Source organism: Python bivittatus, unplaced genomic scaffold, assembly GCF_059951505.1.
Source record: "Python bivittatus isolate LINGU-HERP-01145 unplaced genomic scaffold, Pbiv_v1 ctg000160_np1212, whole genome shotgun sequence".
Taxonomy (NCBI): domain Eukaryota; kingdom Metazoa; phylum Chordata; class Lepidosauria; order Squamata; family Pythonidae; genus Python; species Python bivittatus.
In genome coordinates, this window is record NW_028277076.1 from 5,358,725 (window position 1) to 5,502,903 (window position 144,179).

A 144,179-nucleotide genomic window follows, 5' to 3' on the forward strand; every position below is an offset into this window, starting at 1 on the left:
CAAGTGCTGGACTTCTGCACTTTCATCTCCTGTAATGAAGCACAGACAACCACCGTTAATACGGTGGGAGAGCAAAAGAAACCATTTAAAAGCTTTTATGCATCACAGCCTTCTGCCTCCCACCACCCCTGCCAATCACCTACAGGCCTGTGAACCACGATAGGACGTCTTGGAAAGAATGGAGAAACTGACAAAATAGGAAGAATAATATTGACTTTTTCCCTTATCTGTCTCCCCCCTCCCCAAAAAGATGAAGATAATCTGCTTCTTGGTTTCTTCCCAATTGCATAATGAATCAGTTCGGCTTGTAACCCTGGTGCCATATATTCCACAAAGCTTCACATCACCCCCAGGCTCATTTGGAAAGCGTGATGGGGTGGTGGTGGTGGTGGATGGGAAGCAAAGGGATGTTAATCTAAAAGCTCCGAGCTTAATAAATGATTTAAGCAACCTCATTAGGTGGAGAAGGAGATTCCAGATAGATTTTTCTTTCAGTCTGTGCCCCCCACCCCATGGTACAACCACTTTTATCACTTTACAACCTGTCAATGTCCTGCTGCAGGACTTCATCACCTGGAGGAAACATCTTAAGAAATTGTGTCTGTCCATTGAGAAGGGTTTCCTGCCTCGGGGCCAAACCAGCGGACTGGGGTCCTCCCTTTTTAATAGCAGGCAGGTGGTTTATTTATTTATTTTTCCTGGTCAAGGGAGATCATAAATGTTCCTGCTAAAGGAAAGGGAGGACCTTCCAAAAAGGGGCAAGAAGTTTGTTCACCTGTTTAGCAGCTGAACAAATTCCAGGGTTACTTTCCAATGTTCTGCTTTGCTGAGATGCATCTTTTAGCTGAACTTTCAAGGTAAGCCCCCTGATATGTATTTCTGCTTTCTAATTACTCTTTTTATAAAATAAAAATTAAGCTGGAGGCAAGTTAGTTGATTAATACATAGACCTTCCTTCCTTCCTTCCTTCCTTCCTTCCTTCCTTCCTTCCTTCCTTCCTTCCTTCCTTCCCCTTCCCCTTCCCCTTCCCCTTCCCCTTCCCCTTCCCCTTCCCCTTCCCCTTTTCCTGGAAAATGCTTTGAAGATATTCCCCACCACCACCAAAAAAAGACATATTTATGTGCAGGTTATTGACCACCTGAAGACTTAAATAAGTCCAAAGCATTCTACAAAAGAAAAAACAAAAGGATTTCAAAAATAAGTTTAAAAGTTAATGCAATACATTGTTTCATATTGAGGGCTTTTTCTCTACCTTTCTCCCCACCTTTCTGTTTTTAATAGGTTTGGGGCAGTGCAAAAATCACATGCACTTGGTTGTACATTTGGCAAGGTATTTTTCATGAGCCATCCTATATAACTTCCTAGATCAGAAGGAAAAACCCGAGTTTTAAAAAATAAATCAGTAAAAGAGATATACACAGTGTCAGGACAACTTTATTATTTTTTCAAAAAATAGAACTCTTCTACTGAAGCTAAAATCAAAAGATGCTTCGTAGCAAGCCAAAGAATTAACAAAATGGAAAATTATTCAAATCCCTAACTATTTTAGGTGAAGTAACGGTTTAGAGCAAATGGTAGTAAGGAACTTATCCAATGCAAAATCCAGCAATGTGAGATAATTTTTGTACAAGAAAGCCAAAAAAAAAAAAAAAAAGACCATTTCTTCTGGTTTTCTAGATTCCAGATCACTCTGACATTCTTTTGCATTTTCCTCCCCCCTCACTCTGAAACAAATACTGAAATTAAACACATTTTTGACCACCCATGGAATAACCTGGTTTGGGCACCTTAGTTATCAAATCTTAATCGAAATGTGGTTGAAAAGCTTACCTATAATTTCACTCCAAGAGAAACAAAAATTTAAAACCAGTTGGTCTATGTCTAGTGAAGCCATGCAGATGCATTCACATATATTAAATATGGCTAGTTTCAACCTCAGGTTAAGTTTTTATGGATGAGATGGGATGGGACAATCTGTTACTTTATGGTTCAATGTCTTGTGCCAACTCTGAGTTAATTTTGTTACCATTATGCACAAACACATCCTAAATATACTAAGAGATGGGGATTTCTGAATGTTCTTTTTGAGTTCTGCTAGGGTTCTCCTGCAAGTGGTCACCATCTAATAATCAAATTTACTCCTCAAGCATGCCAGTTTTCTCCAAAAAATATAAAACATCAGTGACTGTGGTCTCATGCTCCTAAATAAACAGTAAGACCAGCTGGTCATCTGTGTCCAACTGTGAATTACTGAATAATTAGCACCTGATTGAATCAGAAGCTTCATTTACAACATTTCTGTCCAGGTTTCCAGTGACTGTTGGCCATTTGAAAACACAATTTTAGACCAAGAAGGAAGGCTTGCATTATAACTGAAAGAATAATCAAATATGGAAGGAAAAGGATGAGGAGAGGGGCGAAGCATTGAGGGACCAATGTCCAAAGAATTAAAGGGATATGAACATTTTAAAAAGCAATCTGAAGGAGAGAAAGAGGTGGTGGTGAATTACACATGGTTATTTTGTACAAAGGCAACTCCATCCAGATAATGAAACACAAATGAGAAAGAACAGGAGAGATAATTAGGAAACACATTCTGAAAGAATCTTGGAAAAGGCCACAGACCTTTGATCTTTATAGAGAAGAGAGCCTTATTCTACCCCTTAAGGTATCTGGGCAGGGGGGAGGATAACCAACTTCATGAAAAGAAAGGTGGAAGCAGTTGAGGGGTGGGGGGAACAGAGGACAATCTTCTCTTGGAAAATCAAGTCACACCTAATTCCACCTTAGTCTCATTATCTTAACCAGCTGCATATGACTTGAGGGATTTGGCCAAAAGATTAGAAAGGGGAAGCAGAAGAATAGACATAATAATTAAATCTGCAATTTGCAAAGTTTGGGCAGATACAGCTTTGAAAATCACCTTTTCGAGGAATTTTACGGCTTGTTCCCTGACATGTATATTGTGGCTATCGGATTCTGAACTAAGCCTTTTTGATCACTTGAATAGATGAATATTAACCCCAAAAAAGATCTTCTTAAAAGCTGATATCCTAACCTGCTTCTAATTTGGCCAACATTGGCCCAGCTTCATCTTGGTGCTTTGTTGTTGTTGTTCAGTCGTTTAGTCGTGTCCGACTCTTCGTGACCCCATGAACCATATTGCGCCAGGCCTTCCTGTCCTTCGCTGCCTCCCTGAGTTTGCTCAGTTTCATGCTCATTGCTTCCGTGATGCTATCTAACCATCTCATCCTCTGCCGTCCTCTTCTCCTTTGGCCTTCCATCTTTCCCAGCATCAGGGTCTTTTCCAAAGACTCCTCTCTTTGCAATCTTGGTGCTTGGATTGCCCTAAAATATCATCTCTCAAAAAACTAGTTGGTAGAATCTCTCTCTTTTTTAAATTCTAAATTCCATTTCCAATCAAACTTCTCAACTAGTCAAATGAAACTGGCTTTGACTCATTGCAATCCAAGTACCTCTAAGATCCTTTAAAAACGGTTTATGCATTCCAATGGGGCTTGGTTCTGTCATTGAAGTGAATGAAGCCAAATCTTTAATTTCTTGTGATTTATTTCAAATTGTTTCTGTTTATACCCAGGAACCCTGAAAAAGTCGCTTTCCTCCAGGAAGGCATCTATATTAACTTTCAATGCCGTAACAGTTTTGAGGGAATCCTGACGGTTGATAGAAATACCTTCTTCCCCAAAACATCTAAGCATGAAACACCCAAACAAAGAGGGTCAATGATTCAAACACAACCCAGCCTGTTTTAGATACTTTTGAGTATTCTTCCACCCCAGAAAATGGGTGGACTCCCCATCAGCTGAAGTGTGTGCTCTGTCAATATAGCTTCTGCCACGAGAGACCTCTGCCATTTAAGTCTCAAACGTTAGACACATTTCATTTATTTCAGGGTCCATTTCTCGTGGTTTGTTTTCCTAACTCCCTGCCCAATGTAACCACTGCTCATTGGGGTGTTATAACCATGTCCTTGCTGAAATAAATCAGCTGCAAGAGAAGTGCTGAAAGATCTCAAACTGCCAAGGGAAACTTCAAACTTTGGCCAAGAACGTAGATACATCACTTTCCCGCTCTCACGCTCTCTCACACAGAGCTATCCCAAAAATTGAGAAGTCTTGTTAGTTTAAAAGTGTGTGTGTGTGCATGTAGATGTTGGTGGATGGATGGACATCCAATCCATTCCCCAATTCCCCTTTCCACTTTGCAATCAAGCCGCAATCCCACATGGGATTGCAGCATATGATCCCCCAAACCTATTCTCTCCTCCTTTTTTCATTCTATTCTCAGGCCTTCTAGGATCCTTTCTTGGGGGCCCCCCAAAGCCTCCCCCCACTTTTGGGGGGAATATGGCAAACTTTCAAACGTCCCATCTGTGTGCATAGCCTTTAGTGTATGAATGGCGCCATTCCGGTTAAATAAATTTCTTCTTCAAAGGTTGGAAACAGAAGGACCGAGGCAGAATTCTTCTTGCAGTCAATTGTTGAAGGATGTTTTGCTGATTTAAATAAGGTGAAGGTCTCTCCCACTTAATCTCACCCATCGCACCGCTAAATTATTTGCTTCTTCCAGCTGGAAACAGTGGGGGTGAAAAGACTCCCATTGACACCCACGGAAGATCCTCCTGGATTACTGTTGATTTTTTTGGTCTTATTTTTTTCTAGAGAATTACACTAGGATTAGATTCTTTTCTCCCTCTCTAGACATACCAGATATTTCACTTCCCCCATTGTGCTTCCCAAAGGGTGCCTTTTTCTGCTTCCGAAGAAACCCATCATCTAAATTAAAAGAGGGGGGGAAAAACCCTCAGCACCACCATACTCTTCCAGACTGTAATTCAAATGTCAAGATGGATTATGTTAGCTGTACTGTAGCTTCTAGAGAGCTGACATCAGCTTGTCATTTTCCTAGAGGGATGGGAACTTCAAAACAAGCCTTGTTTTTGCCTTGTAACATGTCATGCCTTGAATTAGGACAACATGAGGAATTCTGAATCTCTTTGCTGGTGCAAGGTGAGAAATGACTTCACTAATACCTCCCTAGTCCTAATTTTCCTCCCCTTCGTAAGCCTCCAATCTATTCCTTCAGTTGTGAAAAGATACATTAAAAAAAGAGAAAATAAATAGAGAAACCTAAACCAAACCAAAGTGCAGAGAAACCACCAGCTGGTTTTATTCACAGTTCAGAACATTAATGGCCTTTGCAAATGCTTTATAAATATTAGAAGCAGATGAATTTGCCATCACCAAGATGCATTTCTTTGCATTGACAAGAGAGCTAATTATGAATCCTCTCAACCTGATTATCATGGATGTTTTCTTGGGCGGGGGACCAAACAGAGGCCCTTGTAAATTAAATTAATATTGTCACATTTGTAAGAACTGTAAGATCCTCTCGGGGATGGGGGAAACTCAAGAGGATGATCAAAAAATCCCCTTGCTCAGCTCCAAAGCAAAAGTTGCCATTTTTTCCTTTTGTGGTTGCCCAAAGTTTTCACAGCTTTCAACAAAGCAAGAACAAAACTGGAAACATCTGAAACTCTCTTCAAAAAGAGATAAGAGAAGCTGTCTTTGGGAACAAGATCAAAGAGTGCTCACCTTTATCTATTATCTAATATCTGGAGCTGAATGTGGGAATGTCATTGAGGTCACCACCACCAACAATGGGCCTGTACTAATTGGAAAGCCAACTCTTGCACTGATGAGGCCAGATTTTCTAGGCAGAGAAAATATTTTCCAGAGGAGAAAACCAGCCGGTTAGCCTTTTTGCCCAAGGATTTGCTTTGATTCTCCTTTTTAAAAGGGAAATACCACATTTCCCCTTCTTGGACTATTAGTGGAGGTGAATAGCAACAGGGGTTCCTTCAAATTGCACAGTGTATATGCCTTTTGTATTTCAGGGCCTGGTTTAATGGCCCCCACAAACATTTCCATCTCTATTCCCCCCTTTTGCCTGATATTTTTGGGGCAATTAAACACTCCTCTTGTTTGGAAGTGAACATTTGTCTCTTTTAAAGAAGAAACATATATGCCTTTGCAACCAGGCCCTGAACTGCAAAAGGCACATACATTGTGCAATTTGAAGGATACCCTGTTCCTATTCACTGATGAACCAAGTATTGCCAAGCCCCAGAACACTTGCAAACATGCAAGTTCATTCCCTGCTCCTCAAGACTTCAGTTCTTCTGGAGGTTACAGACAGACAGAATGTCCCAACCACAAGGATTAATCTCCTTAACCTGGAAAAGGAGGAGGGACAAGCTTATGGGCAGAGATGGAAAGAAAGGAGGGGGAGGTTCTTCAGATACAAGAGGAGCTAGTTTTCCAAACCATGGTATCGGCCACTTGTATACATTTTCTCTGAGCTCCAAAAAGTAGGAACGGAACATGATAATTAAAGGGGATATACAAATGGCAAACCAAAAGACCGACTTGGATAACTTTCTTATATTGGATTTAAAAAAGAGACCTGTCAAAGTTCTGAAGGATTTTGTGAGAAGGGACAAGGAAAAAATTGAAAACAAGCTCTTGGGCATTATTGGAAGGGATTCAAGATCAAGATTGTTAAAAGGAAAAGGCAGGAATACAAAGTGGGTTTATTTGATCAAGGTTAAAATAGATGTGTTGTTATTTCTGGTAACCCTTAATGGACTTTTTCTGACCAGGATTGAATTACAAGGTTTTAAGGACATTTTATAGCTAAGAGTTGAGATATGGGATGAAGAGATTGTTGTATTTTAAGAGAAGGGGATAAGTTGTTAAAATTCTTTATACTTGTGACGAAGGGGAAAGTCATTTCTTGATATATGTCTTTTCTTTTTCTTTGCTATTTTATTTTTTCTTTCTTTTCTGTATTTCTTCCTGCACTTTCTATTTTTTTTCTTTGCATTTTGTATTATTATGTAGTTTGTTTAATTTTAATGCTTAATACAGTGATTATTAAAACAAAACACAGAAAGTAGGAGCTGAAGAACCTATTCTAATTTGGAAGATGCTCACCAAATTAGAATAGCCACCAAAAGGAAAAAGCCAACATCTCAGGAAGAACGTTGTTGGGTTAGATGGTGTCTCAGGGTTTCCAGACACACACAGGGAGCAGCTAAAGTGTCAGGGTCCTCCAATATGCAAAATCTTCATTGACGGATTCCACACGCTCCCCTTTGTAACGAAATGGGAGCAAAAATACAACTACAGCCTTCAAAGAACAGAATAAAAGGAACTGGTTAATTTTTTTTATTTAACAAATTATATTAAGAATACAGACTAAATTTTCAGACAGGAGTTTCCCTTTGTAAAATACAAAGTAGGTAATCTAAAATAAATATGAAAGGGTAATATTAATAAGATTAATGAACACGTTTAATCCACTTTCAATGTCCCATCACAAATAAAATGCATAGCATCTTCAAGGAGGAAAAAAAAACAGTCACACCTACACACACACCAACACAATTAAAAAATGCCCAGCTGCTTAACTTTTTTTTTTTTTTTTTGGCCTGTTGAATCAAATAGTTCAAAATGGATGTTTTAATCCATGCATTTCACAGGATGTTGCACTGATGTCATCTTCCTTCACCTCAAAGGAGCCCACATTTATTTTCTTTAAACTCAAGACCTACAGGGCCAACTTCAGCCTTAAAAAGATAATTGGCGACCTTTTTCAAAATGGAATTTCACACAACAAATAATCCATTTCACTCACACACACACAAATACTCCACAAATTTAACCTATTCTGAACCAATCAGCTGCCCACGGGTGTGTGTAGTCCTGTAAGTCACCCTCCAAGCGCCCATTTCTGAGAATCCCACAGATTTCCCCACCAATTGCCAATCATAACAGCATTTGTGTTCTGTTTTGGGTGGGTGGGGACAGAAAATAATGCACCCATTTTCATTTGTGCAACTCAGACTCACGACCAAGGAAAGTTGCACAAACAGCACTGGAATTTGCAAGAAAAATCCACAAATCCTTTGTCTCCGTCTAGTGGCAATGACTGGAACAATACAGTAAACAAGGCAAGTCCGTTGCACCCATTGATATGATGGGAAGCCAGCTTGGTGGGGATTAGACAAAAAAATCCACAGGCGTGCAACTGTTACCTGTGATGAGACACACACAACTGCTTGGTCCTGGACAAAGCGCTATCCATGGAAGATGGTTACCCTGCTTGAGAAAAAAGTTCTTCAGTGTTGGGTGGTCAAAACAATGTTACACCAGCAGCCTCTACTAGCAGGAGGTAGAAGTGGACCTGTCTGTTTCTTCCCAACCATTGGTGGCCTTCAGCTTCTTCATGTTCCGCCATCTCTAGTCAATGGCTAAGGATAAGGAGAGTTGATCCAACACAGAGAGACAGAGCATGAAGGTCAACGTGGGCCATCAAAAATGGCCTTTAAGAACAACAGAAAGTACTGATGATCCCGGCGGCAGGACCAACCTGCCAATTAGGAAAAGAAAAAGAATAAAAAAGACGTAGGCTCCTTTATGGATAACTTTTTCAGTATTGAGAGAACAAGGATGAGTTCTTGAATTCCACTTCTCTTCTCTGAACTCCTAAGAAAATTTTGCCCAGTTTAGTTTGGCATGACACCCTACCCTTTTGGTTCCTGTCTTCCACCATTTCTGGTTGTAAGCAGAGGCATAGCTCCTGTTTAAAAACATCACCTTCCCTTTCATATGGTGAAGGGAGATGAGTCGGTCCTTTTTTCTGAAGTTGACTTCAGTTTTGATTCTACAAACCTCTAACTTGAAATGATACACTGAGAGGACCATATATGCGTTACCCGAAGGAAAAAATATGGAACAAGGAAGGAAGCAATGTAAAGGACTTAAGAGTGGCATGAAATATAAGCACCCTAAATTACATGTATACATCCAAATATGGAAATAAATACTATTCAATCAATACTGGAGGGAGGCAAAATACCATGTAAGAAGTCTAATGTCTCAGAAAAATTAAGTTTCATGGTAACGCCAAGAGAGTTCTCTGAGAATCATCCATGACAGAGTCTTTTTTTTTTAAAAAAAAAAAGGGGGATGCAGTGGTAACCTTGGTGTGTCATGTACTCAAACATTGCTCTGCAGAAAAGTTAAATTGCATTCTATCCAGTGGGTGGGTAGGGGAGGAGAAGCAGTGCCCAAGAACAGTTGGACGAAAGCCAGTATGACTTTAGAATTTCACCAGAACTTGGCAGTACATTATCTGTCATTGTCTTCTCACCAGATAAGGAAGAAAATCCACCTAAATTTACACCAGAATGTTGCAAGGTGTTAATTACAAACAAGACCTTCCCTTGGCCTGAGGTGCTATTCTGGTACTATCTGTGACCTTGAATTCAAAGCCACGTCCTTGGTTCTTAGAATGCAGAAAGGTCAGGAAGTACCATTTAGGTTCATTTTAAGCCCTGGATTATATTCTGCCCTGGTGCATTGGCCTGGTTGGGTTTAATTCTTTCTCTTGCAGGAAGCCACCACTGGCCTTTATGCCATTTCGCTTCCTTTCTCCTCTTGGGAGTTGAGGACCATACAATTTATGATGGTTGCCTCCTGCCTGTTTTACCTTTCAGCGTTCTAAGAACCAAGGACGTGGCTTTGAAGACAAGGTCACAGAATGAGTTCAACCTCATTTGAATTTACCCAACAGTACTTGTCCAAAATTTGAGGCAGGGAAGTTTGTTGGCTACCTTACGGCCTGGCAGGAAACCATCTAGCAAGACAGAACGATTCCACAAAAACGAGTTCAACCAGGTTGGGGTCTCTCTTGTCCACACAGCTGTTGAGAAGGTAAGACTGCAGCAGAGGCGTACCATCTGGATCTCTCCATACACAGGTCCTCCCAAAGTGGCTTTCACATTGCAATTTTGAATGCAGCAAGGTTTGCTTTCTTCCATCTGGAAGAAGTCCTGATTAAGGGGACGGCCAAGCTCTGCTGTATTGAACTGATTCCACAAACCTTCAAGGATCCATCTCCGTCTGGATGACCCAAAGGTACAGTATGCCAGCTTACCAAGCTAAATGATAAATGAATAAGAATGGCTTTCCAAATCAACTTCATTTGACCTGACTTCCCAAACTCAAATCAAATTCCTCAACCAGATTCAATTCACGCACCCTGGTCATCATATTAACTCTCTTTGAACTGTGTTAATGGAAAAGCATCTTTACCATATGCAGGGCTGATTTCCAAGTATCTTCAGGAACTGCCTAAACCAGGGACTTCTCTGCTGTGATCTCTTACCTACTTAATTCCTTGACAAAGGTCTTCTGCTTGGACGGGCAGAGAAAGGCAGTTGGGTTGTTGGCAGTGGACCATGAGAATCGGAGAAGTTTGGCGAAACCAAAGAAATGGTAGAGAAATCAAGACATGGATCATGCTTGCTAAAAGGAAGACAGGAGGGTTGAACAGCTTGATTGGATCGTGCTGCAGACCCATCATCAAACCAACCCTCCACAAACCCAGTTCTGCAAGGCCATTTGTAAACCGTTGGGGCAGGAGAGGGAAGACATCCACTTTATGTGGTATAAAACAGCCCTCTTTGCTATGAATCAACTACTACAGAAAAAGTTAAAATAACCCCAAGAGCAGTTGAGGTTTACAACCACGGCAACTGCGTTTTAATACAGTTAAACAAACCAGTATTTATTTACATGTCACATGCTGGAAACTTTCCACCTGGTTTTTATCAAAGAGAAAGGAAATCAATGAAAGAGGAGAGAGAAGGATCTGTCCTCCTCCCACCTCTACAATGTAGTGTTTGTTCTCTGGCACCAAATCACAAAAAAGCAGCACAGGAGTTCACAGGTTTCCCAAAATAATTTAAGTTTTAGTAACAAGTTTGGAGCCATTACTCATGGACTGGAGCTTACATTATACTTGATCTGGCCTCATTATGAATCAATGTCTTGGCTTATGCCAAGATCTCCAGAAGAACACCGAACAAACAGTTTCACCTTAAGCAGCCCAGTTACATCAGCAGGCCCTTCAGTTGCTCAATTCAACTATTTATAACAGAAGAAAGAATTCAAGATGCACAAAACTTGTGGAGAGAACCACTGGAGATTTCTAGACCTTCCAGAGGAGCATGGGGACTAAACCCTTTTGCCAAAAAAAAAAAAAAAAAAAAGCTAAGAAATAAATCATTTATATGTATATATTTTTTTTTAAAAAGGCTCAGAAATGGAGTTGAATAAGATCACTTTGACAGCTGACTTGGGCAAGGGATTCGGAGAATTCCAAAAGAAGAAGTCCCGTTCAGGCAACACACTTGAAGCTGGTTCAAGCCACCAAAGATGGTGTGAGTTTGATGGTGAAAGCAACGCCAGAGGCTTCCCATCCCTTTAAAAGCCAGTGCTGAAGAAAACTAACACCGGTTATGAGATACAGGATGGACCTGGCTTGCCTCTGGTCAGCCGGGGGACACCAGATGCAGCTGGCCAGCTGTAGAGGGAACAGCTAAAGATGATATGCTTCTGGCTTAGAGAAAGATCTATCCATGGAGTCTACCAGACCATATGAGACGACACGCTTAGGCCCCTCTCCAAAACAAGTCAGTGCCAATCAGCTCGGCCCTGTTGAGATTTCCATCCCCCTAGGGAACCTATTCTCATTTTTGTTAGACAGTTTAGCAGAAGACACTTCAGCCGAGTTGGAGCAGCTCCTCGGAGGAGTCAATGATCAGGAATGCAAACCACACCCACAAAAACCACAATAAATTAACCCAGACAGACAGAAGCCTCCATGGAGGTCCATGTCTCTTCAGTCACGAGGGGGCTGATCCCAGGGGAACTGGGAGGGTCAGAAAGGACTCACGCAGCCGAGTGAAAACTTGCAAACCGGCAAGGACAAGTGGGTATAAAAAAGAGGAAGAGAAATACTATCCAGTTATTTTGTACAAAGGGGGGGGGGGGAGGGACCAATAGAGAGAGGAAGAACAAAAACCAATGCTTCATGTCCCTTCTGCTGGAAGGGCCTCCATTAATACTGCTTGTCGGGGGCAGGAGGGGCTGGGGAAAAGGTTACAGAGCGAGGAGGAGAATCCTTTCGCTTCTCAGTAGTACGTGTGCGTTAGACTCCAAGGAGTTGAGAGATTTCAGGAGGGCGGATACTGCTGGCATCTGGTGGGGCTGGGAGGGAGCCTTGCTGCGGCGCTCTGCTCAGTCCGGAAGCTGTAGTCATACTGCAGGAGACAAAAAGCAAGGTGAACAACCGGACAGCCAAGAAAACAAACCGATGGGTCATTGAACCAATCAACCCAGAGTTCTCAAATGTCCAGGCTCAAACCACCCCACTTCAGACACATTATGTGGAGACCCAGCTCTCTGGAGGAGGCTCTGATGCTGGGAATGGTGGAAGGAAAGAGAAGAGGACAACCAGCAGCAAGGAGGATGGACTCAGTGACAGTGGTGATGGAGGTACCGCTGGAATTGCTGAAGAACCAGGTTAGAGAGAAATCATCGTGAAGAAAATCTATCTACGTGGTTGCTAAGAGTCAGCACTGACTCAATGGCACACAATCAATCCATCGATTTCTGTCTGGGCAAGCCATGCAAATCCTAGAGAAGTTCATCATGCTTGGAAAGGTGGAAGGAAAGAAAAGAAGAGGACGACCAGCAGCAAGGTGGAGGGACTCAGCTACAGTGGTGATGGGGGCACCATTGGAAGAGCTGAAGGACCAGGCTGAGGATCATCATGGAGATCATCATGGAGAAAATCCATCTAGTGGTTGCTAAGAGTTGGCACCAACTGGATGGCGCGTAATCACAATAATCTATAGTCCTAGTCTAGCTCAATGGCACATAATCAATCAATCAATCAATCAATCAATCAATCAATCAGGTGAAATCCCCATTGTGTCATGGGAAGGGAAGAACAGGGTCTGGGATGTGATTTGCACACTTGCCAAACTGTTCATTAAAGGTGGAACGGCAGTGCAACATTTACATGGCAATGCTGCCATCTCGTGGCCAAACCCCTGCAATACCCTGAAATCAAAAATCACACGCCTACATGGGACAAACAGAAACGAAAAGAAAAAGTACAGACAGACATATACAAAGCAGATCCATTTGTAAACACAGCATTAAACCTTGGGAATGCTGTCTAATATTGGTTACTGCTTCCATGATAGCAATCAAGAATCCATAAGCAGTGAGTAAACATGGATCGTCAACCCAAGATTGTAAACCTGGGCCTTTGCATCATAAGAAGTAATATTCTTTTGCTAACCCCCATGCTGAATAGATCCCCTATTCTTCATATATTGATCAAATCCACCTTTGAGGTACATAATTTGGAATCGCATTTATATTTTAAACCGCCTTACTCTTTCTAGAACTTTATTTCAACCACAAATCTTAACCCCTCACGGATGCCAAGACTTGCTGCAGCTTCTCCAAGCTGGCACCCTCCACGCATGGGTGATGAGTCTCTGTCTGAACCATGGAATGGCTTTACACTGGAGAAGATGAAGGCCTCCATTGGCATGGAAGACCTCTCATTAACACTCTGGGTTTCAGGCAGGAGCATCTCCAGTTTTACTCATCTTGTAGGTGGAACTTCTGGCCTTTCCTGGAGTTAATCAGCAGTTCCACCACTGTTAGGATCAAAACAAGTTCTCGGAGGTCCAGAGTTCAGGGGCTGTTTCAGGAACACCTTCATTTCAGTGTCAGCATGTATAGGGGAAACCTAGGTTTATTTGCTCAGAAGTGTGCCCCCAAACAAACTTTTTCCTAAGACTTTTCTGGGGCATGCAATAAATATAATTTAAAGACTCAGAGCTATCACCCCACAAGGATGAAATGGTTGACTGAAATGATCTATTCTCTTACTGATTGTTTTTTTCCGTAACTTAGTATCTTAACCATCAGGGGTGGAGTAGAGGGCTGCTATATTCTGTCTCTCATTTACTCAGAGATGCATTAAAAAAAACTACCAAACCTCCAAAATCCTTACAGAATGATTTCCTTCTCTTCCTTTCCTTCTCTCATCTCCCTTCCCTTCCCTCCATCTCTTTCCTATTCCTATTCTTTCCTTCCTTCCTTCCACCCTTTCCTCTTTCCCCTCTTTCCTTCCTCTCTCTCTCTACACTCCCTTCCATCTTTCTCCCTCCCTCCTTCTCTTTCCCCTTCCTTCCTTCCTTCCTTCCTTCCTTCCTTCCTTCCTTCCTTCCTTCCTTCCTTCCTTCCTTCCTTCCTTCCTTCCTTCCTTCCTTCCTTCATCTTTTTCCTATTCCTGTTCCTTCTTTCCTTCCTCCCTTTCCTCTTTCCCCTTCTTCCTTCCTCTCTCTTTTCCCTCCCTCCCTCCCCTTCCCTTCCCCTGTGTCTCTTTTCAAAACAGCCAACTGCTCCTCTTCTCCAGTTCCTTTAGCTTCCTGTCTATCTTCTTTAAGGACTGACAGAACTCTATACTTGCACTCTATCTAGAAAATAAACTCTTCTGTCACACGGGGAACCCCACTCTTCCCTCCCCCATCACTGAATCTTTGACTTGTAAGCTCTTAGGGCAAGAAGCACATCTCTTTCACATCTGATTGCTTTTAAAGCCCCAAATGGATTCGGGCATTTGGAAAAAGGGCTTGGGTGACTGCTACATCTAGCGGGGCTGAACCACGCTCACATTCCTAATGCAACAAAAGTGCCCGTTCCTCAGAGAAAACACTTTGCTGCCCGCTTGCAACCTGAGCATTTAAGCAGCCTGGACACCTTGTGCAGCACACAGTTGCTAACCTTGTTGGTTGGGACTGCTTAGAAAAACTAGCTGAATACATGGAGGATAACTCAATATTCCAAACCAGAACAAATCTCCCAGAAAAGAGGATGGGAAATTTAGCCCAGGTCTAGTTAGTGTCTTTCATCTCACTTCCCCATCACGAGGTTTTAAAGCTAGCCAAAAAGTAAACCAGTGTCCCAGTTGAAGCAGGAAAAGCGTGGTTTAAATTCAGCCAGATGCTGGAGGCCAATCATGGATGCCGTGCAATGTTCCCCCAGACCTCAAATGAAAACGAATGCAAACTGGGATTCTGGTCACCTCTGCAACCCGGGGAAGTCGCTAAGACCAATTGCTAAATGGCCATTTGAGGGAGGATGATAGTCATCTCCCACTTCTGGGTGACCCATGGGTCAGCCCAGGTGGATGGTCGTCACATGGTACCCCAGTTTCAGTTTGTGAGTCCTCTCTGTGGCCCAGTTAGGTTGGAAGGTTCCAACGTTCCACTCTCCCCACTTTTCTTCCCTTGCGAAGAAGTTCCTGTGTTTCCTATCTCATCAACGGAGGGATGGAGAATTTATTTTGATTTCCTTTTGAGTGTGTGTGTGTGTGTGTGTGTGTGAGAGAGAGAGAGAGAGAGAGAGAGAGAGATTATGTATTTTTCCACCCTTGGAAACCTCCTTCACTGATGTGGGAACTCCACCAGAAGTTCCCTCCTGGGGTCTCTCTTTGGAATTAAAGTATGGGACGCCAGGAAGGCTGCAGATACTGGAGAGATGACTGTCTGCTCCCCCTCTCTCTATCTTTCTGTAGCCTCCTTGAAACCCCCACCTGGGAGGAGTGCCTCCTGAGGTCTCCATTGAATAGAAGGCTGAGAAGCTGTCAGCCTTGCAGGGTAGTCCAGACAAGAAGCACACCCAGAAGTACTAGCTCTGGTATTATTGTAAGGCTACATTAACAGAACCTTACAAGTCTGAAAGAACATCTCTCTCCCCACCCCTCACCTTTACAGTCCAAAAAACTAGGGAGTGTCCCTTCTGAGACATTTGCCACACCCCCATTCCTTCTGCAGGCTCAGTCTGACCGTTGCCTAGTCTGCGGCTCTTCCTCCTATCTCCCAAGGTCATTCCTGCGTACCATTACAGAAGCCAAGGAAGATGCAGATGCTGGAGAGGAGATTCACTCATCTCCATCTCTCATCCTCTGCAGCTTCTCTTGCTCCCCAGATTTTCCAATCTGAAGAAGGAATCTGGGAGGAGATTCTGCTGATGTTTTCTCTTGGGACTGAAAGGAAGCATGGCAAACAGGAAGACTCAGAAGGCTGGGAGGAAGATTGTGCCATGAAAGATAGGATCTTCACATCCAACCTGGCTCGTAATGCACCCCAGCCACAAGATTTGTTCTTGTCCTTAGAAAAAGAGCACCAGAAGCACTCTTCCTCCTTTGATTAAATTAAAAAAAAAAAGTTGGGAAAAAGAAAAAGCAGACTGTACTTTCCTCACAGCATTTTTTTCCTCTCCTCCAGATGCAATCATTGATAAGGCTACTAGATGGCACTGCGTGACCATAAATGACTTGTAAGGATTCTTATTTTCCCCCCACCCCCCAATAATCTCTGGTTATTTCTGAAAAGAAATAAAGGTAGAGGGCAGCCTAAGAGAAGGGATGTGATATTTCAAGCTTTATCGTGACGTGGGGTTGTTTGCTGCTAAGTTTAACTGGGGAATGGGGATACTCTAATTGCAATGATACAGTACCGGGAGGAACATCTGGGCACCCATTTCTCAGCTTCTTCTCCCACAGAAATAAAAATCAGGAGGCATCCAGGAGTGTTTATCAAGGAAGAAAGCCTTTGTAAGACGTTTTTAAAATCTACAGAGCGCCCATGTCTCTGTTAATTTCATGCCAACATCACGGAGCTATGGCAAGTGCCCGGAGTGAAAAAACCCCAAGAGCTATTTTTCAAACACGCCAAGGCATAAAGATGTCAGCTCAAACTGTTTACTAATTAACACTTAAAAAGACACAAATTAGATATGCATGGGTAAGAGCAATTATAATCAAGACCGATCTTTTCAGTCATTGGGGAAGGCGGGGATCGAGGGTGGGGGGAGATAGCCCAAACTCTCAACTCAAAGATACGGAGAGAGTAAAAACCCTTCTGAAATCTTGCCAGTTAGCAAATATGTTTCACTTAAAGACCATTACATATGACTACGCTCTAGAGGGTTGGCTGCTAAAAGGGAGAAAAGCAAAGGAAGAAGAGATGGCAGAAACCACACAGCATCCCTGAAGATGTGAATCAAATGAATTCAGATTCTTTTCCTCTCAGTTCTGGCTCTTTCATCTTATCTATCTATCTATCTATCTATCTATCTATCTATCTATCTATCTATCTATCTATCTATCTATCCATCCATCCATCCATCCATCCATCCATCCATCCATCCACCTACCTACCTACCTACCTCTATCTTTCTATCTTTCTACCTTTCTACCTTTCTACCTTTCTATCTTTCTACCTTTCTATCTTTCTATCTTTCTATCTTTCTATCTATCTATCTATCTATCTATCTATCTATCTATCTATCTATCAATCAGATCAGGCTAAGATCCTGTGGGACTTCCAGATCCAGACGGACAGGCAGGTACTGGCCAATCAACCAGACATCGTGGTAGTAGACAAGGACCTGAAGACAGCAGTGGTGATAGTGTCTGTCCAGAAGAGTGCATGGCTAGGAACAGCTAAGACACTGCGCAGAACCCTCAAACTCCCAGGCCTCTGGTAGAGGCCCCGAGATTGAGGAAGACACAGACCACCCATACAGGTGAGAGGGGAATTTATTTATTTATTTATTTATTTATTTATTTATATATATATATATATATATATATATATATATATATATAAAATGATGAAAGAGCCAGAACTGAGATGAGATGAGATGAGATGATATGATATGATATGATATGATATGATATTATATTATATTATATATAATATAATATTATAATGGATGAAAGAGCCAGAATTGACATTACTATACTATACTATACTACATCAATTTACAATTCACATTAAATTGAATATCAGATTATTCAAACTTGCGCTGACCCATGGCCTCCCTGCAATGCAAGTTTGCTTGTAAAAGTGGGGGCAGATGTAGAATGTTGCAGGAGGAGGAGGAGGAGGAGGAGGAGGAGGAGGAGGAGAAGGAGGAGGAGGAAGAGGAGGAGGAGAAGGAGAAGGAGAAGGAGAAGGAGAAGGAGAAGGAGAAGGAGAAGGAGAAGGAGAAGGAGGGAGAGGGGGAGGAGATGATCATAAAGTATCACGATCTGAAAATTGAAGTTGACGGATTATGGCATAAACTGGCAGTGGTGGTGGTCTTAGTGGTTATTGGCACACTGGGTGCCATACCAAAAAACCTTGGATGGCACTTAGAAAATCTGCGCATTGACAACATTTCCATCTGTCAATTACAAAAGGCCACCCTGCTTGGATCTGCACATCTACTACGCCGATATGTTACAACATCCGAGGTTCTTGGGAAGAACTTGATGTGAATGAAGGCCAACACCAGCTGGAGAACTGGCAGCTGTGATTTCATGCTGTTGTGTATATAATAATAATAATTATAATAATAACAGATTAATAGATGGGGAATACATAGGCAATGTTGACTGCAGGGTGGGGGGAGCTCTTCTCCAACTGCAAAAACAGAGTACGGGGAGACCAGAGCACACCAGAAAAACTCACCTCTTTTTCAATTTCAGCCAAAGATTTAATCGTGATGCCCAGGAGGTCAACAGGTTGCATCTAAACAGGGAAAGATAGAAATATGCTATTTAAATCTTAAGGATTTAATTCAGCCTTTCCCTATTTGGGATCTTCAGCTGGACTAAAGCTCCCATCTCCTCCCCCCTCAAGTCAGCAAGATTATGGGAACTGTAGTCCAATACCAGGAGGCAGTAGGGCACCGAATGACAAAGAGATCTGCTTGGGAATAGGACTAGGGCTTCAGCGAGAAACAGGAGAGGAGGCAGGTGAGGGAAGCAAAGGTCACCATCATCTCATGCTAAGTTGGAACAAGGAGAGGCATCTGGGCAACACCTCAGTTTGCGAAGTGAGGAAAGCCACGTGAACATCTGGGGTTCTACTGAACAAGGAGGGAAACAACTACTTCCCCCCCCCCAAGGATCTAGAGAATCAGCTGATATTAAATAAGACAAGAAGGACTGCTTAACTCAAACTTTGGTGCACTTATGATCCCTTGGGGTGGATTAAGAGAACGTCTCCTTTGAGCTGAAGGAGTTGGAGATGGCCCCCTGGGCCTCTCCATGGAGATTTCGGGGCAGCGATACAGAAGTGATTTGCCACTGCTTTCTTCCCGGATATGTTTTCAACTTCCCAATCTAGCCTACACCCTTTTCTGGAAATACCTCATCCAAGCATTAATCAGGCCTGCACTTGCTTAGCTTTCTGGTCCCGACAAGGCCAATCATGTACTTTCACCCACCAGTGGAAGAATCCCTAACCCTAATTCTAACCCTGGCCATAGTCAAAGAGCCACAGAAGAAGCACAACTCTGCCCGCTACCAACCGTTATTATCTAATCCTGATTCCCCCTACAAGGCAGGTGCCTTCTAACTGTTGGGATGGTGGCTCCCACCCTGGCTGAAAATGAACCCATTGGAAGGTGGTGACCAAATGGAGGAAAAGCTAATATAAACTAAGTTCCCCCATCCTGGAAACTCCTAGCAAGCACAAAATGGACCTGTATGTAAACAAGGCTATGGATGAACTCAATGACTGTTCAGATGGATGCTTTAAGAAAGGCCCTCTGCTACAATAACAAAAGTTCTTTGGGGCAGTCACATTTTGGGACGGTTCTATTATTTTCTTAAAATAATCCAACAAGAAGATGGGATAAAACAAAAGGAAAGAAACAAAAATGAATGCCCCTCCTACTCATACATTATTTTTGGAAATTAGATGCCACAACCATCTATGGCCAATCTTCTTTGCCACTAGAAAGGTCATGCGCATTAAGATGGAAAGCTTCTACCAATTTATCTCTCCTCTGTGAGCATGCTTCTTCTTTGTCAAGTTCCTCCTAGGGTTTTTAAAATAGTTTTAAATGGTTTCAGTGTCTGATTTCTAGATGCAATAAACCCTACTGAGATCTCTGGTAGTTTATTAATGTTTACGCAGGTTCATTTTCATCAAGAGTGTACAAATCTTTGGGGGCTGAGGGCCATTTCTGGCTTTTAAGAAGCTGGACTTGCCAAAGCAGATGGGGCTAGAAGACTAAAAGGGGGCAAGAGAAAAACTCAACGGGATCAGTTTTCAGAGCAAGGCAAGATCACAACGGGCAGGTAACAGAGTGATCCCCCATCGTTCATAACATTCTTCTTCTGCCATGATCAACTGTACAACTTTTGAAGGGTTTTCTGTTGAGGCTTCAGGAGACCTGTGTGACGCCCTACAGCTCAAATTGCATGTTCTTGCATTGCAACGACTGAACCCTGGGCAAATTGAGGCATTCTGGGCTGCCCCCTCCCCTAATCTGTAAAGTATATTGTTGCACACAATAATAATGTTACTCTTAAGCTGGTGGAGAAAGTAGGAATTCCAGGAAAGGGGGTTTGCTTCCAGCATTCTCTTCTTCTGCCTGGATTCCAACAGAGGTCCATCTGCTGTCTCCTCTGGCCATAGCGAATTCTGCATTTCCAAGAGTAGAACTGGTAAATAGAGCTGGGGAGGCTTCTCTCTTCCTAGCAGCTGGTAGCCAGCCAGTGTTGCCACAGCAACGGAGGAGAGTTGGGTCAGCTCAAGTTCCTTTGCGCTGGGCGCATGGGACGGACAACATTTTTCAAGAGCTAAGCAGCTCCCAGGAGCAGAGGCAAAGGCGATACAGACTGAGGTGCCCTGAGCTGCAGGGAGGCATGCAAAAGGCAGAGGACACCGAATTGAAGTGATTTTGAAGCTAGGAAACTATTATACCCCATCCGCTTTGCCCCCCAAACTCTTCCTGATATCTGGAACCTTTGTATTATACAGAACAAGGAGTCAGCCCCAGCTTTCTCATGGACGATGGGGTGGATGAAGATGGTATGGAGATTAAAAAGTGGCAGCTGGGGCAAGTCGAACCGACCCATCCAAGACGTTCCACTTAACGGCTTTCCCAAATTACAAGGCGAAATGTTCTGGAGAGCTTCTGGAGGGCAAGGAAGCAGGGGCTTGGTGCAATGGATCAGATCATGATTGTGACAATGGACTTTGGAGTATTTGAACTGTGATGTTCCTCAATGGTGAACTGCCAGGAGTCTAGTTGTAATTCCAGAGGTCTACTACATAGATAAATGAATAAATAGAGAAAACTCACCCCTTCAGAAGCACAGGCAAACTTCTCTGAGATCATAAAAGGAACACCTTCCATCGCTACAAAGAAATCACAAAGAATGAAGGCTGGGACAATGTGGTGGCTTCTCATCTCTTCAGTCCCCAAAGAGAACCATCATGATACAAACCACGAACATGTCTTCTTCTCCACACACCGGGGCAAAAATCTACTCTTGTCACACCTCATTTTTTGGCCCTCCCTACAGCGCCCAATTTCCATTTCCTCTCATTTGAAAAGTGATAGCAAAGGACAGCTACATGGATGCCTAAAACAGGTTTAGTTTGGTCAAAAAGCAGGCATGTTAATATTCAATTTGTGTTTTAATCAATTTTCTTTTTTGGACTTTGGATTGGTCTTTGAGCAGGTTTTTTCATAAGCTGTGTATTCTTTTCATCTATAAAAGAATCAGCGTCTATAAATCAAGTACAATTTTATTAATATACAATTTTACTTTGTACTCCTATGCTTGTAACATTGCTTATAGGTCTCATCCCCTGTCATCTCTTATTTCTCACAGACAAAGTTAAGATTTTACTTATACACACTTACATATTCACAAACTCATCCACGATGTATTTACTCAACAGGGAGAATTCTAGTATTTTACTCTTAAGGTATTTTTGTTAATTAATGTAATTATTTCGCTTTTATTTTACTTTAAAAACCCTGCTATCTATACTTATTGTACTGCAGCCAATGTCATATGCATTCCTGTTGATGTCTTAAGATATATTTCAGACTTTAAGGTGCTTTATTGCTCTTTCTAGATAATGTCTATTCTTCCTGGTGTCACAGCTTCCTATGCTGTTTTTCATTCTTTTATGATGTCGACTTTTTAATTTGCTGGCCAGTGACTGGAATAAAGATGATGATGATGATACTACTACTACTAATAAATAAAACATCAACTTTTCCCACTCCCCCCCTACAAAATCTGGGCCCACCCACTACACACCATGGCCTTCCAGCCTCTAAATCCATTAAACTTGTACTTCCTATCACTAAAAGCAACTGATCAGAAAAGAAGTCTCAGAACCCCCATAAATTATCACGCGAAGGTGCAATGCACAAGTGCTGTGAAAAAGACAAAGCAGGCATCCAAAAAAGACAGAAAAGAGAAGACTATAAAGTCTTGAAAGAAAGACACAACCTATGCTTGAATGCTGCGTATAATTCTGGCTTCCCAGGAATGGGAAACGGTGCCGAGACGAGCAACTCCAAGGATCAACGAGCTGCATCAAACTTCTTCAATTACGCAGGGCACCTAAGGAGAACCCCGATTCTTGGCTGATGAAGCTGGTGCAAAGTTCTGAAACAGGAGAGGCCAGCTTGCGGGCTGCACCTGATCTCTAGATCTGTTGTTACATCTCCCAGAATGCCCTGGTGTTACATTGACGACAAAGCAGTAGGATTTCCAGGGGGGAAAATGGGAACGAATAAGCTAACTCACAGGGTTGTTGTTGTGGGGAAAACAGAGGCAGGAGTATTAAGTATCTTCACTGCCTTGAGTTATATATATATATAAAAGGTGGGGGGATGATGACGATGATGATGATGATAGATTTAGAGACATCGAAAGGAGAAGAGAATAAGGCTTTCCCCTATACAAAACAAAGACTTTTCAGCAAAAATAACCCCATCACATCATGGCATCATCATTCTCCCCCACCCACCCATCCACCCAAAAAAGGAAATTGAATTTTTCTTTCTTCATCTAAGCTGAGGAGTAAGCTCTAACACGGCGAATGTTTTGAAAGCCTACCTAGAAACATTGTTTTTAAAAAATACACTTGCATGAAACCAACAAGGAAATGCGTGTAATTTACGTGGAGAACGGTCGCTTTCTTGCCAAACGAAAACAGTGGGCGTTCTTCAAGCACAACCAAGTTCCCAAGCAGATGGAAAGGACAAAGAAGCAGGAAGTGAGCAAAATCAGATCATAGACAGCCTAAAAAACGCTCTTCCTCCCCAGTGAGCAACCACCCTTAATGACTTTCATTTATTCTGCATGGATGATGGACTTCCGTGTAAGCCGAGATTCTCTTAAAAGGACATTTTATTAACTTGTTGGGTTAGAATTTAAGTCCCCCCAATCCCTAGGAAATTGGATTTACAGCTTTGCGGTCTTCTGTCTCTGGCAGGGCAAAAAGACGGATGCACCAACTCCAAAAGCATTTGTTAATTTGGCGGGACAGTAATTCTTGATCCATAGAAAGGGCGGGACAACTGTAAATTGGAGCCTGAGTCAACATCAGGCCCTTCGTGCCCGAATTAACCCGTTTTCCAGGTTCACACAATCCACTAAGCCATAAAGTAATGAACTAGGTTGTGAATCATGTGTAGGTACACCCACTAAATCTTTATATGACTTTTTCTCCTTGTGTCTCAGCCTTGTCTACCCAATGGGGCTCTAAGGAAGATCAAATGGAGAAAAGGACTATGTCATGAAGCCCTCAGCTCCTGCGAAGAACGGCTTGATCCTCAAAAATGGGGAGCCACCAAGGGTGGGAAAAATGCACAGCAGCTGAAAAGGGAACAATCTGTCCAAATGCCTCAGAGCTGCCATGTGGGCTCCTCCACGCAAACGAGCTTCCACAGAGCTATAATTAAGCAGACCTGTAATTAAGGAGATGCCCTTTTCTCAGAATGATTGCACTTAAAAAATGGCAGAACTGCACAATGGAGTCTGTTATTAATGCCACGCTGCCAACGAGACGTGAACACACGGGCAGCAAGATTCGGCCCCGTCAAGGGCTGTCATCACGAGATTATTTATAAAACCAGTTTGTGGGGGAGCATCTGAGCAGGTGGGCAGGAGAAAGGAAGATCAGACAGCGGAGAATGGACAGATTCAATGGAAAAGAGAGAGAGGCGCCCTCAGCATAAGCAGCAGGTCAAGACAAGCCATAATCTGTAACGGTGTGTGGGAAAGACCTTGGGAGACTGGGCCAAGAGACACTGCCAAGGAAATGGTGAGATAAGAGACAGCATAGCCTGCAGCTGGATAATGGGTGGGGTAAGAGGCTCAGAAGAGACCCTCCCTAGTTTCTCAGGCTGTAAAGAAGATGGAGTAGGGTGGACAGTTGTACTTTGAGACTTACTAGGTAGACCAGACAGGAAACACGACTAGAGGGGTTAATTCTATTTTATTGTAAAGCTACATTAACAGAATATCCCCATAAGCCAACCTTGGTCCCTAGAGGATCAGACCCAAAATGGGCCAAACACACCAACTAGAAAGACTGGCGTCAAAATCAACACCAACCAACTTTGTGGCCAGGTAGAAGATACATTGTTAAGGTCAGCCAGATAGTCAGAAACAGGGTGTCTCTGGAAAACGGCTGGTATTGATACTCCAGATGTTGCTAGATGATGACACCCAGCATTCCTCATCCTTGATCATAATTGCTGGGGCTGCTGGGAACTGTAGTTCAGCAAATTTTGTCCCCTACTTCTCTACTGGAGAAAACAGAGCCATGGCACTGAGCTGTCTTGCAGTACCACTCAGGACCATGGTGATACACCTGGACCTTTGGTTCTGGCTTTCATGTTTTAGGCCTGGTTCACAGGACCTACTAAGGAATTAGGACCATACAAAGCTGCAAAGGGTCCTTTGTTCCAACACAAGTTTTCTGCTTAATGAAGCAACATACCTCCCTGCTTCCAAAGCTGAAGATATGAAGTTGCTTTGCTCTCCTCCAGCTTCTGCCCACATACAGAAATCTCTTCAATTATTAGAACTACAGGACCAAACCTGACACAAATGCTCACAAATCCTCTGCCATGTTTAACAATGTTTACAGAATGCACCACAATTAGCTTGCATGGCATATCCAGCTAAAAACCATGGATGAGAAGCCACAATTGCTGATTTATAATGCACTCAGCCATAACATGATTCATTTAATTTAGGTTCAGCATGTTGTGTGAAGACCTAGCTCTCAGGAGAAGGGTCTAATGCTGGGAAAGGTGGAAGGAAAGAGAAGAGGATGACCAGCAGCAAGGTGGATGGACTCAGTCACAGTGGCAATGGGTGCACCATTGGAAGACCTGAAGGACCAGGTTGGGGACAGATCATCATGGAGAAAATCCATCTATGTGCTTGCTAAGAGTCAACAACGATTTGACAGTACCTAATCAATCAATCAATCAATCAATCAATCATGTTTTGTGAACCCAGCTTTAACCTTCCCTTGTCCATCTTTCTCTGCAAAACAGCACAGGTGATGAACATAACCTTCTTCCTTGCGTCCCAGATCCCCTGCATTAAACTCCAACAATGGAAGTGGCTTTCCAGCTTTCTCCAAGCAGTTCTATCTGCAGCAAATGCTATAGAATAGGGTCCTAAATTTAACCACACCGATGAATTCTCATCAGAGGTGTTGGCTAAATAGAAATGAGTTGCAAGAGGACCGAGAATCTGAAATGGAGCAGAAAAACATTCTCCCAGAATAATAACTACTTGTTTCCTTTAACGAACAAAACAATGGGCGTCAGAAACAAGTGGAAATCTAAGTACTAATTGCCGTTATTCTCTCTTTCCACAAAGCATCTCCTGGTGCTTATGGAAACATGCCCTATTGTTCTTTCTGACTCATTGAAATATCAGGTGGTGTCTTCCAATCAATGCCAATAATAGAAAGAAAGAACCTTCTACTGCAAAGAGCATGACGTGCCCAAGACGAGTCCTCCAACTGAACAAATGAACAGAGACAGAGAGACTTTAAATATGGCTGTCAAGAAGCATTAGGGTTCCTGCTACACAGTTGCTGGCAGCTTTCAGGGGGCTGAAAAATGCGTCTCCTGAGCCTCTGGGTGAAATTCTCACCTTGGTGCCTCATCCTGATCAACAGGTCTGGTGCCTTTGAAAAGAAAAGCATTCCTCCTTTAGGCAATCTTGGCTGACCATCACTCATGCTGCTAATCAAAGCCAGAATTGTCCTTTTTTTGGGGGGGGAGAAATCAAAGAGGGGTTTTATCCCCAACCCCCCAAAAGTTCCTCTAAAAGGGCCTTGTCCCCTCCAGTCACTAACAAGCCCCTTGCAGGCTCAAAGATGGACACACAGATCTTAGCTGCTTTAAATCCATTTTTCATCTAGCATCCCTCACTCCAGAATGGCTGAATCACAATTCCCATAATTGACAGTGAACCCAACAATTAAGCTAAATTCTGATGCCAGATCATAACTTGGGGCCAGTGTGCCAAATCTCATTCTCTCCCACCCTGTTTTTTAATTTTAAAAAAAGCATCCTTAGTCAAGAACTCTCAAGGCCAAGACCTGGAGAATCTGGCCAAGCCATTATTTAGGCAAATAATTAATTACTCCTGTTCCCATCAAGTGGTTTGTCACGACATATTAATGACTTGACAGACTTCCCATGAACTGGCAAACACTGAAACATCCCTGCGCGTCTTTATCGTCATTTAATTTAAAAACGATCCTGTGTGAAATTATCTCGTCGTGACGGATGGAAGCATGAAGAAGAGAGACTCAGCAAAGCTGCTTTTGGATCATTGCTTTATTAATGGGAATGTCAGGGAAATGAAAAATGCCGGTGTTGCTATGGTTAAGCTTCTGGCAGGGCCACATCGGCGCTCAGAGGCAACACATTCCAGGCAGACTTTAGGGCAATGTTAGGGAGAAGTGTACAGATCAGCCAGGGAACCAAGGAAGGGGTTTATCTTCCTGTCCTCAAGGATGGGAAACGAATGTCTTTTTTGTGGCTCCCCTTGTTCTTGGAGCCCAGGTCTCCAAATCCAGAGGGGCAAGATATCCTGCCAATTTTTAAAAGAAAAAGAGGGTCAAACAGGACCACATAACCCATGGGAAGAGCTGCCTCTGAAGGCGGAAATTCCCCACCACCCAACTGACAAGTGGAGACCACACGATCTGCTTGAGCCAAGTTTATTAAAGTGTGCAGGGGACAGACCATGAGGTTCTGCCCCCTTAAAGAGGGTATAAACAACCTTTACATAGGAGTATAATAAATGCTGACAATTCATGACATTGATATGTCAATCATCTTAATTTCTGATGGCATGTGTTAGCTTTAGAAATACAATGAGAATGCATAGTTAGCAAAGCGGATGTCTACAAGGGTCAGTTTTTGTGGTTAGTTTAGTTACTTTATTTCCCCATCTAAAGACATAAGTGCTGTGTTGAAATAACTGTGAGCTAGCGTCTGTCAATGTCTGAGCAAGCTAATAGAGAGGCTAATTTGAGTTCAGGAGCCTTGGAAGGTTGCAGGTCTTGGTTCAGATCTTGGTTTTACTCCTTCACATTACCCCACTTGCCGGCTCAGACAACACAAGGAGACCCTCAATGTTCCTCTAAGTGACTATTTCTTCTGATCCAACGGGCTGCTTCTCCCTCCTGTCTTACAACAAATTCAGCAGTTGAGAAGCAAGCTACTGGGAAATGAGAAAGACGACCTCCACCACCTTCAAGGAAGCCACTGAAATCCCAAAAGATCCCTGAAGGTAGACAGGTCCAAGGAGCCATCTGGTCCAGCCTTCTACGTCTGCTGCAGTGACCAACCAGACATATCCATGAATCACATATTGGTGGACAGGAAGACTGCCAATCTGCAGGATTGTTCCTGAGCAGCTGGTATTTAAGGAATGCCATGTAGGATTCTAGAGGTAATACCCTACTAGTAGCCACTGACAGCCAGATCTTTCAAGACTCTATCCCTTTTTGAAACCATTGAAAGTGGTGGCCATTCCCATCTCTGATGGCAGCAAAATTAAGTTTAACTAAGCCCCAAGTTTGCAGAAACAAAAATACCTTAAAAACAATTACTCTCCAAATGCACTGGACTCCAGGCTCCACAATCCTCAGCCATACTGGCCATGGATTATGGAAGTTGCACTCCAACAGGTCTGGAGGAACATGTGAGGGAAGGTTGATCTATTCCCTTTCCTCCTTATGGTATCCTTCTGTCTCTTTCTCTCTTTGCCGTAAACTATCATTATTTTAGTAGGAATTTGGGATGACTAAACGTAATGACTTGGTGGTGGGAAAGTAAAAGTGTAGCAAAAGCAAACGGCAAAGATTTAATTCCCAAGCCTGGGAGAGCTCTTTGATGGATCATCGGAAGACATGGCAAAGATATACTGCAGTTTATTTTGTGACTGGGCCCTTGCCATCTGTTGTGTACCCACAGAGCCTGCCTTGGCAGTCTGCTCCAACCAGATTAGCCAAAGTCAACCTGGCCCTGGGAATCTTCAAATCCAGATGGTCATTCTTCACGCAGCCCGGGTGAGTCCTTATGTAGATAAACACACACAGACAAACCACCAGGAGAAGCTGAAGGAGAGGAACATGTGGCTATCTCAGGAGAGAGCAAATGAGTGAAAGGTGTGGAAGGGGGCAGACGGTTGTAATGAAGAAACACTCACACAGCCCAGTGCGACAAGTAAGAGATCAACCAGAAGAACAGCAGGAGCACCTTCTTATCCCTGGATGTCTCTTTGCCACAAACCAAATTAGGACTTTGTAGAACCTCTAAAACAGAGTTGTGCCACCCATTGACCAAACGCAGCCTCCGTTTTGTGGCTTCTAACCCTCCTTTGAAACCTTATCGTTCCATAATTTTAGGGGTAAAACTAAGTCACCATCACCCAGTTCTTTCTTTTAAAATCTTCCTAGCCTAAAATCACCCAAGCTCTAACCAGCTTGCTTTAGTTTGATTTAAAATGCCTTTTTCAGCCACCTTAAGGGGAAAGAAGTCCTTCTGAATGGGGTAGATGAATATTTATTTTTAAATAGGGAAGAAAAGAAAAGAGAAAACCAGGGAAGGAAAGCACTGAGAATCACTGGGACAGCAATGTATTTTCCATGAGGTATGTTTTATTTGCCCATGCAAATTCCTCCAAAACAAGATGCCCCCATCAACGTAATTGCTAATTAGCTAATAATAGCCAGCAATTTCCATATAGATCAAATGCCCAACTCTTGTAGCTATTAGGGAAATAGCACTTTATAATTAAGAGCCTCCTCATTTTCCAGATGCCAATTAACTATGTAATTATTAGCCCCTTCTTTTGCTAGTGCAAAATTAAGGGCTATTCACCCTCTTTACTAAAAGGGAAAGGAGGTTGGCTCATGGTTCGGTGTTTGGTTTGGTTTCTGAAACTCTGCTTACCGAGAAACAGTTGCAATAACAGGGCTCTTGAATTGCTTCTGTTCCAAATGAATGCATACATCCAAAGCAATTTAGTCTTGATTAATTGAAGATCTCAGAGATAACATAATAGAGCAGCACCCCACTTTTCAACATCAAATTATTATTTTTTTTTAAAACCCCTGCCCTTCTACTGAAGAGCGTAGGGTGGTGAATCTCGCCCACCCAGCCTGCTTATTTTCCTCTCCCCTGAAAAGATGGTTAGGTTTAAGGGGATTTACTCCAGACTACAAGAACCATGATGTCTTGGTTCCACAAGCCCCAGCCTGGTGCTCCTGACTACAATTCCCACTAGTCCCAGACAGGATGATAAGCAACCGGGATGATGGGAGTTGCAGTCGAAAGCTACTGGAAGGCTAGAGAAGGCTGTGCTGATGTCAGGAGACACACTTGGCAATGCATTCCCATTTCAAACAGCTGCTATCCCACCTTCTCTGCTCAATTCTATAGGGATTACTCACGTGTCAAATGAGGCAGACTCACCCATCACATTCCCAAGGTCCTGGCATAGCTTTTCTGCCTGGCCTTTCTCAGGTATCCAGTGACTGCATTCACACAACACAGCTGAACCCTAATCCAGCTTTGTGTGTTGCGTTAATGTAGCTGCAATGTCTCTAACTTGATCTCGTTACACGTGTTGTGTGAATGAAAGTGGACAGAGTTTATGAAAAAGGCATTTTACTCTGCCTGCTTTCTGCCTTTGACCACACACTCTATGCCTTTAGGAGACATCCTATAAGAGCCTCCACCTATTAAGACTGTGGGTCTGGGGGCAGGGGGGCGGGGGGCTTGGGAGCTCTCCAAGGTACGAGAGGCTTCTAGACTCCATGCACAGAGATACCACAGTTGTATCTGTACACAAATCCTCTCTTTCAACCCACAGACTCTCCTTTGTGTCTGTTGGCAGCACATGGCCCAGGAAAGCTACATCTGTTATATAGCAGCCTCTTTATAAAATCTCCTGGGTGGCACATAGAAGATTGGGAGGCTGTCCCTTCCCTCCCTGTTTTCTGTTTTTTTATTATCCCCCCCCCTTTTCTGCCCCTTCTTCCATTATACTGTATGGTCACAACAGAGACCATAGATGTGCAAATGACTAGCCAAGGTTTCTAGAAAAGCTGAATTTCTGTAGTTTGCTGGGGAGTGAAGCTTGTTTAGCCCCGACGTCTAACCTCCTTCAGGTTAGTGAAACAGGCAATTTGTGCAAGTGGGAAGGTTTTCTGAACATGCATGTTAAGCGTATTGTATGAACGGGACCTATGGGGTGAATGCCTTGCTCTGCCTGAAAGCTCTCCAAGATACTGAAAAATACTCAGGTGCTAAAACAGTCTTATGGATCCAACTTCCCGCTCTCTCTGGATGCTTTCTAAAGGGCTGTTATTCTAACACATCAATTCCTCTACTATTTGCTGTTCCTGGCTGCTTGTCACCCTGGGTCAGCTTCCCAGGCCTTGTCCATCACTCTGCTTACTCCTGGCCCAACTAGGATTAAGCAGACCATCGTTCTTTTGAGAGAAATAAACACAGAAGGCACCATCACCCAATGGCAGCAACTATCAGATGGTCTTCAAAAAACATCACCTGAACTGAGAGCCATCTGCATTATTAGGGGCTGTACTTTTATTGTGCTGGTAATGATAGCAGATTTCAGCTGGCATCCTTGCCCGCTGACTAATGGGGGCTACCTGTGCAGGAACAGAAGGCCAGACAAGGAGGTAAGGTCCTCCTGGCAGGAATCAAGTCAGGCCATGATGCATTCATCATCCACTAAACCAATCCGTGGGCTCCACATCCCCATTTGTCATTAATTATACTAATCAGCAAATCATTACTCTCCCAATGACAACGCAGCACTTATTAGCTAGTTACTGGTGGATGGGGTGGGGGAGAGAAGACTGGAAGAGGAGGGGTCCTTCATCCCCCTCTCCCCAAACACACAGATGAAACATGAGCCCACAGGGAAGGGATGTCCAATTACTAAAGAAAAAACTCTGCTATTGTTTACTACTAATAAGCCAACTATAGGTTTCAAAAAGTCTTCAAAACCAAAGGATGTGAAATGAAAGATTCAACCGCAACTAAGAACTTTGCTTTAAAGGGGGGGGGGACAATGACCAAACTAAAACAGGTTCATTCAATAAGACTGGAATCTTATGTATTTTTTCTTGCAACATGTAGTTCCAAAAACGACACAGTAGAATCTTCTAATAGAGTTCTAAATTCAAATCTGCCCTCCACCATGATCATTACTGGATGACCTTGGGCCAACTACTCTTCTTCAGAAAAGGCTTCTCCAGGAAAGTGGGAGCTGTATCAGGTGGACCCTTTCCACACAAACTATCTTGCCAGGTCAACCTAGTTTCCTAAGGAACTCTTTAAAAAGGTTGCTAAATATTGACCAATCGTGATGACTGTAAGGAAACTTTGAGTATGAATTTATTTCCATGTTATAAGGCAATCTGTCATATATTTTACCCATTTTACTATGTTCGTTTTATATTTTGTGGTTTGTCATATTTGATCTATGACTAAAATAAAGAAATGGATCTGATCTAATACCCACTGCATGAATACAACAGGTCGGTCTTATAGAAGTAGGTCCAACGCAAACATTTTCAGGACCACGGACAACTACAAAGGACAGACAAATTGCTCCAACTATTAGCAGAGCTCAATTGAAGTCATAAAATCCTGAGCAACTTTCTTGAACCTGGCATTCATTGGATGTTGGACCTCAAGACCCATTATCCTGGGATAGGTGGAAGGAGAGGCCCAACACAAATAGCAGAAACCATGATAGAGAACGTTGAACCCTTGCAAATTTCTGAAATGGGAAGGCAAGATGAATGTCCTCTTTCAGACAATGGGTTGAAGTCCGAGCTACTCCTGTTTTTAGAATATTAGAGATTCAAAGAAATCAACCTGCCATGTTTGTTAGGGAGTTGCTGTAAGCATGATTCAATCAGAATCCATCCCATTGTTGGGGATCTGAATCAGTGTTACATGAAAAACAGAAATTACGGGAATAGCAAAGGTGGTGGGACAGGGCTTGGTAATATAAACCACATGCTTTATTCATAGGAAGACTCCAGCTGAAACTATGGTATCTCTGAGTGTCAAGTAAGGGGAAAGACACTTTGTCACGAGAGCAAGGGTGATGTCTAGTCTTAAGCAGGCAATATTTGGCAAGGTCCTCTAGAAGATCAGTTTGTAACTAGGTCACATTTCCCACATGCAATTTCATGTGCTTATGCCACTGTTAAGAGTCTTCATCCCTTCCCGTCTTTAGTCCTGAAGTTTTATCTCTTTCCAATTCAATTAGTATTGGAAAGCGGAAGATATATTCAAGTGGCAGAGAGAACCTTTAGAGCATCTGCTGAAATATTCCACCGTGTATCATTACAGCACTGACAATAGGCTGCTCCACAGCTTGATTTGCAAAGTTATCCTGACACTGACAAAGATGGTGAGTCAGAACCACCACTCCAAGCTTGGCTTCAAAGTAATTTTTCTATAGGCTGCAAATCGTTAAATGCATGGACAAATATACAGATGACTAGAAGAGCAACGCAGGATAAAGTGATTACAGTCAAGAGTTAGGAATGCAGCCTGAACCAGCTGAACATTTCGCCAATATCCTCATCTCTCCTATCTCTGATCCACATAACAAGGATTTAATACTATGCCTCCAAGGTTAGAGAATGATTAGATCCCAGATCCTTTTATTAGCTTTCAAGCGGTCTAATCAGACGCATCTGGGCAACGTGGCACTTGACTCTGCCAAATTAAAAAGAAAAAAGAAAAAAGCTTTGGAAAAGCAAACGATAACAATCCAATTGTAACTTGTTCGCTCAAAAATACAGTAGATTCAACCAGATTCATGAGATAAATCCAGCAAGGATAGACGTGCCTTTTCATCAGTACGTTGAATGCATATTCAAGCCATTTCTCCTGGGACGGGCACCGACTTCACCAAAAGATTTTGGATAGGTCCGGCAACTAGCCCCAAGCCTATTCAAAAATGCCTTTTCAGTGATGAAAACAGAGCAACCAGCTATCCACTGAACAGGAACCTAGCAGAAGGACCGTACCTGTCAAGAGCCTGAACCACTGATCTAAAAACATAAAGCTGCATTAAAACACAACTTCACGCCTCTCTCCAGTCATGAAAAGCAAATCCTTCTTGACAAGAGGGAATTTACCACAAGCAGCTTTGTTTTCATTTGCTCCACGAGCAGTATCAACCCAAGATGTGTGAACATTTCCTCTGCGTTTTTAACTCAGTGTACAAATTAGGCACCCTATATTTTTCAGCAGTTGCAGAATCCTTCCATTCCCAGGTTTTTTTTTTCCCCCTCTTCCTTTTTTAAAGCATTAGTGACACCGTAATGAACAAAACCTTCATATAAGGAGAAGAAACAAGGAGGGAAAGAAAACCAAAGTTCTCCATTACGCTATCCTAAATGCTGGTCAACATAATAGAATAGATTAAATTCAACTTCTCACACACGTGTGTGTTTTAACACACCATAACACAGCGCGATAAGGCCCTATAAAAATTGTTTTAATTTTACTCTGAACTCCATCGTGCACATCATATACAAGCCTTGAAAGGGGGGGGGGGATTGTGTGAAAAGTAATTTTGCATAATCAGTACATGCCATCTGGAACAATTAAACGATTTCTATAGAACTATGAGGATCAGTCATATCTGCTTATTAAAGATCAGAAATTATACAAGTAATAAATCCTCAAAAAAACTACACGTGCTCTCGCCTGTCAACGCTGTTTTAACTTCAGATACTGAAGAACGCACGATAAGGCTGAGAAAAAGAGATTAATATATGCAAATTACATTGAGCATTTAAAATCCCCGGCAACTGTCTCCGTTTTGCCTGTCCTTATTGCCGCATTTATGTTTTATTCATCCATTCATGCAACTCACCTGTCATTTCATAAGCTATAATATTATGGGGGTATTATTAAACAGCATAAAGCCCCTGTTTTAATTGGAAAGCTTCATTGCGTTTTCCAATTATTTGGACTAAATTAAAAGCAGATGTACATAGTTTAATAAGGAGTCTAATATCAGTTCCGGGAAATCAAAATTCACTGCCATTATGGCACTGCAATAGTTTTACAAACTGTACTCCATTTTGAAGGAGGCTGTCCACATTTTTCTCCCTTCTTTCTTTCAAAAAGAAATCTGTCCCAGCAATCTGTTAATTGTCATACTGTTAATAACTGTTTAAATATCCAACTGGCATAGGAGCATCCTATTTATAAAAGAAAAGAGGAAGAAAACAGCAAGCTGAGTAGAAGCAAAACCACAGTCTTAATAAGACATTCTGCTGTATCTGGAACATGATATTCACACCAGTGGGTATAATTAACCAAGCATGGAATTGGGGGTTGGGGGAGGAATGAACAATCTTGTTCCAGAATTGGTTAGCTAGGTTGCAACATTTCCTTCTCCTACACAAATAAACGGTGGAGCATTTTAGATTTTTTTCCCCCACTCTTAGGCTCCCTATAAAACATCTTATCTCTTAGTACAAAACATGCGTGTGACAATCAGAGCCACTGAGTCAGGTGCCGAGTCGGGCAGCTACACAAAATGATTAAATATATACATTAAATAGCAACTGTAATAAACAGAAGGCCCCGTAGAGTCAGAGGAACTGGATCACCTTCTCAAAAAACTCTCCACACTTTGCCCTTTTTTGAAAATCAGATTTCTAGATCCTCAAAACACCATATATGGACGAGTCATCTAGAAAGAAACTTATCCTAGCTTCTCCACATTCTAGGAGTAATCCCATTACATAAAAGGGCCCACGATATTTTCATGACTAGCCCTTCCCTTCTTCAAATCTCAACCAGGCCTTGCTAGAATGATAGGAGGAACAGAAGGCTTCATAGATGTAAAGTTGGGGATGACCAAGGATGCAGAACTCAATGCAGCCAGAGAAGAAGTGGGATGGGGGGGATATTTAGGGAAGCAAATTAAGGTATCCAGACTTCCTCATGAAAAATCTCTGCAGCTCAATCTGGCTTGCAAAGTGTTGAACTGGCATTCTCCTGAATCCGTTTTGCTTTCTCCCACATCAACAATGTTAATCGTTCGCAGTAGAATTGCTCCAGAGAGACGTTGGAAGCGGCCTTGAGACAGTCAGCTGCTGTAAAGAATTCTACCATCATAGATGGCAGGAATGAGACAGTTTAAAGCAAGTGGGGAAGGATAAGAATACCTTCCAGGAGAAACTCAAAGGGTCAGAGAATTTCTAGCAGGTTCTCTAAAAAGTCCTCCTTTTTTAATAACAGCACACAAAGTGGCATTTGGATTCTTTCCTACCCGCTCCTCCAAATATTTCCCCCCTTTGCTCTCTGTTCTGTTTCTTTTTTTAGTAGAAACTGGTGTCTGAAGACTTTAATCAGCCTCCCTTTTCTGGTTCACCTCCTGTGTTTTCCTAACACTGGACCGGTGGAAAGACTTCTGCTAGGAGAAGACAACAGACATTACCAATCAACCCTGTGAGTTCCTGAGGCCAGTAAAGACCTCAGTTCTTTTCCTTGACCTCATGAAAACCACCCCAAAGCCCTCAACTATGGGTAGAGTGGGATTACAAAACTGCAGGGATGTGGGGAAGCAAGGAATTCAGCATCTGAAGATTGCAACATTATAATAAGAGGCAGAAACCATGTTCCACGTTGAAGCTAAAGGGAGTTATTTTGCAGCAAATTAAAACAATAGCATTCCTCCCCAGTTCCAAAATTATCGATGTTAATAAAGGTAGTTTACTGTGCCATGTGAACTATTTAATTATCTTTGAAAAGTGAATGGTGTGTGTGGGGGAATAATGAATCAAAACAATAGTTTTGGGGAGAAAAGAAATGACTAAGCGTTGATTAAATTGTCTTTCCTCATCGAAGACAGATAAAAGATTTATTAAAAAAAAACAAAGGCAATTGAAGTCCACATAATATCGTGGCAGGAAGCATATGGCTTTTTGGTGCGGGGTGGGGGAGGCAAGCACAAGAGAAAAAAATTACATGGTAGGGATGCAAAGAGAATCAGGGATTTTTGGCATTCCCTCTTTTCAAGGGAATTGATTCCCCCTCCCTTAGAGTGCCACCTTAGCTCATTAATCAACGCCAAAGTATTTCTATAGACTCAGGGGTTGGAAAAAGCTATGACTCGAAACATCAGTTGGATGTTGAATTTTCCATGCCAATTGCTATCTTGGAATTTGGACCCTACTTTTTTATTAATTTTTGGCCCGGATACTATTTTCCAAAGTTTGATTTGCACACACACACATTTTCATCCTGAAATAAAGATGTATGAAAATGCTGGCTACCTCATAACAGCTTGGAAGTCTATGAAGAGCTAAATCACGGTTTATTCTTATCACCGTTTGTTGAACAAACTCCACAAGCCCAAACATTGCAAAGTAGGATCTTGTGTTCACTCAACAAAGAAGAGGTGATACTTGATTGAATAAGGACTCATTACAGGAATTCATCAGTCATTGGTCAAGGAAACTTAAGAGCACAGCACAAGACTGGGATTGTGTTCACACAACACACTTAACCCACCTCTTGGTTTGACCTAAAAATTTAAAAAATGGTATAAGACCATTTATACTCATACATCAGCAATTTGCATTCCTCCGACGATAACTCTCATTAAATAAATTTATTTATTTCATTAAATCTGTTATGGCCAGGCACGCCAGTAGACTCTGGATAGCTTACGAAATCCAAATACACAGTTAGAACAGTGAAAAACATAAAACAGAAATGACAGCCCAAACTAATGATAACTCTTCTAAGCAGACCGCTTATACTAAGAGTAGGGCCACTCTACAGGAGATTGAAGTTCATGTGCTGACATCACCACGTTGTTGACATCACCACATTCCTTCCTACGGCAGCCACTCATATTAGACAAAGCAAGGCAGCATGCTGTGATTTCACACCCGATAGGAGTTCAGTCTTACAAAGGAGGCTGAAAGAAAAGATGTCCTATATGTCAACAACAGTCTCTTATTCAGGGTCATACCGGTTTGTTGGGTTCACCCAACACCCTTTACATGGTTAAGGAATTAACTCATTGTCTGGGTTTGGAGAATACACTGAACCTTGAACTAACCAGGTTTGCACAGAGCAACTAAGCCAGGGGAGGGGGAACCAAGATTGCCATGAACTGAGTTTTTCACACAGGGCGAATGCAAATGCTAAGTTTGTAACCTTCTTGGTTAAGCTTGTTGTACAATCACAGCTTGGTGCTGCTGACGTTCCAGCATCTCCAACCGGCATGGTCAAGGAGGAGTTGAAGTCCACAGCTCCTGAACTAAAGAGGGGGCTGAGCTACCTGACCTCACAGATCCCTTCTGATTTTGCAGTTTGATGATCTGGAACAATGAGACTGTCACACACTCCTGAGAAAACCACACTGTCAGCACAGAGCTAAGTTCTTAATGCCATAAAGCATCGGAAGGTGGCAAGCAAGAGGAACAAGAAACAGCTCATGCTAGCTAACAAAAGAGCTCAGCCTGGCATTGCTCATTGTCTTATAGACAACAGTGAGACAAATCTCCAGAATAATTAGCTCCTTTCCAGCAAACTAACAGATTCTTTTTTTGTGTGTGTGGGCTAATCTATGGGGGCCTGGTGTTCTTTATAGGCAAGGCGTCTTCCATATTAAGTTTGGCTTTCTGTTCCTTTCCTTTTTGAAGTGCAAAGCTCCTCTGGGGATACACAATTGTCTAGATGAGGGACACCAGGGAAGGAACCTTTGCCGAGGACCCATGTCTGGTAGATGCTGAATCAGGATCTGGTACCTACCACCTGGAAATCAGGCCTGCAACCATATTTAGTGCACATAACCCCCTACTGGGTATAAACATGGTTTAGCTGGGCACAGTTAGCTGGGTTTACATATCACGCCAAGCCATAAGGTATGGTTTACAAGCAGCTGGCTTTTCACAATGCGCTAAACTCAACCCAACTGAACCCAAACACACGATGGCTCAACGTGACAGTTGAACACGCTCACTGGCTGTGCCCATGTCATATCCTTAGCCAGGTCAGATACGAGTTCAGCAGCTAAGCTTGGCGTGTGTGATTTGATGAACGTTTTGTGGCTTTGCATGGAGTGTGAACCCAGCTGTCTTGATGAGGGACGGAACAAAGTATTGCACAAACCTATAAAATAAGTGAATCCAATAAGCAAGTTAAATTACACTATGTGAACACAACTAACGACAGCCAGTCATTCCAAGAACTTAAGGGCTGAATGGGAATATGAACCTGGGTCTCCTTGATACTAGATCAATACTCTATGCCAGGACGTTGGCTCTCAAGTTATATTCTGAACCAGGTGGGCAACTGAAGGAGAAAAGATTGGCAGTAGGAAAAATGAGAGAAGGAGGAGTAAAATGGATGAAGCACAATGAGAGGAGGTGAACAAAAATCAGTTCAGAATTCCAGAAGAAGAGGGGGGAAAAGAATGGAATCTGGAATTGGAAACCATTGATGGACTATTTGCAAAATGCAGGTGGGGTGAAGCTTACATGGGGATTTGAAGATTAGATTATAAATGTAATGGGATAAAAAGAATTATGCTTATTTAATGTATTAAAAACTAGCACTTATGATAGCATTATTTCTAAGACCAGAGATAGATTGGAAGCTATCTATTTTTCATACCTTTCCTTCTTTTACTTTACTTCACCTCTTCTTTCCTTTTCTTTATATTTTGCATTTCAAATGTTCTTTTCTATTTCTAACTTTTAAATATGTATCTTTAAAATTTCAATAAAATATTATATATATATATATATATATATATATATATAAATATATTATTGAAATTTTAAAGATACATATTTAAAAGTTAGAAATAGAAAAGAACATTTGAACATTTAAAATAAAAGAACATTTTATATATATATATATAAAAAAGAATGGAATCTGGAATGGAGAACAAGTCACCATCTCCACCTTGTAACCTGTTGGTTCAGATGTTTGGCCAGAACGATCTGACCCTTGAACAGCATCTTACCATACACAGGAGAAGAGAGAACCAACATGGGGAGGAGAGAGAAACCCAATTCTCGTCACTGGGCATGACCACTGCTAATTCCTGCCATACCCACCATAAACATGAACCTTTTAACAGACTCATCTCAGATCTTCCACCTGCTCCTAATCTTGGCCCTGAGAAACCCAGAAAACATGACCCATATAAAATAAGGGTGTCAGCATACGGACTTATCAAGTTTGATCGGCCAACCACATCAGAGAAAAATAGCTCTGGGAATCAGATACAAGCCACAGCTTGCTTATCTGATATAGTCCAACTCCTGCAACGGTTTTCTTATGCAAGTTTCTACAACAGCTCCTACGAATGCAACATAAAGACACTAAATCTTCCTGACCTGAATATTGCAGTCACCACTGAAATATTGGTGGATAGAAGTTTTCTAAATTTTTCCCTCCACTACTGAGTAGGTTTATAACCCACCTTAGCTCCCTTCTTGAATGAGTAGTAGATGGTTCCAACCAATCAGGGATCCTATGAGTCTTTTAAGAGGATCATACATTGGGAAGGAAGCCTGATTAGGTACAATGTGGATTCCCTGTATGATTTAAAATATGAATTGCATATGGAGTTTGAGGGGCAAGGAGTGAAGGAAAGGACTGAGCCAATAAGAGGAGAAGAAAAGATGAATTTGACAGCATCGCCAAAACCACCTGCCACACACAAAGAATAGTTTTGACTCAGCCCCGGTAACATACGATTTGTCCACAACACTTACCAAAGTCTTCCATGAAGAGACGAAACATCTTGCAACCAAAGCAGGTTTTGCATTTCAAGCCAAAGCATTTTCTCTTTTGTTTTGTTTTTTGGAAGCAAAACCAACTTTTCTCCCTCTGGGAGCCATTAACATATTGTCTTGGAACATGCTGTTTATTAACTTCACCACCAAAGCTGCCAAGATATTAAAAAGCTCATCCATTTAGCACAAAACTTTTGATGGAATATCTGCACTCCTCAAACTGACATTTCTATAAAGGGTAAGGTCTGGAATTTAGTAGCATAACAATGCAAGACCCACTGAAATAAATATTGCAGAAAAAGTAAGCTTAAACATGTTTCAAATGAATGACAAATCCTACAGTTTATTTCTCTAATGTTTAGTTAGAAAAAGACTCTTAATCGATATTTATAAACACACAAGACTTAAGCCACTGAAATTAAGACACTTTCTACATCCGACTGATATCAATGGGAAAAGGCACCAAATGCCTAGATTTTTTGCCCATTGAAATAAATTGGAATTTCATTGATTTCATTCTTGATCAATCTTGACCATTATATAGCATGCTTATACATTATTGTTGATAATAATAAATTGCATTATGGTTTCCTCCATCCCCATTTAATAATACGTAGGAATGGATAGAACACAATTCTGCCTCCATTAATTTCACAGATAAGAAATCTATTCTGTTGTCTTTCAACCAGCACACCCCATTTTTTATTTCCACCTTCGGTATGTATAACACTCTTTTAACAAAAAAACCCCCTCCATTATTTAAAAAAGGTTTTTAAAGACAGCTAAAAAAATGAAATATTGTTCTAGTATTCTTGAATAGTGAGAAAGACCCATAGTATTCAAATATTTGGACCATGCTGTAGGATTCTGGAAGAGGGGAGACTTTGAGAACAGACCATGTTCTCAAGGGATTTTTTAAGGGATGAAGTTTAAGGAGTCTTGCTCTGTCATGCAAGGCATGGTCCAAATTCCACCAACTCTATTCCTCTTATGCTACCAATATTTGTGACTGAGTCTACCTTATTCTAACTTAATCACACCCTAACCCAGTCAGACCTCCTTACCCGTGCGGATGACAGCAATCACACTTTCTCCATCAAAAGTTACTATTTTAGAAGATACAGTGGTACCTCTACTTACGAACGCCCCTACTTACGAAAATTTCGAGATACGACCAGCTCCGGCCCCAAAAATTTACCTCTACTTACGAACTCGCCTCGACTTACGAACCGGATCCGCAGCCATTTTCCGCCTGTTCCACGTTGTCCGTGGCCGTTTTCCCGCCCTGCCGCGTGGTCCGCGGCCATTTTCCGCCCATTCCACGTGGTCCGCAGCCATTTTCCGCCCGTTCCACGTGGTCCGCGGCCATTTTTCCGCCCTGCCGCATGGTCAGTGGCCGTTTTTCCGCCCCTGACACGTGGTCCGCGGACGCCGGAATGGATTAACAGCAATTACATTGAACCTTATGGGAAAATTTACTTCGACTTGCGACCAACTCGACTTGCGATCAGAGTCACGGAATGGATTAAGTTCGTAAGTAGAGGTACCACTGTATATGAAGTTCAGCCCTCAGAATTTTCTGACCAACAGAACCATTGGTGAGCATGCTAAGCCTTGAAGTTGATAATGAAGGAACTGATTTGAAGAGATCATTTGAGGGCCCTAGGACCATGGAAAGTTTAATATTATAATCCAGGAAGACCATTGGGCGATGGGAAACATTTCAGTTAATTCACCATATGATTTTATGCATTTATAAAACGTATGCGGTTGCCTATCTTATAGGCAACAATCCTAGGAGGCTCACAACAAAGGCAATAAAACAGCAATAAAAAAAACAATCACAAAGGAGAAGCAACAATTAAGCAACAATTAATTCATTAAATTTAAAGCAATCTCCATATTTCCAAAACCTCCAGATGTGTCTTTTTGAGACACTCACACAAGGACAAGATGGCATACAATAAGGGCCAGAAAAAAAGCTATTTATCCTTAAATGGGGGAAAAAAAATGTGCATATGATTGTACCTTGACAAAATCATGGAAAACATCAAAAACAAAAGAGCGTTAAAAAACCCCAGAGCAAAATATACATATTTAAAAAAAAAATCACAATTCTTGGATGAATCAACTCAAGTTTAAGTTGATTAATCTACCAATTATATTGATGAAAGGGCCAGCTCTGTCCCATCCTGTTATTAGGGCAAAATTTAAGGGTCATTTCTCCTGCAAAGGAAATAAAGATGCTATAAATGCCACATTCGTTTTAATAATACACGCTGTGCGCTGTGCCCAACATCTGCAAAAACGTAAGGCAGAAACGCGCACACACATCTTGACATCTCGGTGCTGGAGCTTATTGTTCCTTAAGTGACGGAAGGTTTAATCAAGGAAACAGGCAATTCATCAATTGCAACGAGGCAGACTGTGTGGGTCTGACAGCCTGCACATGGCTTTATCCAGTGGAAAAACTTCGCCACCTGTCAGCCACCAACCTTTTACACCAGGATCCAAGATACAAGCTTCCTCCCCGATCAATTCCCCAGATCTTCCCCATCCCTTCCCCTCCTTCTCCCTGATTAGATTCTCCTTTATTCCAGCACCGTCCCCCGTTATTGGCAGGGACAGACGGAGGAGAGGCGAAACGAGCGACGGCTGTTTATGCGCCATCGTCAAAAATTTATGCCCCCTTAAAATGACTTATTCCTCCTCCTGACTTCTGTTATTATAAATAATCGACTCCTCCCTGAACTTCATGGAGCAGCCTGCTCTCCTTCCGGGCTTTACGTGTTATCCGCGGGTAAAAATGATCCCTGCCCTGCCCTCTGACATATTCTCCGTCTCAGACCTTCTCTCGGGTTGCCCTTGCAGTTCCGACCTGCTGAATCAACACTACACTTCACAAGAAGTCATGAAATGGGTGGATTAACTCTTTCTCGTTAATTCTGTGACCACCAAGTCAGAGGATCACAGGTCCTTCCTGATAGTTCTGTCCTATTCTCTCAATGTCCTGTCACACTTCGGTGCAACCAAGAAACCAACCTGGCTGATGCCGAGAAGAACCAGTCACCCTGTAATTGGCCGAGAACATGAGCCCCCAGAAGCACCACCCGTCTTTACAATGTGGACCCACCCAATTTCCAACAATGCCTACAAGACTGTTCATCAACATCATGTACATTTTACAATTTTAACTCAAGAGGAGAAAAGAACTCAGAAAGAGCAAGAAAAAGTTGGCACATTTCTAATTCTGAGCAAGATGCCCAAGAATGGGAATCCTGGCTAAGCCAATGGAAGGAGCCTTGCTTTCTCACCAAGTGGGAAGAGTTACTGATGGAGCAGTTACTTCCAGGAGACTAGAACTTAATGGCCTCTGGTTCAAGTTGGCCAACTTTGCATTTCTCACCAAAGCAGCCAAATGGGCACTGGTGGAATATACATGTGTACATAATCTATTTTATTATTTTATATTCATTGAAGAGTATACTGCACTAAAGAGACACCTTTGTTGCCTAATGAAGCATTGCCTGACGAACTTCATATAAATATTTCAAACCAACAGAAAAGAGAACACCTATTACTCAGTTGGGGGACATCATGATGCAGAGCTTCAGTGACATAGATTCAGGTTTATGACCATGACATGAAGATGTTACTGACACAGGAAGACTATTTATCAAAAAATATATATTGGCGAAGCTACTTCTTTAAACCTTTATATCTTGTTCTTTTCTTCTACTTTCTTCTATCTTCTTTTCTTATTGCACTTTTAGCTTTTTCTGTTCTTTCTTTCTTCTTTCACGTTCTCTGTTCTAATTTAGTTGTAGTAGTTCTTATTATTGTTCTTAAAATGTACTTCTAACTTCTGTGAAGAATATCAGAAGCTACTTGTTTATGCCTTTACATCTTTCTTTATATCTTGTTCTTTTTTCTACTTTCTTCTACTTTTTTTTCTTATTGCCCTTTTAGCTTTTTTTCTGTTATTTCTTTCTTTTTCATCTTCTGTGTTCTAATTTAGTTTGTAGTAGTTCTTAAAACGTTTAATAAATAAATCAGAGAGAGATAGTATATCTCCTTCCTAGAGTTCTCTCTCTAACAGCCACACAACTAAGCAGAATCACTTTGTTTAGTGACAGCCTATCACTGAATATGAGATAACTGAGATATGTGAGAGACAAGACCACTGCCACCCCCAACTTCACCCTGGGATCAAAGAGGTGGAGAAAGAGAGGGGTCTTGTACTATATGTTCTAAGATAGTCCCATGTTTTTAGAAGATTAGAGAAACACAATGTGGATAAAATTGGCAGGGGAAGGAAGAGAAGTGATAGATTCTATTACCCTCATTCTCGAACCCCATCCTATAATGTAGCAGTCCTACACGTCAATGTGCAGGCCTTCTATGGCATGCAACTGAACATATCAAGCTGGATTTGATTGGGTTGATCCAGCAAAGTAAATGATAATATTCTTCCACATTGTCAGATTCTCTCTGAAGGAGAAGTTGTGATGAGAAAGGGAAACAGTTGGCAACTTTCTTCCATCTTTCTCCCAATCTATAGTTCACAGGGCAAAATTTCCATTTTTCACATTTCCAAACCTATGAGCCTTTCCCAATAGCAAAGAGAAGAAACCATGACCACTATGCCACAATTCCATACTCCATCAATTCAGAAACCAACAACAGCAGTCTCAGCAAAAAGATTACAGTTCAAATAATCCTAATATTAAGACAGACAGGCTAAGGCCATGTCCTTTGATTAAATCTGCAACTTACAATAAATAAATAAAAGGGAGGAAGGAAGGGACAGAAGGGGGAAAGAAGAAGGAAGGAAGGAAGGAAGGAAGGAAGGAAGGAAGGAAGGAAGGAAGGAAGGAAGGAAGGAAGGAAGGAAGGAAAACAGACTTTGTTTTTCTCCTTTGTCCTAGCAGAAATCATGGAATTACTGTTGTTGTGAAGGAAGTTCAGTTGTTTATGGCCCAAAGTGAAAGAGCTATACTGAGAACATCTCTAGTAAGCAAGGAAATCTATCGCTTACCTGAAATCGCATATAAATTGGAGTGCTGATACTCAAAATCTGGCCGAGTGCCATGTCCTTTCCCTCGGAAGCTGGCCGGAAGTGTCAACGATATATGCCTAGAGAGAAGACACCAAAGAGCACACTTAAACTTCAAGAATGATGATGTTCAACCCAAAATTAAGGAGATAGGGATTCTCATGTCTGAGATGGGTTTCAAAAGATCTTCTCGCCCATGGTGGGTATACAGAAGTTGGCTTTCTCTTGATGGAACACTTTTCTTGGAGAGATCCATCAGGATCCATTCATTTTCTGTATTTAGGCCATTTTGAAAACAGATCCATCCAGGTGGGAGGACTTGGAACATTAGTGATCTCCAAAAGGTCTTCCAGAGGACATTGGATCATTCTATTTTTTCCCAGATTACGCTGATGGGACCATCCAAAAGCTTTCCAGAAGAAAGTCTTCAAAATCAGAAGTGTTCCAGAAAGTTTCCTTTGGAAAGCTTTGGACCACCATCAGAATGGTGTGGCTATTGCCTGGAATCAGCCATGGAGGGGCACGAATTAAAAGAAAAGGAAGAGAAGAAAAAGAAAGAAAAAAAAATGAAAAAATAAAGAAATAAAAAATAAAGAAAACATAGAATTCTGACTTCCGCCCTTCATTCCATCAAGTAATTGCCATCTTATTCTTTTCCCTTCCTCTTTAACCCTTTTAAACCCCACATCCATAAATCATTATTCAGTCTTTTCTTCTTTCAACAAAAAAATCCAGCCTTTCAAAAAAATCTTCACCATTTTTTCCCCTGACCAAGCTGGTCAGCTTTGCCATTTCCACAAGCTCTGTCAATTTTATAGTATCATCTTTTACTGTGGGTATTTATTATTCTTCCATCTTTATGCATACAATCATCTTGCCACACTTACCATATACAATATTAATTTCCCATCTTTCTTTTCTGGTTCCATGTCCACAAGACCCAGTAGAAATAGTTCTGGTTTCATCGTAATGTTAATCCGCAATATCTTTGGCATCACTGCATGGGTTTGCACCCACAACCTCTTTGCTTTTTCAGAGGGTCTCTACGCATGCCATGGTAGGTATCAATGCACAGCTGATCTTGGCTGATCCCTCAAAAACTAATCAGAGTCCAATCTGGTTAGTATTTGGATTGGGACCACTTTGAAAACATGGTTTGTATGGTAGCACTGGCGAAGTGATGTCCGTATGGTTATCAAGAGCTTAACTTGAAGACGCCTTGCCTTTATCATAAACTTAAATCTGCCCTAATTGCTGGCATGAATTGACTTTATACAAATGTAAGCATTCAGCCAGATACGGCTACTAAATTTATTACCCCTGACAGCCAAAACCAGAACTAGATTTCCTGATAGTACATAAAAAACCCACATTTTATTGTCATTCCAGACTATAAATAAGAAACTCCCCCCCCCCCCGTTGTACATGTACATAAATGTGGGAGGGGAAGGAATAATACAATCTCAAGTTAAACGCAAACAGCTTGGCAGCATATGGCAAATCAATTACTAGTTTCAATTCTGAAACTCATATTCACACATGCGCATTAAAAAAAAACAGCCCCCGAACAAAAGTGGGGAAGAGGGAAGAGAGAAAGAAATGGCGAGCAAGATGGAGAAACAACTGGGAAACAATAACCGAGCCGAGATGAACAGAGGCCGCTGGAGTTTGGAATATAATTAATCATGATTTCAAGCAGCGGGGAACCATATTGACACAGGCGTTGCATTTGAATATGTAATTAGGGTGAAGTTCTTCATCAAATTATATATTAAAAATAGAGAGCTGGGTAAGGGAGGGGCCGGTGTATGGGCTGGAGGGGAGATGGCACCATTTGAAACCAGAAATTTCCTCCAATTCAAGCTGTCGCTAAACAGCCTCCCATTATGACTAATTCCAATGCAACGCGATGCGAAAAGGTTGGCAGGGATGGGTTATTTCGAACCCATGCGGGGCCAGAACTGTTCTGTACTTCAGTGGAGGAATAAAATGGGCAGATGAAGACAAGTAACCCCAGTTTTACAGGTCAAGATCCTGAGTCCAGCTCAACTCCTTGTGAATTCAAATCCAAGCTGGGGAAAAGTAACCTCAAACTTGAATGGATGACAGTCACTATAACGGTGGAATGTGTCACACAGCCAAACTCTGATTTAACAGACCGCTTGGGAGAAATGTCTGTTAAATCTGAAAACACGTGATTTGCCTGCTTAACTGCCAAGCAAAACCCCTGTGATTTTTTTTCAGCTTTTCATTATATTTAGGTCCTTTAAAATCTTCTGAACTCTCTGCTTTCAACTGCTGGTTTTCTAGTATAGGAGTCGTAATAATACACTATTTTAAACCATTTTAAAATAGTATAATAGGTACACCATTTTAAAAGGAGTTTTCAGCACCAAGGGAACTCTCTGTGTCATGACCCTATCTTTAGACACATGAAAGCATTTTTTAATTAGGTGATTTATGATGATGATTATTTTATTTATTTGTTTATTTTTGGTAGCTGTCCATATCAACCAAGTGACTCTGGGTGGCGAACAATTCTAAAATTGATTATATTTTTATCCCTTTTATTTATATTTATATTTGTGTGTGTGTCTATGTGTGTGTCTGTGTGTCTGTCTGTCTATCTCTCTCAAGGCGATGAACTTATCTAATACTTTATTCTTACTAAATTGCTTACTTTCATAGTAATCCGTCGTTAGTTCCAGGGGTATATTAACAGGAATTTTCAACACCAGGGGGAGCTTTTTTCCAACTCACTTTTTAAGCGTCCATAAACTTTGAATATTTTGCTTTTATCTGGTTGATGATTATTAATCGTATTAGGATTAGTACATTAGCTGTACCATATTGCTAACAGCAGGGCTTTTAGTCATCAGAGATTCCTTTTATTCTTGTGGATTTTTTCACTGTATGGCTCTCCTGCTATCATTATCAGTACAATCGTTGTATATGGTTAGCAACAAGGGCTTAGTGGTCTATTAGGAGTAGGATCTTACTACTAGTAGGATTTTGGTGCATTACTAGTACAGTGGAACCTCGGGTTACAAACTTAATTCGTTCCGTGACTCTGGTCGCATCCCAAATTGGTTGCAACCCGAAGCAAATTTCCCCATAAGGTTCAATGTAATTACCGTTAATCCGTTCTGGTGTGGAGGACAGGGAGGCGGCTATTGCTTGGAGGGAAAGTCCCCCTCCCTACGACCACGTGTCAGGGGCGGAAAATGGCCGCGGACCACGTGTCGGGTGGAAAATGGCCGCGGATCACGTGTCAGGGGCGGAAAAATGGCCGTGGACCATGTCACGGGAGGGAAAATGGCCGCATATCCTGTTCGTGCCCCGAGGCGGAGTTTGCAAACCGAGGCAAAATTTTGCGGCCGGAGCTGGTCGTAACCCGAAAAGTTCATTAACGGAAGCGTTCGTAACCCGAGGTTCCACTTTATGTGAGCAGTGGACGATTATTTCTTTATTTATTGGATTTTTAAGGCCCATCGACTCCAAAAAGATTAGTAGCATGTGGTTTGATTGCTCATTGTTTTAATTTTGTAAAAACCAAAAGTTACGGTGAAAGGTACCCACGCACACACACAAAGCCCCCAAACTTTTTTCATCATTGCTGGCTATTTTTAACCCTCTCTTGGACCTATCCTTAGCAAGGCACGCCCCAACTTTCCTCCTTTCCCTTCCCTTCTGGTCTTAGCACTTTCTCCGTTTCTCGCTGCGCCGGTGGCACGGTCATCCGTAGGAGGATGGGGGATTTTGGGGAGAGGCCAAAAAAAGAAAAGGAAAAAAAAAGCAGATATTAAAAAAAAGGAAAAGAAAAGAAAAAGGAAGGCAATGTCTTTTAATGAGGAACAATAAAGTGCCAGTCTCTCTGGAGCCATAATTAGAGGAAATTAATTGAAGTTGTGTTTTGACACACTTGCCGAATGCACCGGCGATGCATGACACGTTCACAACTCCACCCGCCGTACGCTGCCTGACGGGGGTGGGCAAAGGAAACAGTAAGTGCCCCGTGCCAATTTGAATGCGCGGCAGGTCGGCAGCCTGCTATTCCCTACTGTGCTACTCAGGGTAGTATGGAAAGTTACCACTGAAAGATATTAACAATTAATTACTAGGACTTTGAGAGAATCTCTAATGGTGGAATACTGGGCGGGGGGGGGCAGGGAGAGCTCATTAATATGAGCAAATGCCAATTAATTCTCCCCACCAGCATTGCAGAAAGCCAGCAACATGTCCCTTTCCCCGTCAGCATTAAAATGACAGGAAGGAAAGGGGTTTATCTAAGAGAAAGAAGGGAAGTAACCTGTGTGTGTGTGGGGGGGGTGTATTCCTCCTCTCTCCCCCCTCTCTCCTTTAACCGGAAAAACAGCCTCAGAGACCAGGGTAAACAGATGACAAACACGAATGATCTAATACACCTTCTTGTTACCTCTAGACAAAATGGGAGCTGCCAAACCTTTTGGTTCCACTGCTCATCTACAATTCAATGTGATCTGAATACAAATGTCGTAGCGAGCCTAACTTATTCTCTTCCCCTACCAATAAATCATTCACCATCATCTCTCCTGCTTAAGAGTTGAAGAATGAAGCTGGGGGTGAGGTGGAGGAAGTGTAGGGGGTGGGGCAAAAGGGGAAAAGGAAGAGGAGGAGGAGGAGGAGGAGGAGGAGGAGGAGGAGGAAGAGGAGGAGGAGGCCACAGTAATGGAGCTGAGAAGGAAAAGGAGAATCTGCCATAGTAATGGAGCCAGGAGGAAGAGGAGGAGGAGGAGGAATCTGCCACAGTAATGGAGCCTGAACATTTCCCTCCATGTCACGTAGGACAATACAACTCCTCTCTTCAATTTCCCAGTATGTGTATCATTGGTTGATACTGCCCATACAAAAAAAAAAAGTTAAGTATAATTTCATACCTGTTACTAGGGCTAAGAAAGGAATGTGTGTACAGACATGGACAGATGATGAATAGGCTAGATGTAGAACAGGAGGGTAAGAAGTTTGGGAGAGGAGCTTGAAACTGGATGTTTTTGAACTAAAGAACTTAGGAACTCAAGGGATTGTGCTTCATAAAGAATCTTTTTGACTTCAGGCAACTGCCAATGCTTGAGAAGACCCTGTTTGAAAAGGCCATTGTCTTCATCTGGAAACCATCACCGGCAAGGAAGAATTAAAAGCCAACATCTCACCTTGGAAGGTTAGCAGCTGGTGTTGTGGCCGGTGCCTGTGGAGAAGGTGTGGTGGGCTGAGACGACTCGTGATTTCGAGGGACCTTCCCCATCCGATACCAGATACCCATGTTGTTCAATTCCCTTTTCAGCAAAGAGAGAAAACTGTGAGTTTCACTGAGTTGGTAGAACATACAACGAAGACCCCTAGGACTGGTTTAGAAATGAGCCAGAGGTCCCCCAGGAGGAGAAACCTGGCCTTGTCTGAAAAAGCTGAGTAAAAAGTCCTGATTTCAGAGAAAAATGAAACATCTCCATACCCGATATATGTATACTGTGGAGGAGTCTGTTTGCCTCGGCCCAGGATGCGGATGTCACAAATGGCAGCCTCCGTGGAATCCCGTGGAATAAATTTAATACACAACCTCTTTTTCCGGAAAGCTGTTTCTTCTGAAAAACACAATGTTGTTTAAAAGCTTACACTTCTGCTTACAAGAAGTTGAAGGCTTAGCGGAGAGGAGAAACACACACAGAAAAGGAAGAGAAAATTAACAAAGATTGCTCTGAATTTTTCCAGTTTCTCCTTCCCACCCCCAAGGGCCTTTCCATCTCCAAACCTCCTGGTCAAGCTGTAATGAACGCCCACCACTGGATCATGCAGAGACATGAATATCTGATCTTTTAAAACTTGCAGTTTTAACTTTTGCAGTTGGGAAGTGCCAATTGGTTCTTTGTGTACTGTGCCAACCCTAAAGAAAAATGCTACCTTGGCGAGGTGGGGAGGAGCGTGCAACTTGGCTATCCAGCTACATTGGACAACTGCTCACATTGGTTCCAGCTAGGATGATCCCTAGGATATTATGTGGAATGGGAATTGCAGTCCAAAACTTCTCAGAAGGCACCAGATCCTGATGGTTAGTTGTTGACCAAGGTGTTCTATAGTTTAGCATTTTTTTAGCTTTTTTTCTCCTTAGAACCTCACTCTTTAACCTCTTCCCTCCCCTTCTCTTGTCTAATCTGGATGTTGACATCCTGATCTTAAACTGTAACCCAACAGCAGGGATGCAGATAAAATTCAACTCAATCCATAGCTGGAGTGTCACCAGATCCTCTCCCTGGTTGAATCTAGAGAGGCTCTGATCACAGTAAGGGCTGCCAATTTCACTTACGTGTATCCATAGTTTCTTGAATTGGAATGAAACCAACGGGTAAAGTATCTTTTATGTCTATGAGTTTCATGTCAACCAAGACATTACCTAAGTGACTCTGTTGGAAGAAAGACAGAACACCAAATGACTGCCCGGTAGTGAAGAGCTCAGCAAAAACTAAACCACCCCAATATACAGAAACTACATTCCCACAAGATCATTAATCTGGTGATGCAATTCATCCTTTCAACAAACTTATTTGACACAATCCCCGTGTCCAAACTTTTCCACAAACAATCCCCATTCATCTGAGCTTTAGCTCGCGTTGGGGTGTTGGATCAAGAGGCATGGCTCTGGAAGATTAAATCTTGGATCCAACAATTATTTGGATATTGGCAAAAAGTCGAGCATGATTAGAAACATTATGATCGTGACATCAGCCAGCATATTCTGCATTACAAAATGTGCTTAAAATGCCCTTATTTTGGGAGTGCTGGTGACATGGCACTAAATTGGACAATGGCACGTGCCCTTCTGCAAAAAGGCATGCTGACTGCTAGCAACAACCATTAAACCTAGTAAAACTAAACAGACTGATTAGCCAACTTGGGGGGGGGGGGAGAAACTCCAATTGTGGAGCATGCATCTGTCTGTCTGTCTGTCTGACTGTCTGAGGGTTGAACTGTTGGGTTCTTGGTGTTCTCTGTGCTTGGTGGTTTTCTTGCAGACATCTCATTACACCATCAGTACAAATTTCACTCTCCCATTCATTGATGTTACTTAGCCTGGTAATAAAACGTCTACAAGACAGCTGAGAGAACTTCAAGAACCCAAGAAAATGGGAAAATGAATGATGCTGAAAAGATGGCTATCAGATCTAGGAAGATCTAGATGACGGCTAAATGCCACAATGAGTGAGTTTTCTATATTTCTTAGTTGCCATCTCAGTCACCTGGACATTGGCAGCTGAGTTCTGGTAGCCTTTCTGAAAGCCTTCTCAGTTTTGGAACAAAGGAGATGTAGGTCTACAGCAATTCTTCTAAGATGGAACTGGCTCCCTTGGAGCTCTAAAACAAGGGAGGGGGCCAGAATCTGTCCCAGGGACCAGGTTAGTCCTCCGGTCAATGGAAAATAGTTTTCTGAAAACACAACCCCAAAAAAGAAGCAGAAAAATATACACAGACAGGGAAGATCCTTATCTGGGCAGAAGAGACATATGCATTTGGTTAATCAGCCGCGTATGCATATTTGAAGCTTGGCCCAAAAGTCCAGAAAGCAAAGCAAAATGGAAAAAGAGTTGCTCCTCCATGCCAGTTGGAACAAGGGACCATGCCTGGAATCCAAGCAAATGTCGTTCCTTATTAATTAAGGGCTGGAGAAGAAACAATGTACCAAAACAAAGTTTTTATGTTCGCATTTCATAACATTTCCATAGAAAACAGTATCTGGGATCTCCCTTGTTCTGACAGCCATACAAGTGGAGGCCCATCATCCTGGGTCAGCATGAGCCTTCTGGAAACATTTCTGACTTTGGGGGAGTGGAGGGAGAGAAAGAAGGAAAGGGAAAAAAAATGGATTTTGCACCCTGCTCTCAGTCAAGATGCATTTTCTCCCAAGAATCTTGGCACAGGAGACAAAAAAGGATTTGAATAATGGGGAGCAAATCTGACTAGGAACCAACAATCTTGTGTGTGTCTGCCTGAGTCAGACTTGACTTCTGGCAACTCACAGACAAGACCGTACAGCTTTCTTGGCAATGTTTTTTGGAAGGGCTTCCTAGGGCTTAGAGAGAAGGACTAGCCCAAAATCACCCAGCTGACTTTTGTGCCTACAGGAGGACTAGAACTCACGGTCTTCTGGCTTCTAATCCACAGCCTTACCTACTAATCCAAGCTGGCTCTCAAGGAACCAGCTATAGTAACAGTTAATGCACAAAACACCCTCCCCTTCCACTTTTCCCCCACAATCACAACCCCATAAAGTAGTTGGACTGAGTGCTTCATCACTGAGAGGGGACTCAAACCTGGGCCTCCTTGATCCTAGTTCAACACCTTAGTAGTTGCACCACATTGACTAGTGAACAGATTTGCCTGCTTCCCTGTGGTGAGCTAAATGTCAGCCCCAGGGCATCAGGAAAGGAAACTTGGCAAAAGTATGCATGAGGGTTGCAATTACTTCCTTATTTGTTTTCTTTAGGGTCCTAGATAACAAACATCATGCCGCTTGCCCCAAGTTTGGATTTTAAGAAAACATCCTGGCCAGAAAAGCAAGTCACTTACATTCTCTTTGGAGAAAGTCCGTGTGAAACATAAGTACCGCGTGACCTTGGATTTGAAGAGGCCGTCCTTCCAAAGGTCAGCATCTAAGCCATCTGCTGTTTGTGTGACCTGGGAAAAAAGGTGAAATGGAATAAAGAGAGAAAAGGAAGAGACCAGGTCAGTCGTGTTAAAGCTTATATGTAGATACCTTTAGCACTTATCCTAATTAACATGGATTGGAGGTCTTCTCATCATCTCATTAAGCTTCTCCGCCATAGAGGGATCAAAGGAGGTTAGCCCTAATAACAATGCCCCCAGAGAGTCAAATGATTAAAGAGAATCCTTGCAACAAAATCAAAGACAGAACACAAGCTCAGATCAGAGTTTGTAAGATGGTTTTGAGACAAGGGGAGAGCCACAATCGTGTCTGTACTGGAAAACGGGGGGCACTGAAGAAGACCATCGCTAAATCTTGGGCCAAGGATAGGTACCACCTCACAAGAACATAAGCCTCCAAGTGTAGTGGCTTCATCCCAGTGCAGAGCAAGAAAGGGTCTCATTGACTACCTTCTATGCAAGAACCTTCCCACAGGATGCCTGAGATGAACAAAACAGAACCTGACCTTGTAATAGTGCCATAACACTCCTCAGTTGGATCTGGCTTAACCTAAAATGAATCCCACCAACAGGGCTTGTAAATGAGATTTTATAGCTTCTTGTTCCATGTGAATCAGGCAACTTCTGGTGCATTTAATAAACCAGGCTTAAAGTAAGCTGCAGTATAGTGCAGGGGTAAACCACTGCTGGCAGGGCTGTTGTGATGGTCATACCAAGCCATGGGGGCTTTTCTGGAAGGGCTTCCACAAAGAATAATTTGTCTGGGGATTGTCTAGTCCTACCACTGTCACTTTTTCAGAAAGCCCAAAAGACTATCTTGTACTTATCCAAGCTTTCCTGTGGTAGAACATTCTGCTCCATTCCCTGCACTGTATCTCAGCTGCCTTGAGGGGTTGTCTCAAACCAGCCTACAAATGTTGTAAAGAAATACACAGTGTCTCAATCCAAAGTGGAGATCCAAGCTTATTTTAGAGAAATGGCTTGGCTATGAGGGAGACTTAGTGGCCAAACCCATATTCAAAATAACACAAATTGACCCACAGCCCAAGGAGACTATCAAGGAAAGTGCCACTTCACAGCAAATATCTGCAATGGGTTTTCTCAACACAACTCTTGGTGAGTGAACAAGTATGTGCAAGGAGATCCCCAACACCAAACCGAGTTCAGAACTTTGTTCAACCACGGTGGGGCCATCTCCAAACTTCCACAATGCATAAAATCACTGGAAAAGCAACAGGCGTGTTTAGGCAACTTGATTATTTCCGCTTGCACTCTGTTCTTTTAATCCAAATACTTTCAGGAAAGGCATGCCATTATTGGCATGATCAGGGCAGATTTTTGGGCTCAGAGCCCATTTTAATTACTTGCATATGCTTTCAGGATGCCCTGAGTCTGATTTTCAGCAAGAAGTTTTACATGTCTCCTTATTTGTCTCTCCCACTCCCTTACACACATTCTGGGCTTGTGTGACACACCTAACCCTGTACATGAGTTCACACACACAGTGGGATTGTCAGGCTGGTTCATCCAACCTGGATCCCCATAACTTCTTGAACCAACAGAACATAATCCAATCAAGACCTTGCTAGAGACAGGACGATCTCAGCTTAGCAGGAGAAAATTGTTCCAGACAAGAGAGGAAATGAAATTTGGCCATGTAAGAAAAGCAGTTAAGACTTCTCTTTGAGAGATCTGAAACAGGACAGGGTACAGCTGGTCCAGAATGCAGCCACACGGGCTGTTTTTGGAGCCCCAAGAAGGGCCCATGTAACACCATAGCTCCACGGGCTGCATTGGGTACCAGTTTGCTTCCAGGTCCAATTCAAGGTGTTGGTTATCACCTTTAAAGCCCTACATGGCATGGGGCCAGGTTACCTAAGGGACCACCTCTTCCCCATGACTTCATCCCGTCCCACCCAATCACAGAGAGAGGGCATGCTTTGGACCCCCTCGGTAAAAGAGCTCCGATTAGTGGGGTCCAGAAGACGGGCCTTCTCGGCTGTGGGCCCCGCCCTTTGGAATATCCTGACCCCGGAGTTGAGATTGGCCCCCTCACTCCTGGCCTTCCAGAGGGATTTGAAGACCTGGCTCTGCCCCTTGGCCTGGGGTGGGGAGGGAAGACATCGAGTGTGGGGATGGCTAGTCCCCAAGACGCCTTTCGTCTCCAGCCCGGGAAACCATCAGACTCTTGGACTTTTTATTTTTGGTAATTTGTACAGTTTTTATGTCTTTTGTAATTGTAGATGTATTAATTATTTTAATGGATTGTGAGAGCTGCCCAGGACCCCCCATTTGGGGGAGATGGGCAGAGATAAATTTAATAAATAAAATAAAATAAACGCTGGACCATCTTTCCTACCCGCTCAGAACAACGGATGGTGAGTATTACAGTAAAAGTGTCATTCCGAATTGTGGCTGTCCACATCTCTTGGGAGTTGCTGCTTAGCTTGTGATTGTCTCAGGACAGTCTGAAAACCCTTTGTTTGGGCCTAGCCCAGCATGTTGGGCAAACCTGGTCACACACTCACACCCATCGCTTTTTCGAAACCCTGAGAGCTGAGCAGCAGAATCAGATGACGACCCTTCTCCTTTTCTTCTTCACAGCAGCCAACAACCAAAGCAGTAGACTGAAACAATCTTGCAATTACATTATACAGTGGTACCTCGGGTTACGAACTTAATTCGTTCCGTGACTCTGGTCGCAGCCCGAATTGGTCGCAACCCGAAGCAAATTTCCCCATAAGGTTCAATGTAATTACCATTAATCCGTTCTGGCGCGGAGGACAGGGAGGCGGCTATTGCTTGGAGGGAGAGTCCCCCTCCCTACGACCACGTGTCAGGGGCGGAAAATGGCCGCGGACCACGTGTTGGGCGGAAAAATGGCCGCGGACCACGTGTCAGGGGCGGAAAAATGGCCGCGGACCACGTGTCAGAGGCGGAAAATGGCCGCGGACCGTGTCACGGGAGGGAAAATGGCCGCATATCCTGTTCGTACCCCGAGGCGGAGTTCGCAAACCGAGGCAAAATTTTGCGGCTGGGGCTGGTCGTAACCCGAAAAGTTCGTTAACAGAAGCGTTCGTAACCCGAGGTTCCACTGTAACTTGGTTTTACTCCCTCGAAGGAAAACTGTTGGCCCATCCAATCGTTTCAAGTAATGAACCATGTTTTGAATAGGCCCATCCCCACGCATGACGTCCAGAGGAATTTGCCCAAAGTTACTTGCTCATTTACCCATTCCCTCATCCCCTTGTAAAGCTGGGCCTAAAACTCTAGCACAGAATGGTTTTCTCCTCCCTGGTTTAAGATCTCACCTGACATCTAACCATTTCCCCCATTTCAGAGTTCTAATTCCTACTATCTCCACAAAAAACCCAATCTTGAACACCATCGGACAGGTTGCAGACCAACCCTGCCCCATCAGGTACCTGCTAGAGGTACTAGACCACAACTAGACCACAACTCCCATCATCCCCAACCCAAACAGGTGCTGTGTTCCAACAGAGCCCTAACAGACTGAGTTGGGGATGGCTAGCACACACCAGAGTTAGTCCCCTACTATTTCTTTCTCTCTTCCTAGAGCTATAAAATCTTGCTGGTTCTTGCTGGGGAAATTTATCTTCCTCTATAATGTTTCCTGCATATTAAGATAAGAGGAGAACAATGAAAAAAGAAGAAATCCTGTATCATAAGATTTTATGCTGCTTTACGGTTGTAGAGAGACGGGTCGGTAAGAATTTTGGTAGGCAAGTTTTGTAATTTTGTTTATAAGTGTCAACACATAAACCCAGCACTCCATTTTTTTTTTTAAAAAAAGGTAAAAAAGAAGAAACTTCAAAGAGGTGATTTCATCTGAGGGTAATTTCCTCCCCGCCCCAACGGCTCTGACAAGAAAACATTTGCCACAAACTGTGTGTATGAGTGGAATGTCGGCAATGCAATTTCACTTCGACGCCGATCCAAACCCTGGAACCGAAAGCCTTCTGGAGGAGGGAGGGTGTGCCAGAAGAGCGAGTGTGCCAGACCCAAAGCCTGGGAAAGCCAACCCTGAGAGGACTTACGAGCAGCAACAACCCCAACAACAGACAGTGGGAAACAGTCTGAATTTGCAACAGAAGAAGAACCGGGGTTGGCCTTCCAAATAATGTATCGTTTTTGCCTTTTTTCCATTACAGAATGCAGCATTTTTGGAGGAAAAAAAAAAAGATCCCTTTTAGGCTTCAAGGGAAGGGCTCTGAAACGAATCCCTCTCTCCCCTAGCAGATTAAGCAGAGGGGAAAGATGTGGACTGAATGATTAACACGCACCATTTAAATACCAAAACACTGAAGAAAAGACCAAGAGCTTTTTCAAAGCGGCAAGGTGGCCCAGAGGCTGAAGAAGGCTTGGGGGGAAGGAAACGGCCTGGTCAAGGATAAACCAAACAAACCAGATGGGTCCATATGAATTGTGTTGCCTCTTTTCATTAGTTCCTGCTGAAATAGGCATCCATCCTGTCTGTCTGTCTGTCTGTCTGTCTGTCTGTCTATCCATCCATCCATCCATCCATCCATCCATCCATCCATCCATCCAGTCTGTCCGTCCATCCAGTCTGTCCGTCCATCCTATCTATCTATCTATCTATCTATCTATCTATCTATCTATCTATCTATCTATCTATCTATCTATCCGTCCATCCGTCCATCCATTCTATCCATCCATCCATCCATCCATCCATCCATCCATCCATCCATCCATCCAGTCTGTCCGTCCATCTGTCCATCCGTCCGTCCGTCCGTCCATCCATCCATCCATCCATCTATCTATCTATCTATCTATCTATCTATCCATCCATCCATCCATCCATCCATCCATCCATCCATCCATCCATCTGTCCGTCCATTCTATCCATCCATCCATCCATCCATCCATCCATCCATCCATCCATCCAGTCTGTCCGTCCATCTGTCTGTCTGTCCATCCATCCATCCATCCATCCATCCATCCATCCATCCATCCATTCTACCTATCTGTCCGTCCATCCATCCATCCATCCAGTCTGTCCATCCATCCATCCGTCCATCCATCCAGTCTGTCCATCCATCCATCCTATCCATCCATCCATCCATCCATCCATCCATCCATCCATCCATCCATCTATCCCCCCCCCCCCCCCGCTTGTTTTTCTGGGAGCATCAGAAATCAGGGCCCGAAAGCAACAGCCTCCAGCATAATCTCGGGACTTCAAAAAAACGCACACACTCCTTCTTGTTGTTCCAAAGCTTGCCTCCAGTCCTAACTGGAAAAGTGTCAAATTCTGAGCCACCAGACTGCACATGTTCAAATATGCCTGTCCTTGTTTGCACCCAAGAACATTCTCCGTCTCTTTCCCTGCTGAATGCCGAAGACACAATTAATTAACCCCTGCCCCAACGCAGAAAAAAAAGAAAAGTAAAAATAAAACTGGGCATGCTATGTCTGTGCTCAGATATTCCACTCCAACCTGTGCCAACTGGGCAAATCTTTGGGCAAAGGGATCAATGTGTGCTCAGCTGGGTCAGGAGCTCACCAACCCGATCAGGTAAAATGACTGACTCTGGCATTTTCATCCTCCTTGCCCTTGAAAGGTTCTTGTTGGAACCCTGAGGACTAGCAACTTGGCCCCTTGGATTCAAATCGTGCCAACCATGTCGCCCAAATCATATTGCACCAGTTCCAAAACTGGGAATATTTGACTATATGAAAAAGGTCATAGAGTTGCTGGGAGTCGGGTGGCATACAAATTTGATAAATGAATATAAATGTAATAAAGGGATTAATACAAATTATTGTTGTTGTTGACATCAACATGCCGAGTAAAAGCAAAAAACCAACTGCATCAACTCAAAGTGGAATTACAAGGAGTTGGGTGTGGTTTGTGGGGCGGGCAGGGTTACAACTCCATTTCTACAACCACCATCGAGAAACTGAGATAACTATTTAGACATCTTTAGGGCCCGAGAAGTCTTTCTAGCAAACTGGAATCAAGAGCTGAGATTTACACCACTTTCGCTATCCAGTTCAGCCACAGTTCATCAACGTCCATATTTTCCCCACCCGCCCTGATGGAGCAAGTTCTTCCCTCTCTTTTTGCTCCCGGCTATTAAACAGCCGGTTTTCTGCTTCTCACTTTGCAAAAAAGAAAAGAGAAAGAAAAATTGCCTGCTGGAATCTGAAGTGCCAAACTCAGGACTCCCTTATCAGCAGCCCAGAAGTATGAGGAAGTACAGTAGCCCCGAAGAGAACGCTCCTGTTTGAGATTCCTGCAAAGCTGATCTGCAAAATCCTTTCTCCTCCATTCCTTCTTCCACCTCCTGGCCCTGAAAACAAGTTCTTTGGACCTCTCCTCATTTTAGGGGTTTGGCTTCCCCTAAAAAAAATGTCAGGCCCTCCAAACAAATCCCGCGGCTAGAGGGTGCTGGTTTGGCTAAGAAGCTACAACCGGAGATGCAGATTGCTATCGACATCTATGACCACCTTAAATAGGACCACAGCAGCAACCCCCAAGGAGCCCTCAAGAGCTTGCATTTTTGCACAGTATGCAGCTAGGGCTCGGGGCAAAAAGCCAGCAATGGTGGCTGATTGCAGAATGAGAGGTTGCACGAACAAACGAACATTTAAGCCAGATATATAAAGGCCCCCAAGGCTGGAAAGCAGTCTGTGGCAAAAAGCAGGGATGGTGCTGAAAATAAAACACAGCCCCCTCTAAGTATACTTCCGTAAGCATAAATCAGATTTTCTTTAAGCCACTAGTCCTCATGGGGGCTTGAAAACAATCAGCTGACAACTGCCTCCACGTGCTGTTATACCTGCCATTCAATCAACCACTCAGCTTCCTTTTTATTGAACTTAGCAAGGCGCGTGCGGTTTTTAATTTCCATCCCCCTTTTTCATTCTAAAATTGCTTTAAGAAAAGAGTTTAAAATAAACTCTCAAAACATTCTTTAAAATAAACCCTTTTTAAAATAAAACGAGTTTAATTTTAAAATTGCTCTAAGAAAAAAGAACTGAGCAGCAACCGGTGTGGCATGATCGGAAGGACTGCTAAATGTCGCTGAAAGGACAAGGCAGAGAAAGCTGGGGACGGAGAAGACACCCCACCGAAGCAGGATCAATTTCTGCATGGCAGTTGGGGGACAGCTAAGCTACATTCTCACACGGTGCTAAAACGGGTGATTCATGTCTTTCCCTGTTTGGGGTACCCAGCCCTTGCTTTAGCATAGGGGAAACAGCCTATCCAATGGACTCAGATGATGGTTTATTTGCTTGGGCATCCTAGGTCACGTGAACACAGCTACGATGCTTTGCTAACCAGGTTTAGGGCTTCAGAATTCTGTGAGAATTCAGCCACACAGAATTCCATGCCCCTTTTAAGAATAAACCTACATTGCACACTCCATGCCAGGGAAAAGCAATTTGCTTGCATTATACCAGCGTTTCTCAACTTGGCAACTTGAAGACGTGTGGTCTTCAGCTCCCAGAATTCCCCAGCTAACACATGTGGACTTCGACTCCCAGAATTCCTTAGCATGCTGGCTGGGGAATTCTGGGAGGTGAAGTCTACATATCTCCAAGTGGCCAAGGTCGAGAAACGCTGCATTATACAAACATGAAGGGGCGTTTAAAAAGGAGAAAGGAACCAAGGCAAGAATTCAGGCAATGGTTGGGTTGACTTCATACTTACGACGTCGTAATTGGTAGGGGCTCGGTTCCGGGAGGCGACGACGCCGACGCCGGTGATGGGGTCCATGGGCACGTTGGGCAAAGCATCGGTGAGCTCTCTAACCTCTGGCATTGTGGATTGATCCTGAAAATACAAGGGTTCAGAGGCACAGAGAGGTCAGAAGGCAACCCGCCAGCTGGTGATTTGAGAAACTGCCTGAACAGCTGTATGGGCTGGGCCCTTCCCTGCCAAATTTTCTGCCACTGATAAGGCGTTGCTTGTTCTGGCTTGCTATTCTGAGAAGTTTGCAGTTTCCATCAGATCAGAGCTACCCTTTCAGCAGGAAGAACGATATTCGAGAACACAGACAGTTCAAGGGTGATAGGCTCTTCAAGAAAGGGCAGCCGTTGTGCCCAAGCTCACACCTGCCCCCTCTCTGGAAGATCTCCAGAAAGTAACATCTCCGTTCATTTTTGGTCTTTTCCAAGTTTCTAGTCCCTAGGGTCGGGAGACCACTAATTGCCTCTGCTTGTTCAGCCATCTCTGTTTCCAAACCATGGTGGCTGAGCCAGGACTCAAGGCAGCCAAATCACATGTTGGTTTAGAGCAGTGTTTCTCAACCTTGGCCATGTTAAGATGTGCGGACTTTAACTGGCTGGCTGGGGAATTCTGGGAGTTGAAGTCCACACATCTTAACGTTGGTAAGGTTGAGAAACACTGGTATAGAGAGCAATGGGTGACCGAGAGTGGGTGATTTGGTTCCATGTGCAAATTTAGTCGGTATGGGATTGCTTATGTTGGAACCCAAAGAATTGCATCTATATGTGAAATGATCATGGATTCTAATTCACAGTTTTGTTCTCGCTCTGAGCAGAGAGGAAACCCCATCTCTGCCCCTGCTAACACTCTCCAGCCCTGCTTTTAAGAGAGGCAGGTGTTATTTCTCCTCCTGTCAGCCTTGCGAGGTAGTCCAGACAAGAAGCACGCCCAGAAGTGCTAGTTCTAACTTTACTGTAAGGTGACGTTAACAGAATCTCGCAAGTCTGAAAGTACCTCTCTTCCCCCCTCACCTTTACAGACCAAGAAACTAGGGAGGGTCCCTTCTGAGATGTTTACCAGGCCCACATTCCTGCTGAGGGCTCAGCTGCCTCTTATCCGACTGTTCCTCCGGCTCCGGCTCCCAAGGTCATTCCCATATACCATTATACCTCCTCTGGTGTGCTACCTGGCAGATAACGCCTCTCATTTTTTCAGCCTCTGTCCTCTCATTCCGAGCAACAAAGCCACCATTTTCTTGAAGACTGCAGAGAAAGGAAAGCTGGCTTGCCCTTCCTCCATTCCAATTTCCCCACTGGGAGAGGTATCTGACTACGCTTTCCTGTTCCCCAACTCTCCCTCGCATCCAAGCCGCATCCCCGCAAAGAAAACCACGATTCTCTGGCTTGTTGAAAAAAAGAAAGGAAGCTGGCTTTGCCTCCTGCCACGGGCATGGTCCTGGAATGACCCTCCTAGAGGTCCCTAATCTCAAGAAAGAGCCAGTGATTCTCTTTCCCCCGAAGACCCAGCTGTGACATTTCCTGGAAGGAAAGGGGAGGATCAACCCCATCACAGCAGCAAAAAAAAAAGACGAAGAATGGTTTCTTTCAGTGGTCCTTTGGTTTCCCTTCAATTCCTTGGGCAAAGTTCCTTTCTAAAATGTGCAAAGAAGAAGGGGAGGGGAGCATGCACTAATCATTGTACTGCATGGCAGATGCTGAAAATCACTTTGGCCTCTGCTCTGCAAAACATTTTAAGAACTGTTTGGAGACGCTTCCTTGCAAGGCAGTATAAGGCACAGGGCGTCCATTTCAATGGGGATCAGCGGACTTCCCCCATTGGTCACAGCCCAAAGGGGCAACATAAAACCCCAGAGCAGAACAAAAGGGATTTTCCAAGCATCTGGGCAGCCTTTCAGCTCCCTGATATTTTAACGCAGAGATCAATTTCCACAAACTTCCAGAGCTAGAAGAAGAAAAGAGCTCCCCAAAAGTGATCTTGCCAGCAGCCACTAGGATAAGGATCGAGGCTTGAAGAACGGATGGCTTGAGCTTGCTATTTTGTTCCTCCTCCCTCCCCATCCCGTTTTCCTTGCATGCCATGCTTCTTAAAGTGTACATTCAAGGGAAAAGATTGGATCGGGGCTTATATTCCTAAGCCGCTCAGAGAACGGTTTCAACTGAACTTCTTTAAAAATCAACTAACCAAAATAAAGAGAGCATGTACCACTGCTTATATTTCTAAGCCGCCAGGCTACCTTTTCAGTTAAGCATTAAAGGAAAAAAAATCAGCTAAATAAAATAAAGCAGACAATTGCTCCAGGATTTGCAGCGATTTTCCTCTCCCGCTACAACCTACCAGCTTCATCCACACAGAACTGGTAGAGGTTAGACATGTGATATTATTATTATTATCCTTATCATTATTTTAAAGTAGGTTTCAGGTTAAAAAAACCCCACCATAGCACTTCAAAGCAAGATCAGGTTTATCACTGTATTTCACACTTGTGAACTGTCCCATAAGGACGCAATTCCGAGTCACCTTATGGGGGAGCTGTCACCTACATTCTCCCAAATGTCTGAGTTGTGCATGTGTGTGTGTGCGTGTGTGTGTGTGCGAGAAGAATCCCTGGTGTACTTTGGCAAACAGATACTTTTTTTTTACACACACACCCCCCGAGAGGTGCTAAAAACTGCCAAGATCCTCTTCTCTTTGAGTTCCGGATGGCAGAGAGAGTGAAACCTTTTCTCAGCCTGAAAAGCACAAAAGCTTTCCGGGGGGGGGGGGGGCGTGGAGGAGGGTGTGTGTGTGTGTGTGTGTGTGACCCAGAGCAGGCATGTGTGCAAGTGTGCACATGCATGCAGGAAACTCACATCGACTTTACGGCTGGATTCACAAAGGCCTGTAAAGAAGGCTGGTGAAGGCGAAGAGGCAAGATGTGAATAGAGGCTGGCCTGTTGGGATGAATAATGGGGAGGGGGATCAGAGGAACAATAAGCAAGCCCCCCCCCCACCGGTGCCAGCAACCTGGTTTTGAATTCTCGAAGTGCTCAAGATACCAATCATTTTCTCTTCTGATGGGCGCAGAGAGGGTACTCAACGTCCATCTCTGAATGTGCTCCAAGGCTGCTTCACATGGGTAGATCCCTGCCACCCTAAATCTCTTGTGCGCAAAAATGAGATTGTCACAATACTCTAACCCTGCAGGTATGAGTTTCTCTTGTGGCTCAGCTATCCCTCCGTGGCTGACCTCAAAGCTTCACCACTCCGTTTTTACCTGCTCTTTTCTTTCTAATGCAGAGGCCTGTATAAAATCAAGCTTCTGGATGCATGACATGCTTTTGGCCAATGTCAACGCTCCACAATTTATTTTCAGAAAATCTGCTCTGGCCAGGGCTTACCTTGCATGTAGCGTAAACTGTATTCTGGCCTTGCATGCTGCAGGAACCCAGTTTATGTTTAATGTTCACAGCCTGTTAAATGCCTTCCCCCTCCGTCCCTGGTTTGCAAACACTTTTTAATTTCTTAAGGTGATCGTGTAAACGCTGAACATCCAGCCACCCATAATAGTCGTGACTGCATCGGCCATGAAGCCAATCTGAGCCACACCTAAGGCCTGCCACAGCATCTCTGGCACACTTACTCATAAAGAGGATGAGCAAAACTTGCCTTCCTTGGTGGAATCAGCACAATGACAGCAGGCAGAGAGGAAATCTGCCAAGCATTTGAGGAGGACTTGAAAAGAAATTTCCCCCAGTAAGAATCCCTCCCAATTGGACTCCAGTTCCTATCAGCCTCAGCTGGACCAAAATAATAGGAGTTAAGGTTTAACACATCTAAAGGGGCCCACATTCAGAAAGGCTGCCCTAAGGTGTGGCTGGAAGACCAAGTAGGAGCAGATTTGGGCTATCTAGCAGGAAAAGTGAATGGTCGTCCAACTGAGACAGGCTGAATCCAAATGTGAAAAATGGGGGATCAAGTGAGGCCTCAAACTCCATCAAGAGCTTCCAAAGAGTGCATCTTCCAGAGTTAGAACTGAATCAATTCTGGTCCAGGTGGAAGGTTAGGTGGTTGGAGGGACCTAGACTGGCGGGGTGGGCGGGGGTGTAGAGAAGTAGATTATTTCTCCACCCCACCCCCCAGGACTGGCATTGTTAGCAAACAGGAAAGATGCCCTTTATCAGCGGTGCACGAACGGAAGCTTCAAACTTCCATTAAGCCGCCCGCAGGAAGGAAGGAAGGAAATGTGGCTTCAGGATTCTCGACTGTTTAAAATACTTAAGCCTTCACTGAACTACTCACTTTTGCATTCCACTCCAGCCTCTGCCCCTATATATTTATGCCCCCCATACTTATTTACTCCAACTCCTCTATGTATATAAATGCCCATAAATGCATGCCTATATTCCTAGAAAGGGGGACTCACACTGCAGCCCTCTGACGATGCACCCACAAACACCACAATCAAATAGGACCATTTTTTGCAACTCCTTTGTGCTATTTTTCCTGCCACGGGAGAAGGCCGTATTGTGCCTTGACACGTCCTCCCCAAAGTTACCCCAAGCCTTCCTCAGTTTCCCTATCTCAAGGGATGTAGGATGGGAGGGACCCCAAAGCTGTTCTGCATACAAGCGAAGCCTCAGAGGTCTAACTGCAAACATTCCAAGGAATTCAGCGGGGATATTTAATATTGTTACGATAATGCAAATCAAAGCCCACTGCCTCTCGTAGGAAAACTGAAAGAGTAGCTAGACCATACGGAAAAGTCTGTGCGCTGTTATGCCTGGATAAGGTTCAGACATTGTGCATTCAGTTTGTGAAACAGGGCTTGTCCAGGACCCCATGGCTAGATTCTCACATCACGGAGATTCCTCAACCACGGTGGACAAATTATGTACAGGTTTCAGGTTTCATGTAATTGTATATTTATTGTTTTAATGAGCTGTGAGCCACCCAGAGTCCCCCATTAGAGGGAGATGGGCGGGGATAAATTTAATAAATAAATAAAGATTTACTTCGCACAAGACACTAAACCCCCCAGTCCCCCAAAATCAGCTACATTAAAACCCGGGTCAAAGATGGCTTTGAGATGTTCTGGAGGTCAAGACATAATCCAGTGGGTTGCACCTCAAGTTTGCTGAATTGTTGCTTTACTGAATACACAACCGGCTGAATTGTATACATCACAACTTGCTACAGTAGAATTTTGTAATGTTTACATCCCATCGCTTACAGTTTACAAAGGCAACATCCTCTTGTCACAAACAAGGAAACCACATTACAGCTTACCAGGTTGACTGAACGAGGCCAATACCAATTTACAGCCAACGTATTTCTTTCTTTCCAATATTTATATATTGCCAACTTCTCACAAAGCTGTAAGTGGTTCACTACCTTACAGCCCTTCCTGGCTTCACTTCAGCTTTTCGTGTCCTAGCCCTGGTTAACCTTGATTTGCCAAACAGTAGCCTTTTTTTAAAGTGAACACAATTAATAAAGATACTCAGTGGCTGTGGTGGAAGGGGTGTGTTGATAAACAAACACTTTCAGATCTCTCAAGGGCAACACTGGAGGTTTGCAATGCAATTTCGAGGGGAGAGGGGTGGGAAAAGCTGGCTTTCTCGCATTTAAAGACTCTCTTCCTTGTTCAACCCACTGAGACACCCGCTTTTTCAAACTTGCAGCCCCATCCCCCTAGAAAATTGAAGCACAGTGGCTCCAACCCGGGGTCGGAGAGAGGATCCCATGCAGGGTGGGAACTAAGGAAGCTGAGAGACGATACCGGGAAGGTTCAAACAGGAGGACACCCAATTCAGGTGCCATTCCAGGGGGGAGCAGGGAGCCCAGCGTGTAAGAGACCGGGCTGTCCAACTGAACTTCACTCCTTCCCCTGCCTTTAAAAGAAAGGCCCTAGTGCATAGAGCAGAAGCTGCTGACCTCCAAGCTCTGATCCTAGGGGCTTTTCCACATTCCCCCAACAAGGGAGCCCAGAACCCCCAAACAGCACCAGGAAGCTCGGGGATTGGAGCTTTTGTGACTCAAAGAGCAGGCGTGCCTCCCTGGGTTGTGGTCGTTGATTGGCTGGGAGATATTTTCTCGCCTTGCACTGAAAAGGGGGGGGGGGGATTTAGGCAGAAGACAAAGCCAGTCCGTTGTTCTGAATCTCTGCAGGATCTTCCCCCTCCCCCGTCCCAAGCCCCGCTCTGCAGACCCTGAACAAGGGAGAGCAGCCCCTCTTTCCAGAACGGGGAAAGAAGCGGAGAGATTCCCCCATCACCACCATGCACAAGCCCGAACGCTGCGAAGGTTAAATGGTTGCAGGCCTCCGCGCTCCCGTCCCCGGTTTCGTAGGGGGAGAAGGGTCCCCCGATGCACCCAAGAAGGGGCATCTAGTGGAAGGGAAGGGAGAACGAGGGGCGCAGGGAGGAGAGGGCGCAGGGCCCAGCCCGGGATGAGGGAGCAGTGGGGGGCAGCCAGGCCTTGGGGGGAGACACTTAACTGTTGCCCGGGGCGCTGGCGGCGGCTGGTCGCGGCTCCCCCGTTTCAGGCAGAAGCAGCTTTTCATTGCCCGGCAGGGCAGGGACCGGAGCGGAGGCAGGAAGAGGAGGAGGAGGAGGAGGAAAGGGAGAAGAAGAAGCGGCAGCGAGTGGGGAGGAGGAGGAAGAGGAGGAGGAGGAGGAGGAGGCGGCGGCGGCCTGGCGGGGCCCGCAGGAGGCGACGATCCTTACCGGGCGTGCAAGAGCGAGGCCCCCAGCCCCGGGCAGATCCCGAGCGGTGCAGCCCGTCAGCAGCCGAGGCCACCGGCGAGCGAGGGCGGAGGAAAGCGGCGGCCGAGGCGAGCTGACACCGCCTCCCACCCAGCCAGGCGCTGCTCCGACGAGCCGACGCCGCCGTTGCTCCTGCCTTCGCCGCCGCGGCGTTAGCACAGAGCCCCCTGCCTCCCGGAGCCCGCACTGCCGCTGGCTCGCTCGGCCTCCCCCTCGCCGCCCACCGGCCCCAGGCAGAAGGAGCGCGGCCAGCGGACAAGGCTGCTGCAGCAGCAGCGGCGGCGGCTGCTCCGGCGGGCGCCCCCGGCCTAGCTCGCCCTCCCGTGCGCCCAGGGCGCCCAGGGGCCCCGCAGCCGTCTCCAAAGCGCGCCGAGAGCCCACCGCCGAGCCGGGGCCGGGCGGGCTGCGCGAGGGAAGAAGACCCCCCAGGCCCATCCGCCAGGCCCCGAGCCAGAGAGCGGCGGCGGGGGGGGGGGGAGCGCGCCGCGGAGCCCCGAGCGCTGCCTTCCTGCCCGGCGCGGAGGCTGCCGTGCGGAGCCCTCGGCGCGCGCGCCCACCTACGGCTGCCTTTCCGCCAAGTTGACGTGCCTGCCTTTAGGAGAAAGGCGGGCGGGGGGAGCTTTGATCCCCGAGTGGCGGCTCGTGATCGACTTTGGGCGGCCCCTCTCTTTCCCCTGCATCACCCCCGCATCATCCGCCCTTTGCAAGGAGTTTTAATATTTGGCCGTATTTGTAATTTGGCCTTTGCACACTGAATACTCAAAGTTATATCTATCTGTCTATCTATACCTATCTACCTTCTTACCTACCACCCATCCTGTCTGTCTCCATCCATCCATCCATCCATCCATCCATCCATCCATCCATCCATCCATCCATCCATCCATCCATCTCTGCCTAGGTACTACCAGCCATCCTATTTATCTCTACCTACCTACCTTTCTGTGTATCTATGTACCCATCCTTTCTATCTATGTATCTACCTATCTATCTACCAACCACCCATCCTATCTCTGTCTCCCTCCCACTCTCCCTTCCTTCTCTGATTTCCTTCCTTCCTTCCTTCCTTCCTTCCTTCCTTCCTTCCTTCCTTCCTTCCTTCCTGCCTGCGTCCCTCCTTCCTTTCTTCCTTCCTTCCTTCTTTCTTTCCTTCCTTCCTTTCTCCCTTCCCTCCTTCCTTCCCTCCCGTCCTCCCATCCTCCCTCATCTTTCTCTTTCTCCTTCCTTCCTTCCTTCCTTCCTTCCTTCCTTCCTTCCTTCCTCCCTCCCTCCCTCCCTCCCTCCCTCCCTTCCTTCCTTCCTTCCTTCCTTCCTTCCTTCCTTCCTTCCTCCCTTCCCTCCTTCCTTCCCTCCCTCCCTTCCTCCCTCATCTTTCTCTTTCTCCTTCCTTCCTTCCTTCCTTCCTTCCTTCCTTCCTTCCTTCCTTCCTTCCTTCCTTCCTTCCTTCCTTCCTTCCTGTCTGTCTAATCTCTCCATCATGCTATTCCCCTTTGGAGTACCAAGAGTGCAGAAAAGTAGCAATGGAGGCGAATATGTGTCGCTCAGGGTTGAACTGTGGAGTCCTTGGGGTTCTCTGAGCTTGGTTCTTTTCTTGCAAACATTTCATTACCCGGCTAGGTCACATCCTCAGTGCTAAAATGGGATGAGGTTTGCTCTCTTATTTATCTGCTGTGGCCTGCCTTGCCCGTGCTGGGGTGTGTGTGTGTGTGTGCAGAAAAATAGTTAAACAGTAACCCAAAGAAATTAAAGGATATGAGATAAAGAAAACATCATCTAATGCCGTTTATACAACTCCATTCACTATTTCTGCTTTTCTCTATCCCTGCTCATCGTGGGCTTATAAAACTGCCTATTTTTAAATGTGTTCATTCTTTCTTTTGAGGATCTCAACAATTCCACCTAACCCAATGCGACTGTCTTACCTTCGACATATTAATTTTCAGCTATATAAGACACACACACACACACACACACACACACATATATATATATATATATTCAGCTATATCCACTACATTCCCCTTGTTGCATCATACAATCTGTCAAACATTCGCTCAGATTCTCTACCAGCAATGCAGCATCGCAGCACACAGGCCCATTCGCACCTCCCGCCCACACATCTCTGTCTTCACCCCAAACATTCCTTTTACTTTGGGCCAGTTAAAACATCAAGAGGCTATCCCACTTCCTGCTCCCGTGAATTATTTGCTAAGCATGCCGTTCATTCTTACACACGTCTTAACTTCTGTTACCCCTTTTTTCTTATTATTTATTTTATTGATTGATTGATTATTAAATTTGTATGCCGCCCATCTCCCCCAACGGGTGGCTCTGGGCAGCTCAGAATTCAAAATCAAAAACCTATAAACGATTCAAATACCCCATAAATGGTTAAATACGCAATCCATTAAAATCCACTAAAAACAAACCCGATACATAAAATAATAGTTAAGGATTAGATGAATCAACCTTCAGTTTCGTCATGCAAAGCGTTCCATATTTAAAGCCCATTCGCCTTAGAATATGTGTTCCCTAACTCAAGAAATGCACGAAAATTACCTCCCTGTCATTCATGCCTCCATGACCAACTGCAGAGCAACGATCTCGTCCATATACCCAGCTGCATAGTGTCTTTATGATTTTCCTCACTGCGTCTTCTTTGCATCCTTTCAATCAGACTTTGGTTAAACATCTTCCCAGACACTTAACAGACCAGCCCATTGAAGGTTTTTATTCATTCCTACCACCGGTCAAATCAACAATCCAGTAAAAACAAGTTAAAAAACCAGTCACAAACATATACAAACCATCAACCATTTTAAAATGGTCTGTGGCTGAACCCATCCTTAGATCAGCTCACCCCCCTAACCCAAAATTCAGTGGGACACAGCACACCAAACCAAGAATAAATAAAGCATATGATGGCTTAGCAACATCTTGAATCCAGCCAGAGATAGAATTTGTGCATTGCGCTAAACTATAGCTTATTGAATAAGATACAGTTAGCTGGGCTTGTACAAATCACAGTGGATTTACATATACATTGGACTAAAATATAAATTCTGGTTTGCAGTGCACAATCAGGTTTATATGGGTGCTTCAAGTTCTGTTTTTAGTTCTTACGGCTGTTGGTTTTATACTCTTTTATGTTGTTTTGTGGGTTGAAAGCCACCCAGAGTTGTTTTAAGATGGGTGGATACACAAAGATTTTAAATAAATCAGTAAAAGAAATCAATACACAGAGCTAAGCTAACCACAGAGAAGCCCCACTGTGGCTTAGCTGAACGTGTGAATGCAGCAAGCTCACCTCTTTTGCTTAATCGCGGTTTTTCAGTAAGCCACAGTTGGCCAGTTTTCCTTCTAGTTGATTAGGGCTGGCAGAAGAAAGCAAGGGTAAACCCGCTGCATATTGTTTTCAAAAGCTGAGCTTGATTCAAGGGGGTGTTTAATGTGCCCAGCTTAGCAGGCAGCACCTGGCTGACTGAAGCAGAACTGGGCCTGGTTCATATTTGGATGGGAGATCAGTAGGAAACACCAGCATTGTGGGCTAGATTGCGAAGTTTGAAAACACCCTGGACAAAGAAAATAGCGCATCGCTTCTGCAGCATTGCCAAGAGGACAATCCGGGTAGAAGTGGATCCCCTACTCAAGGGAGAATTTAAACAAACAAAAAAAAACTTGAGTCAGAGTGGACATCAAATTGACCTTTCATTCATCTTCTTCTCGCTTGCTTCACTGATTTAAGGAATGTTCAGAGAGTTTTGTTTTGGTGATAATGATGTGGATGAAAAAGGATTTTAAAAAAATAAAAACCCACATAATCACAGTTCCTTGATCTGACAGAGTGATGGAGAAACTCCTGGACAGGTTTCATTTGTCGGTGGGATGGTGAGAGAAAGGAAACTCTTTTAACCAACCAACAGTGGCACATTTCTCTTGTTTAGAATAGGGCACCGTGTCAATTAAACCATCAAAGGAAGATCTTCACGCTGTCTTGATAAAACAAAAGAGAGAGAAGTTATGTAAGTTAGAAAATTGCTGCCTTGCTCCAATCGAAATTGCTCGCCAGGCCATCTGCGCAGGGTTCATCCTTCGAGGGGGATACCCAGGTTGGGGGAAAGCAGGAAGCCTCATTTTACTAACTTATCGCTTTGCATATTAAAAGAAAGCTAAAACAGGTTCCACCATGGCATTACTGGTCAGGGGGAGGTGGTGGGCGGGTGTGTTTTTCGCCTATAATTTTACTGAAAGTTTTATAAACAAAGGTAAAAACGAATGCAAACGAACGCAAAGGAAGGAAGAAAAAAGAAAAAGAAAGAAATTGGAAAGCCAAAAGGGCTTTCTAAAGAAAGAAAGAAAAAGAAAAATAGAAAAGGAAGAACAAAAGTTACAAAGAAGGGCTTTCGGATCTTCTTTACTGCAGTTATAAGGACAATGATAAATTTACCTCTTTCTTTAAAGGTACAGTGGAACCTCGGTTTACAAACTTAATTCGTTCCGTAACTCTGGTCGCACCCCGAATTGGTCGCAACCCGAAGCAAATTTCCCCATAAGGTTCAATGTAATTACCATTAATCCGTTCTGGCGTGGAGGACAGGGAGCGGCTATTGCTTGGAGGGAGAGTCCCCCTCCCTACGACCACGTGTCAGGGGCGGAAAATGGCCGTGGACCACATGTTGGGGCGGAAAAATGGCCGCGGACCACATGTCGGGGTGGAAAATGGCCGTGGACCGCGTGTCGGGGCGGAAAAATGGCCGCGGACCACATGTCGGGGTGGAAAATGGCCATGGACCACGTGTCAGGGGCGGAAAAATGGCCGCGGACCACATGTCGGGGTGGAAAATGGCCATGGACCACGTGTCAGGGGCGGAAAAATGGCCGCGGACCACGTGTCAGGGGCAGAAAAATGGCCGTGGACCACGTGTCAGGGGCGGAAAAATGGCCGCGGACCACATGTCAGGGTGGAAAATGGCCATGGACCATGTGTCAGGGGCGGAAAAATGGCCATGGACCACGTGTCAGGGGCGGAAAAATGGCCGCGGACCACATGTCGGGGTGGAAAATGGCCGTGGACCGCATGTCGGGGCGGAAAAATGGCCGCGGACCACATGTCGGGGTGGAAAATGGCCATGGACCACGTGTCAGGGGCGGAAAAATGGCCGCGGACCGTGTCACGGGAGGGAAAATGGCCGTGTATCCTGTTCGTACCCCGAGGCGGAGTTCGCAAACCGAAGCAAAATTTTGCGGCCGGAGCTGCTCGTAACCCGAAAAGTTCGTTAACAGAAGCGTTCGTAACCCGAGGTTCCACTGTACATCAAGAGCGTCTCCTTTCCAAAATCTATCCTGTCTAATCATCAAACCCGTAAATCTTAAGTTCGTTTTTTTTTCTGTTTGACACAAAAAGTTCATAAGGGGTTTCCAGTCACCAATAAACATAGATATGGTCTTTTCTCTAATCAAAGAAATCAATTTGGTCATCTCAGCAAGTCCCATCTTCTTCACCAACCATTCCTCCATTGTATAGGTATTGCGAAATCTTTCCATCTTTGTGGGAGGTGGCATGTTTGTTAATTTACTACAAAGAAATAGCAAGAAACGCAAAGCAGAGATCCATACGAATCTTACAGCTGCATTTCAGGTTTACATCAAGAGTAGGAAGCTACTTATGCGGGTTGATGACCCCAATAAAGTTATTGTATTGTAGGAAGCAACTTGCTGGCTGGCTCTTTTTATCTACTCCAGTTACAATTTAGGTACAAGGAGTACAACTCATAACAGGGAGGATCTCGAGGAAGCGAAAAAGCAGAAAACAAAGGGAACAATACTGTTCTCTTTCAGGTCCTTTTCTTCCTTAGACTTGTGGGTGGGGAATGGGGGAGAAACATTAGATGAACACTGACATTAATACTGGGATTATTCCACTCAGTGAAATCAAGAGTCCACAACCTAAGGCCCCAATTACATTGACTGCCCCAAGATTTCCAAATGGTAATCTTTAATATGAAAGAAGAGAAAAACAGAATCTAATACATCCCTCCAATCCCAAAGACAGGTCAAAAGAGAAATTTCAAAGGAATTCTCAAGCTCCCTGAGAATGAGGTTGAAAAACAGAAGCCGATTCCACAAGGGGTGAAAACTTTAAAAGGACTGGAAACCAGGTTTTGACACAGGTTGACATCTAGCCTTCAGGAATGGACAGCTCCTTACTGCGTAGTAGTTTGCCATTGCCAGAATCTGACTAATTTCTACTGTTCCCCGTAATTATATGGAGTTTAGCGGTTTCTCAGATCTAAAGATATTCCCTCAAATTGAATGAATCCCCCCTCTTTTTTTTGTTTCCATTCCAGCATAACTGCTACTGACTCTGAGTTAGCTACATTTCAATAATGCCAAAGATGAAACTTTTTTTCAAATCCAATTCTTTACGGCAGGCCAGACTAAATAAAACTTACTAAACAAAACCTACCGCGTAGAGCTACAAAACAGAACATACAAAATAAAATAAGACATCTAAGATTTTACACACACACACACACACACACACACACAGAGAGACACAAACCTGCCTGCCCTTTCGGGCTCTCAGCAATAGACGGCTTTTTCCAAGCTGCAAAAACCAACTTTGCAACTTTATCTGCTAATAAAAACAGCGTGTAAAAGTCTTCAGTCCACCCCAGAGAGAGAGTTAGAAGAGGAGTTAAGTGCTTTGATCAATCTTATTCTCAAATCTTGTTCCACATTTATTTATTTATTTACCCAATGAAGATCATTTCCCCCAAACACTGCTTGACTGCCCTGGCCCAGTCACACCTATTCTTTCACGCCTGATCAATGGGAAGAGAGCTGCTGCGAAGTTTTGCCCACATCTCCTGGTGGAAGAGCTCATGATTCATTAGGTGCTTCCTGAGAAAATGGGACCATCTTGCCCAAATGGTGATAGTTGACTTACTTCATCTGCCAGCACCAGATTTGACTGGTTAGTAGCTGTCTGGGTTAAATATGTTGTGGGAACACAGCCACAGAGTAGGGCCAGATTGCCCAGAATCTCATAATCCTAAATAAAAACACAGCAGTTTAGACGGGATGGCCAAACAGGCCTGTCCAAGTCTATGATTCTGTAATAATGAGAAAGCCACAAAAGAGAATACTGGTTTGGTTTGTAAAATCTCTCCTTGCAGCTTGGATTAATGACAGAGGCCTGTTCATTAACTGCTGGTGGGCTATCAATTAGAATTTAATTGCCAATTTTGATTCCCCTCCTCCTTTGTGAGCAATGGCTTTGAGTCCTGACACCTCTGCTTTCATGCCTGCTCTGTCGTTTCCAAGAATCTGGAAAGGGTGCCAACTCTCACACAAAGAAATGCTGAATTCCCCGTTCCTTTGCAGCCTGGTGCCGGCTGATACTAAACAAGGAACATATTTTAGAGCTGGCACCTCCATTTTTAACCGACACTAGGCTCATCTTGAATTCTCTGCCTCTTTTTTCCCTTTGGAGCAGAAGTGGGAACCAGGGGAAAGACAACCGAATTCAGAAGAGGCTGTACACATGGTCTGCATCGTAAGGTTACTATTACGCTGCGTCGTAAGGTTACTATTTATCTAATGCGAGCAGAGTTGGCGCACACATCTGGCGCCTGGCACTTACTGCAATTATTTATGATTTCCACCAAGATTTAAAAGCTCATCGCCGGCCTTGTAATGCAGTAACTGATTGCACGGCTAATGTAATTAAGGAAAGATGATGATGTCCACGTGGCACAGCAGATGGTGGCATTCGTTGCAATCGGCAGCACACAACTGGCAAGCAACTGCACAAGGGCAGTGAGGCACCGGCAGCTGGAGCCTTCATCACCTTCGGTCTGGAAATAAAGCAAAGGCAGGGGAAGAAAGGAAGAAACAAAAGGATACGATCTATTGATTGATGATGTACCATCATGTCAGTGTTGCCTTTAGTGACCATGTAGATAGACCTTCTCCCAGATGGTCTGTCTTCAGCCTGGTCCTTCAAGTCTTCCAACAGTGCCCCATCACTGCTGTAACTGAGCCCATCCCCCTTGCTACTGTTTGTCCTCTTTTTCTATTTCTTTCTACCTTTCCAGCTTTATGGACTTCTCCTGAGAGCTAGGTCTTCACATAATATGTCCAAAATATAATAGTTTGAGCCTGGTTATTTGGGTCTTGAGTGGGAACTCTGTATTGATGTATTTGGTTTGTTTTCTTGGCTGTCCACGATATTTTCAGGAGTCTTCTCCAACATCAGAGTTCAAAAGTGTCGATATTCTTCCGATCCTGCTTCTTCAAAGTTAAACTTTCAGGTCCATAGAGTGCTTCAGAGAAGATTGTTGCCTGCAAGATTTTGATCTTTGTAGGGATAGCATGACAGCATCTGAACACAAAACTGCAGCAGGAATCTTCTTCTTCTTGCAGCTTTCAGATGGGCTAGACTACAACACACATCATTCCCTACCAGCCTCTTCAGGTTAGAGAGGCAATAAAGCCATGAAGAGGTCTCATACAGAGGCAAACATATTCTACCTTGCTTATATTGTCTTCTGCTCCTGACCTTTGAATCAAGAGTTCTTTCTAAATTTTGGAGCCAGAGTGGTGCAATAGGGTCAATATTATGAAGGTGGATTAGGAGTGGGGAATCAGGAGCAATGGGATCAGGAACTGGAGGAGAAGCTGGAAGACAGGAAAGAGCAAGCTGGGAGGCAGGATTATGAAGGAAGTCAAAGCTGGAGGAGAAAACTGTCAGCATTGCGAGGTAATCCAGACAGGAAGCACGCCCAGATGAACACATTCTATTTTATTGTAAGGTTTCATTAACAGAATCTTGCAAGTCTGAAAGTACATTTCTCCCCCATCACCTTGACAGTCCAAGAAACTAGGGAGGGTCTCTTCTGAGATGTTTGCCACACCCACATTCCTTCTGGGGGCTAAGCTGCCTCTTATCCGACTGTTCCCCAGTGGAATCTGTTTCTCAAATTACATTTCTTGGGCAGAAATGTAATTTGAGAAAGCAACTCAGACAGGACCCTCCCTAGTTCTCACAAAGATAAAGGGAGGGAGGGGGAAGCATTTCAGACTTGCAAGATTCTGTTACTGTAACCTTATAATAAAAGCGTTCACTTATTTGTCTTTCGTTTCCAAGTTTCGTCTACAATGGAGGGCTGAACCCACTGCAGTGTGGGAAGCCCCTGCTATGTTTGCAAGGCTCTCCTGTCCTTCCTATCCAAGAGGAGCTAATAATCAGCTGTTGGGAGGGGACAGCGCATGGCTGAAGGTGAGAAATTGCTCCCTGCAATTCAGCCATTCACCACATGGTGGTTGCACGATAACAGATGCCCTGCATTGATGCAACTCTTCTCCACTTCCCTTGCTGCAATTCTGCACATCACCAGCATGTATTAAACAAAGAAAGGACTCAGAGGAGGGAGGGAGGGAGGGAGCGAAGCAATCTAGATAGGTGTTAGCCCTGCAAAGTAGTCCAGACAAGAAGCACAACCAGGAGTCCTAGCTCTATCTTTATTGTAAGGTTACATTAAGAGAATCTTGCAAGACTGAAACTATTTCTCCCCTCCTTTCTTTTTACTCTCTGAAAAACCAGGGAGGGTCCTTTCTGAAACGCTTCCCACACCCTCCTTCCTTAGGTGGGCTGAGACATCTTTTACATGCCGGTTGTCCCATTTGTGTCTCTCCCTCCTGTCTCCCAAGGTCATTCCCACAGACCATTACATCACATTCATACAATATGTAAGACACAATTGCATCATACTGATTTTTCTGCACGTTGGTAAAAATCCCACCTGAAAGATATTTGTTTGAAACACAAGTACAAGCACATCAAGCTGAGTGCATTGTGGGGCTCTAACTTAATAATAATAATAATAATAATAATAATAATAATAATAATAATAATAATAATAAACAGTTTAAAGAGACTATATAAACAAGTGCAAAAAAGAACAAAAAGAATATGGAGCAAATGAATAAACCAGGGATTTAAACGTATCATGGAGATTATAACTGTAAAATTCCAATAATTTGTTATAAATAAGTCTACTGTATATATGATAACTCATTAACAGTCTAAGAACCATGATTAAACTTAAACTAAAAATGAATATCAAGAATTGTATTTAGCATAATATAAATCTGTGAATAAATTCATACATTAGAGTAAATTCGATCCATATTACTAACATCTATTCTGACTGAAGTCTCTTGTGAAATTGAAACCACACATTTTATGCATAGATTATTCCCATAGAAGTCGATGCTCTAACTAGATCTGTACATGCATGTTGAGGACATGCTGAAGCAGAAAATAGCAACTGTGAGAAGACACCTTCAGGACTGAGAAGTTTGGAAGAGGAGAAATGTCAGTGTTTGTGGAAAACATCAAATCTGAACTAGTGGCCATACTGAATAGGAAGATGATGGGTGCTCTTATCTAATACTTTTGATAGACAACAGGTTGGGAACCATTGCATTAGGTATAGTGTCAACTGTTAATATAGATCCCATGAAAATCGTTATAAATGGCCATTAAGCAGCCAGAACCAAAAAGAAGCGAAGATCAAATTGTATTTGACAACCATGCAGCAGAACAAATATGGAAACTGATGAAAAGGCTTTGGCAAGAAATGAGGTCTTTGCTAGGTTCCAGGAAAGCAACAGAGAAGGTGCCAGGTGTTCCTCTCTAGGGAGAGCATTCCAAAAAGCAGGAGCTACCAGGGAAAAGGTCTGTTCTCGCAAAGATGCATGTTGTATTTCAGTGTGAGAGATCACTTGGAAAAAGACCTCCGAGGATGACCGTTGGATGTCGGTAGGAATATACCTACCCCAACCTTTATCTAGAGAGCCATGAAGTAACCTCAAAACATAAAAATATGAAACTTCATACATGCACTTGTCGGTTGTGTGCTGCAGAAAAATTCTGCATTTTTCTACCAACTCTCATGGCATTTGATGGAAGAGAATTGATTTTTGAAATTCGTTTCCAAGGAGGAGAACGTTACAGTTAAATTCTCAGGTGGAGAGCCTGCTGTCTTGTAATTTATAATTTATGGCCAGGAGGTGAGTAAAACTGTCCTTTTTATGACTGTAACATCTTCGCACCTGGAGATTGCATTCTGATTTCTTTTGCTTCATTCAATCCCATGGGACGTTTAGGAGGGGATCTTTTTTTAGATTGGGAAATCTGGACATCCAGGGAGACTTGAAAGAGATAAGATTGACCTAAGTAGCCTCATCTTCCACAATTTCCAACCATCATGTCAGATCAAAAGCATCACCAGGAGAAACTCAAAAGAAATTCTCAAGCAAGCTGAGGATCACATAGAGAAGCAGACACCTCTTCCACGGAGAAAATCCAAGGCAGCGTTTAATCTCATTTGCAGAAGAAAATAAAAACTTTTCCCCAGCTTCTTCCTGGTTCTTTTGCAAACCCTTTGAAAATCTTGTTCAGATTCCTACCTCTTTCAGCTCTGGAGCTGAAAGCCAGAGTTTCTTAGGACAGAGATGTCAGTTATGTCACCAACCCACCATCAGCCAGCCGCAAGGTTGAGAAGTGCGGGGGAACTTGCCTGTTCAACAGGGGGAGAGGTGGGTGAAAAGAAACCCCAGAATTAAACCAGGATGGTTATAAAAAGGAACTGTACCTTCATGCTGATAAAGAACAATTAATTGTTTTGGTGGCTTCATCCTATAAGGCAATAAAGAAAGTTATCAAGCCCTACTGTATCAAATGTCAGAGAACCTAATGCTGAACAAGAAACTAAAGTTTATTCAAATGATGCTGATTCAGATATTTGGGAAATTTAGCCAAGACCTATCATTTTTTCTGCTCCAAGCGAGACCTGGGACTGAACATGCTCTGATAGGTATCCAACCCTTTTTAGATACGATCCCACTTACTCACAAGCAAGCCTGGACCGGTTGTGAGCAAAAGCCAGCATTCTAAAGCTGAATGACCAATCTAACTCCACCATCGTACCCCTAAACCTCCATCATGTAAAATGAGGAATTTGGTTGGCAGATTTCAACTTCTTTGAATTTTTTTCCCCCTCGCCACCCATCGCTGCCGGTGGAAAGAGGCTACAGATAGGACTAAGTAAATGATAAATTGGAGATGTGGCCCCTTGGAAAGAAACTGTAGTTTTAATAGTCAAGTGTGTATGTATACATACATTATGTGTGTGTGTGTGTTGCTGCAAAGCAAAGGTTAATGTTTTTTATTGTTCAATGTCATGTTTATAGCCAATTGTTGGGGGAGAAAGTGTGGCGGGGGGGAGCCCCATCCCGTGATTAATTGCAGCAAAACTAGTGGATCTACAATTATTTGGTTGTTGTGAACAAATAAAGGGCTCCAGTATTCATCATATTCAAATGAGGCAGTAAAATAAATGACGCCGCCATCGTTGACGAACAAAACCTAGGTCTGTTCCTTTTTGCCACTGAGAAATGTACTAAAAAAAGGGGGGGGAGGGAAAGAAATGGTAAATGAGATACAGCCCTTGTCAAGGGATCGCTCGCTATTTGTCTTCACACAACACAGCACCACGCTGACCTATCCCTTGCCGGTTTTAATTTATGTCACGAGATGTGCCTTCATTATGCGCTTTTGATGAAAACGAAGCTCTGGTTTATCATAAAGAATCTCCTTTCTCTCTCTCTCTCTCTGCGCACGTATGTGCGTGCTTTAAGAGATCGCCTTCCCCCCATAACTCTCCTGCCGATAGAAGTTCTGTTTTCCATTAGCGTCCATTCTGCCCGGTTAAAGTATCCAGGTACCACCGCAAATCTCTCCCATCATTCATCATAATTTTGCTTTCCACTTTGTCACAGCTTGGGTGTTTAAGGAAGATAGATGGTACAAGATGTCTCCCTTTCAGAGGCTCTTTATGCTCTGGTAAGTGTGTCCGATGCAAAATTAGTTTGCCACTTTATTATTTTCCTGTGAGTGTTTGTCAAAGCTGGCCTCTTCGCCTCTCCTGTACGGAGCACGGCGTGCCGGCTGCCATTCAGGAAAGCCGCCAGGGACACGGCAGAACCTGGGAGCGCTGTTCCATGTTAGCCCCATCAACCCCTCGGTGCCCAAGGAGGGGTTGTATCAAGAAAGCTACCCTTATTCAATGGGGGGCCTCCAACGCTCCTAGAGGGCTAGGACGACCATCAGGTCAACGGAGCAGGGTTGCAATTTGGGCCTGCCTTTTGCCAGCTGAGATCCTTCAAGCAATGCGGCAAGAAGACCTGAGAGCATCTCTGAGAAGATGGGAAAGAAACTGAAGAGCAAGAAAACCCATCTGCAGCTTTTCGACCATGTTAGGAGAGCATTGACATCTCCTAGTGGCAGTTCCAGGACAGCTCTTTGAAACAACACAGCCTTACCAATGGACACTACTGATCATTGCAACATCTCTGAGCTTCTCCAGCATCACCGGGCAACCTTATCTCCATGTTTATATCTGGGAGCTCAAGAATGAAGAGAGTGGTGACCTTATAGAGGAGCCACCATTAGAAAGCAGAGAAACTGGTTGGCAAGAAGAGATCTCCCTCTGTCCCTGAAAACTCTATGTCTAAAGGTGAGGTCTTTTTAGGTGCTTCCAGCCTCAAGGCCTTCACTGATTAACTAAAAAGGAGAAATTGCAAGGTCTATTATATGACTCGTTGGCTGAGGTCTGACTTGTGTTAGTAAAAGAGTTAACCTGATGGGTTCTTCATGCTGTTCCTTATACGCAGCTCAACTTTCATTGCAACAGTCCTACCAGCATCCCAAGTCTACTTCCTGGCAGCCCAGGTGACCTCTTATCTGCTCATTCCAGTGTTGGTGGAAACAGGCCACGCCATCATTTTGAAGCCAAGCAAGACCAACACCAATCCCTAGGATGCATCTGTCCTTAGAGGGTACAAGCAGGATAAAGCAAGAGGAACATTAGCTTTGAGGAAGGAATTGTCAAGTGACCATCACTGACAACTTGATACAATGGCCGTCATGTATATGTAAAGGAGATATGTCGAATCATTGTTCTTGGGAATATTCTGTTTATTCAGATACACCTCCTTCATGAAGAAGAATTCCATCTGCCTATAAACTTTATCTATGCAGAGCAACATGGGGCTTCAGTTCCATTTCCTACAACCAGCATTGGCATAGATAAAGGATTATGGGAGTTGTTCAAATCTGGAGGACATCAAGGTGTCAATCCTTGGTTCAGAACCTCTTCTAATCTTCTGAACATAAAAGCATTTGGATCAGAGCGTGGCAAGGGGGCGGTCTTAGATGGACAGCCTTGCAAGTCCTCCATCCATTTGACCGACATGTTGAAGGTCCCCCCTGAATCTTTCTTTGGCTAATCCCTCAAAAGATTCTTGTGCTGTGATAACAAACAAGGAACATCCTACAGATGTAGATCAACCCACTGGCAATATGCCTTCTACTGTAGCTTCCAAATGGAGTGAGTGTTTTTAGCAAACTTCAAAGGAACCACTATGCTGAATCCCCCACCCTCTAGGTGTGAATGCAATGGAAATGAATATGTATGTTTTTGTTTCAGTCGTGTCATGTCTGGCAAGATACTATTTACTTTACTGAAGGGAGAAGAAAGAAACCTTTCTTTAATGCTTTTCTTTGTTGCTCGGTGAATACAGAGCTGATCTCCAAAGTGTTGTACAGAAGGAATTTTTACAGCAAAACATCCCAATTAATTTGAAGGAGGAAGGCCTTGCTGTTGATGTTTCAATGAACAACGGTTCAGGAAAGGTTCTGAAATTGGAGGAAGGGGATGCAGGGAGACAGGCCTACCCAGTTTTTGAAATTCTCATTTTTGGGGAATGGGAACTTCCAAGAATGCTCAGCAGATGTTGTGGAACCAAACCAATGGAAAGACACCATCTTTAGAGCTGCTGATTTTTTTTTTTTTTAGGGGGGCAGTGAGATTTCAGGCTAAGTCTCTTCTGTGCATTGCTTTTTAAGGTACCTGTAAATTAATGCTGAGGGTGGAAACATGATTTGATGCTGTTTTCTAAGCTGGGTGTATTTTCAGAATTGCCTTCTCCGCTTTTCAGGGCAATTGTGTTTGCGATTTTGGGACAGCCGTGTAGGCCAGGAGCCCTTAACCAATCCAGTAGCATCACACTACAGTAAGTGATTCCCCCTGCCCCCCCTTGATACTCAAACTTGCCCAATTTATTCGAAATGAAGCTTTCCAGCCCTTCCGCCACACAGTGGAGCTGTTGATACCCTACAAAAGCATTCAAGCTCCCCCCCCCCCCCAGCAAGGTTTCAAAGAATTAAATATAGGTGAGATCAAATGGTGGAGTAGCAGGAACAGTTTAAACCACCAGCAGAATTTAAAGGCTATATGCCAGTCACAAACAACATTTGTTAGCACCACATTTTTATCTAGTAACGACTCTGGACAAAAGGAAGGAGGGAGGGGGAGCGTCCCCAGTTATCTCCTCTGCCTATTTTCATTGCCTGCTCGCAAGTGTTGTTTTACCGCTTCGTAAAATACAACAGCAGCAAAGCTTCTCCCGGAGACATTCCCCACTAATTGGGGATCAAGGCCAAATCAGGGTAAGGACACGAAACATTGTTCTTCTGCTAAAAGAGCTTCCCCATGGTCCCAAACAGGCTTCGTACAGGTGGGGTTGAGAACCCATTCATGGTGGAGACTGTCCGCTCTTTGCAAGATCTCCTGAACCAACCAACCCAGAAGAGTTAATTTCACCGGTAGGGAGATTTTTTTCTTTTTTCTTTACAACATGACCCTCCTAGTTCACAAAATTCAAGGGAGCAGTGTAGGAAACCCTGTTTTATTATTTCATTTCTGCATCTAAGGGGTATACCCCATTTCTTTTCCCCAATCCATCACAGAGGAGACAAACTAAAGATCAGAGGATCCTCCTTGGTTCTACTTTGCTACAAGGAGGTGGTTCTAGTTTGTTGACTAGTCTGGTTCTAGTTTGCTGCAAGGAAGGGTGAGAACCAGTTTGGCGTAGTGGTTAAGACATCAGGCTAGAAACCAAGAGACTGTGAGTTCTAGTCCTGCCTTAGGGACAAAGCCAACTGGGCAGCTATGTTCCAGTAACTCCTCCCTCCAGCTTTCTAGCTATTTCTAAAATATTATACTCTCAATGCCCAGTGACATCTGAGCTATGGCTTTTCTACAAGTTCTGTAAAAGGAATTTGGGCTTGCAACCAAACATACATTCCTAAGTAAGTCTACAGAACACTCTTAACCTAGTTATTGAATTTTCCCATTTTCTAGCCTTACTTTAAATTATAAACTATCCAAGGAAGCTGGATTTGTTGAATGCACAAGATCACCAAAAGCCTATGTAACCAAGGTTAACATTAAAGTAAATATGCTGTGTGAACATAGCTGGTAGGTTTTTCATCAAATGGGTTAAATGTGTTGTGTGGGCACAGCCTCTGTATAAGATACCCAACTTTCCAAAGAAGTGGTCATCCCATCCCCCAGAGCTGGGTCTTGGGTGTCTCCATTATGTCCTGTCAACAACTCCCTTAAAGATCTTCTGAGATCCTGGGAATCCTAGGGTTGACTTGCTTGGTTAGTGTTTTGTGGCAGAGATGAGACCCAATTTCTCTTGATGGAAATCTTCCTAGCAGTTGCTTGTCTGCATTATTGATTACAGAGATTTTGCATCGACAACTCTTTGCAAAATAAGCCAGAAGGCACATCTGAGGAGAGTTGGTAAAGGAGAGGAGACAATGGTCCTCTGATAGAGAGGAGGAAGTCCTTGTGGGAGTAGCAAGCACTGGTCAACATAAGATCTGAAGACAAGAGGACATGGCAGAGAGAGAAACTTACCATTGTTGTTCTGAACTAACCTTCTGGTATCAAACCTACTGAGAGGGGTCCTGATGCATTAAGATGTCAGATTAGCTAAGGCAAGAAAGAGGTGGTGCCTCAGAGGCACCAGCCCATTGAAATTATGGAAGACAGGAAGTTATTTAGCCTCCAGCTGAAGAAAATATGGACCAGCCCAGTGCCCTGAAGCTTTAAAGAGCTAGCTGAAATCCAGTTGGTTCAGCTGGTGTAGGAAAAGGTACTGTAGATGTTTCATTCTGTGGTTGATCCACTGAGAGTACTCTTTGCAACTTTTCTCTTTCAAATGTCTGGGAATTATTTCTGTGTCTCCATTCTTTCTTTATTGCTCTCTTCTCTTTGTACAATCTTCCTCCCTCCTTGTCTTCATGTTGTATCACTCTCTTCACTTTAAAGGCTCCTCGAGAAGTTTATATGCCATCAGTGAAACAAAAGAAGAAAGCCCCCTCCTGCTGGCCACAAGACAAAAAGAAAAAAAGAGGGGATGAGGGAAGAGGAAAAATGAAAAGCCAATGTTGGCATTGATTCTTAAAGCTGAATACTAGTTCTTAATTGCCAGACACTGATTTATTAAACTTCAGGGAAGAGAAGAGAGCCTAGATGAGCTGGTCTTTTAGCAGAGCTGAAGGGTTGGATCTGCTAACGATCATCTCTCTTGGATGCAGCTTGATTAATAGTCTTGCTGGAATCTAGTAAGTACCTCATTTAAAAGGAGGACAAAAACAAGCTCCTGGGGAATATTTGGATAGGAGACCACTACAAAATCCCAAAGCTGCAGGCCAGACTGGGGAAATGGAGAAGGAGAAGGAGAAGGAGAAGGAGAAGACAGGGGCAAAACACTTCTGTACTCCTGCCAAAAAAACACCCTATTTGAATGTCCATGAAAATCCCCAGGAACTGAATTTGATTTGAGGGACCTTTTTATCTGTACAATGGAAATTGGGCTGCTGCTTCTCGGTTTGAATCTTCCTACAATCCAGGCATAAATTGTAGTTGATTGTCAGAATGCAGAACTGGGGCCTTTGGCTGAACGGTGGACATTTACCAAATGCTAATTCAGGCTTGAATTTTCTTTGGGGACCCTCCACCTTCTGAGCAGTCTGTTAAAAGCAAAACCACTCTGACATTTCAGAAGTTCTCAATTCTCTCCCTCCCCCACCCCCTCCCCCTCCCCAGCATCCAAGCCAACCTGAAATCTCAGGCGGATAAGGGTTGCAGAAACTTTAATCAGAGATATCCGCATCTCTGCCATCGCATGGGTAAGCATTTCATTACAGGTGGCACTGGTGAGGTGGCCATCGCTGAAGGGGAGGGGGAAATTCAGGAAAAGCAATGGGGGAAGGAAGGAGAAGGAAAACTTGTCAAAACCTGAAGAACGAATGGACATTCTGCACGTTCAGGAGATTGACAATGTAAATGACTTCGAATAGCCCTATGCAGGTTCAAGCGAAGCTGCAAAACGAACCCTTTTCCTTCTCCTTTTTAGTTGCCCATGTGGTTTTAAAATGCACACCCCAGCGTTAGCTAATTTAGGGGTGCTTCTCCCACCTGTATTGTTCCCCTGCTCTTTATCCACTCGGTTCTATTTCCCAGCTTCTGCGTTCTGCTGTTTCCTTCTCTGTCCCCATCTTCTGGCTTGCTACCCTGCGGTTCCACTCTTCTCTGAAAAATGCAGAGAACACAATCTCTAAGAGATCTGGGAGAATGAGGATATCTCAACTGGCATCTTGATATTCTTTTGCCCACTGGCATGCAGCCTTCTTGGCTAACCCTCCAAGTATATGACCCTCGACTGAAAAAATGGCAACTTCTCCTTTCCATTAAGGCGAGAGGAGATGTTGGTCAAGGCAGGAGAAGATAAGCTGGCCACCGAGAGAATTACTGGCACACAACGCACAGCCCTACATACTGACTCCGTCGAGCGTGCCAGCCTTTCTGACATGAGAAGACCAGATTTATCACAAGCCTAGTGTCTGAAGGCTATAAATAATGAGGTTGGTTGCAAATTTCAGGGCAAAAATCCGTCACCACCGGGTGAAAGAGGGTCAGAAGTCACCACTCCTGAGCACCAGACGTCTGCATGTGTCCTGCTAATAAATTGGTTAATTAAAAAAAAAGAAGTGGGGAGGAAAGAAGAGAACGTCCAGCTTTCTGGGGTAGGAAACCCAAGCAGTGTTTTTATGTTCGGTGGACAGGAGAGGGGGGTAGGAGAGAATCACACCGTGGTTCAGAGGCTTAACAACATCCTCATTAAAAATCTTTCTGCCAATTGCTGTTTGCCTTCCTCTTCGAAACTGTCTGCATTAATAATGAGGAACTCCACTTACAAGGTATTTACATAAAGGATTGTTCTCTTGTCATTGCCTCAGATAGCAAATACTGGGCTGATCCAGCAAAGGGGGAGGGGAATTCAAAGGGAGTGGACCGTGGTGGGCAGGGGATGGAAAAATACACGAGCGCAGAGAAAGGAAGACCTAGATATTTGGAGCTCCCGGCTAACTCAGAAGCAAATAACATTTGACCAGGCACCGATAGACTCAGTGGTAACAGCAGAGAAGGAAAGTTCTTTTTGTTTTATAATCAGCTGGCCAACAGAAGGACCGAGAGCAACCTGTCCTGGGGGGCTTACCAAGCACAATACAAAAGGGAAAAAGTACTGGGAGGGAAGTGGAGAAATAAAGGAAAAACATTAATTTTTAGAACCGGGGTAGAAACAGTTCAAAGAGGGGGGAAGCATGGTTGTTTTCTTGCAAACATTTCATTACCCAGCTAGGTAACATCTTCAGTGCTAGCACTGAAGATGTTACCTAGCTGGGTAACAAAACCTTTGCAAGAACACAACCAAGCTCAGAGAACCCCAAGGACTCCACAGTTCAACCCTGAGCTACACATATTCTCTTCTATTAGAGGGGAAGCAATGGGGTCTTGAGTTGACCCAAGTGATATCACTGGACTTTTCCTTTTGCAGGAGCTTCATGGGACAACTCCATGTTATCCTGCAGATAACATTTAGGGACAGAACTAGGTTGGAACCTGGCAATTCAGGGTGGCATCAGAGAAGAACCTGGAAAGCTATGGGCAGAATCCAAATGTGACTTGTTTTTTCTGAAGAATTAATTTTATTATCAATAGAAATAATAAAATCCTTCATTCCATTCCTTCCATTTTATCCAATCCACAAATAACAGATCCATTCTGAAACGGTTAATTTAGTCATCTCTGATTGAGGAGCAAAAAAGAGAAAAAATGGGGGTGGGGAAAAGTACATATAACTCATACAGATTTAGTAAGGGGAGGAGATTTGAAAGTTTCTGCTCACTAATGGATGAAGAGTTTTAATTGGGGCTGACTCTCACTAACCGCCAGGAAGCTCGAGAAAATTAAGATTATCGAATAATTGACCTTCTTGGTATATTTTACACCCTTATCTTGCTCCGACAGAGCTTAACTACCAGGTGCTGACAATTATCTTTCCATATTGCCCTGTTTGTTGGGTCATCCCACTTGAATAATTCACAGAAATTCAAGTATTAGTGTCTATTTATCAGCTAATGGCCCAATCAGTAATGGAAAGAGGTTACATCTCTAAACCCTTTCTAATGGGCCATATATCTAGCTTGGGTGTTAGACTCTAACACTAATGTTCTTTGCACACTGGTCTGCTCACATGTCAAGGATCTCCCTTTTATAAGTTTGCACTCACGCACGCACGTTGCAAGCTTAGAACATCTTAGATCTTTCCTTTTCTTATTTCAAAAAATCCTCACTTCTTTCAAACCAGCTGGCTGCAGTTGTTCTTCTATGTATTTCCTTCTCATTACAGCTGGAACTGGGGTTTGGTGTTGTTCTTTTCCTGGATCAAGCTCACACAGCCCAACCTATCAGGGATCATGTCATCAATGGAATGATTTCATCATGTTGTGTAACCCAGTAGATGGAACTATTTTTATTTATTACTAAATTTATATCTCCCCCCACTTTTATTTTATACAAGGCAGTATTCTGACTGCTCCCACCACCTACTTTTCCCACGGCAACAACCCTGTGAAGTGATTTGGGTTGAGAGGGGAGGTTTGGCCCAAAGTCAACCAGCCAGCTTTTATGTCAAAGGGAGGGCTAGAATTCATCGTCTCCCAGTTTCTAGTCCAGCTTGTTAAGCACTACACCAAACTGGGTCTCAGACTGTGTCAATAAGAGGCAAGTAAGCTATTTAAGAATGAAGACTTGGTTCAGTCAAGCTATCAGCCAGCTAAGATCACCAAATGAAGGAAATGACTGCTTGAGGCTACAGGTCTATGTTTTTCTATCTGCTGATATCACCAGCAATGAAGTTAAATCCAGCTGAGGGCAACCCTTCATGAACCCATGGACTGCTTCAAAGTGATCGTTTGCCACGTTGCTGAGAAGAGGGGATCGTTTTGGAAGCTCCCTAAGTGCTCATTTAAGGGTATCCTTACATTTCACTCTCAGCATCCAACTTCTTCTGTCTTCCTCCAAGAGTTGCGTTCTGAAAGGAAATAATCCATGGCAAACCAGTGAATCTCCAAGCCAAGATTTAATATGCTGGGGACTCCCTTGCCAATCAAATCTGCCAGCCAGCTCCTCGCTGGCCTTGCAGATGTTTCGGGTTTTTAATTCACAGTAAATTTTGATGCATTGTATTTATCCCTACTTTGGACTAGCATAATTAGCCCCTGCCTCCTACCTCCCTATACTTCCTTGTAGTCATTTCAGAGAAATCGGAGAAGCTGTTGAGCAAGAGGATGCAGATGAACGTGGCACCATTGACCAGTGTCTCACTTTCCAAGCCAGAAGGCCACTCCCTGATGGAAGCGTCTGTTCTGTCCAGCGGCCCAAGGACCTCAAAGTTCTTGGGAAAGCCCAGGGAAACACTGTTCTTCTTTATGATCCCATACAGGATACTACAATATCTAAGAATTTAATGTAGGATACATGTACGGAAGAGGACATTAGATCTGTAATCTTGGGTCTGGGACAGAAAGATATCCCAAATTTACTCCAGAATTCTGCTTTCAGTCTCCCATCAGAGATGCAATCGGGACACGTCAACTCTGTGGATAGTTACAAGCCAAGCAAGAGAACCACCAGAAAAGTGGCTTAGAAACTCTTCCTATGTATTCAGCTTGGAAAGCTCACGTTGGTTCAGATGCATACAAGTCATGGATGGGTAGAAGAACCATGCAATGCCTGGGGACTTCATTTTTATGGAGGACTTTTGTCTCAGACTACAGAAGATGTCAGCCCTTCAAGATAGGCCAGGTCAAGAAACAGGCACAGCAAGGGTAAAATAATAGGATTGAAAACTTGTCTCTACCCCCTTTTATACCAAACAAAATCAAGAGGGGTTAGTTTTTCATACTTTCCTCTAAGGATTGAATAGTCTCTCCTGAAACTCCTCCCTTTTTGCCCATTCCTTACCCATCCCCAAGGCCAGGTCTACATCTGTTGTTCATAGAGATGGAGCTATAGGATAGTACCCAGCACATATGGTTTATTTTATTTATTTATTATGCTCTAATCTCTGTGCTATCCAAATGAAAAGATTCTGAGCAGCTCATATTTAAAAATAATGATAGAAGACCGTTGATTCTTATCAAGCGGTAGCATTTCTTGCACATATGTTCTCCACTGTGATTCCACCTAGAAACAAGCATTGTCCAGTATGTATAACCAGATGGACTGGACCAACCAGTACATATTGCAAAAATATTTTAATCCCAACAGGGGAACAGTGCCTAACTTACTTTGCTGATCCCTCAAAACTAAGTAGGATCAACCCCAGTTAATAATAGAAGATCACCAGAAGATGTCCATGAAATCACCAGAAGTCAAGCTCAACTCAAGGAAATTTAAGAAAATACTTAATTCTTGGATCTCAAGCTTAAGATCCAGAGAGTCCAATATGTCTGGGTCATAGTTTAGTTTCCCAATATGATCTAAAACAAACTTTCCTGTGATTATATTTTCTTTTCTGTCTTTGGGAAAGGGAATAAGTCATGCCATCTAAATGCATAATGCAGCAATGTGCAAATTTATTCATATTCCCTTTCTTACTGGATAAACGATTGACTTTATCTGATCATTACTTCCACAGTTTCTATAGGATGAATAATTTTTCTCCACCCTGCAACCCATAATCTCCCCCACCATTAAAAGTGACCTGGCCACCAAATACACGCGCATGAACGCAGTGCCCAACCCTGTTATGCTTCTTGAAATATTAGTTTAATAAGATAAGACATACAAAGAATATTAAGGGTGCGAGTCTCTGCCTTATATATTATTTATACATGCAGCATGATTTAGAGATGGGCTTGGATTGCGGCGAGCTGCACAAGGACCTGTGTGCATTCACCACTCTGTGTGTGTGTGTGTGCATGCACAGCTGAGAGATCCACCTAGAGATTCACCCCAGATATTCCGAAGACTGAATTAGCATGCGCAGTTTATCAAGATCCGTGTGTTCTGCTGAACCCCTCCTGTTAATATACGGGTATAAATAATCAACGCATGGTGCAACTTTAAATTACGATTGATGTGTCATACATACATTCCCACAAGAACAAAACTGGGATGGACTGGGAATTGCCAGACAGATGCTTGGGGGAGGGGGAAAAATCCATGTTTATTATTTGAAGACATTTTTTATTAAAGTGAAGACGGTCGTTCAGAAAATGAACAAGTGAAGCCGAAAGAGCAGTCTTTCCCATGGATTATTGCAAGCATGAGAAATGTGAGTTAATGTTCCATTGAACAGATTTTCCTGCCTTTTCTTCTTGAGATTTTACAATTTGCTCTGAAGACAACTGCTTTCAAGGGAGGGGCGTAGCAGGAGATTTGTGAGGGGCGAGCTCCAGGCCTTTCATTTTCCCAGTTCAGTGATTCGACTTCAATTTTTTTCCCCATCAGGACCTGGGAATTGTCAGACTGGATCCATCCCGTGCTTCATCAACTCCAGAGTCTTGCATCCCACCATGACAGCCTATGATGTTTGAGCGGAATGCATAAAGTGTCAAAAATTAGGTTTAGCAGCGAGAAAGGAGCCAGAAGGAGCGTGGGGAAAAGGGATATTGTTCAATGCCGAACTTCAGGATGGAAAGGAAATTAGCCAAGGATTTCTACGGAGGCAGATTTTGGCTTAGTGTTAGGGAATGGCTGGGGCACAGCTGCCCAAAGTTTGCCTCTTTTCTATTATATATCTGTAATGTACATCTTTGTGTGTGTGTGTATGTGAGAGAGAGAGACCTGAAATGTGGCAGTTGACTCTCAGATCCTACAAGCTGTAACAAGAGTTGAATAAAAGTCACCACTTCGTTTGCAAGCAGAAATTATCTTATTATTGCTGAATTTCTTGGAAGGTGTTTGAAAGGCGAGGAGGTGGGGGGGGGGGGGGAGAAGATGGGGAGAGAATATCCCCACTTTGGTTCAAAGCAATGTTGGATCTTTAATTAAAAAGCAAGGTTGAAAGAGCCGGGTCATTCACTTCACTACTTAATCTCCATCACTTCATTTCCCCACCAACTTCCATAGTCTACAAAACTGCCGGAGACAATTCTTATTGATTGCTCTTCAAACCGTCAGAAGGGTCCCTGGCTGATCATACGTTAGTGCAGACACCATGTGCATTGCAGATAATAACTTGGTGCTTCAGAGAAGAAATGAATTGGATGTACAGTCACTAACTGTCCAAGTGAATCATGTTACTATATGTCAGCAGCTCTACTTCAGGTTATCATTTTAACCGAGAGGAATCTATGATTTTCAGGGCTGTTTCAAATTATTTTCCAGATGAATAAGATGTAAGAACAACTACTTAGTATCAAAAGGATCATATGGAGCTCTTCGTGTACCTGAGAAGCATTTTTTTACAAGCATAATGGGGGAAGCTATTACTGAATCCAGGACTGCAAACTAGGGGTTATGAAGGCTGAGAGGATCTTTGCACTGCAAGATTGTCTAGTTCATGGGGGGAAAACATCTTGCAGAAGAGGAATTGCTTGGAGGCAGGAAAAGACAACTTCTTAGTGGAAGGGGGGCACCAAATGTGTTTTGGAGAATGGAGCTTTGGAAAGATATGGATTGTGGGTTTTTTTTAAAGTGCCATTTTTAAAAAAAAAGATTATGTTAAAGTTTGGGTGTGTTTCTCATCCCCCAAATGGAGAGAAACGTATGGCTTAGCACTTTAGGTTTGGTGCGTCTTCAACTGTCCATCCATTTCTGGTCTGTGTTTGAACCAGGGCTTCCAGAGTCCAACTCCTTTAGAAGAAGAGAGCCACCAATGTTGGATAGTCTATGTATATCCTCCCATGTTTCCTCCAGAGAAAAGACATATAACAGTATTCTGGAGACCTACATTCAGAGACTTGCAGACCTCATTCATCTTAGTCTAAAGAAAGATTTTATTCCAGCCTAAACTAATGAGGAGAGGTTGTCAACGAATTCTTGAAGCCTTCATTTATACTGTAGTTCTTCCAAAGTTCCCACATTCTTTCTTGGAGAGAACTCTCCATATCCTCATAGTTTCTTGAGTTGAGAGGCATAAGGAGAACTGGGAAGGGTGTTACGCTGCATTAAAGTTCCCACCATATTGTTGCAAAGTTTTGGGAAATTTCTCCCATGTAGAAACATTCACATTCTTCTTGGATGTTTTATGCATAAAGAGTTCTGGGAACAGGGCACATGGGGGTAGTGTGTGCTTTTAGGCTCCTCCACTTCCTCCAAGTCTCAGCTGCTCATGATGTTGGCCTAGAAAATTTCTTTCCAGTAAAGGCCAGGATTCACCAAGAGATAAGGAGCCCACACAACATCACTTGACCAAATTTGACATCAAGAGTTTGCTTTCAGTAGCATAATACACCAATGGTCAAATTCTGGATGAAGTCTTTTTTCTAGCCATCCTCAAGCACACATTTTCCCCCTTGTGTTCCCCCCAATTTTTTTTTCCTGGACGTGAAACCAAACATTTCCAAAGCTGCAAACTCTGTTTGACCTCAAACAAAGCCAAAGACAAGAAGGGGAGAGCTGTTAAGGTGATGAATAACCCACAAAACCCATTGCAATGCACTGGGTGATGTCAGAATGCCCTTATCACCCAAAGGTTGAAGAAATTACTTAACAAATTGGGAGGGAGGAAGAGAAGGGGGAGAGAAAAGGAGCAGAAAGGAGACAGATGACACAGAGACAAGGTCCTTTGTGAGGCTGAACCAGAGGGAGAAAATTGAAGCAAGACTACTCCCAGGCTTAGCTTCCCATCTCCACCCACAGTCACCTAGCTGTATCCTCTTCACAAGCTATTAGAATCTGCCTCTAAACCACCTCTAAGAACCAGAAAGGGGGCTTTGAGGCCATCAGGTCCAACCCTCTTCTCACTGCAGGAATCCATATGCAAACATCCCTGACAGATGGTTGACGATCTCCTGCTTGAACACATCCACTGAAGGAGAGCTTGGTACTACCCCCAATCTCTAGTTTCACTGCTGAACTTCACTTAGTGTTGAGGACATTTTTGCTAGCATTCATCTAGGATCTGCCTTTTGGGGACTAAGGGCCATTATTCCACAGCCTGTAATCTGAGATATTGAAGAGCAGTTCTGAATCATCTACTGTGTGGCAGGTTCCTTGAAAATACTATCATATCTCTCTTTGGTTGTTTTATCTCAGAGCTAAACATTCATGTCCTTTCAGTTGCTCCTCCTTCTCTGTTTTTGGAATCCGTCCTTCTCTGAATCCGTCCCACTTTCTCAGATGTCTTCTTAAAATGGGGAGCCCAGGACAGGGAATAAAAAATGAAATGGATTCAGACGAAACAACAACAGGTGGAATTGTTGGATTCTGTGATTTGGAAACTGTATCTCTATTGACATGACTAAGAATAATGTTTCCATTCAGTAGAAATGTATATCTCACCTTTATTTTGTACTGAGATCAGTGGAGATCAGTGGAAATCATTAAGTGGACTTGGCCCATAGACAAGAAGATGAGAAGAAACCTTCACACGTTACAGTTCCATAATTTGTCTTACAAAGCCCTATGCGGCTTGGCACCCATGTTACTGCAGGACCATTACTTCAAATGGAGTTTACACAACCATGTGCTTATCCTGCGGCGTCCTCCCTATGGGAGATTTGGGGAAGAGCAAGAAATGAGTGTCTTCTGTGATACTGCCTAACTTTGGAACAGCCTCCTTGTTTCTGAACTTCAGGAGGACATTGAAAACAGGACTTTTCAGAAGGCCTCTTGGGGACTGACATCTCTTCATTGGACACCTATTTACTTTAGCTTTAATTTTATTCCTGGTTCTATAGGATGTACTGGTTAATTTTAGGCCATTGATTTATTCAATTATTGGAATGTGTTTTGATTTCAACTGTACCTTGCCATGAATCCCGAGGAAGTATGGCAAGAAAAAAAAATAGCAAACGAAAACAGACCATCAGATTTAGGGCTCCCTATAATCCAGGTTTAGCTGCCCAGATCCTCCAAGGCAAGATGAAGAATATTTGGCAGGACGTTCGGTCGTGAAAATCACGACAGTCTTTGCTCTTCAAAAGACAAGGGTTGTTGGATGGCCCTCTGACAATTCTTAAGCTGCTCTGCTGATCTCAGGGTGAGCTCCCAGGATTAGAAAATAACGAAAGGAAACAAAACGGTGTGATGAACTCTAGTTGCCCTTCTACCAGTGAGTATGACCAATGGGGCTGTGGGTTGATGCTGACATTTTATCAAGGGATTCCAAAGCTGAGGTAGCACCTCCATCATTTTGTCCAGAGCAGAGCAGATAGAAATTCAAATCAAGGCACTTGACACCCTGAAATGCTGGAGACGGTGAATCGATTGTCAGGAGGACCGATCAATTCCTGTGACAGCCTAGATGGGTATAATCGCTTTCCTTTCACCTTGTCAAAGTCGGCTTGGATTTACTCTACTGTGAGTCGGGACAGCAGAAAAGACCAGTGGAACCTGAATTTTCTTGTTGTGCTTTATTCAACTTCAGCTTCCTCTACATAAGCAAGCGTTGCTGGCTGAAATTCTTTTCATTGGAAATTGGAATTTGCTGTTGGTGACCTTGGGCGTTCATTATTCGGATTGTTTCATGGTTGGCTTTAACTTTATACGCCATTCAAAGTCACGGCTGTGAGGTGGGTGGCCATACACACTGTTTACATCAATCAATCAAATAAATAAAACATATAGACAGATAGGGATGGACAGGCATTTATATACGGATGTGTGTCATATTTTTATGTATCCCACTTAAGACGCACTCAAAGCAGTTAACAAGATCATTCAACAGGATTAAAGATGCCACCCACTTTGCAACCTGCTGTTTAAAAATACTATACATCCATTTAATATATCAACCCCCAAAGTGAAGGGCAACTAAATAAAACCAGCCAAATCCAAGGGAAGAAAACAACAGTTAGTCCAGTTTTAAAAAGATTATCACTTAGTTGTTCAAACACAAAGCACCCTCCCTTGTATTTAGCACTGCTTGCTTTTGACTGGATAATTTTGATTTATCCAACACACTCAAGCTCCTTGACAAAGTGAAACATGACTGTTAACCTTTCATTAGAATAACCACGATCTCGCAATCCTCTCCCCGTTGTTCTGCAGTTCTTCAGATCTCCAAACTGAGCTTTTCTGCAGAGGGATAGAAAGGTGGAAGACAGAAAATCTTTTCTCCAACTTCCTGTAGCCTCCTTGGTTTCCCACCCTACCATTCAATCTTAAGAGGAGATTGTCATTCCTCCCTGGGAACATTTTCCAAAGCAAAACTCCTGAAATTTACATTATGTTATAAACTTAAAGAGAATTTTCCTAAGATGATGTTTGTCGCCAGAGTAATTACCTAGAATGGATAAAGGCACTTCAAATTTATTTTGGAAATGTGAACAATAAGAAGGGACATTTTATCATCTTTGGAAGAGGTGTAAAAAAGCTAGAAAATTCTGGATCCAAATATATACACTGACTCAGAGGATCTTAAAGATTAATATACAATTGAAACCAGAGGTTTTTCTTTTGGGACTGATGGATAAACAGTTGGAAAAAAGTCATGGAACTTTGTTTTTGCAAATGATAACTGCAGAAAGATTATTGTACACAAAAAGGTGAAAGATTTAGCATTACCCACCATGGGGGAAGGGTTGGGGAAGATGATGGAACTTGAAGAGATGGCTAAATTGACTTCTTTAATTAGAGAAAATACAATATCTACCTTTACTGCTGACTGGAAATTCCTTACAGACTTTTTGCATGAAACAGAAAAAAAATGAATTTACGATTTATGGTTTTGATGATTAAACAGAATAGATTATAGAAAGAAGAGAGGTATATAGTAACCCTAGAGTAAGAAGTAAACTTATAATTGTACAGTGGTACCTCTACTTACGAACATAATCCGTTCCATGACTCTGATCGCAAGTCGAGTTGGTCGCAAGTCGAAGTAAATTTTCCCATAAGGTTCAATGTAATTACCGTTAATCCGTTCCGGCATCCGCAGACCACGCATCAGGGGCAGAAAAACGGCCGCGGACCACGTGGAACGGGCGGAAAATGGCCGCGGACCACGTGGAACGGGCGGAAAATGGCTCATAAGTCGAGGCGAATTCATAAGTAGAGGTAAATTTTTGGGGCCGGAGCTGATCATATCTTGAAAATTTCGTAAGTAGGGGCGTTCGTAAGTAGAGGTACCACTGTACTTATAACTGCTATAAAGGACATTGGAAGCTACCTCTTTGTATCTTTTTTCTTTCTTTTCTATTTTTCCTTTCCTTTCTTTTTCCTTTCTTGCACTTCTCTTTGATTTCTTTTTCTTTCTTTCCTTTTGCTTCCTTTAGATTAGTTTGGATTAGTTTTTATATTCTTTGAAATATACATACATACATACATACATACATATATATATAAAAACCAGGCAAAACTCCTCTCCTTTTAAGGGGAAGTCCTATCCTTGAGAAATGGCTGGAGAATTTCTCTTTCCCCTAGCTGCCACCCAACACCTTATCCACCCACACACAGGGGAGAGAATTTCTACAAACTGTTTCTACCCAGCTCAGTGCTAAGCTGCAGTTCTCCATTCTTCCAACCAAGTGGAAGAGCAACATGTTATTCAAATGGCCATGAAGCTAGAATGATCTGGTGCTCTGCATGGGGGGAAAGACATCCCAAGAGGATGTATATCAAGAAGATGCTCTTTCAGCCAACTTCTTCCCTTGCTGAAATTCCTCTGCCAAGTGTGCAAGGGTGTGCACGCATGCACACACACGCGTCTGCCATTTATTTTGTCCATGACCCAGCAAAAGCTGCCATCATCAGCACTCAACAACTGGTCCCGTGGAGCTACTTTCCTTCCAGTTGAGAATAAAAATAAAAAATGGGATGGCAATCCAGGTGGCTATAAACTTAAAGTCAGGGGAATAAATGAGTGGAACAGTGTGATGGGTTGCCTAATCGGCTGTTAGCGAAATTATTTGCCTCTGCTCTTTAAAGCTTGGCCCAAACTCGTCCCTCATCCAATGAGACTCCCGGGTAAACTTTCCAGAATGTGCCATATTGATCATGCTGCAGACAGGTTGGCCATCTGTGGTTGAAGCACGTACCTTGGCCCTTCTCAAAGTAATCGATGCTAGTTTTATAGCTGTGGGTATGAATCAATAGGTGAGAAGCTATCTTAATTGATTCATCCAAGGCCTTCAACTGGAGAGGTCATCCGTTATCTCTGATAGCATCGGTGGAATGAGCCGCGGCAGTGGCAAGATGTCAGAACCAGCTGGGGTGCAGCTGTGAGTGAAGAAGATTTGGAATGAGCAAAAAAGAAAGAAAGAAAGAAAAAAGATGAAGAATTAGCATCAGCAGACCCACCCATTGCTCTTGCAAAGATGCACACTTTCATCTGGAAGCTTTTCTAAGGTGTAAGTGGTACCACCTAATCTGCTTCAGCCTATCAGGGCATGGAAGTTTCTTGAGATGAAATCTTTGCAGGTCCTTTGTTTGGCCAGTGGTGGGCAGAAGTGCTCAGGTTAAAACTCTTCCTGTTATCATGAAGACTCAATCAGAATAAATGGGTAGTGCCCAAGAATGGTAGTGTTGCCAGCAACAGACGAAGTGGGTAGTCGGAAGGAAGGAAGACTAAGTGATTTCTACAAGGCGTTACTAAAATAGCTTTCAAGTCATCAGAAACTTTACTTCCTATTTATGTTGCTGTAATCAAACCTGGCTCAGAGGTAGTATCCAGTTCTGAGAGTTATATATTAGGTAGATGTAACAGATTTGAGCAAAGGCCATAACATAGTCCATGACATGGAAAAACAAGTTGAAGGAATGGAATATATTTTGCCTGACAAAGTAAAACTTGGAGGGAGGGGAATGCAATGGTCTGTACGCGTTTGTGATGTGTGGTGGGTTAGGCCTGCACAAAATGGTGCGGTTCTGTCTTGAGGGGTCCCTTCAGCGCCCCAGGATGAAGCAAGGTCAACTCAGGTTGGCAGGCTGCTTTGATTAGGTGGAAAAGAGCTCTGCCCATGCACAGGAGATGCTTTTCACCCTTCATTTTGAAGCTGGGCAGCTTTTCCAATCCAATGTGTTGAAAAAGAACAAGGCTTGGATTAGGGGCTTTGCTTCAAAGGGGAACTTCAGTCAAATTTCCTCTGAATTGAAGCATCTTCCAAAGCCCCACAATTGTTAGATTTCTATTCCAATTTTCATCCAGAGGCTCAAGACAACACGCATCATCATTTTATCTCAACAGCAACCCTGTGAGGTGGATGGTGCTACTGACCTCAACTCACTCAGTGAGATTCCATGGCTAAAAGTAGATTTGAACTTATGTCTCCCTGATCCTAGTTCTACATCTTAATCAATGGCTTGAAGTTCGATCATACAGAAGAGGATAAACATTTGTTCTCTCCTGCTCTGAGAGACAGAAATCAATCAGTCAGCATCAGCACTGTCAGTTTTGCACATCTTCATTTGTAAGAATACTCCCACCTCTTTCTTCACTGATCGGGATTTTTTAAAAAAGTTTTGCAAACTTTGCTGAGTTCCTCCACCCTTCAGCCATTCATAAGCACCCTTCCTCTCTGATTGACTCCTGGGACAATTATTTAGCCACTATCTCCTTGGAAACAAGCAGCCCCAATCTGGCGCTTTGCTCACTAGGATGCTGAACCTAGGCTCAGAGGCCACACTATTGATGCCTCTGATGTAATGACACATCTCTTGGCATGACGTCCCTCAAGACTTCAGAGGCAGGATCTGACCCTCTTGCCCTCTCCTAAAGGAAATCATGATTTCATCCAAGGAACCAGACATGGGTAGTGCATCAGAGAGAGGAGAAGATTTGCAGCTGCTAGTTGTTAAAGATAAGAAGATGGGCCAGTGTTCTGCATAAATCAAATGCCTCAAGTTTCATTGAGAAGGACCATTTAATTTCCTCTTTACAAAGCTGTGGGAAGCCATCTTGTTTGGTCTGCTTGTTTTATAAGGGCCACTTTTTGCAATGAAGTAATAAAGGCTTTCCTGCACTGATCCATTTAGGCAGCAGGTATGTCTGTGCGCAGAAGGAAGGGTGCTTGGCTCTGAATGAAATAAACCCTCTTCACGTACAGATAAAGCTAGGGATATGTAGCTCAGGATAAATCTGATCTATTGTACTGTCTATAAAAGTAACTAAGGCATTATTCCAGGCTAGCGTCTATTACACGGACTGTTTTTCTCCAGATCTTGGAAGGGAAAAAAAGCCCTACATCCTTTTGCTGTTCACAAACAGACATAATTTCTGTGCACAGCTTGGCTGATCATGAAAAGTTAAACAGAATTGTAGACTGGACTACAGCATTGAAATAAGATCTTAGAAGAAGGCAATGGAAAACCATTCTTGGAGGTCTTCATGAAATTGGCAAGGGCTGAGCAAAACTCAAACAAAGAAACAAGCAAAAAACCCAATGCCATCTTATTTCAGATCAGCTGAAATGTTTGGCTTTTTGATTTACATTCCCAGATTTGTAATTATGTACCCTATTTAAAAGCTTAATTGTTTTCTTCTGGGAATCAGATCCAACTGGCCTCAAGGATCTTTGCTGCTTGAAAAATAGTTGATGTTAGATGCCGAAGTTAGAAGCCGTTAGAAGTCGAAAAGATTAGGGGCCAACCCAGAATGTACCTCCACCCATGTGTAGGAATATTTTCCTACAGGTGTAAGTTTACTGACTTACATGATTACTGTCCTGAGCTTTACTACATTCCAGAAAGGAACTGCTCTCCAGACAGAAGCAAAACAGTAAGCATCAGAAGGATGTTCTGAAGGTGTGCCAAACATCAGGAAGGAAAATCCATCTCTTTTCTTCATGCAAAACCACTGATGAGTTCATGAACTGTGAAGACCAATAAATCAGTATGGGTGGCACTGGAGAACAGAAAGGTTTTTAGCCCTCTAAGGGACATTCTGACAACTGAAATGTGCCATTGTTCTTTCGAACTGTCACCTTTGTGGGCTTGTCAATACTCCTGATCTTTTTTTATTGGGATGTCAGTTTGGGTAAAAAGGTGGGTAGTTTGAGGGTGGTTCTTGTTTCTGAAATGATGAAGTAGAAGTCAGGTTGCTTGGGGGCATTGAGTGGGGACGCAATGTGGCATTTGGAACTTTGTCATTTTGTAGTCCAGTCTATGAATTTGCAAAGATTGTAATGTTCAGTTGTATTACAAATTATTCATTAGCTGAAATTCGATTCCAAGCCCATCTCAGGCTGAAGTCATGTATATCCATGATAATATCACAAACCCATCAATAAGTGAGTTCAAAGGTTGCATGGCAATCCCCAAGGTGGAGGAAGGGACCTCGAATGGAATGAGAGGTCTCCTAAGCCTATCTTATGTTGCCCCAGGATGATGTTTCTCAACCATCATAACTTCATGGTGCATGGTCTTTAGTACCCAGAATTCCCCAGCCAGCATGGTCAATTATGAGAATTTTGGAGGTGAGGTGTATCCATCTGAAAGTTGCCAAGGTTGGGAAACACTGTTCCCCAGTTCCCCTGTTCCAGAAGATGGTCTACATTAAGAGACTCCCAACCCTGATGGGCTGGTGTATATATTGAAACTTTAGGGAATGGGTTGTGGGCATTCTCACAAAATATTTGCTAGAGGGGTTCCATTTCCAAAGATGGGAGAAGTTGCATTGCACCAGTGGACCAGAATGCTCTCAGCCACTCCTTTTCTCCTGCAAGTAGCTTGGTTCATTGGGACACACTATCAAAGAAAGTGCTGGGGTGGAGTCATCCACTCATCATGGTTCCCCCCCCCCCCCAAGAAGGCTATGTGAGTCCCTTGGCAGCTTATCTCATAAAAGGCTACTCAGCCCAGGTGGCAAGAAGCATTTCAAATAATTCAAAGAGATTCTCCCTTAATCAACTCACTATAAGTAAGGCTGGGAGATTCAAATGTCTAAGATTCTGAATTTACCCAAGACTAGCATTAAAGATGCCTTCCTTAAATCTATGCAGTTTTTGCTTCCTTGAACTTGGCCAGATGAGTGGGGCTTAACAGCAAGATGCTGGAAAATATACATCTTTGGTAGAGGCCACAGGGAATGGCCTTGAAGGACAGGAGGGAGAACTGCTGCCAAGGCATCAGTCAGATAAAAGGAACCTGAGTCTGTGGCAAAAATGTACCGTATGCAAATGTCTCAGACAAGCCCCTCCCTAGTTCACACGAAGATAAAGGGAGGGAGGAGGAAGCACATTCATACTTGCAAGATTCTGTTACTATAGCGTGTTACAGTAAAAGTAGTCCTGACCTACATGACATTGGTTTCTTGGTCTGGTCCACCCTGTAGGATGACAGTTTAATCCACAAGACTTCTTCTTAGGGAGGTCAAAGTGGGATCCAGGAGTTTAGTAATTTTCTGGTAAAGAGCTCTTTTTAGAAAAAAATTCGGGAACTTGGGAGGGAAACTTTTTTACATAGTGATAAAGGAAATCCACATTTCTACAACCATATGAAAGTTCAACAGATATGACGAGCTGAGAAGCTAATGAGCAAATCTCACTTGTTCAGTCAACCATTCTTCAAAATAGCCCCTTTCCTTACAACAAAGAAGCCTTGGTTTTCTATATAGCACTGTCTATAAAGTTGTCTCTTGCTGGCATGCTCTTTAATAAAATAGGCTTAGATTTGTTGATAAGCCTGAAGCAAAGTCAATGCGAAGTGTCAATCTTGTGATAGAAGAGAACCTTCAGGGGTCAAGAGGCTTCCCATATATGATTGTTGTATCAAAGAGATGTCAGCCTCATGTTAACTGTTTTCTTTATGAATCACACTAAAGATCAGACATGAGGTGCGGATCAAAGGAAAAAAGGAAAGGAGAGAAAGAACTGCCGAGAGGCATGCTTAAGAACCAAACAAGGAAGCAGGGAGAGGAAAGTGTGAGAGAGGCTTGGTCAATGTAACCTCTTCAGTTAAAGGTTAAAGAACTAAGATTAACTTAGCAGCTTTAGAGGATCAAGAGGAATTCTGTTGGCCTTTTGAGGCACTGGATCCTTGCTGATTCCTTCTGGCTATCAGAAATAGAGGACAAATCCAAGTTATCATGGTAATAGGAAATAAGGAACCGGGCTGCACAATCTTCTCCATCAGAAGGAAATTCTGCTGAGTTAAATGAGACCCAATATGCAATATTATAGATTCTGCCTTGTTTCAGGGATTCCTATGTCCCTTTACAATACATCACATACAAAAACAGAGACTGCCTTTCATAGCATCAAAGTTGCTTGTTTGTCTTCTTTGACCATCGGGTTTCCCATTGCCTGCTAACTGGACCATTTAGTTGGATTTACTACACATTAAAGCTAATCCTAATGCCTGTTCTTCAGTACAACTTTGGTCCTCCACACCTACTCCATGGTCTAAAGGTATGATTCCCACCATCCCCAGTTGTTATGCTTCATGGGAAAGGTAGAAGTTTGAAGGACACTCAAACATGACTTGGAAACAGAACCCTGGAACAAAAATATTGTCCTATGTAGAACTATTGCTCACTTTGAGAGCATACAGAAGATCTTCTGTTCAGTCCCCAACAGCTCCCACATGGGCTAGGATATCACCGTAAAGTTCCAGATGTACGAAGAGAACTTAGGCAGAAATAGAATGCTGGAAACCATATTTGACTTATCAAGGAACAGGGTAGAATTGTCAAATCAACCCAGCCAGAATAAAATTTCCTCCAAAGGAACCCCCACATGGAATCTCCAACAGCACATGATCTAGGAAGGGTATATCTTCTGACCTGATTCCCTGTTCATGAATCAAAATTGTATTTTTGATTAACTCTTTGCCAGTGACCCTATTATTTTGCAGAGGGGAAAGGAAAAAAAGAAAGAAAGAAAGAAAGAAAAGCTGTTCTCTTTTTTCAAAGTAGGGTTAATTATGTAGCAGTGGAGATTTATGCAACTTTCTCCCCCCATTATAAATATTAATGAGGGAAGCCACGGAGCTCAAGAAAGCCGGCACTGATGAGCCAAGGAAAGATGTTAATTTTTATCTCCCTTGTTTGGTGAGTTTGTGTGCACATGTGTATGTGAGAGAAAGCATGTTGTATAATTTCCTCTCCTGCTGTCTCTTCCCAGGGTTTTAAAAGTTAAATCAAATACTGAAGAACACAAATCTGTGTCAGATGGAATCACTTCAGAAGAAAAAGAGGTCGGACCGGCCCTACCATTCATCACAGTAAGGCAGCATCCTTGGGCAGCAGAACCTGTGAACTGGGGGTGGGCAGCAGTAAGACCTAAACAGCAGGGCTGAACAGAAGTTATGATCAGAGAGATGAGAAATGAAATGAATATAATACCAGTTGCATCATTCCTCCTTGGGCAGTCTGTAATCGTAGGTTCAGGACCTTGGAGAGCTCAAGACATGTACTCAGTGGTGGCTCTTTTCTTTACTCGGGTCACATCACTTTTCCCAAGCTCCACCCATTTCTGGGATAATAGGACATTCTAAAAGGGGTAAGCTATTGGCTGTTAGCTGGGCATCCTTCACTTTTCAGTGATAATTCCTGGTTTCCATGTTCCTGCCAGACCCGCTACCCTTCTTGATTTTTTAAAAAGAAAATGTAATTGTTGTAATGAAAAATAAGTATTGAAGCAGAAAGCTGTTACACTTGCAAAGTAAAGCACAAGCCTTTGGCATCTCCTTTATTTACATGAATGTCCCTTGGCCCCCTACCTACGTTTGTAGAAAATTAAAATGGGGACTTGCTCAAACCAGAACTGGGGACTTGCTCAAACCACTACCCACCTGAGGTTTGGGTTGTGTGGGGGGAGAGACAAAGATAAGCCGAGCTGGAAGTATGAGGAGCTCAAAAATGTGTAGAGGAGTATGTTCTTGAAGAAGGAATTCAACAATTGTTATAAACTCAGTCCCATGCCATGAAGGGCTTTAAAGGTCAAAACCAGCACCTTGAATTGGACTCAGAAGCAGACTGGCAACCAATGCAGCTCTCAGGGCAGAGGTGCAACATGTGCTGTTCTAGAAGCCCACATCACTGCCCATACCGCTGCATTTTGCACCAGCTGGAGCAGATACTCTTCAAGGGCAGCCGCACGTAGAGCGCATTGCAGTAATCCAATCGGGAAGTGACTAGGGCATGAGGGACTGTGAACAGAGCCCTCCTGTTTTCTGGCCGGATCTATCCCAAAGGGCTAACAAAAGTTGTTGGGAGCAATGGTACCAATTTTGCCTCCCCATGGCAGGCATTTTTTTCTCAATATTCTCAATATGTGAAATCTCCAGCTTATCCTTCTTGCAGAAGTCTTGTTGCAAACTGGGCTGCCTGGCTAGGAAAGATGTACAGATTGAATGTGGGAAACAGCAGCAGCAACACCTCTGAAAAGCCATTGAGTATCCTGCACTTTTCCGTTTCCTCCAAGTCATCCTGTAACATCCCTGTTGAAAGAGCTGTTGGGTCAAGTTGTTAGGAAAAGCAACACAATTAACCTATGCAAAGACTTCTGAAGTCTTCTGACCTCTGAACCTCCAGCCACCCTTAAATAAAACTTTACGCTGGCTAATAAATTTTAATGCTACTTGTCAGTAGTTGATAACTGCAGTAGCTTAACCAGGCAAGATTTTTTAAAAATGGAAAGGAAGGAAAGGAAGAAAGAAGAAAATAGGAAAGCCCAAACATGCAAAATCCAGATTTTTATTTTATTTTTTTACTACTCAGGGGCAACGAGGAGGACCATCTCCCACTCAGCCCCAATAGAGAATCAAAGGAAAAAGTAATTGTTATTGGGGTATTTAATTAAATGATATTATAATATTAACCAAGGGTATGCTAGCTTCTCACATAAAATGCACTTTGAGATAAACCAAGAGGAGGAAGCCATGGGAGTAACCTGAACGAGGTGTCAATCTGTCCTGAAGGCTAAGGCAAGAAGCAGGTCTGATGATTCAACAAGAAAACACTAGAAAGCAGAACAGCCAGATTATCCACACCGGACTCAGATGGAATAGAAAGCCTTTTTATCCTCCTTCCTAACCAGAAGAATCCAACAGCCAACCCGGGTGATGGAGTCGGTCTAAATCCAGAAAGTTCTCCACTGAGAAGGCAACTACCTGTAGTTCTAACGTTTACCGCACGGGGCAACTTAGTTTGGGACGCAAACTTCTCTTGGGGAGTTGACCAACTCAACTGAACTTCACCTGTCTGTGGTGTGAACATGTCAATAGGGATTGGAAAACCATACCTTGTAACCTCTCTCAAAGGCCACCAAGGAGAAGATTTAATTCATAGATGGGTGATGATTATACTCTTCAAGAGAAGAAGATGGAATATTCCTGAATTCCAGTAATCTCTGTCCCAAACCATCTCAAAAAATTGTTTGTCTTTCATAGGGTTGCCAGAGGCTGGTTAGCCTAGCTTTAACCTCATCTTATTGCATTATAACCTAATGTAAATAATTTCACCTCCCCACTGCCAGAAAGTTAGCCTATTACAATGCAACCAAACCAGAGCCCTGTGGCTACACTCCTCATTGGCTAAAACCTGATGCCGCACTATATTTGTTTAATGTGACAAGGGAGCTTCTTATTCGCCAACCAAATCATAAAACCATTTTTACAGTCAGAGGAAAACCTGTATCCCTTTCCCCTTGGCAATTTCACAGTTTAACAACAACATCTTCCTAATTTATGCAGCTGATTCTGTTCTCTGTAACTCAGTTGCGTTTTCTACTTCTAAGAATGTTCCTCCAGTCGCAGTCACAGTGTATAAGAAAATACTTGTTCCACAGGCTGTTCCCTACCTCATTGCCTCTTCTGGGAATGCTGGCATGTATGAAAGCTGTCAAAAGTTCATCATCGGGGGCTTCTCACATTGCCCCAACATGAGAAGGAAATTTTAGGCTGCAGCAAAACCTACCTGACCACTAAAAGATTAATTCAAGTAGGAACAAGTAAGACGTTCTGAAAGATACCACAGGATGGAACAATTGAATGGATCTCAAACCCTTGGGGTTGACGCGTTATGTTAAGCCCTCATTTAACTGTGGTTTGCTGGAGAAGCCATTGTGGTTTGGTGCACACAACACTAAGCTATAAGCCATGGCTTGCAAAGCCCAAGGTTTGGTTTCACCCATCTTGTTGAGCCCCAAACCAATGAAGACCTATGTTGATGTAATCTAGTATGGGCCCAGCCACAAAATAGCTCATTCTGTGGAACAAATGCCTACAACTGGGAAATATAACAAAGGAAGGAAGGTGAGGGAAGAGATGTAATGGTCTGTGGGAATGATCTTGGGAGACGGGGGAAGAGCCGCAGCCGGGAGAACAGTCAGATAAGAGGCAGCTTAGCCCCCAGAAGGAATGAGGGTGTGGCAAACATCTCAGAAGAGACCGTCCCTAGTTTCTTGGTCGGTCAAGGAGATGGGGGAGATGTGTACTTTCAGACTTGCAAGATTCTGTTAATGTAACCTTACAATAAAGTAGAATGTGTTCATCTGGGCGTGCTTCCTGTCTGGGCTACCTCACTAGGCTGACAAGAGAAGAAAGGGTTGAACTTTTTTTTTTTTTTTTAAAAAGAGAGAACAGCCCTTCTTTCATCCTGAGCAAATTTTCGACTCAGCCTAATTGCTATATCCTCCAAGTGCTTGGCACATATAGCTTTCACCGTTTATCCTTTCTTTCCAAGAGAGAGCAGATTAGAAACTCGATTGGATTCATATGTTCTGGTCACAAGAGGGTAGCATTGGTACAGCTGTGCAATTCCATCAGCCAAACCACGGCTGGTTCACAGTTGCATTTTTCAATCATAGCTTTCACTTTCAAGGAAACAGGTACCCAATTTCTTTTGGGGATGCATTTGGGGACAGGAGAGGATGGGAGGTAGAGAGAGAGAAAAAAAACAACAACAACACGATATTTCCATAAGAAAATGTAATATCAAAGTAAGGAAGAATCGCCGTCATTTAAAGTTGGGAAAGGGAACAGTCCATTTCAAGGCTAGCTCTTTTCAAGCAGGTGCTAAACAAATATACAGTGTCATTATTGGAGGGTGTGATGGATGCTGGACTAGAATGAACTTCAGCTATGCCTGGAGGAATATTTCAAAAGAGGACTTGGACATATTCATGTGGGATTTATTGCTGAACAGCTACTAGACATGAGGGTAAATGCTATTTCCAAGGGCAAAAGCAGTCTTTCTCTAAAGAGTGTTGAATGAATCTGTTTAGTCTCTCATTTCTGCAAATCTCCCTATTTCCTATTCCTCATTTTTCTACTCCTTACTTCAATCCATTCCTGCCCAGTTTGCAGAATTAAGAAAAAGCCAAACATCTATGTGTCTTTCCATGACCCTTTCCTCAAAGTGAGGCATTTGGGGTCTGGAATTTTGACCCACCTGCACGTTTTGCACACAGTTCCCCCTAACAGAATGCCTTTTCTCCCCTGAATCCTAAAGAGATATATTTCTTTCTGCAGAATATAAGCCCTCACCCTCACAACAAAGCTAAAAATGTCCTTTTCAACATTTCTATAAGCGGAGAACCTTTGAAATGTTATCTTGTGTGAGCAGGGTGAACCCTTTCCTGCACTCTGATGTGGTACAATCTGATCATGCTTTCTGTGAATAAAGGTAAAGAAGAGATTCCCCCCCACTTCTCTAGTTTTCTCCCTTCTATTCCTTCATCTTTTGTTATTGTTCTTCATCCTGGTGCCATTAACTTCTTTCACTGTGTTATCTTCAAATAATCCGAACATACAGTCTAGCAACACAGCCTCTTCCCTCTGCTTGTCTGTTTCTGCAGGCTTTTAATCCAATTTACTTGTCTCAGTAAGGTAAGTAATATACTTTCCATTAGATCCCAGGAACTTACAAATGCTGAAGACTACCATAACTGCATCATTTCCCTCCCCCCTTTTTTTAAAGTCCTTTAAACTTCCTCATTATTAATTCATAAGACAACAGGGCATTTAAACCTTTGGCAGACAACCAATGTTGGCCTAACTTTTTCATAGGAAAAATAAATTGTGCAGGAATCATGGGCTTTAAAAAAAAATAATCCAAACTTTAGATATTTTATGTTGCTCATGCATAATTAATGAGATTTGACAAACTGGGACTCAAAACTAATTTGGGGGGCTCAGAAGCCCAATTCAAAATTAAGACAAACTTGAAAAATGGTTCATATTTCCATTTAAGGACACTCCTGTTGCCAAAAGTATCTTCACATGCTCACATCGATAGGGAGGTTTCCAGTCTGGCATTTTCCCCTCCTGTTTATCCATTTTTAATTCTCCAGACCTTAGCTGATAGTCAAGGTTTAAATTTACTTTTTAAAAAATAGATCTATATGGTAACTTTGGTGAATCTTTTAAAATAGCCAAGCACACTGAACTGTTTTTTTGCAGAGAGAATTCTTCCCTCTGCTGGTCCTTCCTGGAATGTTCATGCAGCTATGCGTCACGGAAAGGAACTAATTTTGCAACGAGCTTCCGGCTGAGCTTTTAAAAAGTGTTTTAAAAAGGTGGAAGGAGGTTCTTTACCATCTTGCACGTTTTAAAAAAGTGAACTGCTAGCCCACAAAATGCCTTGACATAGTTTTTGAGGGAAGACTCAATAGTGACCAGTCTTTGCTTGGGTTAACATCCCATTATGTATTCCTTGGGATAGGAAGCCCACACCCACAACCAGAGGGTTTGTGATATAATAGTTTAGATCCCTATTCTGATACTGCCCTCTCTAACCTCTCTCCCCTTGTCTTAGTTGGGGAAAGACAGCTGAAGCAATGGTTCACTCTGCTGAAACTAGGACTGTGGATCATGGGAGCACAACTTATAATAGGCCTAGGGAGTTATTTCCATATACTGTTCCCCGGAATCCAAAGCTTGTTACTGTCACTCAGTATAATGGAGATGTTTCCTCCATGTTCCATGTATTCCTGCCAGGAATGGGAAGGGAAGGGAAGGGAAGGGAAGGGAAGGGAAGGGAAGGGAAGGGAAGGAAGAGAAGAGAAGAGAAGAGAAGAGAAGAGAAGAGAAGAGAAGAGAAGAGAAGAGAAGAGAAGAGAAGAGAAGAGAAGAGAAGAGAAGAGAAGAGAAGAGAAGCCTGTTGCCATTCTTGCACAGTCCAGAAGCTGGGAGAAGAGCGAAGATAGGCTGCAGGATCTCCTGCAGGATGGAATCACATCCTGTCATAAAGCATCTGTTAACCTTTTGATTCAGATTTCCCAGGAAAGGCTAAATCACTGGGTCAGTTCAGAAGAGGCAAGCCATGATTGGTGCTAAGCCTGAGGCCCAGCCATGCCTCTGACTGACAAATCATAATTGGCCTGCCTGACTTGTGGCATCTGCCATTGCATTGGGAGGGCCACAGCATCAAACATTATATTTCAAGGCCACAAAGCTTTGCTTCCCAGTTCTCTTTGCAGGTTTTACACTTCACTGTTCCTTTTTTGGTTTCTTCCTTGGAAGACAAAGGAACCTCTCCTTTGTAAGAGCTTCAGGAACAAACAGTCAACACTGAGGACAAGATATGCACATTCTTAACAACAAGCTTTTGGCAACCAGCCAGTTTTTAGAGAGTGCAGCTCTGGTTGGGTTTCTTGGCCTATCCTCAAAAATAGCTTGTGAACAATCAAAGGACTTCCAGAAATATTTGGAAGGACTTTGAGAGATAGAAAGGGAACCAGTTGTACATCTGAACCAGAAGCAAGCATTCTGATGCTCTCCAGGTGGATTGATGAGTCTCAGAAGTTAACACTGTGCCAAATCTGTCTTCAAGACTCCAAAACGTTTTCTCCCACAGAAAGAGGCATCTGTTTTTCTATCTTATTCTTAGGGTGCTTGCAAATGGTTTTTTGAACTTCCCTCAGTAGTGTTTCTCAACTAACTTAATGGCTGTAGATGGCAGAAGTATGAACTATTGGGTGGTGATTTTCCATAAGATGTTTTCCCACCTCTCAGGAACCTCCATGCCTGCCAATTGAAGTAAGGATCCTCATCATGACATCTCATGGGCATTCATGGAAATATGAGAAACCAAACAGGCTGATGAAGAGGCGCTCCTGGGCTATCTCCTAATTAAAGGAGTGAAAGGACTTGGCACTCCCTTATGAACATTTCAGCAATTTTTTTCTTCTAAGAAAAAAATTAATCCTTTCCAACTACTTTCAATGAGTTGGGCTTTCAAAAGAGGGAACGTAATGTAAAATTAGACGACTGCAAATACTTTAAAGCTGTAGTGACCAAGGACTGTGAGCCTTTATAGAGATGGCAGAAAAGAGGGAGAGAAGGGTGATGCAGGAAGAGAAGAAAATAAACGGTTGTCACTGGGTATGAGAAATGAGTTCCTCACCACCCACGACTCTCTACAAAGCTCTCCTTCTGATGCTTTCCAATCCTGCTTAGGAGATCATATTCCTGGATTCTCCCCACTCACCGACAATGCACGTCACTTTCTGACCATACAGGTTGAGTCTTACTTCATTTCCCCTGGCTAAAACCTCCATCATTATTTCAACTGTTTTTCATTCCATCCCTCCTTAATTTTGGTTTAACAAAGCAAGGCATGGGGAACCCACCCTGACTTGTACTGAGACAAACTCAATTTGTGTACTGGCTGGTAGATGGGGAATATGAGAAAGAGAGAGAGAGAGAGAGAGAGTTTATTATGGTCCCAGACCAGAGTTGGGAATATGAGATCAAGCCCAATATGAGGAACAAAGAGGAACCTGAATGAACCCAGTTCATATAACACACAGCCCCTATTGACTGAGTTAATCCATTTTGGGGGTTCATACAATACGCTGAATCATAACTCTTCAAACAATCTAGTTTTACACACTCAACTAAGCCATGAAAAACCCTAACCAAGCTAAGCAGGGTGTGCAAAGCCATCTTGACTTAGCCTGGTTAAGTATGCCATGCAAACACCCTTCCCTTCCATAAAGATTCTCACTTCTAAGACTTCAGGGAAGCAACTCATTTGCTTTGTGTCCCCAGTTTCACCTCTATCCTCCACGCTGGCAGGACTTGGGAGTGACTTTTGTTCAAGTGCTACACATACGCAGAAGCTCTGGCAAGTCCTGCGAGTGTTGGAGAAGTCGGAAAGCTTATGAGGATGCCAAGCAAGGCACCTCTTCACCATGCGGATAAACGTTCCATGACCTCTGCAGCATGAAGTCCTCAGTCAGGGCAAACCCAAGCTGCTTTGTGCAGGTCTCCTTACCAGATACTGCAAGGTCTCAAGTCCTCTTAGACCTGCTGGATGGAGATGGAGAGGACAGGAATTGCCCCAGGATGGGGAAGACCACCAGATGAGTATTTTAGGGAGAATAGTGCAAACATAGGACTGCCTGTTCCTCTGCCACCCCAGAAAGTTCAGGGATCGGCAACCTGGAACTGAGGTTCGTCCATGGTGGCAATTCAAAGGCTCTCAGGAAGGCAGACCTAAAGAAAGAATATTCTGACTGCTGCTTCAGAGATGGGGGGAGGGACATCTTTGCAAAAAAAAGAAGGAAAAGGGGACGAAAAGGATGGCCTCACCCAGCAGTCCCTACATCCCTGCTCACAGACCAGTGTACCATTAAAAAAAAGCCTATCACTGGCCTACAGACCATATGAACCGAACCTCCAACCTTGCAAAGGGTCCCTGTGACAGATCTGCCCCCTTCCTCAGCAGATGCAGGCAAAGAAGAACCCTAAGGAATCCTCAGAGCATGCTCCTTTCTCAGTTACTGTGACACCTGGATCTGTCTGCCTAATATTTAATAGAATTATCACTAGTTATCAACACCGTTGAGCGATAAGAGCTTTCCCTAGACAATAGTTAAGAAAAGGACATTCTGATGTTGCTATCAGGTTTCTCCTGCCTTGTCAAAATAGCAGTGACTTTCAAAGAAAAGGACGTTGTGATCTCTTGTGGATATTTTCATCTTTTTAGAGAAAAAGAAAGTTCTAGGCACCCATTTTTCTGGGTCTCCCAGCCCCATGGTTGTTCTGAGTTCCATCACCCATGGCTTTCTCTATTTCAGCTCTTCCATTCCAGGCAAAGGGGAGGGGAAATTATGCGTGCTTTTTCTTATTCTGGTAATATCTCTCCACCCACCCCAGAATACACATTTCAGTTTTCTTTTTACTGTATGTGAAGAAGGGTCTCTTTTCTGCTGCCCTTTGTCTCAGAAAAAAAAAATTAATTCTCATTTGCATTACCTCCACTAAATGTCACCTACTGATAGTTTGTTAGGCATTAGCAATGGTGGCAGAAAAGAAGCAGTGGATAATTGCATTCTGCCTAATGCCGAGATTTGCATACTTTGAGACAGCAATTAAAGAATCTATGGGAATTTTTTCCCCTCTCTCTCTCTCTTTCTCTCGCTCTTGTTCACTTCCAACCTCTTTGTTCAAAGAAAGTGTTCGTTTACATTAAGGCATTCAGCACCTCGCTGTTCATTTGCATGAAATTAAAGGTTTGTGTGTTCCCAAACAGCAGGGTAACATTTAAAATTCCGTTTTAAAAAGCTCACCTTAGAATAATCAAATGTTAAGATCATTTTACAGGCTCAGAAAAAGTTACCAACTGTCTTGCGAAGCAAACTTTCACCCAATGCTAATGGTTTGGGTATGCGTGCACACATCGACATGAACCTTACTTAAGAGAAAGGTAGACATAAATATAGGCCTCAAACTATTTTGAAAAGGGGGAGTTGGCCATGCTTTATATGTAGAATGATCTCCAGTTCCCTGTGGTTGGGTGTGGATCAAGCATTTTCTTTGCACCCAACAATATTGGCATATGAAAATCCTTTATAACTGAGTAAGCATAAGACCAGTATGGAAACTCAGATGCTCAAGGATGCCATAAAATTATTAAAATCGAGTAGCTTTTTCAGCCCGCAGCTACTCCAAGATATCATGAACTTCAAGTGGACTAAATTGCCCCTACAAGAAGTTCCCTGAAATGCTAACATCAGACTTCACCTTCAACGAAACAAAAAGACAGAACATTCTTTTCTGAAAGTTTCGGCTTTGATTAAAGCAATGCCAGCCCCTGGGTTTCTAATCTTTGAGGAGTGAAAATATTTCTGGAAGGAAGCAAGCTTTGTTGGGTGAAATCTCAGAAACTGATGAATTAGATTTTTTTCCACTAGATGGAGAAGGAATTCTGTCATCCCGGTAGTCTTTTGCCTATAATATGACTTGCAGAGCAAGGAGTTTTGCTTCTTTATGTGTATATGTGTAGAAAGAGAGATACATACATACATTCTGTTAGGTCAGTGTTTCTCAACCTTGGCACCTTTAAGGTGTGTGGATTTCAACTCCTAGAATTCTCCAACCAGCATGTTGGCTGGGGAATTCTGGGAGTTGAAGTCCACACATCTTAAAGTTGCCAAGATTGAGAAACACTGCTCTGTAGGCTTCTTGGTTGCTCACGTTTCCGCTAATTTTGAGAGGTGATGCAAACAGTCCAGTGAGAAAACTCTTCCTTGTCCATCCAGCTCAATTATTTTTGACTTTGCTTTAAGTATTCACTTTAATCAGAAAATTATACTGCTCAATGTTCAGGATTCTTTGTCATGCCCAATTGGTGAGACGCCATGTGATCGTCACCTGCACGCACCTATTCTGCTGCATAATGCATGAGAGAACCAAAATAATTTGGATGAGTTGCTCTTGTGCACCTTCTCTTAGTGAAAACATAGGTAAGAAGAATCAATTTGAAAACAAAGATCCAGTCTGGAAACCATGCGATTTCCCCCACTCCCATTGCATTCCCTGAAATTCAAACAAGTCAATATGGGATCTGTTAAAGAACACCAGTGCCCTGAAAAGAATGAAAGGAGCTGATTGTCTTTCCCAAATTAAAACTGCTAGACCTTGAATTAATTTTGTTTATTCCTCTCATTATCCTTACAGCAGTTACAAATGCACCAAATGCTTTCTTCTTAGCTTGGGTGGGAGTTGGTTAGAATTAATCCTAGAAGCCAAGCCAAGTTGCAAACACTGAATTGCTCTTCATCTTCTTAGGAGGAAATGGGCTGCTTGCCAGTTACAGAAAGACTGGCACCCAGAAAATGAGATTTCAATTTAGGATTTTGTAAGGCTGTGAGAAACGCGACTCAGAGCTTCCCTCTGATGGCCATCTGACCGAACCTGCGAATCAAATCGAATTTCCGAATTGGATCAAGGATTGAGACTAAACAGAATAACGGGAGTCGCAGCAATAACAAAATAAGAGCGCTAGCACAACATTGCTGATTTTTAAACATGCAAGTGTGTGCATGGAAGGTGCTGCAAAGCCTTCTGGGAAGCACTGATCTGGCCACTGCTGGAGAGATTGAAAGAACTTTTGGCTCCCACGGGCTCCCGCACAAGCTGATACTGATAGGGCTCCGATGCAGGACAGATCGAGAAGCTTGCCAAGGAAGTGAGCCGAAGCACCAACCCCAGGTATTCAACTGTCAGGAAGATGTATGATCAAGTCTAAAGCTTTGTACAGCTGGCACCAGAGATGTGGCAGCCATGCCTGTGCCAAGCAAACAAACAATGAGGTTGGCATTCCCCAAACGAGCCCAAACAACACGTCTTGGAGTCAAACTCAAGGCAATGGTCCCAGGAGCTGAACTGCTTTACCCTATTGTCCCAGACAGCTGCACCTACTTTGGTGGTGCCTTCCCAAGAGGAGGTGTGCTGGAAAAGACAAGGAGGCGAGGCCAGCTCTAAAGAGTGGGGCACACGGGCCAAGAGAAAAAAGGAAAGAAAGCCGATTCCCATAGTGGTGGGTTCTGCCTTCCCTCCACCACGTTGACACTGACTGGTGCCTGGAATTTGGGAAGCCAAAGGTGGTCAAATCGGGGAGAAACAGCTTGCAAGGAGCATTGTTTGGGAAAACGGGATGCCAAGAGCTGGAGAACAGCTTGATGAAAGGCCCAGGGCTCTCTTAGCAGGCAGAAACAATGGATGGCTTGGTGGGGAGTTTTCCAGGGGAGAACTCAGCTGTGGGGGAAAGAGGCTTTTGCAGGACCTCATGCACAGAGAAAAACAACCACAATCAGAGAACAAAACCACTGCCCCCCAAGGAAGCCATGGCATCCGAGGAGGTTTGATTTTGCGATGGGGGAGGAAAAGCCCAGGAAGAGTGGGATTGTTGGACCTGGGGAAATAAACCCCGAGCTGTATATGGAATGGGGTTCAGGATGATCTGATAAGGGATCTAGGCGGGATCAACTTTTGGAGAAGGGATAAGGACCCACATGTGGGAGCAATGTGGAATTTTTGCTCAACTGCCCCAAATAAACTTCTATCCTGACCTTAGATCTCCTCCAGTATCTGCAGGGGTTTAAAAGAGCACTGCCGCATTTTCTTCTACCCTCCAGGCCTCCCACCATTCTGCTTCCATGGAAATTGTTTTTCTAGTGTTATGGGCTCTTATGCTTATTTTAGTAAAACCAAGATATTTATGCGCAACCATCCTCTTTCACTGCATAATTGCTTCTCCTGCTATGCATCTCTCCAACATGGCTCTCCGTGGTTAACTTCAAAGGGAACTTCCCCCCTCCCAGGATGCTTCTTAAGTTCAGAAAAGCAAAACACCCTCAAGTCACATTCAGCCGCTAAAGACGTTGTGTACATTTTTTAGCAACTATGGAAGTGGTTTGTCACCGCCTTCTATCATGGTTTTCTTCAACTTCCTTGTTTAATCAAGAGCTATGAGATTTCTGGGGTCTCCCATCCAAGTGTTAACCAGGCCCAAGGCTGTTTCTGTTCAGAACTTTATTGATCTGGCCCAGGTAAAGATCTCCATTCACTGAAAAAATACAACCGGGGCTGCCACGGGTTGAGATGAGAGGTGCCTCAACCCAGGCAGCCACCGAAGCACTCTGTGCTACCTCGCAAGGGGGAAGTGAAAATAACACCCAAGCACTTCTAAAGAAAGCCCCAAGAAGGCTTAAAGACATTCTGCAGAGCCGAGAGAGAAACAATGCAGAGGCCTCTTTACAAGGCAAGAAAACTTGGGGGGGGGGGGATCAGGTGACACTGTTTGTGTGTTAAAGTAAAAAGTCTTTGTGGCTGTCGCTTACGGGCATTCTGAGCCAAGAGAGAAGAAGCAAAGCGATGTTCCAATAGTCACAGAGAAGATCCACCTCCTTCAGGCTTGTCAGCATCCCTTACAGGAAGCACACTTCTATCTAAGTGTGCTTCAGAAAAGGGCATTATGACCTGAAAGAGACTCCACATTACTAGGGATTATAGTGCATCTGAAGCAGGCCTGTTTGTCCCCGTGGAAGCACAATTATCATCCTGGCATATTACTTTCGGGGTTCAAAGCTGCTAAAGAACAAAAGGCAATGTGCGAAGTGGCATACGGACCTGGGGAGAGCAAAGATGATTTGCAGAGACAGAAAAACACAGAGCGGCTGAATGAATGATGCTGGCGCAGATTCGCTATGCTCTCTTTTCTTTGCTTCATATTTCGTACGCCGCTTCTGCCCGCTCTCCTCATTATGCGGCTTACTTTAAAAGGAACAGCACGATGGGTATCCATAAATGGGCCCGCTTGCCTTGAGCTGACCATGGAGGGAGATCAGGAGAAACTGCAAGCCAAACCTTAACACTCAGCTCTGGCCAAAAAAAGGGGGAAATGCAACTTGTGGAAGCAAGAATGTTTCCCATCTATGGGGTCAGTAGCTTATAGTCCTTGATCTCAGTGCAAAATAGTGTTGGGTGGGGGGATGTATTTTTTCAGTGAATGGAGATCTTCACCTGGACCAGATCAATAAGCATGGCATTTGCAAGGACCAGGAAGTAAAGCTCCCCTCTAGTCTTCTGGGGTCACACCTCATCCTAAATCCCAGGTCCCATTTTGGGCAACATAAGAGAGATTCCAATCAATTGGGATAGCTTTATGAAACAGCACTAATGGTGATCCTGGAATCTAAGCCCTCAAGAAGAAATTGAAGGGTGTTTGACCTCAGTTGCATGCTGCAAATATTTGAATGAGCACCACCTGGTGCTTTGCTCCCAGCATCTGCCACCAGAGATGACCAGTTCCCTTGGCCAAAAGCCAGGGATGGCCCTGTCTTAACTGGCTCAGAATGACTTCTTCTACTCCTTCCTACCCAGAAGATCCCAATGGCCAGCTTGTGTGGGTCAATAAGTCCAAGATAATCATCTGCAGCATGACATTCCCTGGTCATGACACAGGACAAAGATCTGGAGATGCCCCAAACTTCCTACACTGCCTGTTGTTTACTTTGCCCTGATCAGAATGTGCCAGACACAAAGATTCCTCCCTGTGTATTGGGTTGGCCCCAAAAGGTAGTTCTCAGAAACATCTGGGACTCTGGCATTCCACCTTCATCTAAACCCCTGCCTGGGAATTCACCTTCACCTTCGCCTTTCCCTCCACCTAAAGGCCAAGGAGCCCAGCTAGGTGGCAAATAACATCTCGGCTGAAAGGGTGAAGGAAGCTCATCGAAGTGTCAGGGAGTTTTCTGCGTGTCACTCAGCTCCACAACATTTGAGTTGAGAGTAATGAGTGTCATCCTAACTACTGACAGGATTCACCACCCCAAAGAAAATGCAGGCTGTCAGCTGAAATATAGTGGAGATGAGTCGCAGCAGCCAAGGCAATGAAGAGGCCTAAGGCCAAAAGAGGAACCTAAAATGCTGCGATACGCTGCTAAGGGGCAGGGAACATTATGGCAGGCTTATTAAACCAGTGATAGCCTCTGGGATGACAGCAATGAACGATGCCTCAGCCCCCAGGATGCTCAACAGATGCTCGGTGGGAGTTCCCACAGCCGAAGAAACTGTTGATTCGTTCCAGTTAAGGTTTGTCAAGACAAAGATCTAACTAACCTAGCACTCCATCTCCATCAGAGGCTAGAGGAGAATGTGAAGGCGATGGCTTTCCAATTGTCCTCTGCAGCTGCTGGTGAGTCAGATCCCTTCTGAGCCTAGAGTTTAATGTAACTTCTTGCTTTTGCATCTATAAGCTGCCCAAAGTCTGGCGGAGTTGGGCAGGCTCTAAACTGCAAAATTAAATTAAATCCCCGTTAGCTCATCTCCCCTGGCTGAGCAGCTAAATTTGTCACAAAACTTAGTCGCACACTCATCCCAGTCCTGAGGTTTCTAACATGGAGGTACTCTGTGTTCCTAATTTCGAATATTCAACACATCGTATCGTACAGCCGTTCCTCGTTGGGGTTAAAGAATGCATCTAGGGCTAATCATTGGGATTTTAAGAGGTGAATCAATTTGCTGGGAAAATGTGCGTGTCATCTGACCACGAACAAAGCAGCTTTGTTGAGGACCTGAAAAAGGTCTGATTTAATTTCCAGTGTAATACGGGAAAACGTCTATTAATGGATCGAGAAACGTTTATCGTGCTTCTACGGCTGTTGTGTTTGTTTCTGTTTTCGTTGTCAATCATATTTAACGTGACTTCTTGACTTTCAGCCTTGTGGATCAAAATCTGCCTTTCTCCCATGAAATCTTCCTCTCCCACTTAATCGACTAAACTTCACATGAATTGTTCAAGAGGAAGATTGTTTGGGGAGGTGTTAAAGTGCCCCACATGCTGAACTGACTTTGTTTTCCCCCACTGATATCACCAGGTAATCATATATGACATCAACTATAGGATCCCTGATTGGCTAGGACCAAATAAATACGCAGGAAAAGACTATTTATGTATATTTACAGGTAATATTCTACCCCCCACCCCCTTTCTCTCTCTCGCACGTACAGAAACATACACCAGAGATGATTGCTGAAGAGATGCCTTGAAAACTACCTCACCTGTCTGAAGAATGGTACATTAAAGAATTCAATATTGGCATATCTTCCTTTGATAAACATTGCCCCAGCGTGCTTAGCTCTTATTTATCTATCCTGAGAGCAGGTTCATTACTATGTATTAGGTAGATGTGACACATTTATGGAAATATGGCAACTCTTTATGGAATATATATTAAAATTTAATAAATCATTCACTATGCGGTCAACAGCCTGATGAATGATTTGTGTGTGCTCTGTGTGCGTGCGTGTGTGTTTATCTTCATTTTTGCTTTGTTTGATCTCTCTATTTTGAAAGAGCTGTATCACTTTTTGTCCCTCTTAGATCAGCAGTTTTAAAGCTAAGCACCTTCAGGGCATCCTTCTGTATTGACTCACCTGCCACTGAACTGCAGAATTTTGTAGAAGATTCTTCTACCACCATTCATCCTTCGTGTACATTAACTCACATGCATGCAGAAAAATTCAGGCATGACTTTCCCCCCTTCTCCCTGAGTTGTAGTGCTTACACCACAATGTTATGCCCAGCACTTCACAGCTATTCCTAAAGCTATTCCTAAAATTGGGATATATGAGTTGACGCAGTCATTAAAATCTGGGTGGAGATTTTAGTTTCGCACACCCTACACATAAGGGACCAAACTGAAAAAACAGCTTGGTTAGTATATACTGACCTGCATGCACATAGATTAAATAGGGTTTGGGGAAGCTTCAGGTCAAAGACTGAATCTCTGCATTAAATGCACTTTCAGAACCGGGCTTCATCATTCAGATCAAGTGGCCCAATCAAATCAGAGGCTGTGAATGGATTTGAGGATTTGGAAGGACTGAACAAACTTTTAAAACGATAATCATCAACGATCCTCGTTTAATTTTGAATCTAATCAATATTTAAGTCCGATTCAATCCATGATCCAGATTAAATCAATCATCAGATCAGAACTGAGTTGATTAGCACAAGCCAAACAAAGAATGGAAAGTTGGAAGTTGGGCTTTTTAAACTTCTCCACCAAATAGGTGGACAGAGGAAGCAGATGTGTGATTTCTACGCATTTCTTCTCCAATTCCTTTTCCACTGCAGTGTGTATGGAATGCAAACTTCTGTGTTAAATTAAGAAGGTGGAAGTTCTAATTCAGAGTCATGTAGGAACTGGGTTTATGGGAAGGAAACTTCTCCAAAGGCCCATCTTTTCTCAGAAGTCTTCCATAGAAACCAGGATAGAAAGCCAACAAAATAAATCACGATCCTAATCAGAGCCTCCCTGAAGAAACTGAGTCCCCTAGACTCAGCATCTAGGAAGCTGGTGAGATCCGAGGAGCTGAAGGTCACATTGGGGGGAGTAGACCTGGTTCCCCTTTGCAAACCCCACCACTGATTTTCTTCTAGACACAACACAAAGAACCCTGCCAGATTATTAATTCAACAGACAAGGCGGCAGAGGCTGTTTGGTCCTGCTGCGTGGCGAGGAATCCTTCTTTGCTCCCCAGATGGAGTTTAGCTGATGAGGAGAGGCCATTTATAAGTGCTGTGAGGGGCAATTTAAAAATAATGTAACAGCAATAAAAAGAAAGAAAATGATTCCTGGGCCATCCATTGTCAGCGACACCCGACACACACTCGGCATCTTGGTCCTGGCATATTAAGCGAATCAGTGGGGCAAGCCATCATTGGCAGCTTAAGAGAGGACACGAGAAGCAGAACAGGGGAATGTTTTCACTAGCCCATCTTCTGCAAGGAAACATTAGACTGCTTCTGAATCTCTCTGGAGTCTCCTTCAAGCCCATTACATTACAAGAAGCGAAAGAGATTTATATTTAATTTATAGCAATGGTCAAAACTGCAGTAGGAGTTCTATTTCCAATCCGTCCTTCCTTTTTTCTTTTCCCCCAAGCAACGAATCTCCCTACAGAAACATCCATCTTTCTATTCCAGGCCACCCAATTTGTGTTGTCCCACCATACCTTTCATTTTATCCGTTAGCAGCTTGGATTCAAGCTGCTCCTACCTCTACTGCACTTTCCCCCCCCTCATCTTCCCTTGCATCATGGGCTTTGTAGTCCTGAGGCAAGATTTCTAGGAATCCCAATTTTGATTTAAATTACATTGCCTCAGAGGTTTGGTCATTTTTCCACTGAATAGTCTTCCCTGGGTTCCTGCTCTCTCAATTCTTGCAAGAAAAATGATCTTAGGTATATTTAATGCCTTCTACCTTCTGAAAGATTCCGTGCAGTAACCCCAGGTATCTTCAGACCATAACCATACTGACTTGGGAATTCTAGGGGTTGATCTACCCAACTGGAAAGCATCAAACTTTGAGGAAGCTTCCTCCAGATGTTGTTGAACAATATCTCCAAACATCCCTCACTGCTGGTTGTTGGGAACTGTAGTTCATCAACTTTTGAAAGGTCAACATTTCCCCACCCTTGATCTAGAGACTTTAGCAGGACACCCTTAACCTTTGTTTGATCTTCTTTTCTGCTTCTGAGATCCTTGTTCTGAATTATGGTTCAGTCCTTAAGCTCTAACAGTTGCCTCACAGTTCCTGGCTCCCTCTTGATGGCTGAACTCTAATAAAATGTAATTATGATTTATATTTCCTGATCCTGAGGAAATTTATAGTGCTATCATTAACAATACATGGGATTTCAGCATGGTAGCCAGAAAGTCTAGCTATGCAAATAAGACTTGATTTCTGTCCATCTCTTCTAGAACTAGAAAGGTCACTGAAAAACTTTGTGAGATGGAGAATTTACAGGCTATACATTCTTCACTTGACCCATATAGTATATAGACAATTTTGGGAGGACTTGAACAAGGGTCTCCCCAGTCCTAGTCCAATAATTCAGCCATTACACCCCACTGGCTTGTGTCACTTCTTTATCTCAGCGGGGCCATTAGAAAAACTAGAAAGGCTAGGTTAACCTAACATTTGGGTGAAGCTTTCAGGACCCCTAGTCTCCACATCGGTAAAGTTGGAGGGGAAAATCCCTACAGTTCCACTAAGTTCTCTTAATTAGACTTTATGAACCCTTGGTGATTCTTAAGGGTAGTTAAGTAGCAAACTATGTGTTGATAATAAAATTTGCTTGCCTCTTGCAGATATCCAATTTGCTGTCTTCAAAGGAAGAAATTGGATTGTCTGCTCCCTAAATTGTTTTAATATTTGGCATGGAGCGCTCTTGGCAGCAGCTCTTCAACTGGAAAATAGGAAATGAATGTAAAACTATAGACACAAACGTGAGTAATACCCATGCTTGGGGTGGGGGGAGACTTAGATCGAGAGATGTGGTGGATAGATAGATATGTCAGCTTTGTTTCTGCTTTGATTCAAAAAACAGCAGGCAATAGCTGATACAGTGTGATACTTCTAAAATCTTATAGAAGACAAAGAAATTGATTTTCCTCAGTACAATTCCTGAATAAAAGAGAATTTTAAGAATAAGGAATTTACATTTTCTTTCAGATGCATCTCACACACGAAGGCAAAAGGGAGAGGTGAACTCAGTTACGGGTACTTGCATTTCTCCAAGCTGTGTGTCCTTAGCAAGGGATTTTCTACACTTGTTTCTAAATCTCCCTAATCATTTCTTCGGGGGTGCTTTACATCTGGCTCATCCCAAAATTGGAGCATCTTTTTTTTTTTAATTTTTGATGCTCCTCAAATGTCCTCAATCCCCCTCTCTGAACAGGAAATTCCACCTTCCTTTCCAAATTACGATTTTAGAATAATTCAGCGGCTGCCTCACCGGCACAGAACCTTTACCCAGGTCAACAGAGAAATTTTACTTGGCTTAACACAATCTTGGCTTTGAATTTTGATTGGGGCAGAATTTTATGAGTGCAAGCGTTTCTGGCTTGTTGTCATTCAGCAGTGATAAGCAATGATCCATGCTGATACCCATAGCTAACTTGTGTACTGATCTGATTATTTTCAACTGGGAATGAAATGCCAGAGGTTGTTTTATGTATTGTTCAGTTCCTGCTTCATGAATGATGTATTTGGATTGCGGAGGGGGAGGAAGAGATGGATAGACTTCCTTCATGGAAAACTGGAAATTAGTTGAACCGGCCCTATCGTTAGGTAGGTTGGACAGAACTTATTCAGGTGGAGTTTCTTTCTTTCTTTCGACAGGGCTGTTAAACATCTACAGATGGTCAATATTTATAACACAATCTCATGCCTGGTTAGATGGCGATAAGTCCCACTGAGATTAATGGGGCTCACCCACCAGGAAGACGGTGTAGCACTGGAATCTTCCTATATGATTATATTATACTCCCATTGCTTGTGCATGGGGAGGTACCATTTTATTTCATTTACATCACATCCTATATATGTCCATCAGAATGCCTTTGGTCAGAGAACCTGGAAAATACATGGAAGAACTTTGGGGGAATACACTGCAATTTCCCAAAGCTCATTTTGGAAGGCCTACTTTCTGGTTCATCTTAAGTTCCCCAGCAGGAGAAGAAGAAAAGAAAATGTTCATTGCCTTCTTTCCTACTCCTCACCCTCCATTTTTTTCCTCCTTTTACTGCCTGGACAATTATTTTTTTATATATTATTACTGACATTAATTGAACTTTGTCAAAGGTGCCTAAAGGCAGAAAAGTTGCCGGGTGAAATCATTTCCATGGCAACTTCTGGCCTTGCAAACTGACATTAGATGGTCCACGAGACACACCTTCAGTCCAGGCAATTGGTTGTGAACATCTTTGGGGATGGAGACCCCATAGCCCAGACATCACAAAGATGACAATTATCCTTTCCCATCTATTCCTGGTGGTTTTCCCCATTAAAGCACAGGAGGTGCCCTATGATTTTTGTCACAGAGATCATATTGGCTTTTAACGTAATTCATCATTTCCCCCTCTCATTTTCGTTTTGAGCAAAATAATAATATTTTTCAAATTAAAAATGTAGCGTTCTTCTATTGTCCTAAGTGGAGTGCTCTAAATAGGGACAGGCTGGGGGAAAAAGCGGGGCGGGGGGGGAAGAGAATTTTGATGAAAGTTTAATTAGGAAAAAAGATGCCCATTGTAAAGCTGGCCCCACTCACCCCACATTTCAACTCTTTGGCCATAAATTCCCCCAGCCCCAACAGTTCCCTGTTTGGAGAAAGGTTTGCCAAAGCATCATCAAGACTGCCATTATTTTAATCAGTTTGAGGAGGGATTTAATACATTATTGATTTTTGTTGGCGGATTGAAAAAGCTCCTGTATTAAGTCCAGGTTGCTTATTCTTTCCCGATATGACATTCAGGTACTTGTGAAAAATTATACCAATTATGAAATAAGCCATTTACTGCTTCAAAGTGCAATCAGTTGTCACACTGCAGAGTATTCGCTCTTGAGTGTTATTAGCCATGCGGCAGGCGCAGGAAAAGTGCTGAGAGGAGAGACTTTAACCAAAGGGCAATTGCATGAAATTTACTTAGAAATAGCTATTTATCACCCTTGGATTTCATACCGTTCAAATCCACCGCAGACACTTTATGGAATTGGTGGAAAAGGAGGGCGGGGGGAACCATCTTGGAGTGAATATAACACAACCAATGGAGTGTCCCTTCTCCCCCCAACTTTGCTGACATTCAATGAAAAATTTAGAAGTCATTGTACCAGCATAAAGATGCATTATCTTTTCTGATGTGCAATTTTAGCGTCATATTGAAAGCTCTAGAAAAATATCCCCCCTACAGACAGACATGCACAAATATACATACACGTATGGAACTTTGAAAAGTTTTATGAACTGCAAGTGCCTGACTTTTAAGGCACTTAAGGGGTAAATGGGTCTCAAGTTTCTTTCAAAAAAATGGTGGGTAATCAATGCAGTAGAGCCAGACCCTGGGAATTATGGCCTGTATCCATCTGTCTTTAATGACCTGACAAAGGCATTTGATGCTGTAAACAGGGAGGTTCTCTGGATCATCCTGAGATGTTATGGATGCCCGAGGAAATTCATGAAGTTGATTCAGCTACTCCACAACGGAATGACAGGACAGGTCCTTTATAACGGTGATACATCAGCTGCATTTGCCATTTCCAATGGGGTAAAACAGGGTTGTGGGCTAGCCCCTGTCCTGCTCAATCTGTTCTTCACTTGCACGTCGTCACATGCTGTCCTGGGTCTGAAGGAGGGAGTGTACATCAGATACTGATTGGACAGCTCTGTCTTTGACCTTCACCACTTGAATGCATGGATGAAGTGCCTCCATACAGTCATCCAAGAAACCCTCTTTGCTGATGATTGTGTGCTCCTGGTGCACAATGACAATGATCTACAGTTGATGCTGAACAAATTCTCAGATGCTGCTATGCTTTTCAGCCTGACTATCAGCCTGAACAAGACTGAAGTACTTTACCAACCTGTGCCAAATTCCAACCCTGTAGAACCAAAAATCACTGTTGAAGACACCCAGCTGACAAATGTAAACAGCTTCAAATACTTGGAAGGCATCATTTCGAGTGATGGGTCTTTGGACAAAGAAAATGACTCCAGGATCAGCAAAGGCCAGCCAGGCTCTGGGACAGTTGTGTACTAGAGTGCTCAATCAATACAACATCAATATCTCCTCAAATCTGAAAGTCTACAGACCTGTGATTGTCCCTTCTCTCCTGTATGGATGTGAGTCCTGGACTCTGTACTGAAGGCACATCAAACAATGAGAAATTTTACATGCTCACTGTTCACTCCATCCTTGGCATTCATTGGCAAGACTGTGTCTCCAACCTGGAGGTCTTGGCTCAAGTGGAGTCCACCACCATTGAGTTCTTGATTATCAGAGCCCAGATATGGTGGGTGGGACACATCGTTAGAATGGATGACCACCATATGCTTCACCAGTTGCTTTATTGTGAACTGGAGACTGGAAAGAGACCTCAAGGTCAACGATGCAAGCACTACAACAATGCTGTGAAAGAAACCCTATGCCACTGTAACATCCAGCCAAGGAAACTAGAAGGTGTGGCTGCTGACAGAACCTGCTGGTGAGCCCTGTGTTATGAAGCCTCCACTGGCTTTGAAGACAGTCAGCACCAAAAACTGATAGAAAACACTGAGCAGCATCACAGAATAACACGCACAGTTACTACAACAATGGACTTCAGTGCCCTCATTATGCTAGACTCTGCGCTTCCAGATTGCGACTGCAGAGCCACCTCCATGTCCACAGATGAACTGCATGACAGTGTGTCTTCTTCAAACCCAAAGGACTACCATAGACATGGATAGCAATAAAGAACAATTGCTAGAAGGATTGCTCCCCTAAGTTAGAGAAGAGAAGAGAAGAGAAGAGAAGAGAAGAGAAGAGAAGAGAAGAGAAGAGAAGAGAAGAGAAGAGAAGAGAAGAGAAGAGAAAAAGATGGAAGTATCACAATACTGGCAACAATCTTTGGAAGGCTTGAAAATCTCTGCATGGTTGACCATCAGAACCTCCTTTGCTTATGTCTCAAATGGCAACCATTAATGACTTTTGCTGCAGGCAATGGAGCACAAGGGGATCTAATTTAAAGAGGGTATGTTCAAGAGATATTTCTACTCCAGTAAAGATACCTAGAGCAGTTGAAAGATGTATAGTAGGTATATTTGGATGGCCACATGCATCCTGCCCTAAAGTAAAACCTTCTTTGACTCGAGTTGGACTGCTGGGTGATTCATTGATACATTGATATAGATTTGCTTGTTTGTTTGCAACAGAAGGGCCTTTGTTCCTTTACTTCTCAGTATGGTGCACAACCCTTGTATTCCCTGGAAGTCTCTGTAGAGGGATTCTGTCTGCTTTCCAGCCTGGGCAACATAATCCAGATGCTGCCACCTGCTGAGACCTCAACAATCATTGAGGTGAGCAATATCTGCCAAGATGCATGTCATGATGGAACCCGAATGATACATAACCAATCATATTTGACTGAATGGTAAGAATAAATAAAGGCAATTGAAAGAATATGTGATGTGAAGAGGAAAGGAGCAAACCAATGAATTAGAGATTAATTTCTCTTTTTGGCTCCAGTACAAATCCAACCTACTGAAGAGCCAACACCCTTTCATTTCCATCCCTCCACCCACGCTAGAGGGTGACAGAACTCCAGGAACACTTAATATATAATAAATATCTTGTTCCAAAGCACTACAACAATAAAAAAGGAGACTGTGTTCTATTATCTTGGGAATTGCCTATTTGTTTCTCAGTGTTAACACTCAGTACGTTATAAAATGCACGGACAATAAATTCTTCCACTAGTTGATGGACTCCCAAGATCTAATAGATTATTTTATAACATGGAGGTAGCATTTAAAAACAGCACTCTGGCATTGGGGGGGAAACAGATTGCTATCAAGTGCCATTTAATTTAATTTCATAAATAATAGGGTATTTATAAAGGGAGCCATAATGCCAAGTGTTACCAATTTCTCTGCATACAATAATATGATTTGCACAAATGTTGTCCTTGAGGCAACCAGAATACATTTTACAAATCAATCCTTCCATGGAGTGCAATTAGCACCTACGAAGGCAGACAGAGGTACCTGTAGTTGCATTTCTCTCACAATTCCCCCCTTCCACACACACACACACACACACACACACATACATACCCCTTCTAATGTTCAATACTGAAAAACGTCTCTCCTCAAGAAGCTAGGAAAATGGGGGAAATGCACCAAGAGTCCTAGAGCAATTCATTCTCATCAGGTGAAAGTGGTTTTTAGTGGTCCGCTTGATATGACTTTTATGCACGACTCCAGTTCTGGAGCTCCAACGAAGAGTGGAAGAAAGGTCACAACTGCTGCATAAAGTGGTTGGAGGGGGCAGGGGGGAGGAGGAAGAATGCCTTTGAAGCAAAGCAAAGAGCTGAAGGAGGAAAGAAATGAAGAGTGTACTGGCTAGCGTTCTGTCTGTGGCAAGAAAAAGTTGAGCATTATGCAGCCTTACTAAGTTCACTGAAGTCTGGAGAATGGGGAGGAAGAGATGAAGAAAGGCTAGATGAGAACTCTTCCTTTTATTCTGGTGTGTGTTTGTGTGTACTTCTGTTCTATTTTATTGGTTGCAAGAGCATTCACCTTCATCTCCATCACTGTAGTTCAGACAACTAGTATAGTCCAGATAAGAATTTATCTCATCCTTTAGTGATGGGAGCACTAAACTCAAGTTTTGATTAAGAATCAGAATTTTTTTTAGAGACTTGAGTTTTGTGACATCCACGTAGGCACTTGACAGTGTAGTATAGTGGTTAAGGTGCTGGACAAGGAGAGACCCAAGTATTAGTCCATCCTCAGCCATGGAAACTGGGTTACTATGAGCCAGTTTCTTTCTCTTAGCTATTACACTCAATGGTTGGGAAAAATCTGGAAAGGAGCATTATATATGCCACCTTGAGTTCTGAATGAAAGGCAGGATATAAATCTAATAATTAAATAAGGAAGCAAAATATTTCCCTTGGCACACATTTCAGCCAAAGAATGAAAGCCATGAAAATTCAGGTCTCCCTTGTGAAACCCTCAGATATGTCTCAAGGAATTCTGAAGACAAAAGAATACATTGCCAGCACAATAAAAGAATAAAAACACATTTCTTAAGGGAGGTAGTAAGACAAGACAAGGCAACCCCTACTCACTCATATGGACACACAGAGAGTAAAATAAAATAAATGAAGGGGGGACTGTCATAGCTGAGGAAGACAAGTTCCTCTCATGGAGTCACTGAACTGGCGCTGAGTTGGCAGTGATCGGCCAAAACTGTAATGGGGAAACAAGCTGGTGGAGCAAACACTGAGTCACCCAGACCAGCCATGTGGAGAATTTAATTTTCCATAGCTACTTCAGCATCACTGTGGCAGCAGGCTGTGAGCCCACATAACTTGTTCTGTTCTGTCTTACAGGGGTGAAGGTCCACCATCACTTCCATGTCACAATGGCAAGGGAAATGGAGGCCGGAGAACAGGGTGAGGAAAGTAAACAAGTTGGGAAGGAAAGGCCAGAGCAGAGAATAGAAGAAATAGTAATTTCTGGAGTTCTAGAGATCATGATTTACAAAATCCATGGACAGTTTCTCCACCCTGGGTTTTTGGTAAATAGAACTATAGTAAACCTCCTTCCTTCCTTCCTTCCTTCCTTCCTTCCTTCCTTCCTTCCTTCCTTCCTTCCTTCCTTCCTTCCTTCCTTCCTTCCTTCCACTGGGGCAGCAACCAGCAGCAAACCAACTTCACCATTTCTGAAACAGCAGTTCTAACTCGTTACATTATTGGTTAAAAATGGGGGAGGGACGACAATATTAATTTAATATTTGAATGCAAACTTTTGCATTTCACTCCATGCAGGCTGAAATTACATTATCAGTTGAAATTGACAGTTCTCCAAAATTTACCATGCCGTTTGCCAACAATTTCTTTTTTAAAACAAAAAATTACATTGGGAATGTCTGTAGAAAAAGTGCATTAGACTTTGAAAATGGCGCCCCATGTTAAATCACAGTTGCCAAAAAAGCCTGTGTACATTAGGTAAAATGGGGATGTGTAAACGTATATATTTTAGCTGAAATGAGAAGAGGAGGGGTCAAGGGTTGTGCGAAACAAGAACCCAAAGTTCAAACTGAAGAATGCACTACAGCGTGGTGCAAAGCAAGACCGGTCCTACCATTATGCAGGTGGCTGATTCTCAGGGGCAGAAGCACTGAGTGGCGAGAGAGATCTGTGATCATGAGTACCCATGGTACAGTCCCATAATTTGCTCTGTCTCCTATTCTTGGTTGAAGAGTCACTCCATGGCTAGTCAGTCAACATTTCTACTTAAAGAGGAACAATACCAACTTGTTCTTTCACCTGGGCAGGAACATTTTGCTGGTTGGCCCTGTTCTGTTGGTTCCACAGGAACTTCTTCTAAGAAAGACCACGGGTAAGCTATGAAGAAGATCTCAAGAACATCTTAGAAAAACATACTTCGTGTAGGGCTTAGCTCTAATGTTAGTCTTCCCTCCTTAATATACTGGCTTTCTTGTTGCAAGAAGGTCCTCACCCCATCTGCATCTTCAATGGGAGAAGGGATTTAGGTCTTTGATCTCAGATGCAGGGATGGCAAGTCACAGACATTCATTCGTGGAAATTCTTTCATTGAACTGAAGCCTGCTTTGATGGCATTTTTTTTTTTTGACACGGGGTCATCGCAGTAATTTTTGCCCAAGCTTTTAGCAGGATTGCCAGGGTGCGATCCATTAAATCAGCTACCATTTTTATTTACCATGTCTTGCTGCTTTTAATATTGATCGTTTCATGTTTGTTATTGGGGCAGGACACTCTGAGAACTTTGGGAGTTGGAATTTGGGAAATAAACATCTTTAAATATGCCACTTCATCACCCAGTAGGCTTTTTCAGTTTGTTGACTGGGCACAAAGTTTTCAGAGTGTTGCGGTGGGTGTGTGTGGAATTACTGAATCTGTGGGTGTGAATTACCCATGATGTTTAATTTTCAACAGAGCTAATTCTATCCAGTTACAATTTAGCAAAGTGAGAATTTACTAATAGGAAATAGAAGCTAGAGTTCTGGAATTGGGGTGGTGGACGTTTGCTTTTTTCCAGATCAACAGGAGAGAATGAAATCTGGAGTCTTAATCCTGGTATTAACCACACAATGTGTTTAACTGAAAGTGAGATTAATAAAATCCAAAGGCTAGGTCTGCATGACGTACACACCCAGTCACATAAGTCAGATGATGGCTTACGTTGGCCTGGTTTAACCAACATGCTAAGCGAATGGGCTGGATTTCACACAACTCAATGAACCACAAACTACCCAACCTAATTTTAGCCTAGTTTTGCATGTTCCTGCACCCTCAACGATAAAGTATTGCACTAAACAGGACGAGGAATAATGGCCACCTGAATCAATACTGCTCACTCTAACCGAACGCACAACTTGTTTCTGTTTTTGCAGGCTTATTGCTATTTTGTTCTCTCTGTTTCGGTTGCAGCAGTGGCGACCCACAATGACACTTTACTGCTGTTTTGCATCCCCTGCATAAAACATGGGCAAACAGTCCTTAGTCTCCCTCTAAGTCTCCCCAAATGTCAATTGGATACCTCCTGCTTACCACCCAGAGTTGCTGGGAGATGGGCGGCATATAAATTTAAATTATTATTATTATTATTATTATTATTATTATTATTATTACTGAGTTTTGGGGTTTGTGATATAATGGCAATGCAGTTGGGGAGGGGAATTTGCATTATTTTCATCTAATAATTGTCCCCGGACCCTTACTGGATCTCACCACCCCACCCACTTTCGCATCAGTATCCTGTCCTCCCATTATAAACCAAACTCGGCCAATTGGAAGATTGTCCACTTTCGCTGTCCATTGTCCTTTTGCTGTCCATCTATCTTCAGCATATTCCTATCTGGCTGATTCTCCCTTGCGAACTGAACTTGTTTAGAAATTCCTTCATCCCAATGTGAGTCAATTCCTCCAAAGTGACTTTTGAGTTGCAATCGTTTAATTGAGAAGCAAAAGAGAGAGTTCCCTTGCCTGCCCACCCCCCAAACAAATTCCCAGAGAGTTTTCAAAGAAGCAAGCTATAAATAGCTCCCATAATGGGAGGCTGTAATCTGATACGATTTATTTCCCCCTCTGATGGGCTGACCTTCATACCCACTCCAGGCTCTGCTTGTCATGAAATATCACCAATCCATTTGGTAGAGGAAATAAACTGCATTTTCGAGCACTGAGCAGTGCAGATCCCTTGCCTAACATGTGTCTGAATGGACAGAAGCTGTCCCCAAAGAAGGTGGATTCTTTCTCACTTCCTTTGCAATGACCCCAAAGAGTCTTTCCTCAAAAGACCATCAACCTTTTGTTTCCAATTTCCTGTCCCAGCAAGCCGTGTTCTCATACTTTGGAGCACCAAGTCTTTATGGAAAGATCTTCTTCTCATTTGCAGGTGCCTAGGTTTGAGGACCAGGTGGTCTACGACAGCAGTGAATTGAATTGAATTGAATTGAATTGAATTGAATTGAATTGAATTGAATTACAGCTGGGGAAACAAGGTCTCCATCTCAGAGCTGAAGTAAGATTTCTCAAATGTCCCTTTGAATGGGGCAGAAAATGTGGACAGAAAGATGTTCTCCTTTTGCTCAAGACTAGAACAAGGGGTCACCCATTTAGAGAAAATATGGGGAAATTTAAAGCCACTGAATGGAAGCACTTTTTTTTTAAAGCCAAATACAGAACTAATCTATGGAATTCACTGCTACAAGATATGGGGTTGCCACTAGTTTGGAGCATTTTAAAAAGAGGATGGACAACTTTATGGAGGACTAGGCTATCAACAGGACCTAGATTTTGGTGACTGTTTCTTTGGAGGTCCAAATCCAATGACAGTCATCCTTCTACAGCACACAAGAGGCAGAATTAGAGTTAAGGATATACTCTGTATCCCGCCTTTGTTTATCTTTTCTTTCTCTAAGAAATTGCTACTCTGAAGTCACCTCCTTCTTCCTTTCTTCCCACGTACAAACATACAGAGTGCATGTTTTTGACATGGTGGGATGTAGTTAGCTAGGTGGTAGACTTTATCTTTACATAGGCAACACTACATAAAAACTAGCTGCTGGAGAACAAAGGAGGATGTATCTGGTTGACCATGGTGTGATAGACAAGGCTGGTTGAGATGAGCCCTGATTCCACAGGGGTCTTCTTAAGTTCCAACATTCTTATGCTACAATGCTCTGCTGTTTTCTCAGATTTCAGTTCCTAGCCTGCTCAGTCCCAGTTTAGCTCTCAGGTTTAAGTCCAAATGGCCAATGTAGGTGGACAGTATTCCTCTAATAGGTGGCAACCATAAAGTTGTGCCATTGTTATGGGTGTGGCCACAATTTGAAAAGGCAGAGTATAATTGCGATAAATGCGCCGTTCTTCTATGCCAGATACAGACCTGCTCAATTTTAGCTTTTCTGCAAATGCCTTGGGCGTGCTCCATCAAGCTAATTTTTATCTGCTATGGAGGAAAGCTTCTTCCAAAACCTATACTTTCCTTGGCTAGTCAATATCACACACGGAACTGAATGCATTATTATGATGACGATGCCATTTTTTCTTCTACAGAGGCATACAGCAGTTGACAAGAGAAGAGGGGAGATGGTCTTAAATATAGCCATCAAAATAAAATTGCTGCTGCTAAAAAAAAAAAAATACAACCCATTTTTTAAGGAAGGAAAGAGGAAAAAACAGAATAGAGAAAGAAATATAGATAAAACAATAGAAAAAGGAAGGAAGGAAGGAAGGAAGGAAGGAAGGAAGGAAGGAAGGAAGGAAGGAAGGAAGGAAGGAAGGAAGGAAGGAAGGAAGGAAGGAAAACCACAATGCTTCATTTGAACTTACTTCCAGAACGTCAGTGGCAGTAGCAGAGGAAGACAGGAGGTACTCTGAAATCTTTGAAGGGCCTTCCTGCCAGGCAGCACAGAGCCACCTCCTAGACAAAGTGCTTAATGTCCTCTATAAAGAGAAGTGGTGTTCAGCCAGTTAATTGGGCTTACCTGTTTTTCGCACCTGTTCCTGCTCTGTGATCTCTGTTCTGAGATGGATCAACCTGAGAAATACAAAACGTAACTAACATTATTATCTATCTCTAAAGCATCTCTAATACTCTTCCTTCGTAGGAATCAGAGGAAGAGGCAGATCAAGGAAGTCATATTTGGTTGAAATTTATGCAATCCTTCAAAAGAAGCCAGAGAGACGTTTAAGGAGCAAAAGGCAAGGCATGAATTGGTGTTTGAACATGCTGGAAACAAGGGTGTAAAGTCACAGAGAGGTACCGTATAATAAATGATGTTGGTCTTTAATTCCTTTGGCACTTCTCACTCCTTCCCTGCACTTTGCTTAAAGTTGCTTAACCTGAAAGGGAAGAGCACAATGGGGGTGCATGTGTGTTTGGATGGAGGTCGAGGTCCAGGTGGAGGTGGAGGTAGATACACAGTGGTGCTTGAAAGCTTGTGAACCCTTTTGAATGGTTGAACCCTAAAACATGATCTGTTCTCCACCCAAGTCCTAAAACTAGATAAAGAGAACCCAATGAAGCAAATGAGTCAAAAACATTATACTTCTTCCCTGATGTATTGAGGAAAATGATCCAAAGCTCCATAAATGATCCAAAGCTACATTTGTGTGTGGCAAAAGCATGTTGAATCTTTGCTTTCAGTAATTGGTGTGACCCCCGCCCCCCCCACCCCCGTTTGGACAGCATAACTGCAACTCAACGTTTTTGATAACTGCCGTTCAGTCGTGCACCTCGGCTTGGGGGATTTTAGCCAGTCCCTCCTTACAGAACAGCTTCAACTCAGAACAGATTATGTTTGAGGTTAGCTTTATGCAGAAATATTGAACGTTCAAAAGGATTTGCAAACTTTTAAGCACCACTGTAGGTTCCTTTGAAAGGGACTGGCTGAGACACAGTTGTAACCAATTATTCACACTGAGAGACAAATGATTCATTGACATCAAAGTTACTTGATTTTTCCCCCTTGTAAAGTCCCTAAACAGTCACTTAAAGCCTCATCAATCTGCACAGTAAAAGATGTTGACTAAAACAAACAAACCAACTTATTTTATTGTTATTCCTGTCAGGAGAAAAAAGAAAAGAAAAGAAACTGATTTAAGAGCCATGTGATTTGGTAATTGCTATGAGGTTTTATTTTATTTTTTTAATATCCTGACAATAAACATAAAACTTTAAAACTGTATTAAAAATCATTTGCCAATTCTTATGCCTTAACAGTCAAGATTGAATAATGGTTTGCTTTTTTCCCCTCCTTTATGCATATAAAATGCACTCTCTTGTCATCTTATAAAACTGTCAGAAATAAATTCATCCAGGAAACAAAAAAGATTATATAATTAAAAGGCAGTTCTTTTCTCTTCCTAGTTTGCTTGAAATTATTTGTTTGTCATTTCATTCTCCAACCACCTCCCTTTTTCCTTTACATTGCCAAATTGCTGCATTTTCAGACAACTCTCTTTGTAGTTAAAGGAGAGATTCCTACAGGAGTCTAACTTTCTCTTCCAGTCAATCAATTTCCCCCTTATGCGCAATGCCATTCCTTTGCAGAAAAACCTCTTAATTCTCGACAAACGACAACACTCAAGAGAAGCTTCCAGAAATGTAAAACGAAACTTATTAATCTGATGCAGAGCCTAGCATGTACCTTAAGGAGTTAATTTGAAACCTTCTGGATCTGTCGGCCTTGTGAGGTAGTCCAGACAAGAAGCAAACCCAGGAGAACTAGTGCTATCTTTATTGTAAGGTTACATTAACAGAATCTTGCAAGTCTGAAAACTCATGCCCTCTCCCTGGCCTTTACTTTCCAGAGAACTAGGGAGAGTCCCTCTGAGACGTTTGCCACACTCCCATTCCTTCTGTGGGCTTAGCTGCCTGTTATCTGACCATTGCCTAATCTGTGTCTCTTCCTCCTGTCTCCCAAGGTCATTCCCACATACCATTACATCATCCTTGTGAGATTAGCAAGCTTTTTAGAGAAAGAAATGTAATTTTTCAGCCAGGTAGGATCTTCCCAGCCTGATATCATGAGCTTAAGAGATAGTGGACTGGAACTACCATTCTGAGAGCTACTAGATATTTCTTCCTGCAACCATTGAGCACTAGGACTTGGGTAGTTCCTACAACTAATGCACTGTACATAGTGCAAAGGTCTCAGTAGAGAGTTTGAACCCCATAGAATAATATCTGGATACCTATGTGTGATGAATCCCAAATAGGACAAAACTGGTCACATAGTGCCTGTCTCCTGATGGTCAATGCGAACTGTTCAAAGCAGTGATGGGTGAGCAGTTGCACATCCATAATCTCTAGAGCAAGGATGGCCAATGCAAGGGGAAGTCAGACCAATAGAGAAGCCAAGGACCTAAGATCAGATTTTGTTGTTGTTGTTTAGTCGTTAAGTCGTGTCCGACTCTTCGTGACCCCATGAACCATATTGCGCCAGGCCTTCCTGTCCTTCACTGCCTCCCTGAGTTTGCTCAGTTTCATGCTCAAAGATCAGATTGGTCCATTACAATAACGACACAAAGATATCAACTACTCCTCCCACAAAGAAATAACCCCCATTATGATGAAGAAGAAAGAGATGCAAGATTTGATCCTTGGGAAGGCTATATATCAGATTTGAGTCTTACTGTTTGCCATTGCTGCTTTTCGGCTCTAATTTCTGCTTCTTTTATCTGTAAGAAAACTAGCTAATTGGGAGCTCTGTAGTTCAGTCTCTGCCTACAAGCCTTCTAGTTCTAGGTCTGGGTAAAGCATGACTGGAACTTGTCTCTGACTTGTCTCTAAATTAAATCTTATTTCAGTTATTTATTTCCCATTTCAGAAGACAGCGTAGGGTGTAGCACGGACTCGGTAATGTCACCAAAGTGGGCTTTTGGGGGGAAGCTTGTTACACAGGTAAGTGGGGTAAGTGTAGCAGAAGACTCATACATTGGGTCTTCTGCTGAAGACACACCCACAAAATCCAGTGCTTTCATCAAAATGTTGAAAGCAGCATTGCATCGTTGCAATATCATTACACACATACAAAAGGGTCAGAGCATGGCTCACACTGGTGTGATCCTGCTTTCATTTCCTCATCCCTCATTCCTTGACCTCCACCAGCAGATGTCCTATCAGACCTAATCAGCTGAAGACAAAGATGGGATTCCAACAACACAGTAAGCATGTTTCATGTTAATCTTTGTGACTTAAGTGTGTGTGTGTGTGTGTTGTATGCTGTGTGAATCTAGCCCAGATGCTCTGGTGTATTGCTTAGTCCCCCAAAGTGTATTTAATTCAGTAAGCAGGTTCAGTGTGATCTAGGACTCCATCCTACCTATGGATTATTTCAAACGAGAAGAACTGAAAGATGTCTCAGACAACGGCCAGAAGGGACCTGTTCTTTCTTTGACAGAGAATGTGTCAGAAAGACATTGCAAGAAAGAAAAAACACATTGAATTAAATCCTCTTCCAGTCAACATACACTTTCTCTCTAATATCGTACTTTCTGAGATGTGGTTCTAGATTTAGTCCTAAGGAGCATTTATGATCGGATGTGAGATGCAAATCTTGTGGAATGGTTAGGAAACAGTGGCCATAACACAGTTATTTTTAGCATATCTGTGAGTAGGAAAGTTACATTAACTTAGTGTAATTTCAGTCCAATTTAATAGTTAGTCCAACAGAGACAAATGTTATCATCCTGTTCTCTCCCTTCTCCCCAAGATTTCTTGTCCATGTCTACTTTTTGGGTGCAGCCCTCAAATTACCAAGGTCAAAATGAGGCTGTTAGCCCAAACTAAGTTCTGGGCCCTAATCTAAAGAGACCCCAGATGATCTTCTACTTTCAGGCTGATCCTAACAAACACCACTTCTATTTATCCTTCTCTGTCCATAGAGAGAAGAGTCATTTCACCAGTGTGAATTCTTTTAATGAATTGTCCTGACAACTTCTTCCTTGATGACGAGAAATTGTAAATTTCACCAGTGCTGGGTTGAGTTTGAGGAAAGAAGGAGGGTGTGCTTTTCTTTTTCTTTTTTTTCCCTTTTTTGAAAGACTGGAAGTAATAATGGTTTATTGATCTGTTTGTTAAGTTATTGGAGCCTTAATGGAGGTAATAAACCAATGGGCTATATTGTGGCAGGGTGACAACCAGCTCCAGAAGACTAATTAAAATGAGAATTTCTCCAAGGACACAAGCAGAAGGGGACGAGAAAGGCCTTGAAGCTGTCTGCTTTAAGATTGCATAAGGCAAAAGAATATTACATGATTCACCTCTGAGAGTGAAAATCCACTCCAAGTATGGGGGGTGGGGGAATAAAATAGGGTTAGCACCCTTTTCCAAATGCAGTCTCAACTTCTGGCCTAGCTATTTAAGAATTAGGAGGCTGCCTTGATTAATGTCTTCTAGTGGGAGCACCAATATGACAGGTGCTCTTCCAGAGGGCAGGAACCAGAATGGCATATGGACTGGCAATTCCCATTGTGCCTGGGGCAATATAGACTAATTACAATTATGTCCAGGTTCCTCCTCATGTAAGAATTGCAGTGTACTAAGCATCAATCTGACTTTGAGGGAAATAGCATCTCCCCAACACATTCTACAGACCTTCAAACCCCAAAAGCTTGTTAGTGCAGGGTCCCCAGTCTGGAGCTGTCCAAGGGTCTTGGTTGATATTCCTATATCCACAGTAATGATTTGGCCCCGAGCCCTCTGGAGAACTTCACACTGAGGGATCCTTTGTTAGAGAAGCACCACCCTAGAGTTCTGAGAGAGCTCTACCTATGACTAGAAGAGCTATGTTCTGATCTGCTGAGATTCAGATTTCCTTAATGCAACCCAGAAGGTAAGTGCTACCAATCTAGGTGTGGAAACCTGAGTTGGACTGGATGACTCCTCAAGACAGCATGCCTTACAATCAAGAGATAGCTTCCAAAAGCTCTTCAAACAGAGACATGTCTCTTGACATTCCTTTGGGGAGAAGATCCTCTGACAAACCTTCTACAAGAACCTGCCTCCAAATTAAAAAAAATAAAGACTTCTGGAAGATCCCTTCTCTAAAATAGGACACAAGGCACACTGCTTTGGAATAAACCCACTCTCCAGCCATACTGGAAAGGAACCTATGAGATATTTTGTCTGCTGTTGTGAGAAATTGAGATATTGTCCTCTCTGTTTGAACGCTTGGGGAGGGTAGGATTTTCCTGCTAGGCAACCACTGATTTTATTCTTCTCATCCTGATGTGGGGTCCATATAGTGTCATTCTTAATAGAGGGCCATGTTCTTATACTCTCAGTGGCATCTAATCTGCTGGGTTGAAAAAAGAAAAAGGAAAAAAACCTACTGGGCAAAATTTCAAATAATAATGCTTATAATGACTTTATAATTTTCAAGGCTTGTTAATACCTGCTAAACTCACCAGAACCTCAATAGCTCCCCAGTCATGATTTGAAAAGTTCATGCTCCATTAAAAACAGTTATTTAATACAATAATCATTCAATTAAAAACCTTTTGAAGCAGCTGCCAGACCTTATTTGTATCAATACCATATTTTAATTGTTAAAAGAGGGATAAAGACTTACCAACTGTGATTGTCAAGAAAGGTTATTGTAGAATTAGCTGGTCAAATGATAGGATTCCCAAGAGATAGGAGGGGGGGGGGAAACTACATTGAATGAATGGGTTGGAACCAGGGGACAAAAACTGTATAGTAGGAGAAATATAGATTCCCATTTCAGATATGTGAGATATGTTCAGCATAGCCATTTCTTATTTAATTTTCTTATAAGGTTACTGTAGTTATTCTAACTTCACAAAGGAACCCAGGAACCTTTTGCCGAGGGAAAATCCATTTCTGAACACACCCAACATTCTAGAGCAGAATTTGTGACTTAGATTCCAAAGGTCCTATTTCTGTTGGGACCTTCTCATGCCCAACTTGATGGAACACAACCATGAGTATTGTGTTTCAGACTTGAGTTCCAGACTCATGAATTCAGCTGGCATCATCTCCAAACTCTGAATCATTTTTTATTGTGATGGCAAGTGGGGGAAACAAGGCAAGTTCATTATCCATGGGTTGAACTTCGCTTGTTTGGACAGAACAGCTAAGCACAGTATTTCTGGGTTCAGATGTCACTGCTCTTAGTCTGAAACAAGAATGGGAAGAGGTCTGCTGGGTGCACGTGTTAATAGAGGGTGCTTAATTCAGACTTCCTGATCCAATCTGCAAGCTGAAATGCAGTAAAGCTTTTGATAATGCAGCTTCCAACTGAAAGAGAGATTTTTAAAAGATGCCTCCTAATTAGAATGAGGTACAAAAGGGAATCATATTGGGGAATTTTTTCATCAAAATGCATACCTTAAAGAGAAGTACTTCTAACATTTTGCCTTACTTGCTTCTAACATTTTACTTTTCAACCTGGCTTTATGATTTTAATGTTTTTACCGTAAACCTTTGAGAGATGCCAGACCTTGGTAAGGCAAAAAAACCCAAAACCTATTCAATTAAACCAACAAACAGCATTAAATTCTCTCTCATCCCTAGCCTTGTGGTGTGCTTCAAATGGTCTAACCCTCTATCATCTTTTTTCTTCATCTTTGTTGTCTGCTTACCTGAGTTCCTTCACATAAATATTCCTCTCACTATCTTGTCCTGTCAGACTCAATTTACAAAAGGACCTGCCTGTTACAAATATTTTATAGTGCTTGAAAATGCAATGTATATAACTTCCCACGAAACACAGAAGAAGGGGGAAAAAATCTATTATCCAGTTCTGTCTAATTGAAATTCTACCATCGTTACAGAAAGGGGGGGAGGGGAGGGAACTAAATTATTATTCCAGGAAAGTTGCAGTCCATTGTGGAGACCTCACTGATCTTCTTCCAAAAGAATCAATTCCCTTTCATCTTTGATGAAGATGTTGAGTTGCCCTGAACTTGTTTGGAACAGGCTGGCAAAAATCTTAAGTCACCATGTAACAGTGTCCATAACAGAATTAGGGCTGAAAGAAATAGTCTGGCTGACAGGGAAAGAAACTTCATTGCATTCTGCAGTGTTTTCTTCAAACCAATCCAGCATTTTCTTCCAGAAGTATTTCTAAAGCAAAAATATACCTTTAAATAAATATATATATTTAAAGGCGGTTGAAGAACTTTAAGGGAAAGGGTGTAGCTCATTTGGGAACCACCCAACTTTGCATACAGAAGAAATCTCAAGAGAGTGTTGCTAATTTATCCAACTAAAACATCAAGTGGAAGAAATGGATAGAATTGGTTTGGTGTCATGGTTTAAGGTACCAGGCTAGAAACCAAGAGACTGTGAGATCTAGTCCTGTCTTGGGCACAAAGCCAGAGAGGTGACCTTGGGCCAGTCCCTCTCTCTCAGCCTTAGGAAGAAGAAGGCAAGGGCAAACCACTTCCAAAAATGTTGGCAAGAGAACTATCCATCTGGCTGCCAAGAGTCAAGGCTGATTCAAAGGCACAGAAAAAGGAGATGGTCTAAAAAGAGCTACTGGATTACATGAATAGTTCCTTGTTTTCCTCCCTGGTGTAAGGCAACTTACGTCATCACTGCACAGGCAGCAAAGTGCAGAGAGTTGAGATGTATGTCAAGAGGAAACAGTACCAATGTGTTTTGCTTTCATGCAACAATAACCTAGGTCCAGAAACACCACCGAGAGAAACTCCAAGGAAATTCTAAAGCTCTCTGAGAATGACCTTGAAAAACAGGCACCTTGGTTAAAAAGCAAGAGGATTCAAGGTTCATTTACACCACTGGATTCATAATTTTGGAAACACAGTATAAATCACAGTGAGGACGTTCAGGGGACCCATCACTATTTACCACATTGGCCTCTCTGTTTTTGCTGCTTGAAGCATAAACCTAACTTCCTTGCTTTCATGACGTTCCCCAGTCTGGCAGTCTCTAGAGATGTTAGACTATGTTTCCATCACAACTAGGCAATAACTATGCTAGCTAGGTACAAGGGGAATTGTAGTCTGATGCCTCTGAACAGTCCCGGGTCTAAAGTTATGCTGTTGGAAAATGTTGTATTTAATTTTGGAGTCCTCGACTTCCTACTCAGAAGTCTCCAACCCTTTCCTGCTCCCTATCAGACCCAGGTTGTGTTTCTGCCTCCCGTTTCATTCTCCCGTTTCTCACGTCCCTAAGAAATGGTTCAGATGTAATTTTCATTTTGCAGAGGTTTGTTTCTCCCATTCTCTTTGCTCTCATTAGCAGATTCTAGAGTCAATTAACAAGCTCATTGATCTCAGGAGCTCCATTTGAAGAAAAGCAAAATGTTTTGAGATGGAACCATCGCAGCTAACCTAAAGGGCTTTTAAATACTTCTGGGTTATTCCAGCTCAAAAAGGACAGAATTATGAAGGGCTGAGAAGAAATGATACTGTAACTGTACTGTGGCCACTTCTTGGATGTATTAGGGAGCCACATAATATATCCAAGTGGTGACCACAATGCAGCTGCCATTTCCAAGTTTTATCCCCAGCCTTAAGAAGTATTGAATTTCATCATCATTAGATTTCTCTCCCAACGTTCCTTTACGACTGTAAGGTGTACAGAAATCATTCCAATTTTCTTTCCAAAATAACAACTGTCCAGTGATATAGGCTGGGCCCAAAATCACCCAGAATATTTCCATAGCTAACAGGGAGGCGGGTAAACGTAAATTTGGATTTTCCCAGTCCTAAACCAGCACTTTAGCCACCCAAGGCAGTACCTAACTCTGGTTTGCCAAAATACCTTCCAACCCTTTTGAAAGGTTTGCTCTCTGCAAATAGCACCACAATATGGGCACAGAGGGACTTCAGCTCACTGCTAATTTCAGCTGCTTAGAATATTACCAACAAGAAGTATCTCATTTTAATAATATTAAAACATTATCAATATAACACAGGAGAGCAGTATATTACGCAGCAGCATAATCATGGTAACATCTTGTGGTCTTGTGTTACTAATTTCCTGAAAATATGTCACAAAGCAGCATATGGATCTGGAAAGAACATGACACCTTCTGATGAAGGATTACATTTTGAAGTTCAGGGCAATGAGTATGACA

General features: G+C 43.0%; 1 protein-coding gene across 5 annotated transcripts; it reads right to left on the minus strand.

The window, feature by feature from the left end:
• Positions 1-7,516: 7,516 nt before the first annotated feature.
• On the minus strand, positions 7,517-68,875 carry MVB12B (multivesicular body subunit 12B). 5 transcript variants are annotated; one of them, XR_015797296.1, is made up of 11 exons: positions 68,349-68,861; positions 61,606-61,728; positions 53,811-53,918; positions 51,553-51,649; positions 50,704-50,833; positions 50,405-50,527; positions 45,198-45,295; positions 21,108-21,163; positions 18,479-18,538; positions 9,701-12,193; positions 7,517-8,454 (listed from the first exon to the last, which is right to left on the minus strand). XR_015797296.1 is itself a non-coding variant. In XM_088147008.1 (10 exons), the coding sequence occupies exons 1-10, from the start codon at positions 68,820-68,822 to the stop codon at positions 12,107-12,109; spliced, it is 1,356 nt and encodes a 451-aa protein (XP_088003134.1). In that variant the 5' UTR covers positions 68,823-68,861; the 3' UTR covers positions 7,517-12,106. The 5 variants fall into 5 exon arrangements, 4 of the variants coding, with proteins under 4 accessions (XP_088003134.1, XP_007439370.1, XP_088003135.1 ...); XM_088147008.1 differs by having other exon boundaries at positions 7,517-12,193; XM_007439308.4 differs by lacking the exon at positions 68,349-68,861 and adding an exon at positions 68,120-68,324 and having other exon boundaries at positions 7,517-12,193.
• Between the last annotated feature and the right edge of the window lie 75,304 nt (positions 68,876-144,179).

Coding starts and splice junctions, on each gene's coding strand:
- MVB12B (XM_088147008.1), bottom strand. CDS start 68,822: ATGGGCCTGGGGGGTCTTCTTCCCTCGCGCAGCCCGCCCGGCCCCGGC. Junction 18,539..21,107: donor TTGCCTGTGCTTCTGAAGGG/GTGAGTTTTCTC, acceptor TTCCCTGTTTAG/ATGCAACCTGTTGACCTCCT. Junction 12,194..18,478: donor TGGCTGAAATTGAAAAAGAG/GTGAGTTTTTCT, acceptor TGTCTCCTGCAG/TATGACTACAGCTTCCGGAC.